The sequence below is a fragment of the Labrus bergylta genome, chromosome 2 (assembly GCF_963930695.1).
Source record: "Labrus bergylta chromosome 2, fLabBer1.1, whole genome shotgun sequence".
Classification (NCBI taxonomy): Eukaryota; Metazoa; Chordata; class Actinopteri; order Labriformes; family Labridae; genus Labrus; species Labrus bergylta.
Genome location: NC_089196.1, coordinates 25,661,919 through 25,783,814, shown reverse-complemented (window position 1 = coordinate 25,783,814; position 121,896 = coordinate 25,661,919). Strand labels below are relative to the sequence as shown.

The 121,896-nt window shown below is 42.9% G+C and overlaps 5 protein-coding genes across 5 annotated transcripts; 2 read left to right on the top strand and 3 right to left on the bottom strand.

Annotated features, from left to right (window-relative positions):
- Positions 1 to 2,945: 2,945 nt before the first annotated feature.
- On the bottom strand, positions 2,946 to 9,328 carry elovl7a (ELOVL fatty acid elongase 7a). The gene is made up of 8 exons (XM_020648330.3): positions 9,192 to 9,328; positions 6,985 to 7,068; positions 6,701 to 6,891; positions 5,463 to 5,543; positions 5,295 to 5,351; positions 5,096 to 5,201; positions 4,866 to 5,002; positions 2,946 to 4,363 (listed from the first exon to the last, which is right to left on the bottom strand). The coding sequence occupies exons 2-8, from the start codon at positions 7,046 to 7,048 to the stop codon at positions 4,115 to 4,117; spliced, it is 885 nt and encodes a 294-aa protein (XP_020503986.1). The 5' UTR covers positions 7,049 to 7,068; positions 9,192 to 9,328; the 3' UTR covers positions 2,946 to 4,114.
- A 1,356-nt stretch (positions 9,329 to 10,684) lies between these two features.
- On the bottom strand, positions 10,685 to 28,011 carry ercc8 (excision repair cross-complementation group 8). Its single transcript, XM_065950106.1, has 12 exons — positions 27,673 to 28,011; positions 21,894 to 21,989; positions 21,651 to 21,752; positions 21,029 to 21,152; positions 20,070 to 20,151; positions 19,002 to 19,070; positions 18,845 to 18,911; positions 17,215 to 17,318; positions 16,579 to 16,703; positions 13,619 to 13,816; positions 11,731 to 11,826; positions 10,685 to 10,983 (listed from the first exon to the last, which is right to left on the bottom strand). The coding sequence occupies exons 1-12, from the start codon at positions 27,747 to 27,749 to the stop codon at positions 10,918 to 10,920; spliced, it is 1,206 nt and encodes a 401-aa protein (XP_065806178.1). The 5' UTR covers positions 27,750 to 28,011; the 3' UTR covers positions 10,685 to 10,917.
- A 94-nt stretch (positions 28,012 to 28,105) lies between these two features.
- ndufaf2 (NADH:ubiquinone oxidoreductase complex assembly factor 2) lies at positions 28,106 to 45,194 on the top strand. The gene is made up of 4 exons (XM_020648340.3): positions 28,106 to 28,359; positions 41,034 to 41,123; positions 42,107 to 42,147; positions 44,317 to 45,194. The coding sequence occupies exons 1-4, from the start codon at positions 28,245 to 28,247 to the stop codon at positions 44,557 to 44,559; spliced, it is 489 nt and encodes a 162-aa protein (XP_020503996.1). The 5' UTR covers positions 28,106 to 28,244; the 3' UTR covers positions 44,560 to 45,194.
- Positions 45,195 to 46,637: 1,443 nt separating this feature from the next.
- Positions 46,638 to 49,598, bottom strand: smim15 (small integral membrane protein 15). Its single transcript, XM_020648341.3, has 2 exons — positions 49,475 to 49,598; positions 46,638 to 47,343 (listed from the first exon to the last, which is right to left on the bottom strand). Exon 2 carries the CDS (start codon positions 47,309 to 47,311, stop codon positions 47,087 to 47,089), a length of 225 nt encoding a protein of 74 aa, XP_020503997.1. The 5' UTR covers positions 47,312 to 47,343; positions 49,475 to 49,598; the 3' UTR covers positions 46,638 to 47,086.
- A 1,152-nt stretch (positions 49,599 to 50,750) lies between these two features.
- On the top strand, positions 50,751 to 103,216 carry LOC109994851 (zinc finger SWIM domain-containing protein 6). The gene is made up of 14 exons (XM_020648343.3): positions 50,751 to 52,575; positions 79,038 to 79,394; positions 81,201 to 81,349; positions 83,503 to 83,653; positions 85,401 to 85,580; positions 86,108 to 86,278; positions 86,429 to 86,575; positions 87,031 to 87,177; positions 88,395 to 88,655; positions 89,673 to 89,808; positions 96,306 to 96,463; positions 96,590 to 96,753; positions 97,618 to 97,699; positions 98,339 to 103,216. Exons 1-14 carry the CDS (start codon positions 52,143 to 52,145, stop codon positions 99,202 to 99,204), a joined length of 3,402 nt encoding a protein of 1,133 aa, XP_020503999.1. The 5' UTR covers positions 50,751 to 52,142; the 3' UTR covers positions 99,205 to 103,216.
- Positions 103,217 to 121,896: the final 18,680 nt, after the last annotated feature.

Genomic DNA, 121,896 nt, shown 5'->3' with positions numbered 1-121,896 from the left:
CTAAACATTCCTCACAGTATAGCTTTAAAATATACCTGTATGTATAATTAACTTAAATTTTGACCTTAGATTAACTTCTTAATCAGGACTGTGTGGGCGTATTCAAAGATTTGATTGACAGTTGCTTGGCTGTCATGGTGTTTTTTTTTATTTTTATAAACAGTGCTCCAATAACTTTGTACAATTGAGAAAATCAAATTCAATAATACATGATTTTTGTTGTCATAAAGCCCTTTTTTAAAATAGTTTAACTTTAACAGTAGCGTAAAGTGTTTAATCTAAATTCTAATAAAATACATATCTACATATCTATCTAATTATTTCCCACATTTAATAATCCAGCATTTATAAGAGACATAAGGGAATTCAGTCTGAAAGTCTGTAAGATATGGAGGTGACAGATGTTGACAATTATTGTAATTATAATGTGTTGCCACATCTGCTGTTCATTAGGCACATTTCAGTAAAGTGTTCTTTGTAGCGACAAACACAATGTGACTAAATGTTCAGGAAATTAAACATTTTGTGATTGTTGTTTATCTTGTGTTGACGAGAAGGCACAAATCACGCTCGCTGACTCACCACATTCGTGTTACACATATTTGCAGTGATGAGGCGTCTCACACATTCAGCCTGACAATGACCCATGCAGCTATCACGGCCTCTGCAACAGTGAAACCAGGGAAGGACCTGCGAGGGAGGCTGGGAGACAGACCGGGGATGTTGGAAGACATCATGGTGGAGAGCCATCATTCATACTCCCAGAGGGCTGGGCTGTCCTGCTGCCTAATATCATCTCTCCAGATTTTTAGTCTCAGCATAAATACACCACAGTAACATTATATGGAAATATAAACTGATTTGTATTATTATTACTCCTCAGTGTAGCCGGGTATCATTCAGAGAGAAGCTCTGCAGGTTGGTGAGGTAATTATTTAGTGCAGAGGGACCCACTGATATCTCTACCAGACAGGTCAGTATGCTCTCAATGTCGAGCGTCTGTGTGAGTGAAGTGGAAACAGGGTTGACGGAGAATTAAAGACAGACTTTCCCTACCATAAAATAATCTATTTCTAAAATATAAAACTTGTTTATCATGGAGGATTTGATATTGAAGTTACACATTGCCAATAAAAAGTTACAAAGTTATGGAGGTATTATTGTGGCAAACTGATTTGCAAATGAATTACAACTTGTATGTGATGTAAATAATAGTATGCCATTTCCAAAACAAATATGTGTACGGATTTGTGTTCGCATTTGTGGATCTATTTATGCATTCAAAAATCGTTTTTTTTTAAAACAATAATATCGTCTCTGAAAGTTTTTTTTTTTTTAACATGTATTTAGACATCTTTCAACTCAAAAACAGAGGCTGAATGAGATTTATTGTTACTAGAAATAGAAACCTACAGATTAGTCTTAGTATTCATATTGATTCTATGTGGACAGGTCTCTGCAGGTTTGAACATTTGGCCACGTCATTCTTCTTCAAGAAAGATTTGTCATCTTGCAGAAAGTGAGTAAGATGAGGTTTTTCAGGTCCACTCACACATTTTCCGTATGATCTGATCTTGATTCTCATGGACATTAACGTGATGTTTTTATGTCATTCCTGTGTCACTTTGGCTATAAATTAGGACTTTTAAAACTTCTCAAAGCTTTCAGGATCCACATTTATTTCCTCTGTTCAAATAAGAATGAAAAAGGTTCCTCTACTGGTTAAAAAATGAATTTCCTAAGAAAACATATACCAGGTAAAATATAATCCTCTGTTTTTTGAACGCTTAACATTTAGAGAAACAAGCTTTTAACCTAAAAAGAGCAAAACATTTTGGTTTGTTTCTGCAGTCCATTGTTATCCAGCAGGTACAGAGATCCACATATAGAAACATTTACTGCTCAATAATATGTTAAAGCAGATGATTTATTGTAAAGATGTCATGGCTACTCATGAGTGTGGTATGAATTATATATATTGTTGTGTAGTCATATACTTTTACTATGATGCACTGGAGACTATTCAGAGTAAACCTACTCTAGAGTCTATGAAACAGCACCACCACCTGGGGAAAACCGGTAAATATCAGGTCAAATTCAAGTTAAGTTTCACTTTGCCTTCATTGACTTTGAAAAGGTGTTTGTGCTCTACTACTATGTTTCCTACAGAGCCTTGCGGAAAATATGTCATGTACTACACACAGTTACATTTCAATAAAATGTCCATGACGATCAAGACTTTAAGCTATAAATTCATCCAGAGATTCTGAAGAAATAGCATTTGGATCAACAACAAAGTGTAAGTTTTAACTTATCAAAAGAATGTTTGACAGCTCAAGAGTAGCTTTTATTTTTTGCAAGAACATAAACTTCAGCTTCAGCCACCAGGAGACATATTTACAGTATTTTCCCATGAGAAGAATGACTGCCAGTTGTTTTGAGATCAACTTTTTGTCATTCTTGGAATAACAGAGCTGGTATTCCCATTATGTGATTTTTCTTTTTTTTTTTTTAGTGGGATAACCCTCTGGTGATCAAACAAAAAAATAAAAGTTTGTTACTTTGTAAGGCCAGACCACAACATGCTTCAAGTCAAGCAGTTTTCAGTGCTTTTGCAACTCCAGGGATAGATAAATATATGCTCTCGGGATAGATCGATGTTGAAAGCAAGAAAACTACCGGTCATGACTTGTAACAGGGGAAATGGAGGAATTAAGAAATGTTTGGATGATGACATCCAGCGGTCTTCATGTTAAAGCAACACAGGTCATCTGAAAGTTGTTTGAAAAGCAGTATACTTATTTAAAGTGAGTAACGTATGCAGATTTGGTAAATATTTAGGTTTTTAGGCCTTTATTGTAAACATAACTGATAATTGAAAATAGTTTACTAGAGGACATTTTACAAACCCCCTCCCCCCCCCCTAAAGAAATGCAGAAAGGCAATTTTCAAATTACAATGATCATTTATTTTTGTATAAATACATATAAAAATTCAAAATAAACATTTCATTTCACATAGTTACAGTATTATTGGTATAAAGGGATTTGAGTCGTGACAAGCTCGATCCTGTGTCCTCAGTCACGTTCACTTTTCACTTTAAGATCATGGTAACTGAATCTAAAACTGCTCCAGACCAATACACTGCCCGACTCACGCCGTCTGAAGACGCTTCAACGCACAAAGTTAAATACTGAAACGTGGGCAAGTAAGGCTGCTTATGTTTGTGTCTGACTAAAAAAAAAAAAAAAAAAAAGCCATACAAATCATGCCGTTCTGTTAAATACAGTGTAATTCACCTCAGTAAGGAAGTAGTTCAACTCCAACCATGTTCTGGGTTCTACAAGACACACAGTGGTGCATTAGCCCTCCTCTCCAGCATCACCGTCACACCAGTGCTTCATAGGAGACTGTGTTGACTTAACGGTATGAAGACCGTCCTTCACACCAAATCTCTGCACCATCAGCAGTGGCTGTGACTCAAGCCATAGAGGAGAGGACATGGATATGTGATCACCCTGTTCTGCATGCACACAACCTTTTAACAATGACCTAAACTACAGGGCATTTGTACCAACAATTTAAGGTCAAATTAAATAAACTTATCAGTGCATATTTCTTAAAAACCTAAACTGGATTTCCCAAAAGTCTTCTGAGGAGGAACATCAAGTCACAAAAGGTAAAAACTGATGCGTGTTAGAAGTGTTTAGAGGAGGCTCAGTATGACTGGGAGGCTGAGGGTCCTACACTACAGTCTTACAGGTGAAGCTATGGAATCAAAGAGTAGTGAGAGTCCATTTGAAACATATTTTTAAACCACTTTTTTTTTTTTGTTTATGATTAGGAGAGTTATTGGAAACTTCCATAGCTGAACCCCAACAGGCTTTATCTTCAGTGTAAACAAAAAAGAACAAGATTAAAAACCCTTCAGCTTGGGTCAGTAAACCTCTTTAAATATAGCTTTGGTCATAAGTTAAAGATTGTCTTTTGCAATAGCGAGTAGAAATGCAATTTAAGTCCAAACAAATTGGGATTGAATCTCAGACTCTGCTGTGGTTTTCTTGCGTAAATGAGGTCAACCCTGAAACCCCTCGATGATCCGGCTCCTGCTGCGTCACTCTTCTTTGTCATGATTGGCGTTCCCATTCATGACTCCGTTGGAGTGGTGTGCCCATGTCTGGTTCTGCAGCACTTTAGGCAGCCTCTTTCCCTTGGTGTAGGCGTGGTACCAGAAGTTGAGGAAGAGGAACAGGAAAATCAGGCCGTATGTACCAATGATGTAGATGAAGACAGGGAACTGGTAGGGGCAGTCCTTCAGGAAGAAATACTGGGAAATGTGGCTGGTCACCATGACAAACTGGATCTGGGGAGCGAGGAAGGAAGGGTAAATATGAATCATTTAAGTAGACTAGAAGAGCCCAGGGGCACGGCACTTTTAGAATAAATAGTAAGACTTTAATTAAATTTCTTTGTTTGGGTTTTAAAGGTTCTAAAGTTTAGCGTTTGTGCCTTTCCCATTTCATGAGGGAGTCAACCACTTTGACTACCATTATCTTGAGTTTAGAAAGCCGTTACGCATATCTTCCATGTCACCTAATAATTATCGTTCGCCCGTGCCTGTATTGAACAATTCCCTGTATTGAAAAAAGGGCAGATTCTTTGAACTTGCAGTTTTCTCTCTCGCTGGCTGTTTGTAAAATGCAAATGTAATACCCTGCTGTAAAAGCTGTTGCCACGTGAACAGGCAAATCTCAGTAGAAGGGCCATCAACAAGATAATAAGACCTCTCAAGTGCAAATACTTTAAATGTATTTAGAACCTTTGGTATACAAAGAAAAGAGCCTTGTGTGTAAAACTAAACCTACCAGCTGGATGGTTGTGAGATATTTCTTCCACCAAAGGAACTTCTGGTAGCTGGGGCCCAAAGCAGTCAAGCCGTAGTACGAGTACATGATGACATGGACGATGCAGTTCAGCAGGGCGTGGAAGGTTCCCAAACCACCTGAAAAATTAAGAGTATTAAATAACATTACAAAGTGCCAAGTAACTGTCATGGAAAATGTTGCATTACAAAATGACAAGGAAGAACACATACCTGCTGCAAACCGAACTCCAAACCACCAGGTGAAGGGCATGATGGAGTGATGGTAGACATGAAGAAATGTCACCTGGCTGTTTTTCTTTCTCAGGACGAAGAAGATCTGCCAAGAGACAGAAGTAAAGCCAGTCAAGATCAGCAGAACGGGGGATAGAGGAAGAAAAAGTTACATTTTTTTAAGACTCATGTGACTTACTGTGTCCAACATCTCAATGAACTTGGAGAAGTAATACAGCCAGCATGTTGCTGCCATCTAGAGGAGGAAAAGGAATTTTAGCACTGGTTCTAAAATGCACACACACACACACACTTTTAAATGCATCAAGATCCTGCAGTACATGCTAATGTGTACCAAGTGACTTACCCTAACAGCCTGCGGCGAATTGGAGTAGTCGACCAGGTCGCAGCGGAAGTTGTATCCTGTTCCCCATCCTGACATGACAAACTGTGGACAAATGTGCAAAATTATGTTAATGACAAGTTATAGATTGGGGAAAAGGCACATTTTCAAAAACCTTTTGAAAATAAATCTGCCAAAATTTATCACTTTAGAAGTGAATTCTGTTTATCTTGAAGGGCTCTCAAAATTCAAGCTAGGTTATGAAATGGAACATTAATATTGATGAGTCTTCACAGCAACAAGGTCAAAGAGAAGATTTACTTTACAATACTTTTTTATAACAGCACACTGTTGAAACACAGCCTCCACATTTTCACAGGAAAGATTCTGGACCAGTGATATATTATTTTACAGACAAAAGAGCAGAATGAGGTTTGTGTGGGGGGGGGGCAAAAAAACAAATAAGTTGAAGCTCCTGTGAGGAACTTTTGGTTTGACTGCCACCGAAGTCACATCTTGTAAAGTGTTAATTCACAGTTATTCATACCCTCTCATTTTACTTGTCACCATCAAACACAACTTTGATTCCCTTTTTTCCTCTGTCTGCCCCAGTTCAGTTCAATTACAATAAACTGCATGCAAAGTCTTGCACACCATTTAAATTGCATAAAAACATTGCCAATGTATTTGTGCAATTTAGACAGAGCTACCTTCTTGGCTCACAGTATTTTATAAAGAGACATATACGCTTAACTTTTCCCATCTTTATGAGACGCCAAAAGGACTGGAGAAACCTCAGTAATCAAATCTGAACAGACCACTATTGTTTCTCTCTTTTGCTCCTGGTGGCTTTTTACAATTTCCCCAAAAAAATAAAATAATAATCCAATCCTCCCTTGCAATATTAGCATTTCATGTAAAGTACATAACGAAGAGTGTTGAAACATGAAACAAAACGACATGTTGACAAGACAGTCGCTTGTGAAGACTCAGTCACGCCGGATGTTATTCATTTCACAGTGAACACTTTTAAGAGAGTACACCTGTCGAGCTGGTTTACCCTTAGACCAACAGTCAAGTTAAAAAAATAAAACAAGTCCATGAGCATGCACGTTTCACAACACTGCCTGTGGAATGTGTCATGGCAGCTTTTCTTTGACAATTAACCCAACAAGGAAACAAATACTCTTCACTCAGTTATGGGCAGGTGGCATGCAAAAGTCTGAAGCAAACCTTTGTCACCAATGCAACATATCACTCACCTCATAGGACATGTAGACCGAGAGAGCCACAATACCAAAATTGTACACGATGAGAATCCCTTTGAGGTCGAAGGCTTTGCGGTTCTCCATAATCCGTGGCCCCAAGCATGTCACGAAGTAAATGTATGCCACGATGACGATCGTTTGGGGGACAGGTGACGACATGAGGGGCCAGTTCTCTGTCCGCGAGTCTTAAGGAGGAAAATGTAACGTTTTAAAATCACAACCATGACAAGGAGTCATTTTGAATGCTTCTTCTTTTCTTTGAGTGTTTCAAGACTCACCTGCGTTTTGGATGAACTCTTCATATATGAGGGCAGCCGATGACTTTATACGATCAAATTCCATTTTGGACTAGAGCCGTTCACCTAGAAGGTAAACGCATTAGGTACAGGTTAAGAAGTCAGCTCGGAACCACTAGAATTTGGATAAGAAGCCATGCAGATTCTATGATTCAGCCAAGTTTGCTCACATATTCAATGGGTGATTAAAAACACTGAATTTGGAAAGTGGAAACAGACTGAAAGCAAACTTTTCTGTTTGACAACTTTAGATCAGACTAAAGGCCACTAGTTCCCGTTTTTCCTTTATAGTCACCCAGCTTCTGAACATTACACAACAGGCACTCTTTAAAAAAAATAGCTGAAGAGCCCCCGACATAAAGTTGTGTTTCAATGCCACGTTTTAAAAAAAACAAACCAAACAATCACTGTGTACTTTGTATATTGTTGACTTGACACTAAAGCTACTACTTTAATGATCAGTAGTATCATAGGTACAGACGCTTAAAAAAATAAGTCAGAATGAGTCATCAAAAGCTGCCGCACCTGATTGAGCCCTGTCTTAATTGCATTATACATCTGTAATGTTTTTGTACTGAAGTGCATGTAGTATTTTTGTTGCAGTGGAAATGAAACTTAGATCTTTGTACTAGAATCTTGACATCCCTAATCCACTGCAGAAATAATTTGAAGTTACACTTATTACTTCAGTGCCATTGCTGAAATTGGACTGTGGAGGAGAAAAGGGTCACTCGGGCACTCTTTGAGCATGGCAAACAAAGCCAAGAGTGTCTGAGGAGTACAATGAGTAGCAGTCAGTGTGTCCCACTGTTGTTAGAGAGAGAACAACAGAAGGGGGGGGGGGGGGGATCTATTCAAGAAACATTCATAGTTGTACTGGGAAAAAGGCCATATTTTAAACACTTGTGCATCACTAATAAACATGGGATACCAAATATGAAATCTGAGAAGCTTTAACCACTGACAAAAAGTGCAGGAGTTTGCAGAGAACTCTTAAGTCTTTAAATAAACTTCATAATGTCACAGAAGGGTGAAAGGACCATTTTAAAAACTGCTCTAATGCAGTGGTTTACAGTTTAATCACATTGTCAAGGTGACAGTAAGTTGCCATTTTTCAAAACAGAAGGCAAAAGGGACACATTTTCCCAGTGGAGAAGACATTGAAAATAGGCTATCCAATGGATTGTAGTCATTTGTACTTTATAAAAAAAGACCTGTAACCGGTTTCAATGTCTGGACATGGTGCCATGAATGGCAGAGTTGCATCATTGATATTGGTTTCAGGAGGTGAAAGCTCACAATCAGCCAGACTGTCTGGTTTATGAAACGTGCCTGTACTATAGGAAATACCACAAAGGGGAACCTCTCAGAGACTTCCCCACACAAACCAGATGTTTACGCATATGACATTCTGGTTAAATTGTCTGGAAAGAAGTATTCCCATTTGATAGGAATTGGGTAAACTCAACGAATTTAACACACACATCAAGATGTAGTGTAGCCTACCCTACTGTACAAAGGACGTAACCCTACATGACAGGTTTTCTAGGCGTGTCTGGCTGCAGGATGAAGAGGTGAAGTTAAGTGAAATGACGGAGCCTGCGCACTAATGACGACATGACAAGCTTGGACTTGCCAATTAACGATTCACGTTATAGCGGGGGATATTGATGTCAAGGCTGATACTCCCGTGGTGAAACCTGCGCCATTTATAGGTGTCTACAATGTAAGCAGCCCATTTACTTTACAATTAATTCAAGAACTTAAACTGGTCAAGTTATTATCATCCATGTTTGCAGATGCTGTTTGAGGTTATAGGTCTTGTTTAACGCTCACTTTGTAAAGATCACGTTATTGTGGACTATAAAATCCCGGTTAGTTTGACTGTAAAGGCCCGAAAATAAGATTTGACTATCTTACTTTGCGCCCCCATATCAGTTTTTCTTTCCCACACTCGTATCACTCCTCAACTAGGGGCTGAGTTGATGAGACACAGGTGACGCAATTGATGAAAAACAAGTTCAACAGGTACCACCAGGCTCACAGTGATGAGAAGTGTTTCAGTAATCACAGGCACGCTTTCACGTCGAGGCGCCCGTGTTCTCACATTAATGTCGACAAACTTCTTATTTGTGAGTTTGCTTATCATTTTACTGAAATACATGCAATTTAAAAGTCTTTTTACCAACCTTTTTTTTGCTGCTACCGCTGATAATCAATGAAACCCCTCTTGTTCCGGAAACGCTTTGTATCAAATCCCCCGGCTCACCTGCCGTTCCACTTTAACAGGTGTGAGTCCAACTGCTTACGAGCTGATAGTGCGCGCTCATCAAGACTTATGGAGGCCGCCGGGGGGCGGGATCTGCGCTGAAACCACAACTCCTTGTTCTCTGATTGGCCAGTTTTTGCCCGACAATGCTTGAAGTTTCAATGCTTGACTGATGCCTCATCGGAAAAATGCAAAGATTTCGCAACTATGAAGGATATCTCTGCTGGCAGACAATAACTGTTTGGTTTCATTAGAAAAAAAAAGGGCAGGGCAACAAGTGCAGTTTTTTTTTTCCCCCAAACAAACTCAATAAATCCACAGGTAGATTACTCAGGTAGGTGAAAATGTGAGTTTGAGCTTTTTTATTGTCAGAGAAAAGATCAGAACAATACAAGACACTTCAGGTTACATGGGAAACAGCGAGCTGACTAGTTCATTATAAGATCAGATGAACAGACACATTATCCTGCATTATTATAGTGTCCATACTCATTCTAGCATCCTTAGTGCAATACGATATTGTTATTGATAAGAACTTTGAGGGGCCTTCTGAAGCCCCAATTCAGGTTCGAGAGTTCCCATGGTAACAAAAACATTATGTAACACTGTGATGGGCTTGGACTGAGGGAAAGGTTTCAGTTTTACTCCTCGCTAGTTTCAGGCAGGACTGACAACAGAGCTTTCTAAAGAGATGTTAATTTAGAATAGAGATGTTTGCTTAGCAAAGAATGACAACAACACAATGTGCGTTTCTGAGAGCCTGGTTACTCCCATGTGTGGAAGTCTCTCCTCCACTCAGCTGCAGAAACACTGTTTAATACGCTAACACATATTTGTCTAAACTCCTTTAAATGTCCCTTTAACCAAAACCTCGAGGACATTTTCAAGTGTTCTGAGCATCAGCATTATAACAGATGTGTCAGTGCTAATAACGTGTCTGTATACCCTTTGTATCTTATGGTCTTCTTGCTTTCCTTATTTGACTAACGTATATAGATCCATGTCATCCCCCAACTTCATAATCTTAAAGAAGATAATGTTTATTTGTCTCCAATATGTTTGATGACTAAGAACACTATCCATTCCTGTGCATGGGAACTAAACAGACATTGTTAGGATGCTTAAAAGGACAGCCCAAAAAACATGCGCCTGTGCCATGTTTATGAGCATTTGACCCGGCTGTCCAACCATAAAAGTTTTTTTTTTTTTTTTTTTAAAAGCAACTATCTACACCCCAAAGAATTGAACGCACAGACATCATTTTCAAAACCTTTGGCAGAAACCCCTTGTGGTTACCATGAATTATTAAAGAATACAAAATTGTTCTGAAACAAGTTATGAAGAGTGTTGAAACATGAAATTTGATGTCATAGTCGTGACAATGCTGGAATTGTATTCAATGAAACAACAAAACAACAACAACAATTTATTTTTATATCAAAAGTACAAAAAGAAACATTATTCATAAAACAATTATTTACACATTTAATTTTAAGGCTGTCATCTCTGTCTGCAAGATGAAACAGGAGAGCTTTCCTACAGGTGTCCTCGACCTGTCGTTTTACACAAAGTGAAGCATGTGTTTTTCATTTACATGCTCAAACACCTGCATGTGCATTTTATCAACACATGCAAAAACACCGTCATTAATCTTCATCGCTGCTCCATGCATCCTGAAAGGCAGGGTTCACAGAGGGCTGTTCTGCCGCACCCTGTAAGGAATCAAAAACATGAAGGTTTATTATGAAGTGTGAATTAATAAACTCTTCTTCAAATACAAATCCAACAGGTAGAACAACCATTTACAGTGTGGGTAAACAAGGTAACCAGACATCCTTGTCAAATGTAGATGACAGGAATTTTCATGACTGATCAAAACTACTGCCGAGTTCACTAGATTAAATAAGCCGACTTGTTAAACTGGAATCCGGCGAGTGAGGGGGAATCTGCCTGTGACACACGGAGCATTACTACAAGCATGACAGAGTTGTCACGACAAAGCTGGAGGGGGTGTTGCTCCTGTATTTGAAGTTATCTCACTGTGAAACCGTGTTACGCTGAGGTGTTTTTTTGTTTTTCTATTCCTGAGATGAGATCGCTCGTCTATGATCACATTTCTGCCACGGAGACGATGAAGACAATCAAAGTTTCATCTCCTTGAATTCTTAGCCTGGAGCTTTGAATACAAAATAATGATTTAAAATATGCCTGCACTATATGACAATAATGTGGTTAATGTTGCTCAATTACCTAATGATATAAGAGTGGGATAAACAAAAAAAATGAAAGAGTGCATATTAGCTACAACTCACAGTCTCTTTGTCTATCTGCTGATCACCTTTTACACATGGCTTGTGTTTGCAACACATCCCTCTTGAATCCAACATAAATCCAAAAAGCAGTTTTTAATTGGCACTAATAAACTAATTAATACTTGTATTATTTTATTGGACTTGTACCTTATTTGCACTGTCCGACTCTTCTTCCACATCTGAGGCACGAAGCACAGGAACCCACGCCAGGATGTTACAGTCTTTCCCTCCGCTGTACAGCTCCTGCAGAAGAAGACAAACAAGGACACCTCAGTTCTGACTCAAAGAAAAATCAAATCAGCATAAGCTTCACCTTGAGGCAAATACAAAAAACAGTAGGGCAAACCAGGTGAATAAAAAGTATTTCGGGGAACAAGTGTAAAACCATTCACCAAACTCAAAGTCACAGGACACGTTCTCTATGTTCTGAGGTTGTTTAATGTTATTACATCAGATCAGAGGCCACACACAAAAATATAAAAAGAAATGAAAAAAGGAAAAGAAAAAGAAAAAGTGAAACACATTCTCAAGACTAGACGTCTTGAACTCTGCCGGGTGACAGGCTGCAGGACCACATTCTTATGTTATACATGTAAAACCCATGTTTGGCAGCGGAAGTAAACAACTCAATAACTAAGACCGTGGGATGAACATGCCATTGATACCATCCCTAGTATGGTTAAAGGTGTGAGTATTGTGATAACTATGTACAGCTAGTGCAAAGATAAGAAATGATTGAGATGTTTCCCAGCACATTAAAACAGATAAGTGTCAAATGTTCTAAACCTGAGCGATGTGTAATAAATCCAGATAATGTTGTGTTTCACCTGAGAATGTTATCATATCCTCTTTAACATCCTCTAGTTCAATTTCAGAGGAAACCCCAGAAAATATGTCAGCGACGAGCAGCCATCATCCAATGTTGAAACGGGGTTACACTCACGACAACACGAGATAATACGATGTATGTGGTATAAAACGGGATAAAAAGCCTACCTACAAACAAATCAACAAACACACATACGGCCATTGTACTGAACTGTTAAAACTGAGTGTTTTATTCTGAAAAAAAAAGACAGATTTTTTAATGCTGTTTCAGTGTCTAACTTCCCGTCCTGCTTGTTATTTTCTGTGCTAAATTGATGCGTTGTGCTCTTGTGTAAGAGTAATTCATACATTTGCACAATAAAAGTCAAGGCTGAGTGACAGATGGATAAAATATTAAATATAAATATTTGCTTTGGTTTGATATAACATCTGATCAGTTGCAAAATAAGTGATTTTATGTGTCCACTGTAAATTCAGGGATGTTAGGCCTCATAAAAATCTGATTGCTCATATAAAATAATAAAATATGGGAAGAATAATAGTTGGATTGGCATAGAAGAAAAATAGATAGAGATGGATAGAGATGTGTCGCGTGTATTTTCTTTGATCAGGTCCTGCAAACTTTTCAGCTACATTTATGGATATTGGCAGTTCTTGTACAGAGCTTGTTGGAAGAAGCCAAAAAATGCTGGTCTTCGACTGCAAGGAAACGGAAGTTTTAGATATTGTTTTAGGAATGCTACTTAGTTTTTTTTGCACCATCACATCCAAGTCCAACTGGTTCTTTCTGAGAGTTTACTAAGAGGGCACTGTTTTTGTACTTTGAGAGTGAAACTACTCCTGGATGACTTCTTAGAGTCACAGTTGATACTGTTGAGAGGATAAGAGCAGTGAGTGAGATCACACAGACAACAGGTCTGTATTTGCATAAACAGTAGCTCAGTATAGCTCGGGAAATATTGACCTAACCACCATATCTATCTGGATGGAAGTGGCTCATTGGAGGCTGCCATGGTGATTGCAAATTTCTAATCGGTGACATCAGTCCAAACACAAAAAGGGCTGAAGAACTCAAACTAAAGCTGAAAGACAGAAACTGAGCTCTCATTATGTAATCTAGGTTATAGATGGAAATACACACGAAGGAAACGTTCGGTGTTCCTGCCAGATGCAGGAAACATTCACCACCTGGGGCTTTGTCTCTCACCTGGTAGTCTGGGTGGAACTCGCAGCAGTCGACGTTGTTGTAGTGACCCCTCAGCATGGTGACCAGCTGTCCTGTGTGGAGAGCGTACACGGCTACCGAGCTGCCGCACGGCACAAACACGAACTCGGGGCTGCAGCCGCGCGACACAGTGAACTGAAGCCTCTTGCGGCTCTCGTTGCAGACCTTCCCATAATTGACCTGTGAGGTGAACAGAGAGGGCAACACAAGGTTCAGCTCGTGTGCGTAAATGTCAGCGTGTAGAGTTCCTAAAAGGCTTAATAATTTAAAGCTCCTGTGAGGAGGTTTCAGCTGCTTATGAAAAAGAAATTCATTTTGATACGTCTTTATGACCCACAAAAACAAACCAGACCATCAGGAATAAAACCGTGTTGTGTTTGACATGTTGAGTTGCTGGGGATAGAACACCAAAACAAAATCCCCTTATACCAAGAACATAACATAGAATTCAACAACTGCAGATCTAGAAGACTTAAATTAAAGTTTTGAAGTGCCCTGTGGAGTTTTCTTGTAAGCAAACAAAAGCTGTGTTAACATTGAGCTTTAATCAATGCACTCCTTTTTTTTTCTTTTTTTTATCTCTGTTCATTTCCTCTATAGTCCTTTGTCACCCTGTTCAGAAAAATGGTTTCATACGTTTAATTAGTTAGAGTTATTTATTTTTCTCACAAAATCTCCAAACTAATATTTTATTATTGTTTTATAACTGTGTTTTACTATCGTCTAAACCGATGTTAGATCACAATAGAAACCATTTTCAGGACTTTGTATTGTAGAACCAGCACCTGCATGTTCGTCCACACATTCATATTTCCATAAAAGACAAAACGGGGAAATAACAGATGAAAATAAGCTTCAACTGAGCTCAAAAGCCTCAGACAGGAAACAAAGGGCCTTTCATTTCGACAAAGACTAATATTTCAGGACCTGTGGTTATCATGAAATCAAGACAAACAGGTACAGACGAGGAAACTACTTCACTTAAAAATGCTGAATCCCTTATGGTGAGCCAGGTTTGATTTGTGCAATGTATTCTTATATCACTTTATTTAAAGGCAGAAACTTACACTACCTCATCCCCAATCCAACTCTGATCTTTGCCCAGGAGGGACTCCCACCCATGAGTCACTAGTTGTTTCACGCTACAGTCTGAAGATAGAAACATGTCCACCATGGCAACAGCAGCGGAGCAGGAAATTAGAACGGCGGACTGAGTGAGAGCAAGTGAGAAAACAGCAAAGCTCTCCTAAGCTTTAGGATAAGGTTATGTTTTTTTTTTTTGTATCGTGGGGTTGGATAAATCATTTTCCCTTATAATGTGGAGACACTTTAAAGGAAAGTTTCTGTTGCCTGGTTGGTTTGGTCTTGGCCCAAACCTTGATTCAGAGGAATCCCAGTGAGCGACTCCAGTCAACTCTTTAACTGCCAAAACAAATATTGTCAAGGAGGCCTTTTCATAAATGCAGGTATTTAAGAGCAGCCTGCCCTTGATATCTTCCCTCTCTCCTGTGTCACAGCATGAGATCAGCTGCAGAAATCACAGTGCAGTGTTGACAAAATATCCATCATTTGGAAAACATGAAGCAGCAGAGGGAGTATGTTAATTTTAAAATGATTTATTCTACCTAAAAGAGATAAAGGGAGGAAAGTCCAGCGTGCCAGATCATCTTTAATTCTGCGGATTAAAACCAAAAAAATCGGCTTTATAAAGACCAGAGAAGGATGGAGTATTATAAACGTATATACCTATATTAACAAAACCAGAAGGGGGCCATCGTAAAGGGGCGGAGCTATCTGATGTTCAAAGGTTATTAAGAGCTAAGGGATAGCCTCTGATTTTGTATAGTTGATTTCATAGCCTGCGAACCGCCCGAAAGTTTTAATGATCTCAATAACTCTAGAGATGGAGACTTCCGAGATGCTTCAGAATAACAAAACGTCATCGGCGTAGAGAGAAGCACATTAGCTGAATTTCATCTGTAGTCCTAACTACTGAGATAAAAAAAATATACAATTTTACAATTTCAAGACATCTCAGACTGAAGCTCTTGTCCATTTTTAACTTGGTTCAAAATGTTTTCATTCAGGTAAGTTTGACAAAATGTCCCAGATATTTAAATCAGGTTCTCATGTTCATGTTCATACAGCAGGCTTGGTTCAACTTCCAAATCCATATGAATGGTGGGTGACAACATGTAGTAAAAGGAAGAGCAGGGATCAGTGCTTGGTATCCTGTCCCACTTAAAACTTGCACAGCAGCATTCTGCATAAGCAGCAGGGCCTTTACAGCCTTTAGGTAGCCCAAAGGACAAGAAATCACACTGACACCTAATCTGAGAGTAATGGCAGTGTACTTGAGCTTTTAGGAATGTGGTAATCAATGTTTACACAAGCAGTGCTTAATTGTTTCTGACTTTCTAGGCAGATACAACAGGCGAGAATGAGTTATTTTACTCTCATTCATTTCAGGAAGTTGATATACTGAACACATACAATTGAGAGACTCAAAGCAGTGGCCTGTTTCACCAGGTAGGTGCACGTTCTGTCTTAAGTCTGCCTGTGAAGTTGAGACTAAAACATGCGCTCAAACTTGTTAGGTTCTGACTGAACTTGTGTCATTGTTTGGTTGCACCACTGAGATGTAAGGTTCATATTTACTAGTAGGTAGAGCGTGACATCAAAACCAACCAATATTGTCCCAGATATGACACTTTCACTTCAGTTTAAAGCATTTTCTAATGCACTGTTTGTTCCAGTAAATCAACAAATAACTTTTTCAACAATCCATATGTAGTTTGATTTTTATCCCCCAGTTAACTGTAGAATTGTAGTTACGACCGCAACCTTCCTGGTGTTATGGTCTAAGTGAGTGAATTGACCAAAGTGCTAATCCAGAGAGGCTCACTCTCCTCTCACAAACACATTCACACAATCCTCCTTACCAGTGTGTTTTCCCCAGTGGCACTATTCCATAGTCGCATCCTGTCATCAGTCCCCGTGGTGAGAAGATAGAGGCCATCTCCACTAAAGCACAGGCCGTTCACTCTGCCATTATGAGCTGTGTTCACTGGTAAAACACACGGAGGACAAGGTTACAATGTGCTTGTTAAGAACTAACAGTGCATACTTTCTCTCATACTTATCTACGGCGGTGCTTTTAGGGCATTTTCTGTCAAACCCCTTGTCGCCTATCATTTCACCAAGCAGCTGAGGAAGACTGGTTTCCTTTAACTAGCATTTGGCACATGCAAGAAAAACAGCTACTGCATGTGCACAATGTTAACCTCTCCTCCACATAGACATGCTCTCCTGTGCTAACCTGAATAACCTGAAAGTCCCAGCTGTTAGGAGGAACCGTGTTACTTTTCTGTTATATCAAGTTTTTGTTTTATGTTTCATTTGTAGTGCAATGATGAGGTACATCTTAAGCTGTTTTCACATATGCATATGAGATTTCAGGACAGTCAGCCCCTTCTTTAAACAAAGTCTTAAACTTCTACCAAGAGCCCTGCCCACTTTGGATCAATGATGCAATGTTGTGGAGAAAAAGAAGATGAAAAGGGAAGAGGTAACAGTACCTGCCTCAGAGGAGGCTTTCGACTTGTCTCCGTTGTGCTGGTCCAGAGTGAGGAGACTACAAGAAGCCCGACGCACATCCCACACTTTCACTTGGCTGTCTGCACTTCGAGGGAAAATGAGTAGAGTTACAATAGTTTTACACTCTCCCATAAATGTTTTACAAATAACACTAAGAATGGTCATTCAATTTTGTATCTCGGGGGTTTATACGTACGACTTTGGCTTAAAATTGTGAGTTTGATAAACACCATTCGTTTTTGAAGGTCAGTTTTCTGTTGGGAATTTTAAATGCTCCTCCGTCATAGCTTAACATTGACTTCTCTCAGTGCCTCTCTGTGCCTGTTGTTTTCAAAATCACTTACAGTCCGCAGGGACAACGGCACATCGATCCCACTTGGTTAATTAGCAGGTCTAATGTAGCATAAAGCAGGTTGGGGACTATATCTGCCATATGCTGTACTGATAGGGCTACTACAGTGCCTTTTCGATAGCAATCTGGTGTTGCTATCCCCCCTCCCCCCCCCCCTTCTATCTTGGCCATATTCCTGATGGACTGAGTAAACATGATGCCTACCTTTTAAAGCTCTTACTGGCATCAAGCAAAGAGGCCTTTTCAAAGTGATGACTTCAGCTGCTGGCCCTTTTCTTATCAATACTGTTAAACAATGACATCTTTTAGAACAGATGACCTACTTCATACGGCACCAAAAAGACCTGGGGGTGGAGTGTTATATTGATTCAGCCAGTGAAACAGACTTTTAATGATTAATGTATGCATCACGTGCAGTATCTAGCTTGAATAAGGTACATGTTTTGTACAGATAGCTCCCTGACCTCATGAACACCATAGACTGTAACTATTAATGGATGAAGCCTGAGTGACGTCAGCCATCTGTTACAGCAGGGAGATCCGGAGGTTCATCTTCAGCAGCCGCCATGCTGGAAGTCCTGTCTCAGCCTAACTTTCATTCAACCTAACGACAAGCTTAGAGCCGGAGCGGGTTTTAAGCCTTACAACAAACCATTACACTGCACCCACCTGTCAATCATGTCAGCTACACGCCTTACAATCGATAACACTTATCGTTCATAAAATCAAAATGGAGCTTTTTTAAATAAAATCCCCCTCCCCACAGTGTTTGCCCATGATTACAATAACTAATTATACATATTTTGTTTTTGTACCAGGTTATAAACATTTTTTTAGCTGTGGTGTGTATGTGACTTCAGGGGCTCTCGGTGGCCGGCCTCAAGTGGACACTCAACGAACTGCAGGATTTTGCACTTCCGCATTGGCTTAATTTTTCAAGACTGGAGGTTGCCGCTTGATGAACATGTCTTTCTTTTGTATATAGCTTCTTTTATTTTCTGTCCGTTTATTACTTGTTCTATTAACACGTTCTAAAAACTCTGTCAATAAAGTTGATCTTCACACTACAAGTGTTGCCTTACTTTTGTGACCTCTCCAAGCCGATCACTCTTCATGCACCTTGTTGGTGAAGTCAGTTCGAATACCCCACTCTGCTTCTTCTTTCAGTGTTTATTATTGGTTCATGATTTTTCTATTGTAAACACTTATACATAAAAAGTGAAATAATGAATGAAACACTGTCAGCTAACAGAGCCTACCTGGCAGAAGCTAAGATGTGCTCGTATCTGGGCGACCACCGCACAGACAGCACCTCTGCCCTGTGACCTAAAAGGACAAAAGTTATTGTTTATGTGAGAAAAGAAAACCACTGAGCCACAAGGAAGGGTGTGAATTCTTGGTCTGCACTTGACTAACCTTGTAGAACATGAATCCGTGAACCAGACTTCAGGTCACACAGCTGGATTTTAGGGTTTTTGGTGCCAACTGAAAATAAGGGGGTGGGGGGTGGGGTGGGGTGGGGGGTTAAGACCAAAAGGCTGCCATTAGGTTGTTCATAAAAACCCTAAAAAAAGGATCACAAGGATAACTTAAAAGCTGAATATCCCATGATTCATCTAATCAATGTGCAATATTACATTCCAGCTAATCAACAGTTACAAATATGGGAGTGTAATCTGCTACGATGAGTGTTTAAGGGAGAGGTGCTTCCAAAATGATACTAGTGTTCCAGGTTTCACAGATAAGGTGTGGTAATCAGACAGATCACTGATACAAACTCCTTATTAACACCAGCATGTATACATGACAGGAGGGCAGGGTGAGCGCTGCTGACATTAAACAGAACAACAACAACAAAAAAGATGGTTGTCATTCAAATCTTAGAAGCCAAAGTCGCCCAGATTGAATGAGCTACTTGTGCTTTTCAAGGACAGACTCCCTTTAAAGCATCTCTCTGGGTGGAATGGTCCAAGGCTGTTTAAAAACCAGTTTGACAAGCATTTGTGACACGACTGAGAGGGAAAGACAAAAAAACACACACACTAGGGTTGTCTGTAGCTTAGCAAAAGGCGTGTCAGAGAGACTGCGTGCGCACCTTTGTGTGCATTTATGAGCACTCAGCAGGCATGAGTAACCTGTCGGTCCTGCCTGGTGACGCACCTAGATTCCTTCTCTTTTTGTTTTTTTCCTCCAAAAGAAATCTGTCTTTGAACCTGAAACCATGTGTTAAAAGCTTCTGTACCACTTCTGTCCCCTGAAGGTACATGTCACTTCATAACCTGTGTTAAAAGCTTTGAGTACAGGGAAGGGGCTTTGTGTGTGGCGTGCTGCAGGGAAACATGTAGTTCAATGCCTGGAGCAACATACTAATGACCGACAGGGTGACTGATGGACTTGTTTTTGGCACATAATGACAGGGGCTGGAACTGTGTCACTAAACTAAGCCAAAAAAAAAACAACCTCTAGCTTTCCAAACAAACACACCTGCAATGAGACTGTGCTTCCTGGCGATGGGGGACAGGTGGTGGTTGTAGACGTTGCCCTCAAACTCAAAGACTTCAGCAGGCTGAGGAATCACAAAGTGAAAGAACAGAAGTGGAGACAGACAAAGAGAGAGGGTCAGGGTCAGTCAGCTAGTTAAGTCACTCAGCTACCTGCATGGTCAGTGCCACATTCAAGCCATTATCACAGGGTGTGCATCAAATATACATGCATGGCCTCAAACAGAACCCTTGAGAACAAGTTTTACTCGAGTACAAATTCACAACAGAGCAGGGAACAAGGTCAGAGAAGGGGTAAGGTAAAAAAAAAAAAATCATTGCAAGTAGAGATGGAGGGCAATGCAGCTCAGAGGTCAGAAGGCAGATCACCCCAAGCAGCAGCAGCAGCAGCAGCAGCAGCAGCGGTCACAATGCAAATTCTTCAGCAAATATAAAAAGCCTCTCTGTGCCCCATCTGTCAGTGTGTGCCAGCACCGGCATAGACTCAGCCAATGGGCACACACACGCACACACACACACACACACACACAGACACAGACACACACCAGACACACACAAGGCTCTGTTTGCACAACAGCACCACACATACAAACACACTATGTGCACTACATTGCAAAGCACACAATAAAGTGCAAATACATGACCACAATAAATAATTTAATGGTTCTGTGTGTGTGTGTGTGTGTGTGTGTGTGTGTTGGTGTGGGAACCAGAGAAAGAAACACACAGACTGAGACAAACAAAAGGTCGGCTGATTCCTTTCTGTCCCTTCCCTGACCTTTCGAGGTAACCGTGGTGCCAGTGTAACTCTAGCACAGCCCAGGGCCTGCCATATGGGACTTTGTGGCACGGAAAGGTAAGGACGCATGAAGCAGAAAATAGAGAAAAAGAGAGCGGAAGAGACAGAGCAGAGGGCAAAAGTCTGTCGGGGACTTTCATTACCTTCAACGTTTCTGTGTCCCACACTTTCATGGTCTTGTCAAAGGAACTGGAGATGAACATGCCCGTGTCATACGGATACCACTGGACCGTCTCCACACTGAATTTGTGCACATGCCGACTCGACCTTTATTGAAAAGACAAAGGGAAACATTTGCTCAGAAAGCCACACCGATTCTTTGAGTCCCTCTTCAAACACACAGCACATAAAAACCGTGTAAGCTATCATACTCAATGTAAAAAAAAAGCTATATTAGCACTACACAGCCTCATGCAACATTCTCCTGCAGTTTGGTTCATTCATGTGGATTTGAAATTTGATGTTTCAAAGTCAGTATACATTTTGATATGTCAGTGTAGACTGAGGTAACATTGCCGCTTATAGCCATCTGCAAGAACATCAGAGCAATGTGTTCAAGTCTTCAAAGACGATATGGCAGGATGTTTCTGTTCACACCAACATTTAAAGACGACCTGAGGGGAGAAACACATACACTCTTGTATGTAGAGTATGTCGCCTAATTGGACATGTCAGTGAACAAGACTTGAAACACTTTGGTGGTGTGAGAGTTTTATGCAATGGCGCCCTCTCATGGACAAAGAGGGTAAAGGGAGTTACACTAACCTGCCTACTGTGCTAACCGCCTTGCAGGTGTACTGCTGCTTCCCGCCAAAGTTCTCCAGGTCATAGATTACGATCACACCGTCCGCTCCGCCAGACAACATGCTAAACAACACAGACAGTTAAACATGTTTGTGTGTGTGCTCCAAAAATCATCTGTTGAAATGAAGTATTATGTCTTTAAAGATTTCTGTAGTGTAGTAATTTGGCATTCAGTAACAGTAACGTAGTCATGAGTGGACCTACTATCTGCCTTCTACTGCTTCAATATCAATGGTGTTGATGCCATTTCCATGGATTCTGTCCACGTCTCTGTCAGGATTCAACTTCAGACTGAGGACCCTTTAAGACACACAGACAGACAGAAGAGCTTTACATCACTGGGGACTTTATTTTTCATATTATCAAAAGATAAAAGGTAAAAAAAAAGAAAAGAAATGGAATACAACAACAAACCCTTGTGTAGTAAATTAGATACATAATGGAAATATGACAAATTAATCAGTTAATGGATCCAAAGATGATTAACTGTAGGCAAATTATGGAATTGGTATATCATGCAAGTAAACTGAACAAAACATAAAAAGAGAAATAAAATAATAAGAGAAATAAGACAAGTGTTGTGTTTATATTTAAAATCAATATTCATTTCTCAATTTTTTCCCCGAGTTGAAATCAAAGATCCAAGATTGTTTTATGTAGGTGAACCTTAGGTTGGTCACAATAAAAGGCCACTTGAAAATGTGCAGTCTTATCACACAGCACATTGCCACAGATGCCCCAAGGTTTGAGGGAGCGTGCAATTGGCATACTGACTGCAGGAATGTCCAGCAGAGCAAAGAGGGAACGTTCAGTTCTCTATCATAAGCCGTCTCCAAAGTCGTTTCAGAGAATTTGGCAGAACATCCGACCAGCCTCACAAGCGCAGACCACGTGTAACCACACCAGATCAGGACCTCCACATCCGGCATTTTCACCTGCAACATCGTCCGAGACGAGCCACCCAGGCGGCTGATGAAACAATTAGTTTGCATAACCAAACAATCTCTGCACATACTGTCAGAAACCGTCTCAGGGAAGCTCATCATGCATGCTCATCGTCCTCACCGGGGTCTTGACCTTACTGCAGTTCATCGTCCTTGTTCATTGAGTTGGCAATTTGCTCACCTTTCATAAAGGTCTGGCACTTTGGAGAAGGGTTCTTTTCACGGATTAATCACCATGCTCACTGTACCAGGCAGATGGCAGATGGCAGATTGTATGGGTGAGCAGTTTTCTGATGTCAGCGTTGTCAATAGAGTGGCCCATGGTGGCCGCGGGGTTATGGTATGGTCAGACATATGCAAACACAGGTGCATTTTAATGACGGCCTTTCAAATGCATAGAGATACCATGGCCAGATCCTGAGGCCCATTGTTGTGCCAATCATCCATCACCTCATGTTGCAGAATGATAACGCACAGCCTCACGTTGCAAGGATCTGTACCCAATTACTGGAAGATGAAAACATCCCATTTCTTGCATGGTCCGGTCACACGATGAGCATGTTTGGGATGCTCAGGATCGGCATAGGCGACAGCTTGTTCAAGTTCCTGCCAATATCCTGCAACTTTGCACAGCCACTGAAGAGTGGAATGACTTTCCACAGTCCACTATCAGCAACCTGAGCAACTACACTGCCTGGCCCAAAAAAAAAGTCGCCACCAAAAAAAAGATCACACACTCGTTGGACCGCCTTTAGCTTTGATTACGGCACGCATTCGCTGTGGTATTGTTTCGATAAGCTTCTGCAATGTCACAAGATTTATTTCCGTCCAGTGTTGCATTCATTTTCCACCAATAAATTGTATTGATGATGGGAGAGTCGGCCCACTGCGCAAAGTCTTCTCCAGGACATCCCAAAGATTCTCAACGGGGTTAAGGTCTGGACTCTGTGGTGGACAATCCATGTGTGAAAATGATGTCTCATGCACCCTGAAGCACTCTTTCACAATTTGAGCCCGATAAATCCTGGCATTGTCATCTTGGAATATGCCCGTGCCATCAGGGAAGAAAACAATCCATTGATGGAATAACCTGGTCATTCAGTATATTCAGGTAGTCAGCAGGCACATAATGTTGCTCCGTTCACTCTCACCGTGTCTGTAGCTAACTTAACGATAGCAACGTCATAAGTGTGTGAACATCTCCACACAGACTCTGTGAAACAGCGCTGTGTTACAAACACTTAAGATATGCTAGCGGACGCTATGGTATTTTTTTCTAGGCTGCGTAAACATAGTGAAATGAAAATGACAGACATGACAAAGGAGACACAGTGTTGGTGGTCAGAGCGTCAGAGGAACGTTTAGCAGGTCAACAGTGTGACTGTTGAAATGACGAGAGTAAAACTAACATCTGTCTCTGTCCTTGCAGAGAGCAACACAAACACTGCACACAGCGTCATCTCATCTCCGGAAAACAAAGATACATCGGCTGTTTAGCGCTCAACTTTTCTCTTCCATCACGTGCAGCAGGAGAAGTCAGAGATATACACACGTCCACTAACGAGCAGGCTGACTATATTAAGTTTCTAATATTGTCAAAGCTAAATCAGGAGAAAACTTGTTTTGAGGATGAATCATTTATTTTTCTCTGATGGATTTTTGTTTTTAGTCTGTAATGTTGTAATGCCGGGGCGGTTCAGAGGGGAGCGGGGGGAGGGGGGGTCTGGGAACTACTGCCTACAAATAATACAAAAAACAAAGGCCAGCAAATATATATTATTTTTTTTCACAATTTCTCAATTTCCTGATCAAATCTGTGACTTAAATTTGTAATTGATTAAACAGAACATAATGCCTTCTCAATTAAATGTACTGTAAAAGACGTGTATAGGACACAAAAACACAATTTCTTATTTTGGCCGGTAAAAAAATATGTCTGGCCGGTGAATTTTTTCATCTACCTGCCACCTTGGCCGGAGAGTCAAAAAGTTAATTTCGGACCCTGGGTGCATCACTTCATCTGCCTCTCTTCTTACCCTGATCACTCTGGAACAGGGTAAATCTTCCTTCCAGTTTTTAATAATACATTGGACAGTTCCTAACCCAATTTTAGTAGTTTCTGAAATCTCCTTGAGATGTTTTCTCTGCTTGATGCATGCCAATGATCTGAACCTTCTCAAACAGACTTAACATCTTTTCCACGACCACAGGATGGGTCTTTCAACATAGTAGTTTAAGAAATGAGAAGCTACTCATTGCATCAGTTGGGGTTAAATAACTTGTTGCCAGCTGAAAGATAATCGCCCATGCAGTTATTATCCAATGGGAGGCTCTTACCTATTTGCTTAGTTAAATCCAGGTGGCGACTTTTATTTTATTTTATTTTTATGGACAAGCAGTGTATGTGCAAAGGAGATGTGTTGCAGTGTTTGAGACAAATGGTGGCAACACCAGATATCGACAGGCTTTGTGAAGAGGCACTTTGTGTATTGATTGATTGATTGATTGATTAAATTTATTTCAGACATATCAAATAAAATCAAACATATCAAAAATACAAAACAAAACGAAAAAAGAACGACAATACAATAAACAAAAAAACAATGTTCAAATTATTTCACAAAAAAAAGAAAAAGAAAATTACATATTCAATTGATATGCCTGGAAAGGAGTATAAAACGTATTTAATCCTACCCCTTTTCCACAGTTCAATAATTAATATTTATTAAATTAATTTCCTGTGTTCCTTTATAATCTCTCTAGTACATAGAAAGGGGCTTTTATCTTTCTCAACTAGTGAAAAATCGGAGCAAAAACAAAAGTGTTGCGTTAATAATTTTGTTTACAGTGAAAGGCTATTAAATAAACGCGTCTCCAATCTTCATACTTCATACTGTCCACCTCTACAGGGACCTAAACACATCCTAAACACATCCTAAACACATCCTAAACACAACCTAAACACATCCTCAACACAACCTAAACACAACCTAAACACATCCTAAACACAACCTAAACACATCCTAAACACAACCTAAACACATCCTAAACACATCCTAAACACAACCTAAACACATCCTAAACACATCCTAAACACAACCTACACACAACCTAAACACATCCTAAACACATCCTAAACACAACCTACACACAACCTAAACACATCCTAAACACAACCTACACACAACCTAAACACATCCTAAACACAACCTACACACAACCTAAACACATCCTAAACACAACCTAAACACAACCTAAACACAACCTAAACACAACCTAAACACATCCTAAACACATCCTAAACACAACCTAAACACATCCTAAACACATCCTAAACACATCCTAAACACAACCTACACACAACCTACACACATCCTAAACACAACCTAAACACAACCTAAACACAACCTAAACACAACCTAAACACATCCTAAACACATCCTAAACACAACCTACACACATCCTAAACACAACCTAAACACAACCTAAACACAACCTAAACACAACCTACACACATCCTAAACACAACCTAAACACAACCTAAACACAACCTAAACACATCCTAAACACAACCTAAACACAACCTAAACACATCCTAAACACAACCTAAACACAACCTACACACATCCTAAACACAACCTAAACACAACCTAAACACAACCTAAACACAACCTACACACATCCTAAACACATCCTACACACATCCTAAACACAACCTAAACACAACCTACACACAACCTACACACATCCTAAACACAACCTAAACACAACCTAAACACAACCTAAACACAACCTACACACATCCTAAACACATCCTACACACATCCTAAACACATCCTAAACACAACCTAAACACAACCTAAACACAACCTAAACACATCCTAAACACATCCTAAACACATCCTAAACACATCCTAAACACAACCTAAACACATCCTAAACACAACCTAAACACATCCTAAACACAACCTAAACACATCCTAAACACAACCTAAACACAACCTAAACACATCCTAAACACAACCTAAACACATCCTAAACACAACCTAAACACAACCTAAACACATCCTAAACACATCCTAAACACATCCTAAACACAACCTAAACACAACCTAAACACATCCTAAACACATCCTAAACACAACCTAAACACAACCTAAACACATCCTAAACACAACCTAAACACAACCTAAACACATCCTAAACACAACCTAAACACATCCTAAACACATCCTAAACACAACCTAAACACAACCTAAACACATCCTAAACACAACCTAAACACAACCTAAACACAACCTACACACATCCTAAACACATCCTACACACATCCTAAACACATCCTAAACACAACCTAAACACAACCTAAACACAACCTAAACACATCCTAAACACATCCTAAACACAACCTAAACACATCCTAAACACAACCTAAACACAACCTAAACACATCCTAAACACATCCTAAACACATCCTAAACACAACCTAAACACATCCTAAACACATCCTAAACACAACCTAAACACAACCTAAACACATCCTAAACACAACCTAAACACAACCTAAACACATCCTAAACACAACCTAAACACATCCTAAACACATCCTAAACACAACCTAAACACAACCTAAACACATCCTAAACACAACCTAAACACAACCTAAACACATCCTAAACACAACCTAAACACAACCTAAACACATCCTAAACACAACCTAAACACATCCTAAACACAACCTAAACACATCCTAAACACAACCTAAACACATCCTAAACACAACCTAAACACATCCTAAACACAACCTAAACACATCCTAAACACAACCTAAACACAACCTAAACACAACCTAAACACAACCTAAACACATCCTAAACACAACCTAAACACAACCTAAACACAACCTAAACACATCCTAAACACATCCTAAACACATCCTAAACACAACCTAAACACAACCTAAACACATCCTAATATAAAGGTACATTGTGTGACATAAACACAACTCTTTGTCTGTCCATTAAAACATCCCTCCTCACCTTCTTGTTGACTCGACACGTCTCAGACGCAGAGGATCATCCACACCAGCTTGTCGAGCCGTCAGAAATCCCAACATTGTTTCGATTTGAAGGATATTTCTCTTAATTCAAGAGGAAGGCGAGAAGGTGCTCTGTGCTCCTGGCAGCAGCCCTGGCATGTTGTTTTCACTGGAATATGTTTTTAATGAAGTCGAATCGAGTCGAAACGGGCATGCTGGTGTTCATAACTTCCGTATTAGCAATATTTGTTAGTTAAAAGTAAACACGGTTGCTTTCCTCTGGTGTCCAGCGTTTATTTTACCATGATTTCAACTAACTTCGGAGCGAGCTTCACACAATGGGCAACCATGTTGGGAAGTGACGTCATTTCAACCACGAATGCGCTGATTGGCCGGTCAAGTTTAATCCTCCAATCACAAAACAGTTTATTGATTCTACTTCCCCACAACACATCAACAGTTTCATAAACAACCCCAGCGAGAGGACAGACAGATAAAGCAAAAGCGGGGTGGACACGCAAAACAGACCCCCCCCCAAAAAAAACACATCCTCCTGGTTGCCCTGGAAACACCATGAGCAGGATTGTCGGAGCCCTGCGGCGCACGTTTGGGATAGTACGTGACCACGTCGGCACAGATACTCTGGGGAATAAATATTACATCATCCCAGAGCAGAAAACATGGACAGGTAAGTGAATCCTCTTGAATTCATCTCAGTCCGCATGCCTTAGACAGTAAACAGTAAAGATAGCTTTTAAAACTGCGTTAAAGCTCATTCTGTCCCGAACAACCAAATGTTTGGAGAAGCTGTGACTCATATCACCATGACAACGTTATCTTACGGTCCCATTCGTGTTTAAATGGCAACATGCATCATCTCTGATTACACAACATATCTGTAGATGTTGTCATAAAGCTGATTTCTTCTGGAAATACCACATTGCTATGAATTTGACTTTCCTTTACCCTTGCAGTGTATTAATCCTACCACTAGATGGCGCACCAAGCTCAATAGGAACATTCCCTTTTAATCTGTAAAACGATTCACATCCTCTTTTAATAATATAGGTGCTGTTATGACAGCTCCAGCAGCCTTTCAAGACTAGAGAGTACTCCACTGTTACGTGTCTGTGATAAGGATTTTAGAAAGAGGTCATACAGCTCTACTGAGACATGGCAGCGCCACAGAGTGTTAGTCCTCAAGCCAAGCAGTAGACCTGTGTCATCAGGCTAATCCGTGGTTGGATGCCAATGATGTCCTTCACACTGTCACAGACTGTTCCCACGCCAAGGATGTGCTCCTCAAGATTAAATGCTAGGGCTTAATAAAAAAAAACTCTGCTGCACTAGTCGGCCCTACAAAGGCAAAAGACCTTAACTCGCCAGAGTGTAGAACTGAGATAACTGACTTTAAAGTCTTTTTGTTGTCCAGCCAAATGAGTTGCAGGCAGAATATTGGAAATGTGGCAATTCTTTGTCTTTTTAATCAGGTTATTAATGTACATACAAATCTTGAGGTCAAACATGACCTTTGACCCTTTATTTGGAAGTTAAGGTACTCCGCCGTTGCGTTGCCTGTACAATAATAAGGCGTCATGCCGAGGCAAAAGGCTGTAACTTCCATTTGATCGCTCCCGTGGTTGCTGATCACTATATTAAATCAGTATATGATAATAATGATAACATATACATGTTACAATGGCACAATTAAGTGCTTGATGACAGATAGTAAAACAAAGGCATAACACCTTAACTCCACGGCAGTGAAACAGTAACTTCACTTTGATCCGCAGCAAAACAAAGGCAGAAGACCTTAACTCAGTTTGAGCATTCCTGAATGCTGCAGTTCAAAGACCCTGATGAGTGAAGTTACTGGACTCTGCCTTGTTTTCTCGAGGGCTTTTGGAAGTTATGGCAAATACAACCTACTATTTTCTCAAACAAAACAACACAATTGACTCAAGATATTTGTCCACATGATAAAGCACATCTGTAATTGAAGTTACTGCCTTTTGCCTTTGTAGGGCAGTAGTGTTGTCTAATTTATAGGGTGCATAGGACAGGATTGTAACGACTACATTTAGAAATGGGAATGAGGATTGGTGGAATTCTGGCATTCATGGTTTTTATTAGTTTGAGAAAAAGATAATTCCAGCTTTAGGGAAGTTGTTTTGTAGCAGAAAAATTACACATCAGACTGCAGCAGTGATTTTGTAATCATTTTACAGCCATTATGTTTTTCTAGATTTAATTTAGGACTCTGTGTGCCTTTATTTTTTTAGGGGACAGGAGAGTGGCCATAGTGGGAAATTGGGAGGAGAGAGTGGACGATGATATGCAGGAAAGAGGCTGAGGGTCAGATTTGAACCAGGACTACAGCCCCTGTACATGAGGAGTGCGATAAAACTGCTAGGCCAACCGGCACCCCACAAGAAAAAACACAAACCATAATGTAAAGGATATTGCACCCAAGTCATACCCCATGACCTTTTGATGAGTTACATTACCTATTACTGACCCATTGGAGACTACCATAACCCAAACAGCGTTGCCACCTTAAACAGACCCGGGCTCTGTTTATGCAAGCTTGCAGGTATTGCCAGCATTGATATTACTTCTACTCTAGTAGTTGTAATGTCACAACAACAATGCCACACTGTGGAAATTTCCAGTGATTATGTGTCCCACCCTGCCGGCACATGAACTTTCTGGCCTGCATTGTCTAAGCGTAGACAGACTCATTGGCATGTCCTCATTTATAAGGCTATACTTAACCTGCTTCCATCACACTTGTGCAATTGTATTCATGTGAAAAGTCCTGGAAGCCACAGTCTTCGCTCTGCAGCCCAGTCACAAAACTTATTGTTGTTCCCAAAGTGTTTTCTTGAAATTTGGGAAAATGAGTTTCAGGTTTGCTGCTCCGGCAGCCTGGAATCTCCTGCAGGATGATCTGTGTCATGGGGGAGCTGGTTTCTTTAAATCTTTTTAAAAGTAGATTGAAGGTGTTGGAGGACGATGCTTCAGGTTGTAGATGCTGAGAGTAATGACATAATGCTCTGTGACTCAAGACATGCTGAATGAAGAATTGAGGTTTCTCCTGGTTAAATACATTTTAAATAATAAAAAAAACAACTTGTTTCAGGCATAAACACAATGCACAGAGTGTTCAGAAGTCATGGCTTTCCTTGTTTAACTCATTAGCAGAACCTTACTTTCCCCGTTTCTATACCACCATTAATCATCACCTGTTCGGGTCCTTCTCAGACTATATAGGCCATGGGTCAGGTCAGAGGTCAGAGGTCAAAGAGCACAATATCTGACTGTTCCAGACACGATGCTTCTGGTCTACCAGCCTTGAACTGTTGGTTTATAAGTAACTAAGGCTAAGTGTTACACTTAAGGGTTGTCACAGTGACAGAATTTTAAACTGAGATATGATACACAAATATAAAACAATATCAATACCTGTTTCAATGCCACAGCAAAACAAATAGAAGTCCCATGTACCTGATTATGGGTATTTTATTGTTTCTTTATGTGTGTTAAGAATTGGAAGCAAAATCCTGCACCCTGTCTAAACTGCTCATTAAAACACATGGCATCAAAAAGAATCCATCGTATTATACCTTGGGAAATCTTTCAGAATTTCGAGTCCTGAGCAGAGTTTACGCCCATCCGTGATGCTGCATTTGTCTAATCCTATTAACACACGTGTGTGTTTGTCTCCCTCTCTTGGTTCACTAAGATACAGCTTAGATAAGTCTTTCTCCTAGAATAGGTCTCATAGTTATCATACAGAGGTACTTTCCCCAGACGCTGTTTTAGTGTTTTGCTGCAGAGGGACCATCTCAGGCTGCTCTCTCTCTCTCTCTCTCTCACTCTCTCTCACTCTCTCTCTCTGATTGAACTTGACTTTGTGCTTCACCTTTTTTTTTTCTCAGCAGTTTGCGAGGAAACTTGCGCCCACCTCATATTTATAATTCATTACAAGGCAGCTCCTCCACCCCTGGCTGTCAGACTATTCAAATGAGACATCACGGAGGCCCATTTTCCAGCACGCTACAGGCTACCACGGTCACTGTCCAATCACAATGACTGACACTGTGGAGAGGCCAGTTGGCCTGCATGTGGAAGAACTGGTTCTGAACAAACGCGCTGATGAACTCCTCACAGGCATTGCACACATTAAGACTCATATAACAAACAGATCGAAATATATGGCACACATATTTGCCTCTTTTCTTTTTGCCACACACCCTGTCCAGCCTTGTGGAAATAAAGCAGATGCATTATTCAGTCCATATGTCTTGCTAAAGCGGGCTCGTTTTGATCTTAAACTGATAGGCCAAGCGTGGGCTCAGGGCCTCAAGGCATGGACCGCAGGGCTTTCCACTGCGGCACATGAGTAGATGTTGAAGTAGGTGAGGAGTCTCTCTCTCTCTCTCTTTCTCTACTTTGCCTACTTCTTGTATTCATTTGTCCATCCCTCGTGTTCACTCAATCCCTCTCTACCTTTATCCATGCTTTGCTGCTCCCATTTTCTACCTCTCTCAATCTGTTAACTTTCAAAAAACTGGGGCGTAAGCAATTCTGCGTGCGGTTGGCTATTTATGAAGACGTTAATGGTCGCTAAAACGGAGAAAGAGAAGGAAGCATTTTTTATTTTTTTTTATGGGAAACTGTCCTGTTGGATCTCAACAACTGCCCAGATTTCTCCTTAGGTTGACCTCTTTATTTGCCTCAAGTTAGTCCTCCCCCCCCCTCCTCCTCCTCCTCCTCCTCTTCATTGCTGCCTCTTGATTTTCCTCCTTTGAAGCCAGGCCAGTGAAGATTTCTATTCACAACACTCGAGTATAGTTCAGCAGTGCGGAGGGCTAGACCCAGCAGAGAGCTCTCTATCCCCCTCTTCTCAGATGTTTCTGCACATCAAAACAGGGGGGGAAAAAAAGGGGCCAGAGTCTGAAGTACACGCCTAGAGAGGGAGAGTTTCTGTCTCTGGTTTTAGAAAAGGTCCAGCTAAAGAGGGCCTAGTGTATGCTGCTTCCCCATAGAGAGAACTCTGCTATAGGCTGTGGAGGCCCAGTGATTGTTGTCTGTGGCTGGACTACAAGAGAAAGCCACTGGCAATCTGGCCACTGGTCTTTAGAAGGTCCATAGAGCTGAATAGAGAATCTATACTCTCCTCTCTTTCTGTGTGCGTCTGTCCCCCAGGCCCCGGCTCTGCCTCACGCTGCATGGGGCGCCGTGTCATGCTGCCCGGATGAAAGCAAAGCATTCTGCGGATGGGCTCATTCGTCTTCGGCAGCGGGCCTGCAGCTTTGACGCCTGCCTTCCCTCCCTTTATTTAGGAAGAGAGGCGCGCTGACATTATCGGCCGCTGCAGGCACATTTGAAAATAATTGCCTGTATGATTGCTATTTTTCTTACCTCTTTGAGGAGGTGTTGCCTTTGTCTTGGAATCAATGGCTGCTCAATACTGGACAGGGGAAAGGCAGTTTCCTTTCATGTCTCGCTTAAAAGGATGTATTTTTAGCGCTATTCATTTTAGCAGTGTGTGCCATGCAGTTTTAATCTATTGGTCCTCTCTGCTGCGTGGAGAATGGAAGGGATTCAGAGGGTCTTCAGAGGTGCGCCACACTGTTGCAGGGAAAAAGATGCATTGACTTGTCGTCCTATCACTATCCCTCTCTCTCTCTTTGTCTATTATTTATTTGATTCCCCGGCACTGTTCTATGAAGTGAAAAACTGAAAAGGCCTCAGTTCTGCTATTTCAGGATGGGCGACTCTGGGGACTCAGGGGAGGAGGTGTGTGTGTGCTTTTTTACTACTTTGTGTATTTGTGGTTGTGTTCGTGTGTTTGCGTAATCACGCACTGTGTGTGTGTGTGTGTGTGTGTGTGTGTGTGTGTGTGTGTGTGTGTGTGTGTGTGTGTGCGTGCACGCATTTTCATCTTCTTTGTTTAAAAAAAAAAAAAGAAGAGAGATTGTGTGTTTTCTCTCCACTTCATGCCCAAACACACTTAACACAACAACAGATGGCTGTGTGTCATCAGAGCGTTGATTCAAGCCGCATATTTCCATGGAAAGAGTCGCAGCGGAGAGAGACGAGGGTCCAAATGGCTGTTTATTCTGCCACAAGTCATCCCCTGGGTGTGATGAAGGAAGGTCTATCCTACAGTAGGACACTAAGTCAGTGCTCACCGTGGAAGCGCTTTGTCCAGAGCTGCTCCACTAAATCATGTTAATTGATCAGCAGCTTTGCAATGCATGGGGTTTAAATGAAGGTTGTTTAATCATTATAGGGAAACCAAGTGGGTTTTAACTCATCTCGCTGTACACTGGTTGCCAAGTGTGTATTTATTTGTGCACGGGGTGGAACATCATGGAGTGGCTTAACTACTTCATTAAAAAGGCATTTGAAAAGATGGATGCTGAAAATGAGGAGCGGGCACATTTATATCTTATAGTACAACATTAGAAATGGGCCTAGCTCCAATGTTGGTGCTTGGCATTCGTAGGTCTATTAGACACTACCCTACTATAAACCAGTGTCTGAATCTATTTCAGACTCCACCTGTCTCACAACCTAAACATTGTTTATATAGACCTAGGTGAGGGAATTAAAGGGTAACTCACAATCCGATTTGATACACATATTACCCTTGTACTCTCCTTCATGTCATTAGCGCCCACATGAGGAGTCATGTAGTTATGACACCATGAGTCAAACTAGCAGGGGAATCCGTTCAGACGTTCATATTTCCTTTAATCAGAACATCCATATATCGGCACCAGCGATTTGTATCACACAAGTCAGGGCGTGAATATTTTTCTGTATCTATATTTATTTGTTCTCACCCATATGTATGATATTATTTCTACAATCTGCGAGGTAATGCCTAAAGTAAAGCTTGTAAAATTTGTCTGAAACCCTTTTCCCCATTTGGTCCGCTTGTGACGCACTGTCCAATCACGCCTCTCTCTGGTCAGATGGCCAGCGAGATGTTTTGACACCTTCGGGCTCCTTGTCAGTCAGAAACTCACCCAGAAAGACTGACAGACAGACGGACACGCGGACGGACGTCTCCTGGAGCCCGCAGCTGCTTATTCAATTCAGAATATTTTAATAAAGCAGACAGGCAGAGAGAGAAATAAGGCTAGGAGGAGTTAAGTGAGGAGAGATAAGGCAGAGGGAGGTGGGAAATAGTAGAAGGTGGGGTATGGAAAGTGAGTGACAAAGAACAAGGGGGGTGCTGACATGGTGGGGTGAAATTATAGAGCAGGGGGGGGGGGGGGGTAAGAATGGAGAGAGTGAAAGTGAAAGGACGGTTTTTGACAGAAAGAGGGTGAAATGAGTGGGTGGAACAGGCAGACAGATAGAGGGGGCGAGAGAGAAGGTGGAGGTAGGTTAATGGAGGAAGGGAGTAAGGAAGTAGGGGAAGAGGAAGGGGGTTGGATGAGAGTGATGGGGGTGAATAGAAAGGGGTGGACAGCTCGGTGTATGGACATCACACACATGAGCCGGAGGAGGAGGAGGAGGAGGGTGTCCACAGCGCTTCACAGCCTCACAAAGGACGCTGACTTCCTGGCTCGACATGGTCCTTTTTTCTGTAACCCATCGGGCAGGGAAGAGACTTCAAGAGGATGGGTGGTCCCTAAGTGGAAGTGGGCTAAAGTATCCCTTCCACCCTCGAGTGCACCGGGGTTTAGTTAAAGGCAACACACAGGGGAAATCAGAGTTTTCTTTCCAGCATGTTATTACTTTTGTATGAATTATTCTCCTCTGTTCTGCAGTGAGTCGCTCGAGCCTCAGCGGGATCGACAGCAACAGGGACAAACAGAATGAGGGCTGAATAAAAAATAAGCGAACTGCAGCAGCAGAAGCAGGCCTACTTTAGCCCTAAGCTCCTCCTCTCACCAGAACCGAATGCAAAACAACGGCTGGCCTTTTCCCTCTGAACCTCATCCCGCGTCACTATAGGCTCAGGGCTAATGGGTAACCATGGTTACAGTCCTCACACATCCCCTCCATTTTTTTATTTTTCATTCAAGGGATTGGAGTAACGGAGAGAAGGAGAGTGTGACTGTGTTGTTACCTGGTTGCCCTTGTATCACTGATGCTTATCGGATCACTCCATCTTCATATAGCTGTCCATTACCGTGCACGTCTCTGTCCCTCCATCCCTCTCCTGCACAGAGCTCAGCTGGAGCGGTACAAACCAGACTCAATCCCCGATCAGAAAGACTGAGAAAGCAGCTCTTTCTGCTGTCTATGGAGAGGGACAGCAACAGTGTTCTCTTACTATGGTTGCTGACAGATTCGGCATTTTTGAGAATAATATCAATACAGATTTCACAGGAGTAAGTTTCCTGATTACCAGGGGCGGGACAAAATATAAATATGATAATATACTGTTATCCTGGCTCTTGTGATACAATTGTCAAGGTGCTGGTGCTAAATAATGATTCCCTACTAATTTGAACCACCGAGTCAATACTTCCAATCACATCGCAGTGATTTAATACATTTATCCTGCACTTCACCTTTTAAGTGACATTTTCTATTCTTCAGCTAAACGGTTATCCAGATGCATTATTATACGATTGTCTCGCTATGTATCAATTATTGCAGAATCCTTGTATCGTGATGTTTAAGTTACCATGGTATCCTATCCTATAGGAGTTTATTTTATACTGTCAATCAGTTCAAGTAAGGTCTGCTCAGCTGAGATGCTTTATGACATGTTCAGAGTCTTTCAATTTAAAAAACATTATCAAATATAAAAACTCGATTGTTGTAAAGGTGCCATGGAGGAGCTGTAGAGTTGCGCAGGTATGTGCAAGATGGCAGTGCCTCAAAATAACACACAGTGTGCAGTGTTAACAGATACAATGTATTAATGGGCGCTACACACTGGTAGAACAGCCATCATTTTAAGGCGAGTATTGTTTCTGTAATACTTATTAAAAAGGAGTCTTTATCAGAAAAATACATCCTGATGGACGTATTTAAATCTGTCGGTCCTCTCACTTGTAATGGAAAATGTAAAGTGAAATTGGTGTTTCGGGCTTGTTGAAGATGATGTATGTCCACCAGTTGAAGACGGATGCATGGAGCTCATTCTGTTTCGTATTGTGGTTGTTTCTTTTTCGGGGTTTCCACACCTGCATGTTGCCATTCTAGGTGTGTTCTCCTTCCCCTGACATCTGTGTCTGTAATCAAAGACGGAGTGCTGGAGAAAAAGCACACCGCTAGAGAGACGGCCTGAAACACCTGGAATGACATTGCAGAGGTGAAAAACCTCTCAGGTCGCCCCCAGCAGTACTCACCTGGGAGCTGATGTGTGAAGTTGGGGGTTTAGTGTGTGTGTGTGTGTGTGTGTGTGTGTGTGTGTGTGTGTGTGTGTGTGTGTGTGTGTGTGTGTGTGTGTGTGTATGGGGGGGGGGTGTTGAAGCAGGTGATGGAGTTTAGCAGGGTGTGTTCAGGGTTCAAAGAGCAGCCCTCAGAGCGCATCACGTCTTATTCTAACGAACGGGAAGGATAGGCGTTCCTGCCGTTTGATTGGCTCCCCATCTGGCTGCCAAGGCAACCCCTCACCCGTCCTTCCTCCCTGTCTCCTCCCTCACTCACTCACTCCCTCCCTTCCTTCCTTCCTTCCTTCCTCCCTCCCCTCCTCCCTTCCTCCCCCTCTCCGGTTCCACAGCTAGGCTCACAGATGAGTCGCGCTCAGACAGGTGAGATGGCTCATGAATATTTATGTGGTGGGATTTCATTCCTCCTGCCTCTGGCCCCTCCCCCCTCTCCAACGCTGTGCTGCGTTTGTCCTTCACGGTAAGAGGCAGCGTCCTCGCTCCTGTCCCTCAGGTTAATCTGCCTACTCTCTAGTCTGTGTGTGTGTGTGTGTGTGTATGTGTGTGTTTGTATGTGTGTGTCTGTGTGTGTGTCTGAGTGTGTTTGACTGGTAAGTAGGTTTCCCCCTAGTGAGTGATGAGAAGGCAGACCTGTCACGAGGGGGCCCACTGAGATCGAGAGCTCCTAACACCTTTCATACCCCCCCTCCTCTCTCGCTCTCTCGCTCTCTCTTGCAGAGTTTATATGTGTGAAGCTGAGAGAAAGCTTGTGCTCAGTTTGATGACTTATCTACATCTCGGATCCTAAAATAAAAACGATATAAATCCAATAGGTGCATCTTCATGTGTTTTGACACATTTGTTATATAAGGCAAACTGGAACTCTAGAAAGTTGTCATGACATAGTTCATTGTTTTCATAATTGTCAGGACCTAAATGGTTCATTGGAAAGTTACTGAATATCATATGTCATATTTATTTCATTTGAATTCAACCCGCCTGTTTTTTGTTTGTCTGTTTGTTTCCATCTCCCGCTCCAAGCTTATAAATCTCATATGAGAAGTTTTTTTAAAGCTGGATATGAAACAAACTAAAATGAATACTGATGCCTCTGTATGACCGGCAATCAGAGACAAGATTGATCATCCCTATATATTGATTTCTAATGTCTAGAGCAGCTGCTGCCAGAGAATCCGCCCTTTGTTGACACTATGAATGATAGGAGGAGATTTGTTCTTGAGAAAGTTCTTTCAAGAAAACTAATTTTGTTTTTCTAGAGGGTAAAAAGACAAACCTCGTTACAGTTGACTCCTGGTGGACTGGTCGTGTTTTTCCATCTTTTTTAAGACTGAATTGGTCATAAAATGATGTTAAAACAAACTTTATTTGTTTGAATGTTTAGTTTGGCTGTTTGCTGTAGGAGAACAGTCTCTGTTAAAAAAATAAAGAATCTATAAATTGATTAATGTCAGGAATTGTAAATTAAAAGTGGCACCTTGAGGTGAGAAGTCACATGATAGGCTGTAATTCCCTTTTTCCAAATGTCTTCAAGTAATGTAAATCTTAAATTAGCCTATAGTCATTTGATAGCAGTTTCTTTAAGGTAACCTGACAGACTTTTTGATTAAGTTTTATACTTGTACTGTATATAGCCTTGGCCTGTATGCGTTTCTTTTCTGCAGTTGTCCCAGATCAGAGATTACCAAGAGAGCGAGATCCACCCCAATCAAATCTCCTCCCAACGTGTATGTGGTGGGAGGATCAGCCGTGTTTCATAAATATATGTACATACTGTATTTGTTATTCAAATCCAAGGATAAAAAAAAAAAACCCTGTGGTGGATGGGTTTTAGTCATGCTGCAAAAAGCAACAAGACAAGGGGAGAGCCATGTTTCTGTGACAGAGAGTGGAGAGCGCAGAGAAAGAGAGAAAGTGGGCGCCCCTCTTTATGCTTATTAGCTCGGCATTAGCTCGTAGCTAAGCACATCGCTTGTGGGGAACTGTATCATAATTGTACCATTTCAGTCTGCTGCTGCTGCCACCCACACCCAATGCAAATATGGATAGGATCTGTTTATAATTAGCATACCTGTTAAATGTATTTGCTAGTATTGCCTGGAGAACACAGCCTTTTGTTTGCTGGCAGTTGTTTTTGTTCTGCTATCATCATGGGGCTGTTCCAGGAAAGGGTTTCTCAGAAGACATTTTAAAGCATACATAAAAACAAAGTGGAGCTCATAGGAATGTGTTTCACTCTTTGCATGGCGGAGAAGGTGAAAGGCAAAGCAGTGTTTTTGTCAGACCTGGATATTAGAGAACTTGCGCTGTGAGGCCCTTTAGTAACAATCTAGTGGGAGCCAAAGCAGAAGCAAAGCAATGCTAGCCTAATTAGCTGACCTGATTACTTATAGAGGCTGGATAAAGTATGGACAAGAATCATCCTCTTATGGCTTCATCACAGAACAGCACATGGCATCAAAGATTTTGTCTTCATTAGTTTGAGTTAAAGAAAAGCGGATGAAAAGAATCTCTGTTAATGATCAATAGTATCAAAAAGTATCGAAGCTCTAAAAAAAATTCAGGTCTTCATTCATATTTAAAGCCCAAATGTGCTGCGAGAGATAACAGGAAACACTGTCCAAATTGCACAAATACGTTAACGTGGCCAAGGTATATAAACTCCTGCAAACTCCTGCACACCAGCAGCACTTTACCTCCATTTTTGGAAATTCAAAACAAGAAATTACCTAATATTGGTTACCTAATTGTGTTGCCATGGTATCAAAGCAGGGAATGATATCATTGCATTTTTACCAGAATCGAATCTAAGTATGAAAATCTGTCACCTTGACAAGCCCAAAACAGAAACTCCCAAGCAAAGCCGCATCACAGCCTCCCTTTACACACACTACTTGAGTGCCATCCTTCATCCGTCACTGTGTGCCACAGCTATCTGTTATGGCTGAAGTAAACATTAAGGCCATCAGTCTGCTCTGTGCATGGAGGTGGTTGCCTCCATTTGTCCGTGTCCAGTCAGCTGCGGAGAAACGGTGATGGAATCCTGACAGATTGTCTGTGTTTTGGAGCGTGTTGTTTTCCTTGCCCGTCCATTTTTCTCCTCCTAGCCATGTTTGCCACGCATCATCACTCTCTCTCTCTCTCTCTCTCTCTCTCCTTCTCTCTGCTTCTCCCCCCCCCCCTTGCTTGCCTCATCATTTCTCAGAGGAATGTGAGCGATGGGTGGACATCCGGTTACCTGCGAGGACAAACTGTAGAAACACAGTACTTGTTATTACACCAAATGAAGCTCCACACAAAGACACATCACAACTGGATAATTTAATTCTCCTGCTCTCTCTTATTCTCTCTTCATCCCCCCCCCCCCCCCCCCCCCCCCCCCCACCACCACCTCCTTCCCCACCTCCCCTACCTCTGTCTCCATGTCATTGTACGCCAGCCAAACTTGTCTAATCAGCAGATTCGACCAAAAATAATTGGCGATGGCCTTGCTGCTAGCGCGCGTCGTGCTGTATACAGATAGGCAAAGGAGCACTTAATATTCCAAGCAGCTCGTGCCTCTCCTGTTCTCTGTGATATCTGACCTCTTTTGTCTCCTGCTCGGCTTGATGTTGATTTTGGAGGGCATTGTTAGCCCGAGCGCTGTGATTGGAAGAGGGGTTGTCGGCGAGGGGGGCTGTGGTTGGTTGGGTTAAAGTAGGAGGCTGATTTGCATAAAGGCTTAGCCCAGATTTGGAGCCACTCAGCGAGATCTGAGGAGAAGGGCCCGAGGGCCACGAGGTAATCATCCATGGCCTGTCACAGTGCTGTCATCCCTCTGTGTATTTGTGTTTCTGTCTGTCTGTCTGTCTGTTTCTGTGTGTCTGTGGAGGAGCGGGAGTGTGTTGTGTCTGCAGCTTTGTGTTTGTTTGCATTTTGTGTGCATCATTGTGGAGAATCTCATTCATACCCCACCCCCCCCCTTCTTCTTCTTCTTCTCTTTATGGTTTTCCAGGAAGACTGGTCCGAGCCAAGCGGATGGTAGAGGCAGCCAATCCTACAGAATTTGAATACACAGAAGGCAACATACCGATGGAGTGGGACGGTAAGTCTGGACTGCAGCATCGCTGGTACAAACCTTCACCATCACTATTAGGGATAAGTGACAATGTTAACATAAGAGCTCCCAAGTGAAGTACACAAAGTGCTGCACACATAAGATGGAATAACAAATTCATGGCAGCATCTATTGGGGCCTAGTCTAATCCATTGATTTTCTCTGCTTTTTTTTTCATACCACAAGATGGGGGTGGGGGAAAAGCGTATTCATGAGTTTATCAAAGACGCCTTCTGCTGGTGTTATACAACCGTACCATAAAATAGTGTTTCGAATTTCTTACAACTGGATACAAACTGTTCCCTCTGTCTCAGACTGGCTTTATCCACCTTAAACCCCTCATCCTGCTTCGCCCCATCCCTCATGCATTTTCATCAGGATGCAAATAAGAAAGGGATAAAAGAGGCCCAGAATCCCTGCGCTAGCTGGAGGAAGAGTTAGAAAATCTCTCTCTCTCTCTCTCTCTCCCTCCCTCGTTCCCTTTAACCTGCTCTGCTGTGCAGCCAGCTCAGCCAAAATAGAGCTCCTTAAAGAGAGAAAGAAAAAAAAAAAAGACAGAGAAAGATGACAGACAGACACAGCTCTCCTCAGGAGGAGGAAAGAGGGACAGAGGTAGTGATGGGAAATGACAGTGTGTGTGCTTTCAAATTCAAAGATCAGAGCCGATCCACTCTCTCTCTGCTGAGACTCGGCGCTCAGCGGCCCTGCTCTGCTTCCACTAAAGCACTATCAGTGTTTTGAGTTTATATTGTGCAGAACTAGTTTTACCGTTCTGCAATAGTTTCTTTTCTAAGTAGAATGAAGCAGAACAAAGTAAATAAACCCTGGATACTACCTCCCAGCTAGCTTGAGTACCCGCTGATGCTATAGCTGCAGCCTGTACATATGACTGCAGGTTTTGTTTGTGCCGTGTGTGTTTGTGTGGGTGTACTCACTCTCCTTTTCTCTCCTCCTCTCTCTAACTCCTCCAGCTTGGATCCGAGGCAGACGGAAAGAGCCCCCCTCGATCGAGGTACGTCCTCCTCCTCCTCCTCCTCCTCCGCTTCTTACCCACAGCCTCCCTGCTGTGCTGATGGTTGGGCTCTGGGGGACTGGTTACAAGGGAGGGAAAGAAGCAAAGATGGAGAGAGAAAGTGCTTTGATTTGTTTTATCTTACAGTTGCAAACTGAATCCAGGAACTTTGGGGGACAGGTGTTAAAATAAACAGCAGCTGAAGTGCATTGATGGCGAGACGGAGAGCAAAGACAAGCCTCTGAACGAGCGGCTCATTGACACCATGTCCTAGTTTACTGTCTTTTTTTTTCCCCCCAGCATCTCAACTTTTTGTGTTTTATTTCTGGCACTCTCCAAGAAGGGGACGGTGAAGGAGTGCAGTTTTTTTTTTCCCCCTCGTGCACCTCTCCCTAGGTTTATTGCTCTTTAAATGTGAGAATGCTGGAAATTATTTGGCGGGCGAAATGTGGGTCTATAGGAAATCCCTTGGAAGGCCAATACCCAGGCCCTCTTTCTATCTCTCTGTGTCCTCTCTCCTGCCAGTGGCCAATGCCATCCCCTGCCTCCGCTGCCAGAACATTCTCTTCCAATTTTCTGCCTCGCGTCTGCCCAATAGCTGCCATCGACAGCTGGACAGTGTTGATGTGGCCAAGGCTTCACTCCCAGCACATTACCCTACCCCTTGTCACGCTCCCTCTCTTCCCAGTCCAAGCCGACATAAATTGATTGGATTAAATCCTGTCATTAACAGGCTGGAAAAGCAGCTCAGTATGTTTGTCTCCCTCCCCAAAGCGGGGCTTTTTGGCCACGGCTCTCCCCGTCTCTTTTCCAGTCCTTCAGTCCTGCCAAAACACGACAGCATAATGCCCAGTCCTGCCTTCTTTTTCTGCTTTCCCAAGCTAGGGAGAGGCTAACATCACTGGACACTCGCTGTGGCTCAAGTGGGTAACTGTTCCACTGGTGGACCGTGTTCAGGTTGTAATTGTTTCCATGAGCTGAAACGATTTGTTTATACTGCGAATGTCCTCCTGTCATGTTAGCTTACCAATCCGTCCCAAGCACTACATTTTTTTAACCTGGGTTTATTAGCCCAGTATAGGTGAGCTGAACACGCTCGCGCAGCGCTAGTAAATGCCCGACTTCATCCTCGGCGGCTTCTCACATTTGTTCCTGGAAGCCACCCAGTGCAACTTCACGTGTCTTGCTTCTTAGGACTTCTGAGCAGTCGTCTCTCTTTGCCTTGCCTTCAGACAAAACACAGACAGTTTATTATTGTCCGCATTAATCACGAGGTACGTTTTTGTAGGACTGTTTGTGGGTTCCACGAAATAATCCTGGAGTCTCACTCCATTTTCTTAAATCTCAAGCAAACAGACACTCTGACATTTCCATCACCACACATACCGTAGTGGATAATGTCCATAAATGGTCCTTCTTTTCTCAAGTAGTTTTTGTTCTAATGTATTTCATATCTACAATTTGGAGGTTAAAATACACACACCAAACTAATGGCACATAAACCACAGAATAAAAATTCATATTGCAGACTGCAGCGTGGATTATCAAGGTTTTTAAAAGAATGTAATTCTTCTGACTAAAGGTCTAAGAAAGATGTTTCAGGCTTTGGTGTCCTCACAGAAGTCTTTGGTATTCTTTCTTGCCAGAAACAGACAGAAACACAAGTGGCTCTTTTCAGTTTGTCTGGTTTTATGTGGTTGGTGGTTTGGAGACTTTTTTTTTTGCATCTATGAACCGGGGGGGGGGGATTGAAGTGACAGTGGATTGCTTGTCCAGTAAGATGTCTCCTTAATAACTGTGGAGTATCTTTTGGCGCCATCAAACATGAAACAAACACAAGCCAGCCTCAGTAGGTATAAGGACAGTCACTGACTCATTATGGACAAGTGTTTTTTTTTTTTATCCATTAACTGGGAAATCTGATTCTAACTTGTATCTGAGGACACTTCATGCAGACACAACAGTTATGATAAGAAAATGGTATAAATAGAGGAGCATGTTTGACAAGTATGTTTGAATATCAGTGGATTCATGTCGTATATTTCCTCCTGGTTTTCAATCATTCTTTAACATGCATGACCATAAAATATAAGAGATATACTACATGTCATAACCTCTACAGAATGCCTTGAACATGCGTCTCTCTTTTCCCCCCTGTGTGTTTCACAGGAGCTGCTGAAGAACGAGACATACAGGGAGCAGATTAAAGTGAAAGCAAAGGAGTTGGAGGAGCGAGATCTGGCTCTGCTTGCTAAAGAGTACGAGGAGGGTCTGGTGGCGACTCCTGCAAAGACTTTAGCCACAGGCCACGCAGCCAGCAGCAACTTCGGCAAGCAGGAGATCAGCGAGGAACCCACCAGCACTGCGAACGAGTTCCAGCCTGGATCCTGGATGCCCAATCCCAAGAAATAGACGGAGACATCCTAATGCACTGAGACTGCTGTAAAAATGTAATACAATAAAAGAACCTCAGCAAGAAATGCTTTCAACGTGAAACTGATATTCACTCTTAAGTTTGGACTTTAAAATGTAATACTTCAAACATCTTTATGTTTAATGCAATTTTAGTCAAAAAAAAACACAAACTGGATTCTGAGAAACCACCAAAGTTTGATCTACTCAAATCTGACTGAGTAGTCAAATGACCTGACACTATACCTTTCACATTTATTTTAACATATTCATTTCATTGTAAGAATGGATACACAAGTTGAGATAGTTCTGTCCCCTCTGTGTATAAAAGCACAAAAATGACCTCTCATCCTGAGGCCAACTTTAAGTGAATGCCATGATATACTGTTATTAGAAAGTTATTTTTGTGTGTTTTTGTAGGGGCTTTTTATGCCTTTATTTTAGAGACAGGACAGTGTATAGAGTCAGAAACCAGAGAGAGAGAGAGAGAGAGAGAGTGGGGAATGACATGCCACATATCAGACCTTAACCTGGACTCACGCTCTCAAGGACTGAAGCCTCTGTACATCAGGAGTGTGCACCAACCATCGCCCCAGGAAAAGGTTTTTTTTTAATAAAGCAGAGAAACACTGAAATGGTTGTTCTTCCAGTATTGTTTGTACATCGACTTTGAATTCAGTTTACTATCTTAAAGGGATATTGCAAAAGATAATTCTGAATGAATCATGACCATTTTCGTGGTGTAATGATGATTTGTCAGTCGGGAAAGAAATGAAGACAGAAATACAAAATGTTTAAATTGAAGCTGATCAGAGGAAGAGAAATCCAGTATGAGATTATAACTACAGGCAAATGAAACATGTACCGGTAGTTATACCAAATAACGTAACAGCAGGTTATTTGACATTGCAAAGATGAAAAGCGTGACTTCTTTGGATAGCCCGTCGCACAAAAAAAAGTTTCTATCTGTATGTTAAGATGACTGTTAACACTAAAATGAAGTCAGAAATCAGCCAAGGCCTGAGGATGCTCCCATGTGACTTTAAATACAGTTTGTAGTTTCCATTCCTCACTGCTGCTTGTAAATCACCTGTCATTCGAATGGATGATGTTACTGCTTGTTGAGTCGCAGAACAAAGTTCTTTCACTTGAGATTAGAGAGCATGTTTGTCACAGAGTTTCTAAAAAAAAAAGTTCATCACTGTTAGATCCTCGCTTAACGAGCAGCATGAAGCCGGATCCTGCAGTCTCACTTCTCTGTGTGATTTTCTAAATGTTCACAAGAGATTACAATACCCTGAAAAGCGGATCATTAATATATTTCAAGAGGAAGAAAAGGGAAGTTATGTTTAGAAACATCAGCAAACCTACCTGCCTGTACGTGTAACAATGTGTTTTACGTTTAACTGATTTGCTTTAAAACGTGATTAGGTTATGCTAACGAATAAAAGAAAAGAATCCATCCATTAATAATACTGCTTTGTCCTGTTCTGGATTGAGGGGAGGGGCTAGAGCCCATCCCAGCTGCCATAGAGCGAGAGGCGGGGTACACCCTGGACTGTTCGCCATTCAACCAGCAACACTCACATTCACACCTACAAGCAATTTTTTTTGTCATCAATTAACCTGATGAGCATGTCTATGGACTGTGGGAGGAGGGAACCCACGCTTACACAGGGAGAACAGTGATGCTCCTGTCCGACAGGGATTCAAACCAGAACCAGGATCCTCCTCGCTGTGAGGCGACAGCGCTAACCGCTGCACCACTGCACAGCACAAGAAAAAAAAATCTCCGGACATAACTAAATTCACTTGTCAGACTCACACCCTTATTTTTGCAGTTACGCTCATGCAAATGTTGCTGCTCCAGAGCCACGCTTCACTTGGAGCAATTTGAAGAGATTAGTTTTCTTCTCCTCTGAGATAAATCCTCTGTCCATCTCATATTGAAAGCCTAAACACATGTGCCCTGGTTAAAATATAATAAAACATGAGGGGAGGAATACCTTGTATGTGAGCTGAATTTAAAGCATTTGCAATACGTTTTCCAGCCCAAGATAAAATCCACAAACAGGAAATTGAATTTTCTTATCAAGCATGAAAACTTTATTTATTAGAAAGTATTTTGGATATCTGCAAGTAACTTAGATAAATTTCCAGTATGCTCATTACACGGTCAATTCAGCAGAACATGGATGCTAACAATGGAATGCAAGGTGTTGCAGCAGCTGTGCAATATTATCCGCAGAGCTCTGTATAAAAACGTTATACAGATGACCACTGTGCTCTTGCTGACCATAGTCCCATCGGGACGAGCCTCCTCCAGGCAGCACTGTCTGCCTCAGCACTGTTAGGCCTGTGGGGCCAGTGTCCCTCCTCCCACCCCAGACATGATGCAGAGTGGCCCTTTGCTGACAGTAGGGCTGGGACAAAGAAGGGCACCGTGTCATTATTTGGAACAAGGAGGGCTGTGAGCATGGTGGTCTCTCCTGTTTTATTTATATGCCCTCATTCTGCCCTCACAGGCTCAGTCTTTCTTGGTCCTCTTGGCCTTGGCTATGTTTTCCTGACGTTTCTGCTTTTTCTTCTGTTCCCGGTCGCGTGCCTCAATCATCTTGGCGAGCTTCCAGGACAGCAGTGCACTGGCAATGAAGAGGGGTGTGAGTGCCAGGATGACAGTGGTTAGGAAACCGTAGGGGTCTTTCGCAGCCCACTCCACCACGTACTCTGCCCATGCCCGCGCGTCAATCATCCTGGTCAGCAGCGATGAGTCTTGATAAAACCCTAAGAGAGGGTACAAGGAGAGAAAGCAGTGAATGGCCGGAGCTGTGGGACATACAACAACAACTAAAGGACCCTATTTAAATAATGAAAGATACCATGAATTGAATCTACTTTTATAGTGTATGCAATTTCTTTATCTCCCTGGTCAAACTGTCTACAGTCATTGAGTGCATACTCTGAAAAAAACTATCAAGAAATTGATTCCATCAGTTTTGAAAGTTGTTTTATTGATACTTTCATTGTTTCCTCAATAACAAATACCAAAAATGTCAGGCTTGGTTACTCTTGGGTTGGGTTCTTGTGTTGCCTGGGTTCTTATCATGGTTCTTGTGATGGTCGGGTTATATATGTCTGTTGGGTGTCGTGCACTTTGGGTTCTTTTCTGTTGAATTGTATTTAATTATTTTTAGTATTTCGCATTTGTTATGTTCTTGCTGATGTTTATGTTCTTCTGTGTTTGGTTTAGTTTGTTTTTGTTTTTGCTGTTTGTCAAAGCACTTTGTAAACCTGTGTTTTTAAAAGGTGCTATATAAATAAAGTTATTATTATTATTCTCTATTTCATCGATTCAAATACCGAAAATGCGTTTATTGATTAATTATGAGAAAAGAGAAGCTGGCAGAGTTACAAATGACACTACACACCAAAAATGACTTCTAGACGTATAGACTTGAATCAGATGTAACCTCAATGTCTTATCAGCAATACCTAAAGTAAAAGTTACAGTATCACCTCACAGTGATGCAACTATTGAACTTCCCTCTGGATCGATAAAGTATCTATCAATCTAACTAAATGTAACGATTTGCCAATCCCAACTTGAAGGGCCATTTGATGGCATAATAATAACTTTATTTATATAGCACCTTTTAAAAACACAGGTTCACAAAGTGCTTTGACAAACAAGAACAAAGCAAACTAACAAGAACATTAACAACAGCAAGAACATAACAAATGCAAAATACTAAAAATAATTAAATACAATTCAACAGAAAAGTACTCATAGTGCACGATACACAACCAGACATATATAACCCGACCATCACAAGAACCATGATAAGAACCCAACAACACGAGCTGAGACCAAGAGGAACCAAAGATTTTTTTTAAAAAGATGTAAGAAACTAAAAGAGCTAAAAGCAAAATAAATAAAAAGATAACAGCAATAAGAAGGTAAGAGCAGTAAAAGAAATAGAAACAAGTGGTTAAAGGATCACAAAAAAACAATAATATTAATAAAAATAAAAAAGTAAATATAAATATGAAACATAAACAGACTAAGTAAGATAAGAAATCACCAAGTTAAAACATAAGGAGTTATGTTAAGATAAGAGCATAAAATAAAGGAACAGTAAGAAGTAAAAGAAGATAAAAATAGTCAAAGCAGGATCATAAACAGGTGTGTCGATGGGTCTACTATCTTTACTGTATTTATTTTTATATATCCTACAGTCCTCTCCTATTTAGAGGAGTCATTATCAGCTGTTCTCTGTCACCACTGTGTCAAAAAACCACCACATCGTTATAATAATCAATCATCGATCACTACTGAACAGCACGTCGAGTGATTGTAGTCACATTAACACCTCGTAAAACAAACAAAGCTGTAACATTAACTATGATTATTAACTTTAATCATAAAGGGCGTTACAAATGTCTACAGGTTATCACAGTTATACGCAGTGGATTAATACTCATGGCAAATCTAATGATCGGTTGTGTTTTATGAAGCCTCTACATCTTAAAGATTCCTGTTCGAGGCTCTGGACCCTCCCGCTGCTAGCATCCGTTAGCTACACACGAGAGATAAAACCATTACAAACACTCGACTGCGATCACAGCCCAGTTTAAATCAGCAGAAACTGATTGAATATGTTCATACACACAATCTGTCCCTCTGATAAGACGTGTATTTCAAAGTCGTCGCTGAAACACTCGTGTTTGTTTATCCCACCGTTAGCAGAGCGAGCTAACGTCAAACCGGCCTAACTTTGCGGAACCACGGCATCAAGCGAAACATCCGACACAACGAGGCAAATTCATCCAACAAAAAAAGAACGATTTCATATTTAAACGATAGATTTTAATTTAAATTGTGTTAAAAATGAGTTAAGCACGAAGAAAAACTTACACAAGCGCAGGGATTTAATCAATATCCACGATAAACTCCAGATCCTCCCTTGTTCCAGGAAGTGTAATTGGTGTGGTCGCTACTTACCGCTTGCTCGTGATTGGCTATGACGCAATCCGTACAGACATGGGAAATGTAGTCCATTGGCCTTTAAAACGGATTTAGTTACCAACAACCAGTCCGTATTAAAGATAAAGATAAAGATAAACTTTATTGGGGAAGGGGAAATTTGTGCATTACAGCAGCTCCAGAAAACAGGGGACGGGAATATACTTATAAAAAATAAAAATAGAAGTTAAAAACAGATCAAACATATTTACATCATTTAAATTAAAAAAGGCTCTGCCAACATATTGACTCAGATAACTTCGTGATAAAAACCAGTAATATACTCATAAACAGCCTTTCTTTCTTTCTCTCTGCTGAACAATGGATGAAAGCAAAAGCATCCTGCAAAATACGTTTGTAGTCTTTCATTTTTTATTGTAAAAGATTTTGTATGGCTGTGAACATGTGGCATAATGTAAAAAAAAAAAAAGGTTGCTGGGTGGGGGGGGGGGGGGGGGTAGTGAAAGAATGAAAGCCTTTAGATTGTATTTTATTCAAACTGCAGAATTTAAAATGATAACTTTTGTAAGTAAATTCATATATTGTTTTAATTAAAAATAGATTGTAAAAATAAGGTTCCTCAAGGAGCGAATTGATTGGTTTAAATGAATATGCTTTTAAAAAAAAAATGTTTATTGGGTAATTTAAAAGTAGCTTGAAATACTAGCTGTGGATTGACCATACAAAAAACTCCTTGTAATACACAACACAGTCCACTCTGTCACTGAGTAGACTCAGATGACATTGCAGAAACTTTTGATTATGCGCAGAACTTCTGTGTCTAAAGCATTATGCAAACAGGGCAATAACTGTGTTTAAAATGGCCCTCTGAGAAAGATGACTAACATAACAAAAGAGGACCTGCTGGCTTTGTGAACTTCCTGTGGGGAAGTATTGAAACCAAATCAGGTTAGGCCACATCTGCTCCGTCCATACGGCATGGATCACTTTCAGAGCAGTTCAAAGGCCAGCCTTTTAGACTTACTCACAGAGGACGGAGAGGCACAGCTGGGAACACATGCAGACGCGTTGCAAACACACAATGGTTTATCAGCATAGTTTTGGCTAAGTTTTATAGACGATTTAGAAAAATATTCACAATCTGGTGGCAATTCTGCTATACGCTATAATTATTAGCTCCTGCTTCATGTCAGGCGGGAAGTACCCTGGGGGTCTGCTACACAGCCGCACCCTAAACCCCTGATGACTATTTTACTCCCACAGAAGTAGGCCCCCTTTTCCTGGCACGGCTATGGAACTAACATTATCAACAGACAGGGAGGAGTACCATAAAATGGCTGCACCACAGTTTATAGTTAACAAGCTCCACTAGTGCGTGTGTGTGTGTGTGTGTGTGTGTGTGTGTGTGTGTGTGTGTGTGTGTGTGTGTGTGTGTGTGTGTCATAATGGTTACAAGAAAACCACTGGTCTGGCCAGACCATGAGGAATTCTGAACATCCTTGATTTCCATTTTCTTGTTGCAAGTTGATAGACACAATTAAAGTGAATCGCCTAAAGAGCGGAGAACGTGCCCCATGAGCTCTGAAAGGTTATTCCACAATATAGAGTTGACCTTTTCATTTGAGAAACTGAAAAAGGATGTTGGAGACACTTGTTTCCAACTCTCCTTGCAGCTAGTATTTCCATTCTAATATCTCAACATCTAAATCTATCCCAAGCTAACCTTGATGAATTATTTTTCTCATACCAACAGGGGGCTGCCTGACAAGCCTCAAAAAAAGAAAAAAAAAAAGCATCCTCCAGTGTATGTGCTTGGTGGGCTATACTATGCAAAATAGCCCACTGATCTTCATGTGCAAAAACTGTGGAGTGACTCTTCAAAATAAAGATAGCCGATCTGTGTGTAGGCCTACCTGGCTATATGTGTGTGTGAGAGAGAGAGAGAGAGAGAGAGAGAGAGAGGGGGTAGGCCTATACACAAGGTAAGCAAGTGCTATAAAAGCTGAGCTAAATGACTGATTGGTGAATACAGAGGACAAGCATGTCCAGCTCTACGTCGTTATGTTCCTCCTCCCACGCCCTGTCTGTCTTTGACAGCTGAGAGTCCTTTTAAGAATCGAAAACAACCATCACGTTGTTATTGAAGAAGCTGGAGCCCGGGGCTCAGGCTCTACAAAGAAAAAAAGTCAGTCTTCTTGCCCCCTTTTACCCCTGTGGGAAACTACGAGACCGCCCCTGGATTAAGTCCCCGCCTTTTAAACTCAAATAAGAAGGAAACTTCAAAGGCCGTCGGCCGCCGGGGCTCCGCCCTCGCGCTCCCGAACGGCCTCACAAAGGATTTGCCGACGTTCGGGAATTCCGCCTCCAGTTCCTTTTATAGCGCCACTCGTGCGCTGGCTTGGTTCCAGGATCCCGCCCATCCCGGTTACTTTGACAACACAAAGGACTTCACGGAACTCGCAGGCGCCGCCTCCTTTTCCAAATAAGGGCAGTCTCTCCATGTACGGCAAACAATCGGTGCGAGATTGCCCTTTTCTCTTCCTTATCCCGTTTATATGATCGGAGAGGAACTGCGCTTCAGGTTGGAAGCGGTGCGAACATGGCCGAGCGAGTCCAGCAGCCCCCAGCCAAGCGGCTCTGCTGCAGGCCCGGCTACAACCCGGCATGCAGACAGGGGCAGCGGGCTGGAGGAGTCCTGTGTGGCGGCGCGGGGTCCGCTCCGGGAGGGTCGGGGAACGGAAAAACGCACAACCCGGAGTCGTTGCTCGACATCGCGGCACGCAGAGTCGCGGAGAAGTGGCCGTTCCAGAGGGTGGAGGAGCGGTTCGAGAGGATCCCGGAGCCCGTCCAGCGGAGGATCGTATATTGGTCATTCCCGAGAAGCGAGAAGGAGATCTGTATGTATTCCTCTTTCAACGCCGGAGGAGAGGAAAGTGGAACTAGCGGGGACAATAATGACGAGACCCAGCTGCCTTTCCTACGGGGTGTCACTCTGCTGGAGGGTGGCTGGGTGGACAACGTATTGCAAGTCGGTGAGTGGACTAAAACGATACAATAACAGAGAAAAAAAACTGATGATACGTGTGACACACAACACGTCTAACTCGCACGGTATGTCTTTTATACTGTGGAACCATGCCAGACTGTTAAAGGGCTTGTGCTAGCCGTCCATTGCCTTGTGAATTATAAACAATGCAGGGTATTTCCACACCAGTCTACCCTATAGCTGTGTGAGAACAGCCTATTTTCAGATAAGCCCGTAATAGTAGCCCACTTCTCCTTGTTTTTGCCCAGTGAGCTGCGCGCATTGAATTGCCCAGAGCCAACCCAATTGGAAGCTTAGCACTTTGTTCCTATTTTTATGTCTTTCCAGCTCTCAATGCCCCCACCAATTGGTACGCAGACAAAAGCCCCCTATATCTTTTCACCGCTGGCTAAATAGACGATATTTAGAAAGGGTGGGAGGGACCGCGATTTAAAGCCACAGTGCTTCTATTTTGTTTGCCAAACACCTTTTGTGAGACAGACTGGAGCTTTTTTTTTGTGTGTGTGTGTTGCCTTTCCAATATTCAGCGAAAGCCCATGCTTTATGCAAGCTGGTAAAGGCAAAGATGATTTTTCTCTCAAGCCTTCTGCATTATTTGTGGTAAAGCTCGGAGTAAACAGAGGTGCTGTATAGGCTCAGCAACCCCCTTCCAGCCTGCCTGCCTGCTCCCCTGCCTGCCTCCCTGCCTTGGCTGGCTGGCTGCCTTTTGCCAGAGCCACAATATTTCACTGCAATCGTCAGTGCAATAGACTCAGCTGTCAATCCGACTCCCCACCCTTGGAAACGGTTCAGGATTCTAATCCCATTAACCCCCCCCCCAGTTCATCTGAATCTTAATGCATTCTGCAAACAAGATTTTATGCATGATCTTCTTCCTTCTCCCTCCCTCCTTCCCTAACCCCCCCCCCCCCCCCCCCCCCTATCTCTCTCTCTCTCTTTCACTTCTTGGCTTACTATCCCTCCAAAGAATCCGTGTGGAGATGGCTTCAGCTCTTGTGGGCTCAGAGAATGTGCAGTGCACAATAGTAGCCATGGAGCAGGCAGACAGGCAGGCAGCTCTCCCTCCCTCTCTGGCCTGTTTACCAGATTCCCCAGCATTAGACTCATTTATGTGCTCACTCTTTTTGAGGCTTTGGGAAGCTAAATACTCAGCACGGGGTAAAATAGAGCACTTCATCAGTGTGTTTGTGTGTGTGTGTGTGTGTGTGTGTGTGTGTGCTTTGGAGAATAGTGAGAAACAGGGACAAAGAGGGTAACGGGGTTATTTTTCTTTGGCATCACATGTGTTTTTGTGTGTGAAAGAAAGTGAGAGAAAGGAGTGTGTGTGTGTGGGGGTTTGATAAACACAGAGGGGGGATTGTGCATGCATCTGTGCGTGCATGTGTGTGTGTGTGTGTGTCTTGGTCTGCACGGGCTGTCAGTCTCATCCTGCATGCTCATAGAGAGTGGAGGATGACAGGCGAGTACACAGCAGGAGAAGCGCATGTTATGCTGATTGCAATTTTCGCCCCAGAATTTTTTTTTTTTTTAAAGCTTGAGTAGATAAAGCCAAGGAAGAGAAAAAAATGATAAATAAAAGATGCAATCTACTCCAGGGGACAGGCAGCCACTGGAGGATGAGGGCTTAAAAGCAGGGCAGCATGGGGGGGGGGGGGGGGAGGCTGTCAGCCACATCACACACCACATGTATTGGCCCATCAAACACATACAGTGGGTCTGGCCTGGAAAAAAAAAAAGTGCAGGGTGTGTTTGTGTGTGCACACAAGCGTGCATGGCTTTGTTTGGCTTCTCATGTGTGTGCTGTCAGTGGAATGGGATTCAGTGTTGATGATGAAAGACAGTAGAGCAATAGAAGCAGAGGTTATTTTGTATTGTGCGGGGGGGGGGGGGAGCTAATATACTTGAATGGATCTGCTGTCGCCGTATTCCTCTCCTCCCCCTCTCATCTCTTCCTCTGCCTCCCCTCTCTCTCTCTCCCAAGTGAGCAGCTATAAAACTCTCCATATTTACTCCCCTAAGGCCAACTACCAGCCCCCAGTCTCCTGTGATTATTTATCTTTTTCTCGAAGACATTAATCACATGCCTTTTCCTTTTTTCCCCTCCTCGATCTCTTTCCGTACATCAGTGCTGCGGAGAGGAGAACGGATAAGGGGGGGGGGGACGGCGTTTAAGGGGAAGAGCAATAGATCGGGTGATATCAAGGAAAAGAGGGGAAGCCTAGAGGGAGAAAGTGGGTGGAAAATGCAAAAGAGGAAAGAGGCATTGAAATGGTGATTGCAAGAGAAGGGGATGTATGAAAGTAAAGAATGAAGTGCAGAGAAGGGGAGAGAGTGAGATGGATGGCTTGTTCTTCCTCCCATGCGAGCTCATCTGTTCCAGTGCCAGCCTTCCAGATAAATATTCATATATGAATGCAAGTGTTATCTCGCAGGCCATTGCCTCTCTTGGTATAGCAGTGTTATAACAATCCTGTCGAATCAGTGATGAATTTGTCAGCCACTGACCAGGTAGGGGAACACATACCTGACCTCAACCTGCAGGGAAAAAGTCTGTGCGCAATAATTCATTAAAACCTGCAAATGAATGAATGAAATATGCATGATGCCCCGGAGAACAGTCCCACAACAACTGCTGTCTGTCAGAGAAATTAAATCGTCATGAGCTGATCAAAGGAATATCAGTTTTATCTCACCATGCGCGGTATGCAAAGTTTCAATGTACGTTATCTTGTCAATCAGGCCGCACTGTGTCGTAACTGAGCCTTACTTACACGTATAGAAAAACTTCCAGAGCTGCCTGTCCTCATCCCAGCATCTGTTCTCCGTCCCCCCCCCCCCCCCTTGTGTAATTTAGACTCGGCAGCTCATCACGCTGAAAGGAAGGCTAGCATTATGGTGCCACGTCCTCTAATTATAGAATTCTAATCCTATGGCTCTAACATGGCATGACAAAGCATGTTTGCACTTCATTACCCTCCTTCCTGTTTCAGTCCTTCAGTCTGGGTCAAGTTCACCCCCTCGTCTCTCTCTCTCTCTCTCTCTCTCTCTCTCTCTCTCTCTCTCATTCATTTGTGACATGTTCTGTCCTGCTCCTCCTCCTCCTCCCCCCTTTGACCCCCCATCACCCCCTTCCCCTGTCTGCCTCCAGGGCTTTGTGCCAGGAGATAAAAAAACAACAACCCCCCCCACCAACACCACACACACACACACACACACAAACACACCCCCACACCTCCTCACACTTACTATCCTGTTACCGTAAGCCCCATGTCCCTATGGAGTGACATACTGATGCCTGGCATATGTCGCTCTGTGCAATGTCATTAGCGTCGGCTACATGCTACAGCCAATTTATCCCGCTCTCCTTGTTAGGCTAATTTCTCACATGAAGCTACATGTCATTATATCAAGCTGCTGCCCCAAATCTGAGTGATGAGGATGCTTTGTTTTGTGCGGGTTTAAACTCAACTAGAGCTAATGTAGTAATGCATCATGTAGCCTATTTCGGTGCACTTTGTCCACGGTGATGCTAGAACACATAGCCTGTAATATTTTTGCCTTTCCCTTGCCTGAAATATCTCTGAATGTCCGTGGCAGTCATGCCCGTTTGAGTGTGAATGTCACCCTCCCCTGCCTCACCTATTCCAGAGACGGATATGTCTGAGTGTGTGTGTGTGTGTATGTGTGCGCGCGCATATGTGTGTGTCTGTCTTGTGCTTCTGCATGCTCATAACTCAGGTTAATTTGTTCACGCTCTGGAGAATCTTAATTAGGTTTCTGCGTCATCTACTCTCTCTCTCACCCTCTTTTTATCATGATGTCAATGAAACAGTGAAATAACAACCAAGCCGGTGGTTCCCTGTTTCTTTTTTGTTCTGCAGATGGTGAAAATCATAACAAAGACAATCCTAAACCTTATGCTCTGCTCCACGCTTCAGGTGTGTGTGTGCGTGCGTGCGTGCGTGCGTGCGTGCGTGTGTGTGTGTGTCATTTTCCATGGGCTTTAAATCACATTTGTGCTTGGTATTCAGGCAGAACTCTGGCAATATCGGGACACAGTTTACAATATTACAACCACACAAATTCAAGAACACCCATAAAACAAAGGAGCTGATCAAACAACAAAGAATATGCTCACTGCTATAGTTTTGTGTGTGTGTGACAAAGCAGTAAGCAGAAATATTTAAGACTTAACACTTGGCATGTTTGTGCAAGAAAACGCACGCATGCACACACACACATTTTTTTTGTTTGTTTGGAGGAACTAAGAATTCACAAGGCTTTTCGAACTTCTTCTCTAGTATCCACGTTGACATCTCAAGCATTTTGTCCACAAAGGTGCAGAATTTAAGATGGCAAACGTAAAACTTGCATGAGTGTGTTGTCTGCGAGACGCTTATCAGGCTGAGCTGGGTTTCTTTTTTTTTTTTTTTTTTAACAGTGGATGAGGGCTTCTTCTTTTTTGTTTGTGTGTGGGCTGTTTCTTTTCATGTGGGTGGATCTGGTTTTATTTTTCCTGTTAGGTTAGAGAGTTCCTTTATCTTTTTTACAATGCCCGTCGAGATTGAGCCCACATGCCTACCACCAAAGAAGGAGAGAGACAGAACCCTTTTCCGAAACATGCTGTCTTTGTGTGTGAAACCAGTATGTTGTAAAGAGGCCTCAAGTTGTGAGTCAGGACGCTAAAGGGTTGCAGACACAAAATGACTCAGGACTTTGAAAAGTACCCCTGAAAAGTCCTTCAGTTTTTTTTCCCTCAAGAATACATTAAACAGAATAATTTTTAAAGGGATTATGGAAAGTAAATCTTAAATCAGACAGGGCGCTTTCACACAAACGTTTCCCATAATTTTCTGGTTTGGGATGACATATCTATCAGGCAAATGGTGCAATCTTCCATATGTGGCGTTTATATACTGAGTTGATACTGTGGGTAGCCCAATGTTACCCGAAGCATTGATATGAAGGCAACAAAAACATATCATTATAGGTGTCAGACTGTCGCTTTGTCTGCCATCTTGGATTTCCGTAATGTGTTTTTTTTTTTTTTTTTTTACTTCATGTCTTGCCCTGACCGGCAGGGAAAACTCAGACATCCTGACATTTTCTAGAAACATCTTCAGGAGTGCGTGTGTGTGCAAACAGCTTTAGTCAGAATCTGTGAGCTCTAAGGTGAGGCTCTGAAGAATCAGTGATCCTGAATTTGGTGCCTCAGGTCTACCCTGAGCCATGTGACTATCCCTGGGCTTGTATCGTCATGGAAACATGGCTGAGCCTGGAGCTAGTGTAAACAAATGGCTGTCCAAGGGGGACAGAGAAAGAGAGAGAGAGAGAGAGAGAGAGAGAGAGAGAGAGAGAGAGAGGGGCTGCAACCACATCCATGTGAAGAGACATTGGGTCTTTGGGGAAAGTGCTTTCTCTCCCTGACTGTGTGAGACTGGGAGAAGCAGATTCCAGGCCTTTGTCCCATTCTAGTGGCTGAATGGAAAGAAGATAGGATACATTTCAAGCTGTTGAGTAACAGAGACACATTAGGTTAGTCTCTCTTTGCATGAGACTGTGTGTTCCCATGCATATGTGACTGATTTGTTATATGATTTAAGTCTAATATGGACTTACAAAGCACCCAGGTGTACGTTTTTTTTTGTATTTATGGAGAGTGTCTTGCATGTAAGCTGAAGTTGGAGTAAGCCTCATCGTAAATCTGCAATGCGTTTACGTGATAATTACTTTCATTCTACCCTTAATGACTTTCAGCAGTCACTTAATTTCCGCCTTCGATTACAAACAGACAATCAACCCAAGCCAGTTTACAGTCTGGGTGGCCCCCTCAAGGACTGATCCCATAAAGAAAAACCCTGACAGGGCTTTTCTGCACCCATAGAGTGATCGATGACCGCTGGTTCTTTCGCAAGCTCTTCCGTGTTCCCGAAATGTCAGAAGATTCCAGAAGGTCCCGATGTTTTGTCACATCCTAAACTCGTACTAAACCCATTCCCAGACGCAGATGTGCCTCTAGATAGATTATTCCCACCACAGACCTTAACATCCCTGTTCCATCCACTACACCCAGTCATAACCGTCTCCTGCTCTTCACATTACCAAGACTGTCCCCGAAAACGTACCATTAGGCAGTCTTTCTGCCATCTCAAGCTCACTCTGCCTGCCCTTTTTTCCAGTCCCTCGTCCTGACTGGAGCCAGCTTCCCTCCCAGTCCCATTCCAGGTCCCAGACGTAGCTGTGTCCTCCCTCTCCCTCCTTTAATCACTGTGACAGTTTCGGTTCTGGTCAATCGTGTGTCTGCCACACTCCAAAACCTACGACCAACGTGTTCAAGACCGCCCTCCAAACTCACCCAGCTCTGGCTCATTATAAGAGACGCTCAATGTACAAGATCAGCATGCCTTGCCTGTTAAAATAAACCAGCTAAAGTAATAAAGTTCCAGCATGCGCTCCCCTTCGTCTGGCCGTCCCCGTTCCAGCTTGACTTGTCTCCTTTCCCAGACTGTGGCTGCTGGGTGTGCGTCAGCAGCTACTCGGCTGGCTGACTCTGTCTAGGAATCCAGCGCTCCTTCCTCACAGCTCATGCCCCTCTCCTTTCCCTGAGAGTGGAGAGAGCCGACGATGGAAAGGCCACTAAATCCACAACGACAAGTCGCTATTAAAAGCTGTTTTTTCTATTTCATTTAATGACTTTTATTACCAGCCGCCCTTCTCTCTTCGATTTGGCAATAATAACAACAGGGGAATGCAGCGCTCAGCGTTCTCCTATCTGATGCTCCCTTCCACGTTTTTTTTTTTTTTTTTTTTTTCATTTTTAATGAATTCCTCTTTGCACCAATGGGCTGCTGAAATAAGCACAAAGCAGGCCAAGGCTCAGCTTGCTGCAGTGTAGGGTTCAATGTATGTACTCTGTGTGTGCACTTGTGGATGCACTAACTATGAGACTATGTGTTAAAGACTACACATGCTCTCACTGTTGCCACTGAACAGAGCCTCTCTGTGCAGTTTGGTCCAACAGCTGGTTCTCCCCACAAGCCAAACAGCTTTGGATAGGCCTAAAGGCGAAAACGTTTTTTTCTGTGTTTGTGTGTGAACTAAATCACTATATTACTTTGTCAGGGAGTAGAAAGTTACTTGCTTGTTATCAGGGATGTTGCTAAGCAACTCAATTTCAAGTGAATTAGACATGAATTTAACATCAGACTAGTCTGCTAGTCTGGAGTTTAGAAAACACTCAGAAATGAAACGTATTAAACATTCCTAAACATGGGGTTACATTGTCCGCAGGTAAACAAATTGGTTTGCAGAATGTGGTAAACATTAGCAGTGCTAGCATCGCCGGCGTTGATTATGCATTGCTCCAGTTGAGTGATTATATACCAGTTAATCTAAATACACCTTTATCTGCATTTTCCAGATTTAAATACTGCCAAACTGCTCCGTGCTACAAGATCCCATCGGCCACTGTGCAGGTTTACATCCAGTCAGTAGAGCATTATGGCAGTAGCCATTCATTGGAGCTACAGCCCCAGCTAGTTGTGGGTAGCTGCTTAGACACAACATGTATATAGAAATACGTTTATTTCATTCAAAAAAATCAATTCTCAAACCTGAATGACAAGCAGCAGAAGGAGAATAATGTTGTAAAATCTGCCCCTCTTTCATAATACATGGATGAACAAAGCACATATTTCATAATGTGGGCCTGAATGATAAAATACTGTAAGTTTCACTGACTAGTAATGAGTCATATATCCAAGAATACCCCCCTTTGACTTTTTGTGCTTGGTCAATGGAAACAGAGAAACATTAATGAAGCATCAAACATGTCTGTGTGCTCTGACAAACTAACTTTCACGCTCGATACTTACACATAACAGTTGCTGGTTTGACAGTATAGTCTCTATAAACCCGTTTTCGCTGCTTCCCCTTTTATTTCCCACAATCTGCTCGCACAGGATAGAAGTCTAGGTACAGTCACTCAGCTCTGTTTTATCTGTGTGCGAATCCGAGCATGTGCATGTATGACTTAGTGTGGCAGCGACTCTGTGAGTGTGTTTATGGCGGTGTGTGTCAGGCTGAATAAAGGTGAGGCATGTTAATGATAAGAGGCTGGATGACATTCCCGTCTGTCAGCGTTCCCACCCTATCCCAATTTCCACTCTTGCCAAACACACACACACACACACACACACACACTAGCTTGCACACATGCTTTACGACACACACTTGCTTAGCACTGCCACTGACTAGGCGCCTTATAGAATAAACAACAGCAAGGGATGAGGGTTTACCTGCAGCTGACCCCGATCGCACACACAAACACACAGCGACAGAGGTGTTCACTCATCGACTGGTGCCTCCCCCAGCATCGAGCTGGCCTGGTGTTGACCGCTTCACTTGACCCCAGGGGATTTATTTAAGTCAAAGGTCAATTTGGCAGGATTGTCCCTCCAGTTGCCGATAGCTCTACTTGAAAGACAGGCCTCCGCTTACATTATTGTTTTCCAATAAACAGCAAACAACCAAAAGGGAAAGATCGCTTGCTTGATTTAACATCCTTTGCATGTTCCGGTAAGCAATTTCTCACCGCAGAGGTCAGTCTGAGAGGGGCCCAACGATTAGGGTATCAGAATGAGAGGGGGAGTTTACAGTACCTCCTTCTCTCCTCTTTCCTGACGGGCACGGCTGCTGCTTGAGCTATGCAGAGGAGGAGGTCCAAAGGTGCCTCTGGCTGTGCCTGGTTTCAGCCATGTCGTGGCTGTGTGGCATGTGAGACATGCATTCACTGCTCTGTGGCGGGGCTGAATAGAGCTAGAAAGGCTCTCCAGGCATGAGAGACTGAGAGACAAAGAAAGGGAATGATAAGAAAGAGAAGAAGAGGAAGGCTTTCAACTGACTTTGGAATTTAGTTTGCTCTTCTGGTTTTTTCTTCAGGGAGTTCTTTCTGACTTGCTCATGTCTTTCTTACCTCATTCCTGCCCTTCACCTTCCTCATGTATTATTTTTCAACCCTTCTTCTTCTTACCTGTGCATCTCCTTGCTTTTTGTGCATTCCTGCTTTGTGGTTCTAAGCTCATAAGATCTCTTTACCCTTCTCAATTTTAAAGTTTCATTTCCCAAGCCCAGGCAGTAGAAACTCATATCTTATTTACACTGCTCCTATCGAGAAACATCATGTTTCCATAGTGTTTCCTGTGTCTAAAGTCCCAAAGGAAGGCTAGCCGGCTAGCTCGCTCCCTGCTTTCTAGCCGTCATGCATCCAGACCTCAGGGGCTATCACTGTTTCTACATTTAGAAGCTCTGTGTTTACCGCTGTCTCGGTAGAAGGAGAGGAACAGGACTTGGCCTATTTGCTGTGGTGTCTTTCTCTGAAGTTTAAAAAAAAAAATGAGCCTCACCCCGATGTATTCCAGTCATTGAGGGCCATCCTGGAACTTTTTCAGGGGTTTGGCGAGCCTCAGAAATTCATCTGGCGTCATTGCATTTTTTTATATGGGATTCATTTAGCTATTGCACTGAGTGAGCATTTCCCTTTGCCCGATAGCAATTTGACTTTTTATTGCACAGATCAAGTTATAGGATCAAATTTATTTAACTCAGCCTGGGGTGAAAAACGTGTGAGAAAGCACGATTGGAAAAAATTCAGTTTGAAAAGTCACACTAGCACTCGCAATGCCTGTTCCACTTTATAACCTTGTTTTCATATTTTTTGATCACTGTTAGTTATAGACTTCTTTATATCTATTATGGAACCTATAGGCTATCATCTGATGACACTAAAGCCTCTGTGGTCGATGCAGATATTTATTTCTGTGTGGCCAGTGTTTACTCAAATGATCAATAAGAAATCTCCAAGCCAAGCCTTTGTTTCTGTGCTTTGGTAATTGTTAACAGTTCAAACAGCAATTGCAGACGCAAGGAGGAAGTTGAAGTTGAGTGACGATGTGGAAAATTTAATAATTAGCTTGACTTGTTTCTAATAAAGATAAAAGGTTTCGCCGAGCGGTTAAATTGTACACCTCATGGCAGAGGCTACGATCCTTGCAGCGGTTCCTGGTTCAAGTCCGATCTCATGACATTTCCTGCATGTCTTCCCTGACTCTCTCCTCAAATATAATACTGTCGCACTCACCTGTCCTATCAGTGAAGTCATAAAATGGCTCGAACATATATAAGCTAAATGGTGGCACTGATAGAAGGTGAGAGCTGGGGTTGCATTTCATTCATATGTGTTCTGCCTATTTCGCTCTTCACTGGGGCCGTGTTGCTGCAAGGCCTGTGATTTATCGAAACCATTCAGTGTGAAATCAGAATCGGAACCCAAATGTTGCCCAACACCTGTGGCTCCTTGATCATGTGCACATATCTATTCACAGAGATTTAAGAGATAATGTACATCGAGTGGTGTGAAGATCCATTTGAGGATTTTAGTTACTTGGTAAAAACAGTTATTTTGGTCAAATTAAAGGAAAAATCACTCCTTTATTTGTAAACAAACAAACAAAAAAAAAAACTTACTTTCAATGTCTATACTTGGGGAATCAGCATTAGACCATTTGGGGTTGAATCTGGGTCTTTTTAGGAAATCATTTGCTGGAAAATGCTGTGGAAAAAATGGTATCACAACAAGTGCCTAGTTGGTAATTAGACCTGTAAGTCAGATTTGTTCTTCTCATAACAGGACTTGAGTGTGAGGTGAAGCACAGATCTACCATTGCAGTAACCTGGCATTGTTGAGGACGACTGTCTGCCTGCATTCTTACTCAAACACTACTATCTGGCTGCTTGTCTGTCTGTCTGTCTGTCTGTCTGTCTGCTTTGCTGTCTGGCTAGCTATTAGCTGGCTAGCTGTCCCTCTTGGGTGGCTACATTGCCTCACCTCCAACCCCCCCTCGCAGCCAATGACAGCCCAGCCATGGGAGACATGGGTAATGGTCCTCTCTGATGTACAGCCTGACTCAATTGGACTGGATGGCAGACACACGCCTAAAATAACAAAAGGAGGGGAGAGAAAGGGGTGGGATGGAGAGGGAGGAGGAGGAGGAGGGAAGGAGCAAAGCGATCGATAAAGCAGGGACACATCGCCTAATAAAGATTTATTCCTTTTTTTTCTCCTCGCCATCCGCCTTGGCAGGGCAGAGGGGGGGGGGAGAGAATGTGATTAGTGGACTTCTTATCCCAGGGTGCCTCTGCTGAGCATGTGCGTACGCATGCACAGCAGTATGTATGCCCCGATGCCTTGTGTGTATTTTTTGCATCACTTGTGTGTTTATCGCATGTGTCCCTCCCGAGAGCGAGCGGGGCTGAAAACAACCTCTGTCGTTTGTTCTGCCGGCAGTGGCACTAGCAGCTGCAGCTGTGTCCCTGCCTCTCTCTCTCTCTCTCTCTCTCTTCCTGTCAGCTAATATTTAGTTAATCTTTGGTCTGGGACCTACGGGACTGGCCGGAGCTCCTGGTGCCCCATCCATCTCGCACTGATCTATATTCCATGCTGGGTCCCTGTGCCATTAAGCACCGCCGAGGGGAGGAGAGAAGAGGAGGAGAGAGGCGTAGAGGTAGAACGGAAAAGGAAAGGGCAGATGGGTGGAGGAAGAGCTGTAGAGAGACAAGAGAATGATGGAGAGAGAACAACACAGGGAGGGGGGGGGGGCTGTCTATGGTCACAACACTTAATGAGTTTGAAAGGAAGAGGTGAGCTGTCGTGCACAAGATGACTATCCCCTAAATGTGAGGATAAGCCGGATAAAAATGTGAAACAAGAAATGTCGCAGGAGGAAGCATTTATCGGGCTTTTTGTTTTATGTTTGGAGTTATTTTTTAATTTCCCTGCATGGTTTGTCGGATGCTGCATTGAAGTCTCCGTAGAAAGAGCTGGTGGAGTTATTTTAACCCTGCTGAAAAAAGGAGAATAAATCACATTGAGTTTTTTTTTTTTTTTTTTTTCAAAAAAACAGGTGCAAAAGGTTCAGGCGGAAAAGGGTGACTGTGGTGGACCGGCAGCAAACGAAAGATGCAGAGGTGTGGGAGTTAGTGATGTGCATGCGGAGAGTTGTCCACTTCATTGATATGCATTGTGTGGTTATGAGGGGGTCCACCTGTGAAGGCTCTGAGTGCTGAGTCACTCACTAACGCACAGACTAAATGCTTTTATCCCAGACGCCTGGTCCATCTGAATGGAATATAATAGGCCATAAAGTGCTTTGCTAGCAGTGGCTGCTTGCCCCATGGCAAACCTTGCCCCTCGCTCCCCTGCTCCAAATCTCATTTCAACACTTTTATGGAAACAAAGCATGCTTGCGCTCTGCTTTGATTACACTGATTTTGTAAATCTTGTTTTCAGTGTTTTCTCTTATTTCATCCCTTTTTCTCTTGTTGTTCCTCTTGCAGTGCTTCTTTAGCAGCCACAGAGCATTCTCTTCTCACTTCAGCCCTTCTCCTCGCTCTGTGTTCTCCCCCCTTCAGTCATGTGTGATCTCTTTTTGCTGCTGTGTGTGTGTGTGTGTGTGTGTATGGGGGGGAGGGGGGCACCTGTTTGGGATCTCCGTGTGTGTTTAGGGTTACGCCTGCAGGTCGTACGTAATGAATAGCAGGACTGTTGCCGAAGCACAACTGGTTGAGGAGGAACTTAGCCAGAGAATAGCGCACCAGTGACGGAAGGAGAAGAAGAAGGAGAGGAGGAGGAGGAGGATGGAGGGATGGATTGATGGACGGAGGGAGGGGAAGGGAAGGGATGAACGAGGGAGGAGGAGGACCAGCGAAGAGGGAGGAAGGGAAGAGTGGTTGTGAAGCCAGTGAGCCTTAACCACCTTCTGTCAGTCTGTCTGCTCTCAGCGCTGTTTTCTCTCTCATAGGAATCTAATGGCTTTTCCACTGTCCTCTTTCCAAACCTCCACCACCTCTCTCTCTCTCTCTCTCTCTCTCTCTCTCTCCCCTTCTCTCCTCTTTCCTCTCGCTCTCCATACCCTTGCTTTTTTTTCCTCTCCATTTTTCACTCCTCTCCATCTCCTTTCACTTTCCCTTCTAGAACTCTCCCCCTGAAGCCTCTGTGCAGTCTTCCCCTGCTACCTCCCCTCCCTTTCTCTCCCTTCCAGCTGCTGGCCAGGGGAACAGCTGACTAAATCTAAAGCCTGGGCCCCTGGCTCTGGCCCTGGCCCCAGCTCCACATCCATCCATCCCTCCCTCCCTCTCGCTCTCTCTCTCTCTCTCTCTCCTTCCTCTGGCCTCTAGCCCTGGCTCCTCTCTCCGCGGCTCCAGCTCGGCCCTGGCCCGGCCTCTGAGCCTGGGCTCCAGCTCTGCCTGACTCCCTCCAACCATCCCCCTCTATCCCACTTCGGAGCTGAAAAGCCTCCGAACCCTTCTCTCTCTGCCATGCCTCCAAACCTGCCCTCTCCTTTCCTTTCCTTTCTTTTCTGTTTTTTTTTTTTTTTCACTCTGTATTTCTTGCTAATTCACTCGCTCCCCCACTCCTCCTCTCTGCTCTGACGGGCTGTAGCTGGGCCCCTGGTGCTGTCCCAACTTAGCTGGACTGCAGCCTTATCCAGGTTGGCTGCAGTTCAGTTCTCTGGCTCCTATACCCAGCCTCTCTAGCCAGCCATCTTTCTCTCTCTGGCTACTTACGTTAGAGACTGTAACTCATTGTGGCTCGCTCCACTCCAAGCCACGTTTCACTTGTACATTTGGTTGTTTCTGGCTCAACACTCCCAGTTGAGCTCTTTGTATCCTCGTATATCTCTTTGTCTCTGCGCATTTCCCTTTAACGTGTGTAGACAGGCTCAACATACGCTCTGCACACAAACCCGCGAGTGTGAGAGTGTGAAGCATACGACAAATGATTGGCAGCAAGGGTGGGAGGATGGAGGAGGGTGGGGGTGGGGGTGGGGGGAAGAAGCGAAAAAGGGGAAGTGGGCCTTGTCACATCTCCAGGCAAGCCGGGGGCTTGAGTTTGATCGCTGCCCAGGGAAAAGGGGAGCCTCTGTCCCCCTCCCTGCCCCTCCCTGCCCCCTCCCTCTCAACCTCTGTGGCTGTCAGAGCTGGCAGAGGCTGCAGGCTTGTGTGAGTAGGTGCAGGCTGATAGGTTCTACCATCAGACGTTGCCCACAGAAGACACCTGTCAATGCTCTTCCTCCTCTCTGACACGCAGCTGTACCGAGCGGAGCGACAGAGGGGCTGACAGGAGAAAGTTCAGAGAGCACCCCACAGCTACAGCAGGATGCATACACACACATTTCCCTTTTGTGTGGAAGTGGGACAAGGAAGCCCAGGCTGCAAGGAGCAGACTCAGTGTGTGCAGCAACTTCAGAATCTTCTGGTACACCTTGCAGCTCCTCGCAGATTATTATTCAGCCCCACTCTCTGTCTATCTAATGCCCAATACAGCCTTTGTTGCTCGAACTATGATTGTTGTTTTGGATTGGGTTTTTGCTGCTTGTGTGTATGTGTGTGTGTGTGTGTGTGTGTGTGTGTGTGTGTGTGTGTGTGTGTGTGTGTGTCGTTGGAAGAAATTGGGGAGAAAAAGCAGCAAAAGTTTCTTTTAGAGTCACGTTTTTTCTCCCGGTGAGTGACAGCCGCGGGACGATGAAAGCGAATCACAACGTGCCACAGACATCAAAGGTTCCCTGTGTTCAGCCGTTTATTGGCAACAAGGCACAACAACCTCTCTCGCCCCCCGATGTGGATTCTTCAAACTAGGGAGGGAAAACAGCTAGACGAAACAGGCACACATGACAAAGGAGCTACCAACCCAAACAGCTAGAGGGGTTAGTAGAGGGAGGAGGAGGAGGATGAGGAGGAGGAGGAGCAGGAGGAGGAGGAGGAGGAGGAGGAGGAGGGGTGCTAAATAATCAGACCTGAGCACTGTAACTGAATCGGACTGCTTTTCACAAGCGTTTTCGATCAAATCGGAGCTTTTTGATGTGCACTGATTCTGGTACGAGGGATGTTTGAGCAGAGAAAAAGTGACGGCTTGAAGTTGTAAAAACTCTTCTTGCTTTAGGGGGAGCTTTGGTTTCTAACACAGATGCTTTTGTGTGTGTTTTTGGTGTGTGTGTGTGTGTGTGTGTGTGTGTGTGTTTTGTATGGTCCACCGCAACAGTAATTAACTAAGTGTAAGAGCTAAGATGAAGTAAGCCGCTTGGTTCTGCTCGCCTAACCTTAAACACTCTCTCTCACTCTCTGTCTTCTTCTCTCTTCCTCTTTTATTCTTCCTCTTGTCCAGGATGGCACCCATTGACTGCCACTGACCTAATTTGGGCAAATTTCACTGACCTACTTTATGGGTGAATGCTGACTTGCCCACAGGAGGGGATTCTCTTGCACATACACACACACACACACACACACACATGCACACATATTATTTTCCATTATTATAAATATGCAAACTCACAACCTCTTTTACCCCCTTCAGTTATGACCCAAACCCCCCCACATTCCCCAATTGAACCCCCTGTCATTACCTTCTTTGGTAGTGGGGCATCCTAAAAGAACATAATGAGGGAGAAGGGACGTGTGGTAGAATATAAACAAAGCAGTTGTCCTTTGTTTCATGTGGTCTCAGAGGTGACATAGTCCTTCACTTCACAAGTCTCTGGGCAGACATAATCAGCATAATTGCATACAGATACGATTATTTTTCTGCCGTCTATGAAAATGCTAATTTGAGCAAATTTGATCAAACGATGTGGAGATGCCCTGACAATTGCAGTACTCCTTAACAAACTCGGATGGATAGTGTCAAATGTAATTGGAGAAATTAGGATCCCGCAGGAGGATTGGCATCTTTAACCCACTTGTGTTGCAGTAAATTCAGGCGTTCTTGCGTTCCTCTTGCAGAATAATTCCCAGATGGAAAGACGCATGCGATCCTCTGGAGGGTTTCTGGAAAAAAGGTGTTGTCATTGTCAGATTAGTTTTGCCCTTTTTTTAACATGAGGATGATTACTAATAACTTCTCTGCCTGTAGCCTCCCACGAGAACATTGTAGCTGGAAGCAAGTCTAACCTGATTCAGAGTTCTTGGTCACGCTCATGTATTATTCGTTGCAGGCTTTTGTGCAGTCATGCTTGTGTGTGTTTAAAGAAGAATGAGAGAGAGGTATTTGTATTTTTTTTTTGTTTCTATGTGTGCGGACCTGCCCGCCTCGCCGGGCGCACGTCTGTGTTCGCCTGTATGTTTGCAAGGGTTTGTGCCCCCCACAAATGCAACCCATGAATGCAAACACACACACACACACACACACACACATGTACAAACATGCTCGCACCGGGCAGACATGTATTGTCATGGCAACCAATGCAGATGTCAACAATGGAGGCTCCAGGGTGCACATTGTCTCCCTCTTGTCCAGCAGGGTACAATTTATCTCAATGAAGCCATGAAAGGCAGCTATTTACATGAAACCAGAGCTGTTTCTGGGAAATAGGGGGGTCTCTCTAAAGGTTTTCATGTCAGCTCCCTGCTTTTAGCTCGAGAGTGGAAACCTAAACCATCTAGAGAGAGGGAGAGAGAGAGAGAGAGAGAGAGAGAGAGGGTGAGGAGAGAGTTCACTTCCCTCATGTGGCTGCAGCTCTTCAGCCTCAAAGTCGCTCCCTGTTTCCCCCTCCTCAGCACACTCGTAGAAGTACTCGTAGCGTGCGATTGCAGATGCTTACAGTTTGCACAGAGTAAATCTAACCCACTTGCTTTATAGCTTATCCTTAAGAGAGTGGTCCTAACATCAACGTCAATATTTACAGGAATAGCCCGCAGGCAGGCGAATCGACCACCACGATTCAGCAGAGACTTATTCAACCTTTCTCTTGCAACTCCCCCCCCCCCCCCCCCCTTTTCTCCTCTTCCCCTCACTTGTCTTCATCCCGGTTATTCCCATTCTCTGCAGCAGCCCGTCGATCACAGCGCCAGGTGGCTGAGATATTAGTCTTTGGGTTGCCTTTGTTTTCTGCTTGTGTGTGTTTGTGTGTGTAGAAGGTGCGCCCTGTGTACGCGTGCGCAGCATCTTCCAGCTTTGACACAGGCTCAGCGGCTGTTTGAGAGATGCTGGATGACGCGTGTCAAGTGATATTAAATGTGAGAGAAACCTCCTCCTCCACCCTCATTCACTCTCCCCCCCCCCTCTGCTGTGCTGTACCCACCCGCCCCCCCGCCGCCGTGGACTGTGTCTGCTGTGGTTAGTGTGAGCTATGACACTTTTCACTGGGGTTCTTCGGGGGTGGTGGGGGGGGGGGGGGGTCCTCACATTTGTGTTTGTATTCCGGACACTATGGCCTACATAAGCTGCTGGAAGGTCAGTGGATATACAGCTGAAAAGATACAGTGTGCACGTAGTATACTTACTACATTACACATGCATTTGTCATCCTTAGTCGCTATTTCAACACGTCTTTGTTAAGGTGGTTGTTGTGTTAGCTTCATGGTTGTCTTGGTAATTTCTAATTAACAGGTGTGTACTTTAGTGGTGCTTTGTGTTATCTTTGTCTTCTACAGATAAATCAAGGCCACTCTCACGTACGCCACCTGCCTTTTTTTTTATTATTTTTAGATTTTCACTCAGTTGTATTTTAGATGGAAGACAAATAAATGAGCTACTACAGCTACTACAATGAAAGAGGAAATTGGCATGCAAAAGGTTAACCTTTTTCCCAGGTGAATGTATCATTCCTCTCTGGTGCTTTTGCGCGCGTGTGTGTTCCTGTGTCAGGTAATAATGTGGATGTATGAGTAGGGGGCCTGTGTGTGCTCAGTGCTATAATGGAGCAGCCTGAGTCAGGGGGGATGTTGGGGGATGTCTGGCAGAGGTGGGTTTACGCCAGGATGTGGTGAACAGTGAACAGCGGGTGTGACCTCAGTGACTCCAGGAAGGAAGGGGTTAAGCACGAGCCGGCAGGGCTGCATGGGCTGCGTTACGCAAACTGGCGGCTGGCTGGAGCTGAAAGGGGAAGTGCTGAGCTCAGAGGAACACTGGCTCTGAGCCATCACTCCCTCCTCCCTCCTCTGAAACCTCCCCCTCCTTCCCTCCCCTGGCCCTCTTCCCCACCTCCCCGCTACAGCTGAGCACTCCCCATGCTTCCCACCGCCAGGCGTGGTGATGTGTGTTTGTGTGTGCCTGTGCTGGAATGCAGCTTCCCCCTCGGCTGGGGCCTGTGTGTGTGTGTGTGTGTGTGTGTGTGAGTGTGTGTGCGCGAGTGCGTGAGTGTGTGAGTGTGTGTGTGTGAGTTAGTGTGTGGGTGTGCACGTGTGTGTGTGTGTCTGTCTGGAATGATGCCTCCCCTTGTCTAGTGTGTGACGTCAGTACACACAACGGGTCAGCTTAGGGCTAGGCAGCATTTCTGGGAGTGAGTGTGTTAGTGTGTGTGTGTGTGTGTGTGTGTGTGTGTGTGTGTGTGTGTGTGTGTGTCATGGGAGGGGGGAACAGGGGAGGAGTCAGTTATTGGAGAGAGAAAAAGGAAAGAGGAGGGGCTGTTTGTGAGCAGAAGGAGGTTGACTGCAGGGAGTCACTGAAGCCAGTATGCGTGCATGCATGAAGGCATCATGAGTGTGTGTCAAAGGGTGGGGTTGTGTGTGTGTGTGTGTGTGTGTGTGTGTGTGTGTGTGTGTGTGTGTGTGTGTGTGTGTGTGTGTGTGTGTGTGTGTGTGTGTGTGTGTGTGTGTGTGTGTGTGTGTGTGTGTGTGTGTGTGTGTGTGTGTGTGTGTGTGTGTGTGTGTGTGTGTGTGTGTGTGTGTTAGAGTGGGTCGGGTGACTTTCCAAACGAAATGGGAAGGGTAAAGAGTTTGAGGTTATTTCCTGGCGTGGGCATGTGCACCTTTAAAACACACACTCTTTCACATGTGCACACATGCAGTCATGCAGGGGTTTCAGTCCAGTGCTATTCGTGCCCTGTTTATTTTCATTTGCAAATTAATTCTCTCACATTCAGCCATGTTTAGTTTCCATAGTACGGGTCTGTGTGCTACTGTGTGATTCGCTAGATACACAGTTTCTTTTTGTTGCTGCATTTTTGCAACGTTTTTTTTTTTTTTTTTTTTACTTTTTTCTTTTCTATCTGCCTTTTTGTTCTTGTGCCTTGATGTCAAAACAATTTTTTGAACGCTGCTTTATCAAAGAGATTTAACAAAAAAAAAAAATGGTCGGGCAAAGTTCAAATTAAGCGAGAGAGGCGCATCTATTATCGGTTCTGACAGGCACGGCAAATGTCATTTCAGCACACTCTCTGCATGCAAATTATGCGAAACGACTAACAAAAAAAAAAAAAGCCTCTACCTCACAAACTTATGAAAAAACACAATGAAGTCATGTATCGTCATCTTCTTTGTTCACATTTTTGTCACAGTGTCCTCTCTGACAGACACAGACCAGCTCATCTTATAGCTCAGACTTGCGCTCTTCATAGGGAGAAGGTTGGCGAGCGCTATAATGTCCGGACAGTATAGGTTTGTCATTAGAAAGATACTCAGGCCCTGAAGTAGCAGACAATGGCTTTTCAATGGATCCCATTACCTCCTTCTATAGCTTGCGTGGCTCTACTGGGACAGACCTCTGCTAATTACACACTTTCATTTCCAGCCAGCTGTAATTTCATTCACGCTAATGAACCTTGCACATGGATTGGGATAATGTATAGTTAATGTACAGCCAGGAGACAAAATTAGCAGGCTACCAGCTTCTCCAGTGACAGAGATTTGTTGAATAGCGGCTAAAGGGATAGCTCATCTAACACTACACAGGTGTCACTCTGAAATTACACCTATAGCAATTTTAAACCACAGTGTTTCATAGTTAAATAGACATGTATAGCCTGCCTTGTTTGAAACATTATTAGATATATAAAAATGTCTAAATGCTTAGTCCCATTTTAAGCTAGCAGTAGCTGTATCAGGAAATGACTTTACATTTTTAATTCATTATTTTTAGGATGTGTCGTTTTGGAAAATATGTAAAAGAATATTTAAAATTTGGAAAATAATGTTGTTAGCTCACATTCAAAGACTTCTTCTGTAAGTATTGTAAATATGAAGCTACTGGCTACAGTCACTTAGCCTAGCATCAATACTGGTAACGTGAAGATATTAAGCCCGGCTCTGTTCAAAGATAACAAGATCTTCTCTAGTGGACAAAAGTCTGTTTAATATCCCTCGTAAATTGCCAGCTCGTCCTTTACACACTTGAGTTTTAGTTACCAAACAAAATAGAAAGTATTAAAGATGCTACCGTAGGCACCTTTTGTCACATTTGGAAACAGCTAGCTTTACCAAGTCTTTGCGTTTGTCCGAAACCGCTTACTTTCTTATTATTCCTAAGTATGCCGTCAAATTTAGTACGTGCTACGTCGTATACTTATTGGTAAGAATGATACAGGAGCCCACTTGTCGTACTCAACTGTCCACCAATGCTTGGCGGCTCTTGGGACTATCCAACGGAGCTCACCAGCTATCCAACAAGCAGTGTACCACAAAAGTAACAGAACTGTAATACTTTAAATATGTAGTTAACATCAAATCACTAATACTGGTAAAGCTAGCTTGGTTCTAGCTTATTCAACATAGCTCAGACCGTAAATGCATGACTGATGGAGTCATTTAACACATAGGATGTACATGGGTATGTTAGTGTTCATTACTGTTTGAGTAGGTAGGAGGACATTACTTATGTGTTTTTGAACGCTGCCTTTTTGCTAAGCTTAGCTAACCAGCTGTAGCTTCATATTTACTTAGAAGACACATCAATATTTTCCTTTACCTCTTGGCAAGAATGTACGAGTTCTTTTATTAAAATGGTAAACTATTCCTTTCACAGAATCTCAGGGTTTTCGATATACAGAACTTGTTTTCTCATCACTTTATCCTTTTTGTCTTTTGTCCGTCTTTCTGCATCGGTCAGCCTTCTGAACGCCAACCTTTGGGATCAGTCAGCAGTGCAGTAACTTCAGCGCTGCCTGTCAGCCTCGATTCAGGGTAAATTAAAAGCCATTCAGAAAGTGATAGTTAGAAAATTGCAAGTCATTCCTGATGTACCGCATGGCAACTAAGTGGCAGCAGCCCAGTAGTCGACTGTCATTTCAACCGCCAGCTGATGACAACTCCAATCACCCACACAGCCGTCAATGCTCACACACACACACACACACATAAATACACGTATACATAAACTGTACTGTATATTCTTTCCCTCATACATCCCTGTGATTAGCATGCAGATTTTGCAGTCAGAATTTGAAGAGGAAGTAAAGGCATTAAAAATTCATAGAATTTCTCAAAACATTAATTTATGCTCGTTTGTGTCTGTTAGGATAAACACTCAGACAACGAGACGGTGCGTTGGTGTGTGTGTTGGTGCACGTGTGTGTGTGTGTGTGTATCTGTGGGTGATGGAAAAAAAACATACGGGGAGGGGAAAAAAGGCATTTCGGTCTACCAGAGGGTTTAAGGCATAAACATGGCCGCCTCTGGAGCTCAGCTGTGTTATTCCAGCCCGTCCCACACCTAGGATACACACACACACACACGCACACACACATGCACACACACACGCCTGAAGCAAGGACTCCTGCAGAACAGCATTGATCTCTGTTTATAGTCTCGGTATGGGCGCTTCCTTATAGGACCACACACGCATGTACTCATTGTTACTCACACAGACCTACCCGCTAAGATGCTGAAAGGCCTTGTATTTGTCTTTGTAGCCTTATTAATTGGGCCAGTTCAAGGAAATGCTCTTTTAGCTGTGGGTGGGATGGAGGTAGTGTGAGGGGTGGAGATTGCCCAACAATTCTCGACCCTTCCTCGACCCGCTGCGAAGCCCGGCTTTTTCCTCAGTTGTGGTTCAGATCGCCTTTCAGCAGGGCCTCTTGGTTCAATCCGACCAAACGGATTGGATTCCAGTCCGGCGGCCTTTTCTCAGGGAGGTTTTTAAGCGAGCTATCTTTGGTTTACATAAGAGTAGGATCTTGTGTTAAAGCACCAGCTACTGCAGGTGGTCCCATCAGGATCAGAGCAGCTCCAGCGGGGGCAAAGTCGGATTTAGGTTTTTTTTTTTGTCTGTCTGCAGCTCATGAGGTAATTTGATTAATGCACACGGCTAAACTGATTCGGCGCAGGAGAATGTGCCTTAGATATCCGTTAGCTTTCTTTGTTCCTCCCTTTTTCTTTTTTTTTTGTTGCTTTTGTTGACTTGCTTTCCCACAGGCCCATTTGGTTCATCTTTTTTTTTTTTTTCCGTCACTGAAATGAAACATGTATCAAGAATCCTTCTTTTTCACACAAAACATACAAAGGGACAACTGCTTTCTGAGCTGCCTGGCGCGGGATTAGATTTAGTTGACGGTCACTCATAAACCAATTCCGCCGATAAACTTAATGACCTTCCCACTGCCGGGCCTACATCTCCTCAATTCACTTGGAATCTTAATTTGATTGCGGAAATATATGTATGTTGCTCAATCTAATTTACTTCAGGGATTTTGGAACAGTGAGCACTTTTGTGCTTATAGGCAAGCGAGACTTTGAGGCCCGGCCCCCGATACCCGCCGCCTGCCTTCATGTGGGAAGCTAAATCCTGTTTTATGGGAAGCATATAAAGGCGGCATTCTTCCATCACAGCAGATGAATGTTGAAGGAGTTTCACCTCTTGGTTCGGGCCTTTTCCTCCTTGAAATAAGAGCAGGAGTCCGGTATTTCTAGGGGCCCTCGTTGTTGAATAGACAGAAGTGGTCCTAGCCGGTCAAGAGAGCGCATGCTGGCTTATCTGCTCTTATACACATCAAAACGAAAAAAGAAAATGCTAGAGCACAGGGCTATTTGGGAGAATGCTTTGATGTGATTCCCCCCTAAAGAGTGTGGGTGGTCTGCAGGCCTTTGAGGGATTTGAACATATATATATATACACATACACTAATTCTCGCTTACTCTTTCACACACTGTTCCCGCTGCTGTACACGGCTCTCCAGGCCAAGTGTGATTTCACCAGGGCGGTCAGAAGGGGTTTCTAGGGCAACCTCACAGAGGCCTTGTTCTAAAAATGGCCGCCATGGTTACTTTGAAAGCCAACCCTGGCCTCTTGAACATGCACAGAAAGGAGCCCTGAGCAGCACTCGGGGAGGGGGGGAGGGGGGGGGAAACCAGGCGCTTTAATAGCTAGCACATGAGACATTGAAGGTTTCATACCCACCCAACCAGGAGTCATGGGAAGTGTGTGTCTGTGTGTATATGTGTGTGTATCTAAACAGTAATATCCCTGTACTCAGTGCTTGGCTAAATTAAAAGGGCATTTTTGGCGTTGGGGGCAGTTTTTGGTGCCCAGACGATTGGACGGGGAAAGGCGAAACTCATTACCTACCCATCTGTCAGAGAGTGAGAGCGAAAGAGCTGTGGGAATGTGGATGGAGAGAGGGGAGGGGAGGGAGCGACGTATGAAAAGGGCTTGGAAGGAGAGAGAGTGTCCGGCAAAGCAAAAAAAAAGGAAAACATAACAGACTGGAGGATACGTCTTTTATCACTATTTAGTTTTTCATACTCCATGTGTTTTGAATTTTTAAAAAAAGTATCCCGGTTAATTTTCCCTTTGGGAAAACGAAAAGTGCAGCTGCTTTTACGACGGTCTGAAACGTGTGTGTGTGTGTGTGTGTGTGTGTGTGTGTGTGTGTGTGTGTGTGTGTGTGTGTGTGTGTGTGTGTGTGTGTGTGTGTGTGTGTGTGTGTGTGTGTGTGTGTGTGTGTGTGTGTGTGTGTGTGTGTGTGTGTGTGTGTGTGTGTGTGTGTGTGTGTGTGTGTGTGTGTGTGTGTGTGAGAGGTGGATTTTTCTTTGAGCTCTCTCAGTCCCACATGTTTTTGATGTTCTCTTTTTCTCTCCCCTCTCTGGACCAGGGGCCACTTTTGAAACATAAGCTTGTGTCACACGCACACACACACACGCGCACACACACACGCATTCACAAATACACACACTAAATGTATCCGCATGTATAAAAAGACACTGCTCATTTGTATGTTGTTACACAGCTAAATAGGTTAGCTCGCCTTTCTACAACCAGCTGCACCATGTAAACCTTTTTGTCTCATTTAAAAAAATGTTTTAAAAAAAAAGGGGGACTCGGTGTGTTTGTGTGTGTTTGTGTGTGTTTCTGTGAGTTTGTGTGTGCTTGTCTCTTTCCCACAGCTGTACACATATAGGCTTTGATCACTGCAGATGCAAGTGGCTGCCATATTGGATCCACACCCCTCTTCTGTGGAGATTGTTAACGAACATGTACTTCCTGTGCCAGCTGGCGTTTCGAATGGAAAAAGCATATCTCCATGGCGATGTTCTGCAGCTCTGCTCTGTTCGAAATTTGCAGCCGACACTTTTTTTTTTTTTTTTTAGTCCTGCAACAAAACAACAAAACATTTTCTGTTTTCTGTTTTTGATGCTCTTGCAATTCGGGGCATGTTTGTGACATCCATGCTAATGTAGCTTTTCTGATTTTTTTTTATTTTTAGTGCACTGGGCCTCTCACACGCTCATGTAGAGGCTCTTTTCCTGACTGTGTGTCTTCATGATACCATACCATACACTTTATTGTCCCCTCTACAGAAAAATCAATCGATCAAAACAATAAAAAAAAAGAAAAACAACAATCGACATGTAAACAGAGAGGCACATACCATTGTAAACCACACACATATATATGGCACATTACGCCTATTGCACAAGAAGAAAAAGATAAGACCACCGTGATGCTTTCGCACAACGCACACAGTCTTAAGACACAACATGTGGATCATGGCGGTCGCAGACAACTTTCTACTTCCTGCTGTTTGGAGACGGCATAGAAAAGAAACCAGGTCTCTATAGCCGCCTTGTTTTATTTTCATTCCCGTCCTGAGGGCATTGCTTTCACTCCAGGCCAGGGTTGTGACCACGTTTACCCCTTTCCATCCTTTTTCCTTTTTTCTTGCAGTTTTATAGAGCACCTTTATGAAAGCTTCTCTGACCTGACCTCTGCATACGCATCCCTCACACAATTTTCCATCTAAATCCTATGAAATATTCACCTCCTGCCCCTCCCCCCCCCCCCCCCCCCCCCACCTAATGTGGAAGCCCCCCTGTGAAAGACTTTGATATGTGCGTTAATACATGCTTGATATCACAAGCGTGCGACTGCTCGGCCCTTTGATAAACATATTTAAGAGATGTATGTCTTTGCCTGGTCCACATGAATTTCCAACATCTCTCCTGAGCGCATTAATGTATTCATAAGCTCCTCTCTGTGCTCTCCTAACCACTCCCATTTATTAATAAATGCATGATGTCACGCTGCGGCGCAGTGTGTGTGTACAAGTGCGTGTCTTTCATATGCTCATCAGTGTGTGTTTTAGGCCTCTGCCGGGGACCCCGCCCTGCTCATTTATATTCATCCTTGCGTAATGACTAGCCGCACCTCCAGATAGCTCAGTCAGGGCGAGATCAAAAAGTGATATTCAAACAAGGAGCTGTATTATTCATACTGTAACAGCCGCGCTCACTTCCCCTTGCTGTGGATTTATAATCCCGGTTTCTGCATCTCCATCTCTGTCGTGACTCTGGATGAATGAGCGTAGCAGTGGGCTGCAGCTGGTCCTGATCCCGCTCTCATGATAGCAGAACACACGGCCGCCGGCAGGTGACTGCAGCCAACCGAGTCTGTTTCACATAATGGACGGTTCATTCCTTTACTTAATAATGTCAGTTACTCACGGGCACCAACGGTGAATTGATGAACTCATTTCATTCTCATTTTATGGATGTTTGTAACTCTATAAGGAGACGAAAAGATGGCTGATGTGATCTTGAATCTTAGAGAATAAAACCTCCGTTTTTAAAATGGCTGTGAAATCTGCTTCCTGGGCTGAAACTTACCCGGTCAGTTATTTCTAAATGAGTAAAACACATAGTTTAAGTTTCAGAGGGAGTGCTAAAACTTATTGTTTCACAAAGAATTGGTCTGAGGATTGTTTGTAAGATATATAATTCATTGTTTTACTACAAAAAATGTTTTAAAGATCGTGAAGGCACCCTGTAGAATTTCACATTTCCAGACGGTACTTTCACAAAAACTGTCCAAATTCAAAAGACATTCACTTAACCATCATGTGAGGAATAAAAAGCAGTATTTCAGGCTGGAACAAGTGCAGGTTGGGTCGTAAAAATGGTTGCTGCTTACCTTTTGTGAGCATCGATGAATCTATTCAGCTCTAAAGATATTCTATTAGCTATCATCAAAGGCAAAGAAACGCAGGTAATGTTCAACTTTGAGGAGCTGTAACCATAGGTTAGGTTTTATCATTCTAACTGATGTGATTCATTTTCTTACTTTTGTGATTTCTTTTCAGTTAACCCTTTCCTCTCGTGTAAGTCCTGAAGGCAGAGATGGCTCCAGAAAGGAAACCTCTGCCTACATTTAAAATGAACCTCTGCTCTTCCTTCTCTCTGTTTCAGGTTTCCACCTCAGCGGCACAGTGACGGACCCCGCCACCCCCTCGTCCCCCGAACTTGTCTGCAGCGTCAGCGTCAGCTTCGACCGCTGCAAAATCACGGCGGTGACGTGCACCTGCGGCAACAAAGACATCTTCTACTGCGCCCATGTAGTGGCGCTGTCGCTTTACAGAGTACGGAAGCCCGAGCAGGTCAAACTGCACCTGCCCATCTCGGAAACGCTGTTCCAGATGAGCAGAGACCAGCTGCAGAAGTTCGTCCAGTACCTGATCTCAGTCCACCACACCGAAGTGTTGCCTACCGCGCAGAAACTGGCTGACGAGATTCTATCCCAGAACTCTGAGATCAACCAGGTCCACGGTGAGGAAAAGAGTGTGTGATTGTGTGTGTGTGTGTGTGTGTGTGTGGTCGTAGGCATGTTTATTACCACATGACCATGCAGGTGTGTGTGTGTGTGTGTGTTTCTGCCTCCACATGTGCATGTGTATTGACTGGCTGGTGAAGGTGAAGTGTGACAGGATCAATGTTACTCATTAGTGAGATCCAGGCAGTAAAGGAGAGACTGTGTGCCTATAATCAACACTATAGACCTGTTATTTACCTCAGAGAGAGAGAGAGAGAGAGAGAGAGAGAGAGAGAGAGAGAAACAGAGACGAAGAGGGGAGCAGAGAGATAAAGAGAGGTGTGTATTTCTTGTTATCAATACTGTGCGCGCTGCTGCTTACCTTTTTATAGAGAGACTGACACTGGAGGGCAAACAACACGGACAAAAGAGAAAACAGGGAACAGCATGAAAAAGCAAACATGTGGGACAACGATATAATAGAACTGAGGTTTTATTTGCTTACTTTCATTGTTTCTTCATCAAGCTTTGTTCTAAAAATTATTTGCTGCTGTTTTGTGTAAAGTTTTTACACAGCTGAAGAGAGACGGGAAATGTTGGGGAGGACAGAGTGGGGGGGATGACACGCAGCAAAAAGGGCTGAGATCGGATTCGAACCCACAGCCGCCGTGCCGAGTGCTACGACTTCTGCACATGGGGCGGGCGACACAACAGCTGGGCCATCGGCGCTCCTATTTCAGTTAGTTTTAATGAGCGATGATAGCATTGATGTAGTAAAGTCTGAGTGGTTTTAACTCTGAAGAAGTGAGGAAGAAGAGAAAGACTTAATACAGACAACATGCTTTGAGGAAGAAGAGACAAGACATGGGAGGGATGACGCTTGAAGATATTCAGCGCAGGAGTCAATTAGTAACAATGAAATCATCATAATGATTGTGCTGTTATGAAGAGTTTCTTTTCGCACCGTGGATTCATTCTGGGACTTTCCAGGTTTACTAGTTGAATTTTGACTTTTACACAATCAGAATTACAACATCTGTTTACCGGTAAACATTTTTTCTAATTTCTTACAACCTTCAAATTCTTAACTGTAGTTTTGAGGAACTGAGAAACTGAGGCTCAGCGTACTTTCCTTGGTCAAAGTGTTGCTGCATTGTGGGAACAATGAAACCACCAAGATGGCGCAAAATCCTCGATAAATCCAACTCTGATTGTGATGAGTCAGCTGAAAAAGAGGTGAAAGGTTACAATTTTACTTTTAAGGATAGATAAATGATGGAAGTTTACTGGAGTGTAGCCCTTTTAATTAAGACCCTCTAATGTAGAAAGAACGGAGAATATTCACAAGTTCATGGAAAAAGGTAGAAAACATGAGTGTTTCATACCAATGTTGATGATGTGAAATTCAAATTGCAGCTTCTTTTTTTCATAAAGTCCCAGATACATTGAGGTAGTATGCTTTAAATTGCCTGTCAATAGTGAAAAAACACTGATTTGATTTGTCAATTTAGCATGCTATACAAAGTATCTGTGCTCACATAGCTTCAGAAAGTAAGGATTAAAGCACAAGTCATTGTCACTCTCTCTTTAACAGGACTTTTTCCTCAAATATACATATGAGGGGTCAAAAATAGGAACTCATGTTTATAAGTAACTAAACTGAGACTGAAACCCAAAGACATTCAGTTCACTATCAGGTACAAGAAAAAAATGAAGAAAATCTTCATAATCAGGAAGCTGTCATCAGAGAACGTTTGGCATTTTGTCTTTTGAAAAGTGACTTGAAACATCTAAAATAATGGTGTCTGCACATGTTTTTGCAGGGGCCCCTGACCCCACGGCAGGAGCCAGCGTGGACGACGAGAATTGCTGGCATCTGGACGAGGAGCAGGTTCAGGAGCAAGTCAAGCTCTTCCTGTCGCAGGGAGGATACCATGGCTCGGGAAAGCAACTCAACCTGCTCTTCAGCAAGGTTAGCAACCCGCAACATTCATTCTTCCACATTGAGAACATAACAACACACATACCAACACTCACTTGACACACGCACATGCTCAAAGTTCGCTCCAGGTGCACTTGTCTCTGCATCATAAATATTTTCTCCCGTCTCTCTCTTTAGTGCACTTGTGATCTCTTATATTCCCGTATGGAAGAGGGGCTCAGAGCCATCCCAGACAAAACAACTTATTGGCACATACATTAAAAGGCATGCTGCCTTTTAGCTGCAGCTAATTGCAGAGAAAGGCCGAGAAGGAGGTGTAGAAAGAGGAGAGGCCTGCACTGTATACCACTCTGAGCCTGCGATTAAACGATTACATAAGGGATGTGTGGTTGTCTCTGTTGCAGAGCTAGGCCTGCATTAATGTGTTGTTGTGTGATATGTAAAGACTGCAAGCCGAGGCCATTATCGTCCACCCTGCCCGGCTTTTAAAATGTCTCTCTCCTTGATGCCTGTTCTACACTTTTCAGCACACACACACACACGCTCAAACGCTCAAATTCACACACACATTTAGCTGCCTTCAGATCGAATGACAAAACAGACCTGTACTGTATACATGTGTGTGTGTGTGTGTCTGTATTTGTACTTTTCCTCATTCTGTTGTTGTTGTTGGCACACATCCATGCACCGCTTACTTGTTTTCAGTGACACTCTTTTTTTATCTCTGCTTGGCACCTAAAACTACACAAAATATGTCATAAAGGTCGGTCAGTTTCAGCCTTGAGTTTTCACCCACATGCACCTAACAGTGGTCGTGTTTGCTGCTGCAGAAAGACGCTGACCACCGTCGTTAGCAATAAACGAGCCGCTGTTGCACAGCTCCCGAATTTTCCAGTTGGAGAAAGTGAAGAGAAAATACGGATAAATCTCAGCAGCTAGTTAAATCTGAAGACTAAAAGAGAAATGGTTACATTCCTGAGTAGTTCAGTTATAAAAGAAAAAAAAACAAGTTTCCACATCCACTTTGTGACTTTTATTTACATTTCAATTTCATTCTTTTTTTCAGAACTACAATAAAAGCTGCAGAACTTCAGGATCTCACTTATCAAAAATGAGAAAAAGAAATGCTGAAAATGTTTCAGTCTTAGAGGACGATGTAGCTGTAACTATTCAGAGGTCATCAAACTAGTTTGCATTGAACACAATCAAGCAATTCAAAGTAAGGATTAGAAGAGAAAGACATTGTTAAGTGTAGGAGGAACCTAAACACTCATTTCAGAACAAGAGAGGACAGTTTGAGAGGAATTTTAAGTGAGCATTAGTTATTTGAGTTGCCTGCTCTCGTTGGACAGCTTGTACTTCTAACAGGTGAACTTATCTCTGGTATTACAGAATAATGAAGATGCAGATTTTTTCTCAGACATATAATACATGTGAAAGACATTTAAACCTGTTGAGTAGATCATGTGGATGTGAATGCGTGTTGCTCAAATAAAGATTAAAGTATTGTATGAGGTATTTGTGGACTTTGTGTCTGCACACAACAACAAAACTTTATTTATATCTGCAGGACAAAAGGACAAAGGTTGGTAATTCAACACAGATTAACCAATCTTCTGAAAGGAGAGGAGACACAGTGAGGTGCTGGTTTAGCCCTGATAGACCGTCCCATGCGCAGAGGATGCTCTCGGTTGTCTCGTTTTCACATCTGACTCTGGACATTTACTACTCACCTGTCCTGTCAATGAAGGCTTAAAATGGCCCAACATATGTTTAAAAAGTAAACACAATACACTAGAGGAATTATTAAGAAATTAGATTTTTGTAGTATTGCCAATGAGTATATAAAAAGCTCTGAACTGAATAATCTCAAACATTGAACCTGTTAAAGACGCGTATGAAAGTATAAGAGAAGTGACACCTACATCACGTGACCTGTCGCTGACCGGTAAGGGACCAACGAGCATCCGACAAGGAAAAACATCCCGCTGTGAGCTGCGTGTGAGAACAGGCAACCCAGAAAGATGTCAGGGGGGGCGGACTGTCCTGAAATGTTCTAGAACTGTTCAGCAGGGCATTCAATCCTCTCCGTTCTTCTGGATGTATGGATTTACACGAGCCATGTGGGTTTGCGTCTAAAAGTTGTCCCCTCTCTCCTTCTCCTCCTCTCTCTCCCCCTGCAGGTGAGGGAGATGCTGAAGATGCGTGACTCCAACGGAGCGAGAATGTTAACACTTATCACAGAACAGTTCATGGCCGACCCTCGGCTGGCGCTGTGGAGACAGCAGGGCACCACCATGACCGACAAGTACAGACAGCTCTGGGACGAGCTAGGTGAGAGAGAACAATCCTCCCCCTACACACACACACACACACACACACACACACACACACACACACACACACACACACACACACACACACACACACACACACACACACACACACACACACACACACACACACACACACACACACACACACACACACACACACACCCCTTTTTGTCTCTATGCACAGGCACGGACAGATTTAGCAAAGTGGGCGATCGAACCCAGACACTGACACAAAGGCAACCACACACGCATATTTCTTTCTCTGTTTGTTTATTTGTCCTCTGTGCCCAAGACAGTTCCCCCCCCTTCCTCCCCTCCCCCCCCCCCCACACACACACACAGACTCACACTCACGCTCGTCACTGACAGCCCAGTCGCTTCCTCTCCCTGTAAGTGTAAGATTGTCAGCTCAGCGAGAGTGTCTTTGTGAATAAGAAGCCATTAAACGCAGCACATCGCGCTTCATCAAAACCCCAAATATTATGACCTCCGCGATGCGTTCAAACACTCCACGTTATATATTTAGTCGATGTGACAGAGTGCTGCTAGCCGTGCAGTCATGTGGTTTGAAACAGTGTGTAGTTCTTTTGACAGATGTACTGTACCTACAGCGAAACACATCCTCACAAACCGCAAAAAAAAAAAAACAACAAAAAAAAAACCAACCCAACACGCCCGTCACCAGGACAGCAGTCGTGTTGTCTCCCGTCTTTGTTGTTCCCCCTCTAATGTCTCTGTTGATGTTTGCTGCCTTCCCCGCTGTTGCTGTTGATGATGATGTTTCGTTTTCTCTCTTTGGTCTTGTTCTGCACTTTGTGAGGACAGCGCAGTGATCTCATCTGTTTCAACGCTCACGTATTTTTGGAAGTGTGTGTACGGCCTCTTTGAAGTCCACACTTCAAAACCCTCCTTCCCAAGTCCTTATCTCTGCCCCTGATGTGTGGTGAATGCTGCCTCTCGGCGCCTCGCTCTCTCGCTCACTCTCTCTCTCTCTCTCTCTCTCTCTATCTCCCTCTCTCTCCCCCCCTCGTCTTTTGTCTTTCTCCTCTTTGAGCCTCAGCTACTCCTCTCCTCCAGACACAAAGCTGTGCCTCATTCACTTGTCCTCACCCATGTCTCCTCGTCCAAATCATCTGCGCTCCCATTTCATTTCCCATTTCCCTTTCTTCTGCTCCCCCTCTGTTCTGCACCTTTTGTGTTCGTTTTCCTCTCTTCCTGTTCAGTCTCTGTCCTTGTCTTCGTCCTTCCTACCCAACTCTCTCTGCCTTTACCACACATGCACAAGAACAACACAATCTGGCGCACGCACACACTCTGTCGACTCCACATATCTCCTGCAGTCCTGAGCGTAAAATCCCTGAATGTTCTTGCGTCCCAGGAGACGTAGACACTTTTCATATTCTGTTTGTTCCAATTTACTCCAAAATGATGTGTGTGCAGCCGGCGTTGCCTCGGGACTAGTTAAGTTCTCCGTTTTCTCAGAGTTTTGTATTTCAGTGCAAGATGGCGGCGGCATACAAAATGTGCACTAAAAAGAAAGAATGTTGTGAATGCTGTGCATCTTTGAAATCCGCCTCCAGCTTTCAGTCTTGCATGATCACTGTATTTGAACCTCAGAAGACACGCCCACCTGTCGTATGAGTCATGGTTACGTCATTGTCACACACTGGGAAACTGTCTTTAGTGTGTGTGTGTGTGTGTGAGTGTGTGTATTTACATTTATATATGTTTGTGTGTGTTTCCAGGGGCCCTCTGGATGTGCATCGTGCTGAACCCTCACTGCAAACCCGAGCAGAAGTCCTCGTGGCTGCGCCAGCTGCGCAGATGGAACAGCGTGGACGTCTGCCCCTGGGAGGACGGTAACCACGGCAACGAGCTGCCCAACCTCACCCACTCACTGCCTCAGGGTGCCCATGGCAACCAAGGTCAGGGTTTGACAAGTTATTTGCATGTGTGTCAATAATATATTTACTTAATAATAACATATCCCACAGCTTTAAACCTCAGAGGGGCGGCTCGTAAACAATCTCTGACTGGTGATGGGATTCTAGTTGAACCCGTCTACCTCATATAACCCATCATTTATTCTATTTCCTTTAATTGTAGCTGTACTTTTTGTTTTCTTAGCACATTTTCTAAGTGTAGAAATTGATAAAGGCATACAGATAGATTATTTCTATATCATTTTTAATTTAAATATCTGCTGCAGTGATAAACTGCACATCATTGAAAAAGCCTTATGTTACATTTTCCACAGCAAAGATGTCGTCGTGATCCAAACAGCCGTTAAAAGAAAGCAGGATGAGACCACACAAAACTTTAACAGAGCTGTAATACAAAAATGCAACCCATGTCCATGCATGCAATCCTCCTTTGGTGCTTTTTTCACTTGAACAGGAAGTTGATTGAGTCTCACACCCCCCTCGTTCTTCTTCTTCTTCTTCTTCTGCAGAAATGCGTCCCCATCGGACCGTGTTCACTCGGGCCATCGAGGCCTGTGACCTGCACTGGCAGGACCGACACCTCCAGCACATTATCGCCAGTGACCTCTACGCCAACTACTGTTACCATGACAACCAGGAGGGCTCCCTCTTTGACTCACGCGGCTGGCCCTTATGGCACGGTGAGTGTGTGAGTGTGTGTGTGTGTGTGTATGTGGGTGTGAGCGCATGTGTCAGATAAGTTATTTATACATATATGGTTCGACGGAGAAATCTACAGCAGCCAATGGAGGAACATAGAGGTCAAAACTTTTGTTTTATTCCGCCCTCAGAACACGTCCCAACAGCTTGTGCGAGAGTGGATGCCCTGCGTTCCCACGGTTACCCAAGAGAAGCCCTCCGATTGGCCATCGCTGTAGTGAACACGTTACGGCGGCAACAGCAAAGGCAACTCGAGCACTTCCGCCGACACAAGAAAGGTGAAGCCACTTTTAAAAAAAAAAAAATCAGAATACAAAAAAAGTGGACAAACCAATCTTGATAAAATCACTGACTGTAAACACCAGCAGTAACACACATATTTACAAGTGTTTAAAAACAGAGGAAAATAAAAGTGTTGACTGAAGAAAGGAGGAGAAAATCCTACAAGAATCGTCCAGCTGATAGCATTCATTTCTGGGAGCTGGAGTCTTAAATACCACCAGCAAAGATAAAAAAATAAGACCATCACTTCGGGTCTCTTCTCTTCTAAAGTCCAATGCTTTTATTTTTCATACATTGTCCCTGTCACTGCATGCAATCTTTATTTATGTATTTGTTCAGGAAAGTGACAAAGAGGGTCATTTCACTTAGAAAATGTGAAATGTCTGGTTCAGACTGTGTGTTCACTAAATCTCTGCTGTTTTTGTTTTAAATCTCTATTGTCTTGTCTCAGAGTTGCTCCATAAAGGCCATACCTCCATAACCAACATGGAGGGCTGGGTGGGACACCCCCTGGATCCCATCGGCACCCTGTTCAGCACCCTGACAGAGTCGGGACGGGGGGGAGATGACGGCGGCAACACCTGCTTAGACCTCTCAGGTACCGCTGACATCCTGACTCAAACTAGTACACACACGTATACACAAACACTGATCCTGTAGCAGCATTTGAAACAATAGATTGTGAGCCAACACAAACCCAGAAAGATTCCTCTGTGTGTTTGTGTCTATGCATTCTTTTCACCACATGCCTGGACTATATGATTTGTATGATATATGGTTGTATAATAACATACTGTATACATACATGTGACTACCACATGAAGTGTACTGTGCCTGAACAGACGTCACTGGCAAAGTCCAGTTCGTTTGACTAGATTGAGTGCTCCAATCCGTGCTTAAGCACTGTACACATTCTTGGCCCTGGCATGCATTGGAAGAGGTACTGTATGCTTCTGCACGGTACAGTTCATGCACGAGCACAGGCACACATCATGGACAGCCTTCATTATCGAGACATCCCGGAGTGTGCTGGCTGTATCTCACTAAAATGACTCAAAATAAGTCAGAAGTCAGTAAAGTAGCTGTCATGTTCTCGGTGTTGTTCTCCGATATGTGGACGCAGACTCTACCGCGCGCCCCTTTCATTTTGTTTACCTTTTATTTTCAAGTCCGCCTGACTTGTAAAACTAAGCGTGTTTCATAATTACGCAAAGCCATTCATGTGTTGCATTACGACGATATGCACAAGAGGTAACCGTGCTCACAAATACAAATGTTTTATGAACAGTCTGTACATAACACACGACTGAATCTCACATCCCTGCCTTGTTTACTACAGAAGAGAACTATTAAGTCTTTTTGGACGCTTGATGAGGCCGGTTTTTAAGTCTTTGAATATTTGCTTCTCACATTAAAATGCAAATGATCAAAACCCTAGTGCAAAATCACCCTCAGTCTCTCCATCTCATCGTCCTCTCTTGCTTTTTTCCGACTCTCCTCTCCTACGCTCAGCAATCGCTCCGTCCCTCATTGCCTCCTCTGCTCACAGAAATAGCCCTCTCCTCTGAGGTAGAGGAGAGCGGAGAGGAATGCTCCTGAGGCGTTGATCTTTATTTTGGATGGTCGTTTGGTTCAGATCTCTCCTGTGTGACTGACACATCGGTTTTCTATAGGAGACAGGCTCATCTAGTGTCCAAAACCTCAGAGAATAACACAGACACTTACTACTACTTTATGCCATTGTTCCAGCTCCTTTCTCTCCATCTAACTCTGTTTTTTTTCTCCCCCCCTCTGCTATCTGTCTCTTCTTCACAGATTGCTCCAGTGTTGTCAGCAGAGCAGAACTCCAACGGATGCCCGTGCAACGATTGTTAGGAGACGGCGAATCGTACGTGGCGCTGGCGGTGGAGACGGCTCTGGTCGGCTTGGGCCAGCAGCGGGTGATGCCCGACGGGCTTTACGCTCAAGAGAAGGTGTGTCGCAATGAAGAGCAGCTATTGGCGAAGCTGCAGGAAGTGGAACTGGACGACTCCCTGGTCAAAATCTTCCGCAAACAGGCCGTCTATCTGCTAGAGGGTAAGAGAGCCAACAGATATTTTATCACCTTTTTTTTTTGTCCCTTTTTTTTCAGCGTTTCTCACAGCAGTTTCCACACATGTAGACACACCTCGTCCTTTTTTTGTGTCCCTCCCTCCCTCCCTCCCTCCCTCCCACGCACCAAACCCCTACACATTCTTGCTAAAACAGGAAAAAACACATTGGACTCTGCCTCACTATTTATTATCCTTTCATTTTGTGGTGCAAATAGAGGCTGCGCTGCCCTGGGCCAGACCAAAATGAGCTCTTTACACAGTTACACCAGGGGTATTGTGTCAGCACACAAATCCACACACACACACACACACACACACACACACACACACACAGCAGTGTGTACATTTACAGGACCTGGGCTGGAGCAGAATGAGGTTTGGTTATGGGAAAGAAAGAGGGAGGAGGAGGAGGAGGAGGAGGAGGAGGAGGAGGAGGAGGAGGTGGAGGAGTCCCCACCCAAACCCTCAGCCCTGCCTCGGCCCCCAACACGTTACACGACCACCCACCTCTGGCTCCGTTGCTAATAGAGCGCCGGGCTCCGAGGCCTCTGCGGGCCCCTGGAGGCTGCAGCCGCGCCACTGTGTGATGTGGTCTGTGGCTTAGGAGCCTGTTGGGGTTTAAAATAACCCACAAGAGACTAAAGGAAGCACAGGAAGAGATGGGGGTAGGGAGGGGAGTGAGAGTGAGGCCAAGTCTGCACACATGGCCATATGGTTTTCTGACGTCACGGTTTGTTTTATGCAGCGTGGCTTCTCCTCGTCCTGGGTGGGAGGGATGGACAAGAGAAATCACTCACAAACACACAACCACATATTCAACAAAAACAAACAGCTCCTTTTTCTTCTGTTGTCTATTTATATCCCGTACACTATAAGTATGAAAACCACCCTTTAACATTTATTCACCTGATGAGTTTTATTCATTTCTCCTTTTTCTTCCATCACTAAAACCAGCTGCTCTTTTTTTCACGTGTTGTTATTTTCTGTGTATTTCCTGCAGCTGGTCCGTACTCTGGCCTCGGTGAGATCGTCCACAGAGAGAGTGTCCCCATGCACACCTTCGCCCGCTATCTCTTTACCTCTCTCCTACCTCACGACGCTGAACTGGCGTACAAAATTGCACTGAGAGCCATGAGGTAGGCGTCATGAAAACCTGATGTGATGTGTGGTGCTGTTATTTTGTCAGAACCTCGTAAATCAGATTTTATTGATTTGCATTCGTGGAAAGAAATCCTGGTTTTTGGATTACGATAATCCGTCTGAGTTTGGCCTAATGGAGACTTGTTAAAACATTACAACGGAAAACTCCTAAAAACAGGAAAATATGCCGGTTCTCCTTTTGTTTTTTAGACAGAAGTTTATATAACAGAGCATTGAACCAAGTACAATTTGGGGGGGGGGGAGATAAAGTGTTTTCATTAAAAAAAACAAATCAGGGAGAGACTCAAGAAGAGGAAAAAGCATCACAGGAGCTTTTGTTGTTCACCTGCGCAAAATCAGCTCGTAGGGACTTTACATATTGAACCAACTTTGTCCAAAGTTGGAACAAAAACATCTCTCTGGAGACACAACATCAATACCACTTAGAATATATCGATCCATTTCTGTATTTAGTTCATAAATAAATGACTGTCCTGATTACGAAACAATGTTCATTGTGAATAAATGGCAGTCAAAACTGAAAGTCTGAGGCACCATGATGCAGTATAAAAATCTTTCATTAACATGTATGTGTCACCGAGTTTTGTCAGGACATTATTAATCAATGATGTCCTGACAAAGGATTTTTATACTGCTTCAGAGTGTGTCAGACTTGAAGTTTAGACTGCCTGTCTTCACAATGAACTTTGTTTGTAATCAGGACAGTCATTTATTTCTTAGCTCTGTGACTCCTGTTCTTGTAGAGCACCTGATTCCTCAACATATTTTCACCAGTGCAGCACTCGCTTCTGCCTTTTTCCCATTTCTGTATTTGGCATGGTTAGGTCAGGAAGGGACCAGCTCTTATAGGAGTAATGTTTTTTCTTTTTTACAAACAGATATCAAACATATATATAGACTAACTTGGTAAACTTGGAGGGCAGGTCAATATAAAGTATAATGCTTTAAAATGCTTTATGTAACTCTACATGGAGGAGTCTTATTACTGGGCACTCCCTGAAAATATGCCAGGGGCTGGCTCCCTGAAATCCACACTGTCTCCAACATTTAGCATCTCTTCCTGCAAAATGTGCCCTCTGCTTTGATGTGACAACGAAACGCTTCCACCCACACTCGAGACTTGTGGGTGCATTTCCACTGAACTTTCCAGCTTTCACTTGCTATGAAAAGAATCACCCTCTTTCTCCCATTTTTTTCTTTAACATGTTCTGTTGTGTGTAATTTCTCCTTTCATCAGGCCTTTATAGAGTTTAGAGATTGCTCCCTTATTTGTTGAATGTATTTCGAAAGTTCGGGGGAAAAAAATCTAAAAGTTATTCAAATTGTCTGACTATAAAAACAACTCTACCTTTATGTTACACTTTTACTTCTTTAAATGATCATGGCTAAAAGTTTGCTGCTGTTCTGTGCGGACTTGTGAATGCTCTCTTCATGCTTTACAGTAAATCACTGTAGCTGATTCACGATTATTATTAACATATGTCAGAGATACATAACATTTGAAAAGATATTGAGCACTCTGTGTTTGTATGTCTGTTTATGTGTCTGTCTCTAGTTGGAGGCCTGACTGCGTTTTCCATGTGATCTCTCTGCATTAAGCTCCTGTGTGTATTCATCTGTGGACAATGCGTACATGTGTATGTGTGTTAATCAGTCTTCGCTGCTGTGTTTTGATGTTGTGACTAGTGGGAGCTGGATCAGTGAATATTAATTACATTAATGAGAGTGTAATTAGTGTGCACACACACACTCACTCAGGGCCAACAGGGAGAGGGCAGTGTGTGGAAGATGTTTGTTGTGTTTCTACAAAGCGATTCTTCTCTCAGTCGATGGCTGTGAATCTGGAAGATGATAAGTGAATGAATGAAAAGTGTGGGGTTTTTTTTTTTTACCATCGCGTGTCACAGTGGGACCAAGAGGGGAACAAACACATCATTGACACTTTCCTTTAGCAGTCGGGAGGTGTCAGAAATTAAAATAACTTCCTCACAAAACCAAAAAAAACATGTCTGTCCTCCTCTTTGTGGAGGTTGTGCGGTTAAAGGTCCTACATTTAACCGCTAACCGTCGCCTCCTTTCCTCTTAACTCCGTCCCAAACCTCTTCTTTCTTTCTTTTTTTTACCCCCTGAGTCAGCCACTCCCCTTCCTCACTTCACTACTTCCTTTTCCCTTCTGTTTCCTCCCCTCACCTCCTCTATCCTCGCTCCTGCGGCGTGAAACAGGCGATTTAGAATAATATGGCCACTTACGGGTGCTCCTGGGAGCCAGGGGTGTCTACTCAGCACATAATGAATGTGTGTAATGTAGCGTAGTGTAATATGATAGCATATACCTCCCTGGTCCCACGGGACGGCGGACAGTTAAATATAGAGGAGGAGGTAAAAGAACCAGGTCTATTTTAATGGACCTATTATAACACTATCATTGATACAAGGCGAGAGGGAGGGAGAGTCTTTTTTTTTTTGCTCATTTACACACACACATACTTTTTCCACTTCTCGCTCGCTTTGTCGATTTGTCTTCTCCTTCACAGCCTCTCTAAAAACATCCTTTTTTTTAAAGCACCGCCTGCTTAATCCACTCCATATGAGTTTGTGTATGTAGAGGCAGAGTACTTATAAGTGTGAATATGTGTGTCGTTTATGTTCTGTGTGTGCATGAGGTTAATTAAAGCGTGCGAGAGCAGCATATGCCACTCGATGGCTTGGCGTGAGCGGCCAAAAACAAAAAGAAGAAGAGCTGCCGACTAGTTCACGCGATGCCCAGAATTTGACTGCAGACAGAAAAGAAGAAGAAGAAGAAGAAGGAGCTCTCTGCCTCTCCAGAGACGGCCTTTATCGCAACTCGGTGGAAGCCAAAGAGACAAATCCCAGCCGCCTGTTATCATATGAGATTTCCATATGAGATGCAAGTCCTCCAATGCTAATGAAGCTAGATCCTCTCTGTAATCCACAACCTTTGATCCTCCGCATAATCCATAATCTTTAAACATACGGCTCTGTATATCACAACCGAGTCTGAGGATAAACCAAGACAATGATATTCCAATGACACTCACAGGGAGCTCACAAACTTAAACATCTTTAAATAAGGTCAAACTGTGTCGCCCTGCACAGTCTGGTAACCTCTAAACCTCCCATGTTTTTGAAGAATTAAGATGAATTTATTCCAGAGCTTCACACACGTTGCATTTAAAACGTGAATGTAAAAATCCTGTTTTCCAGATTTGAAAGAAAAACACACATTTTAAAATCTTAAGTATCTAAATGCTATATTAAATGATTAGACTATTGTTACTGATATGTAAGCAGCACGTCAGCCTGAGTGGATCTGAACATGGAGTGATGCATCAGCTGTTATAAACCGATCACGAGTTGTAAAAAATCTAATCCAAAAAGCAACTGTATATAGCTTGAAAATAAAAAGCATTTTCTCCAAATGTTTCTTGAAATGTAAAGTTGTGTATGAATCATGAGCTCGAGCGTGAGCTGTAGAAACACCGAGCATGAAACTGAAACTACAAAGTACCTTAAAATCACAATCAGACTGTGCAGATGGTAATTTTGACCAGTGTTTACTTTTGCTTGTTAACCTCATATACACATGCATTTAGGTTAAAATAGACGTCAGATACTTCAATTTTTTTTAGCAGAAAACATAGATGTTGGAAATCTGAAGTATATAAATGGCCCCTTTTATGATCTATTCATTATTAGATCATTATTCCTAATGCTTTATATGTGTAGCGACCAATTAGTAGAAAGGTTTCTGCTGAGAGCATATGTGAGCTTGTAACTGTGACTCGTCTGTACAAATATCAAACCAAAGTCCATAAAGCCTAGGTTTTAACAGTTTATTAAACAACAGACTGAAAAAGAATTCATTACAAAAACAAAACCTCAAATTCTCAAAGGATGAAGACAAGAAATGGAAAATGTCCAAACAAACCCACTCGCCCAGTTTCGACCTCTGGACTCGAAGTCCTGCACCACAGATACCAAATAGTTGAAAGTTGAATTGTGCGAGTGTTGTGCATATAGCTGAATGCATGTGTGCGTGTTCATGGTTTCATCCAATTGGAGGATTACGTGCACGTCTGGGTCTAAGACAATCCCCCTACCCTCTGTGATCAAAACACACAGTCAACACCTTCTTTAAAAGAAAGACTCAAAAGAATACACTGTTAAACTATTTTCCCCTCGAAGACTGAGAAGTGGATATTTTCTCAAATGACTGTGATGACTTATTGTTAAAGGATGTTTTGTCATTTTTTCCTACTTGCGATTTCAAGCACCTGGGTCACTAACCATGCGTGAGCTGAAACTTGGGGTTAGGTTTCACATCCTTCTCAGGCATCATTCAGTTTTTCCTTCTTAAATTTGTGTATAGAAGTGGAGGTCTTCCAGCGGATGTGATGCTGAGTGAATAGATGTGTGCTTGATAGATTATGAAAGTGAAAGGTGTTTACAGTCAGACGGGGGGAAAAGCAGAAAGAGGGAGAGAGGTCAGTCATCCTAGTGAGGCTGACCAGAAGCCACTAAGGGCCTCAGGATTTAGGTAAATACTGGCTGTGCTGCTTTACATCAACTTCTCCTCACATTTGTTCCCTTCAGTTTTTCTCTTGTTCTCTCAATATGTGGATAGAAGTGTCCTAATGTTTCCTCCTCCATTACGAATCCCCTACATCTACTGAAACTACAACTATGGCTCCTAGCGGACGCCCTCCTCCTCATCCTCATCTGGCTCAAGGTGACAGGGTGATACAGCACCACAGGTTCCGTTTCGACACCAGAGCAGCCCCCTCCTCTTCTCACAGCCTCACACACAGGGATTGATTGCCCCTTGAAGCCCACTCTGTTATCTTTAACACACGTTTATATGCAGTCATGAGCGCCGCTGTGAAGAAATATGAGTTTAATTTGGTGTTTTAAGCACACTTGACATCGAGTCGAGTGCTTTCACAGAGAGAAGACGATCATGTTTATAGCCAGTTTTTTACCATTCTGCAACAGTTTTTTCTCGTTTGCTCAATGAGATTGCACCCTTAGTGGGGAATGTACTGTACTTGAATGCTTCAGAGCTCTCCATTTTGCTTTCTTTTTCATCATTTTTTTTTTTTTTTTTTTTTTGGTTTCCCATGGAACAATAGCCCAGTATGGATTTTCCTCTAAACATTTTGAGGAGGTTATTTTTCAGCTGGGCCAGGCCTCTCGAGCTCCCATCCAATGGAGGGCCTCTGGGTCTCTGGTGAAAACCAAACAAAGACAGGAATGTTGATGAGGCCTCCATCTTTACCCAGGGCTCTATTTTTTTGCTTTGCTACACCCCAGGAATCTTCCAGAAGGCCCCAGTGTGGTGGAGGCTTTTAGCAGCTCTTTAGAGGCGTGTGGAGTGAACCCGGCGGTTGCTAGGGCTTCCAAACTTCTTCATTTTACACCAAGCGTCCGTGTTCACACCCACACGCATCACAACTGGGTTTTTCTTTTTTTTTTGACACCTTCTCTCTCCGGAAGACCCATCTGGCTTGTGCCCTCTCGGGTAAAAAGCAAAGAGGTTGTTTTTGTGCATGCCTGCACTCAGGTGGCAACAGTATCACATGCACTTTGCTCTGAAATTGAAACTGGCATTTAGCATCACATTGCTTTTACTGGGATGCTTTGATGTGTTTTCAAAAGGGCAGGTGTGTGCGTGTGTGCGGGTGTGTGGGTGAGGGTGTGTGTGGGCGTGTATGCGCGTGTCTGACTCTTTTCATTCATGTGTGTCGGTATTTGTTTGATGTGTGTCCAGCCTTACAGGGCTGGAAGGTGAATTCCTTAATTTCCCCGTGGACTCAATTAGCTTTGTGATTGGCTGAGAGAAGGCCAGGTTGTGCTGTCTTCTGAAGGAAAGAAGACCTTTGAAAGTGAGGTGGGAGAGAAGTGAAGCAGAATAGGAGATGAGCCGGCCACAGTGGTGAAGGGAGGTGGTGCTGGAGAAGACTCGGCCCTGTCGGTGTTGTTATAATGAGAGAGGGGGAAAAAAAAAACGGGTGAAGCCCCTTCATCCACTAGCAGGTGTTGCGGGGCTTCGACTTCATTATGACCAATTAGAGTGAAGAAAATACTAATTATACCTCGGTTTCTAGGTGATTAAATGCTAGGTTGGAAGTAAATTGCAGGGATAGGCGAACTGTAATCCCCCTGTGATCACCGAAGTCATTTTCATTTTGAAGTCCTTTTCAGACCATCATAATGACAACTTCTTCTGTCTGTCTGTATGAAGTCATTTCACTGTGATGTCGCTGATTCCTGGATCTTTGGTGTCTCTCTGCCTTTCTCTTTTTACCAGTCCCTTTATTTCTGTCTCTGCTGTGTCCTAACATTACTCTGTTCCATGTGGCATCAGATCATTAGTCTACATATTTTTTACAGAAAGAAGCATTCACTGAGTCAAAATTCTTGCTACATTTTTTCTGTCCTGTGTCTTCATCAGGTTGCCGGTGTTGGAATCGACGGCCTCGTCCGGTGACCTGTCTCGACCCCACCACATCGTTTCTGTGGTGCCCAACCGCTACCCGCGCTGGTTCACCCTGAGCCACATAGAGTCTCAGCAGTGTGAGCTTGCCTCCACCATGCTCACTGCAGCCAAAGGTGTGGATACGTTCCCAAATACTCCGATACGATCACATGTTGTACATATACAGATATATACTATCAAGCAAAGGCAGGGATCTCTGTTCAAGTCTGAAACATTCTCTGTGTTTAAATCCCCTGCAGGTGACAGTCGGAGGCTGGAGACGGTCCTGGAGTCCATCCAGAAAAACATCCACTCCTCGTCTCACATCTTCAAACTGGCACAAGATGCGTTCAAGATCGCCACTCTGATGGACAGTCTGCCTGACATCACACTTCTCAAAGTCTCTCTGGAGCTGGGGCTGCAGGTAAGAACATGTACCACATTGTTATTAAAAAAAAACAACCGACTGAAGAGGCATCTTCCGGTATTAAAAAATAAAGCCTTTGTGTACGTCCATAAAACTGCAGTTCCTTGATTGTCCACTTGAGGCTGGCTGCAGAAGCCCCATTAACAGCAATTAATATCAAAATGCCCGTTTTGACTGCAGACATAAACAGGTTTACAGCCTGGTCTGAATAGCTCTCAGGCAGGTGTGTTGTAGCGTTTTACCTGGAGGTATAAGAACCACCGCAGCTCCGCCTATATGTCTGTTACTAGATTGACAGAATGTATGTAATGCACTTCCATTATTGTGAGCACTTCCAGTGGCTTTCATATCTCTGTCTCAGAAACTCATGAGGGATGCACCTGAGGCTTCATCCATGTTTCTTACAGTCCACACACTTAACTGTATCTGAACATTCTTTCATAAAGTTTAAGGGTCAGTTTGTATATTTTAACGGGTTTCTTTACCAGGCCCGGCTGATATAAGTTACATAAGATTCACTTTTTTGCCTATGTCTTAAGCTGAGCGTACTTGCTGTTTGAATTCAGCCCTGTTTTTAATGGTAGATCGAAGGTTAAGACATTAACTGAGCCACGGAAAAGTGAAATGAGACATTCAGAGATGCAGCAGTGTTGTCCTTTTCCATCACTGTGACTACAGGGAGACACTGCGGAGGCTTATCCACGTTGCACCTAAAGAGACGAAATAGCATACGATCAATCACGCATTAATTCCGACCTGAATTAATCACAATGAACTAGTTAATGCTGACAGCCCTAGTATTACTTTGGTAACTCACCTCTCATTCTCTCTGCTTCATCCTTGACTTTTTGTCTTCCTCAGGTGATGAGAATAACTCTGTCCACATTAAACTGGAGGAGGAGAGAGATGGTGCGCTGGTTAGTCACATGTGCCACTGAAGTTGGTAAGTGAGCCGGGCTATGTGACAATTTTTCTTGATTTATAGATTTCTTGGTATATATTCATTGATCCTTTTCTTATACTTATACTTTCAAATTGTAGATAAAAAGCTATGTAGAATACATCCACAAACTAACAAATACATTTCTCTGAATTAACCACCCACATTCAAACTTTACAAACTAAAAGAGGATTTAAAAGAAAGTGAGTAGAGACACAATATAAACAATCCTGACTTATTCAGATGACAACATCTTTGTATCAAATCTGAATCTGAGTCCAGACAAGTCGAGTTGGATTGCCAGAAATTCAAAAAGGTGTTGTAGTCATTTCTGAAGAGACAAGGGATGTTTGTGGGTGGAATGCAGCCATACATATAAACAAATGTTGTAGCTATGAGAACATGGGAATGCAATGCAAAGTGTGCAGTTTCCTGGTAGTGCACTAAGCTATTTCCAAATAACTTTTTGAAATGTACTTAAATTTGCATTAATGGTTTCCAGGTTCCCCGAATAAGCATGGGTGCAGGTACAGACCAGGTGCAGCAACATGTTCCACCTGAAACCTACTGTATATATAATTATCTCTGCAAATTAACTCATCTCAAACTTTCTCTTAACTCTGTTCAATCTGTGTCTCCCAGGTGTGTATGCACTGGACAGCATTATGCAGAGCTGGTTCACACTCTTCACTCCAACAGAGGCCACCAGTATCGTGGCCACCACCGTCATGTCCAACAGCACTATCGTCCGCCTCCACCTGGATTGCCACCAGCAGGAGAACCTGGCCTCCTCCGCCCGCACCCTCGCCCTGCAGTGTGCCATGAAGGACCCCCAGAACTGCGCCCTCTCTGCCCTCACACTCTGTGAAAAGGACCACATTGCCTTCGAGACAGCCTACCAGATTGTACTGGACGCAGCAGCGACGGGGATGAGCTACACGCAGCTCTTCACCATAGCCCGCTACATGGAACACCGCGGTTACCCGATGAGGGCGTACAAGCTAGCAACATTAGCAATGGCTCACCTGAACCTTAGTTACAACCAGGACACACACCCGGCCATCAACGATGTGCTGTGGGCCTGTGCACTTAGCCACTCGCTAGGGAAAAACGAGCTGGCCGCAGTGATCCCTCTTGTGGTAAAAAGCGTGAAGTGTGCCACCGTGCTTTCAGACATTTTGCGGCGGTGCACGCTGACCACACCGGGCATGGTGTCAGCACTACACAGCCGCAGGAACTCTGGGAAGCTGATGTCCCTGGACAAGGCGCCGCTCAGGCAGCTGCTGGACGCAACCATCGGGGCCTACATCAACACAACACACTCGCGGCTCACACACATCAGCCCGCGCCACTACAGCGAGTTCATCGAGTTCCTGGGTAAAGCCCGGGAGACTTTCATGATGGCTCACGACGGACACATTCAGTTCACACAGTTCATAGACAACCTGAAACAGATCTACAAGGGCAAAAAGAAACTAATGATGCTGGTGAGGGAGAGGTTCGGCTGAGGGCGAGGCTCCCCTCCCACTCTAGTACTTTTCTATTAACTTGAGTCTGCCTTTTGAACTTCTTTTGGACAAATACAATAGACAAGTAAAAAGAGGGATGTGACTTGTAGAATGAAGCAAAAAGAGAAAGGAAAAGATGACAAAAAAATCAACAGAGCCACACGCGGTATTATTGTTCTTGCTGTTGTTATTGTTATAAACATTATTACTATTATTATTATTAATAATATTATTACTACTATGTGTACAGAAGTGTTTTTATTTTTCAGAAGAGAGGAAATTTGTCATGTTGTGAATGTTTGTGTGTATTTCTCTACATGTGTGCGCGAGAGGAAAATGAAAAGTGAAATGGCTTTTAAAATTTTGGTTCCTTTAATTATTTTTTAAGCATCTTTTTTTTCCCCCCTTTTTCAGTGTACAATGATTTTTAAAGTTGTCAAGTGGCCGAAACCCTTCTACGATAGCGCTCGTGAAAAAAACAAACAAAAGCAAGAAGTAGAAAAAAAGAATCACTGCATCCTCAAAGAGAAACTAAGGCTTTAAACCACACGGAGCACCTCAGTCTGTCCAGGCCCTTGCTGTTTGGGCGCTGGGCAGCACTGCACAGCTTAGCTTGGCTCAGCTCGGCTCAGCTTGGTTAAGCACTGACAGAAAGCAGCCATCAGCATTTCTTTAGACACAGCAGTAACAGCAGCAACAGCACTTGAGCAGCCATTGGTTTTCTCTTGGTCGCAGGAATTCAACCATGTTTGCACAGCAGCCATTTTCCTCTGATGTCAAACTGCCCTCACACACTGTCAACATGTTGCACTCCTTTTTTTTTCAGGTTGTAAGTCATAGTTTATCTCGAAGCATCGGCTTCTAGCTCAATGACCAAATAAACAACCAGAAAGAAATTGAACAATATTTCAAGGTAAAACAACATATTGGATTACTCCTTCCTACACATGGTCCACAGTTAATGCTAGCATTCAACCACTTCCAATTTATAATGGATTCCCGGCCAAGGTTAAGTTTGCTAGAAAGTCGAGGCGTTCCTATTTTGTCGTGTAACACTACCAAACGTAATAGCTTTAAGCGAAATCTTAGCTAGCAGTTTCATCATCTAATAAGTAGATAAAAGCTTGTCTAGCCTTAGATAATTATCGATTCTACCATTTCTACGTTTGGACAACAGGCAATGCCGGCTTTTAAAAAAACTTGCTAGCTCAATAAATAACATAGCTAACAGTATGTTACCAAGAAATTCAAGCCATTAAGTTACAAACGTAGAGCTTTCAGCAATTTCCTAGCTAACAAAAACATTATCTTATAAGTAACTTAATGCAACATTAGTTTTTGTATAACCTGTCTAACCTGATCGTTTTTCAATTGTACAATTTTTGTCCAAATGTTAGCGTTTAACCTCTTGCTAGCTAAATAAGTAGCTAACCTATGTTATAGCTATAAAGTTAAGCTTCTAATTGTGGCGTGTCACACTATCAAACATAATAGGAGCTCTAATCAACATAATTGTTAATAATCTTGCATGTGGCTGAATGCTAACATTAGCTTTTGTCTCGCCTTCGTTGAGTATAAATGATTCCATTGGACAACAGCTAATGCTCGCATTCAACCACCTGCTACTTAACTAACTAGCCAATGTTATCGGTCGAACTTATGTAGCATTACCAAAACTTTTTGAAGCTTTCATTTACTTCCTAGCTACGTGTTTTACCATGTAAGACGCTGAATGCTAATATTAACCGTTGTCAAACTTAAGCTAGTAGTCAGAGTTGTTTTAACTTGAAACATGGTCACATTTTTCTGGCTAACAATCCAGACGTGGCAGATACATAAATGTATATGATACGCAAACTGCAACACAGCCTTACGATATTATAACCTTCTTTTAGCATCCCAACCTGAGCGTGACATCAGAGGGAAATGGCTGCATGAATATGGTCAATTAGCTTCATTAAACACAACTAAAGCCTACTTGTGTTATTTTAATTGTTGTAATCTTCCCCACCTCCATAATGAATACCTGTTAAAGACAGAGTCAAGTGTGCAGGCTACAGATAATGAGTATTATTGTTACATTAATGTAATGTAGTACAGCTGTGATTTTTTTTTAACAGCCTTAGTTCGATCCGTTATTGTTGGATTTCGAGACTTTGTTGATACCCAGAGGGAGACGACTACCTCATGATACGGTATTGAACCTGCTCCCATTTTATTTTTGTGATCATGATATTTATCATCCATGATAGCTGACAGTGTTAATTAAACAGGAGATCCACTAGCGGGACCAAGGTTATGAGGAAAAGCTGAGTCAGATTCCTGCTGAGGTGTTTCTGCGCTCGGCTTTGCTGTACATCACTGCCCCGGCATTGGTACTTACACCCCGAAAAACAACAGGCTCTAACACACTGAGATATGTCAGTCCTCTCTCATATTTACAGCCACCATTGTATTTTCAGACTAGGCCAGTGTCATTTCCCTCTGTGCATGTGAATCATAGAAATTAGACTTTCTACTGTTATAGGTCATTGTGTTGAACCTTCAGTAATTGTCAACCAGAACGTTCTCAGGGATTTCTCTACACAGGAAAAAAAGGCGGAACAAATGAACGACTGACTACAGGAGAAGAAAAAAAAGACAAAAACACAACACAAACATGAGCGAGCATTTATTGTACTCTGTATATATGCCATAGTATATGTCTGAATATGGAGGATCTGAAAGTATATGTTAACTAATTTATACAGAGTATTCTATGTAATGTGAAATACTTGAAGCCGCTGTAGTTTGCTCTTTCTCTCTCTCGCTCCTTCTCTTTTTTGTCTTCTCTTCTTTTCTCTTTTGTTGAAAAACAGAACATATCAGAAGGACTGGACTGACTTTGTTGACGGCTTTTTGGACTTGTGTTCATACTTGAGCAGCTGGATCCTGCAGGTTGAGTCTGATTGTGACGGTGGAGATTAACCTTGCTCATTCCTGCTGACTAAGAAAAGGGATGGAGGTAGACGACTCAATGTTTGAAAACAATACAGGATTTCTTGAAGTACTTAATCATGCATGTAAGCTGTTGCACTAGCCTAGATTCTCACAGGATCCTGTGGGGAAAACAATGATAATGTGCTTTATACAGGAGCTAACTGGAGATAAATAAATTCAATATTCATGTATTATGTGTCCAGCCTTACATGCATTTAAGGACATCTTCTGGCTGAAGTCTGTTTTTTTGTTGTTGCAGTAATTAAACCCTTATTAAATTAACTTTTTAGTCTTGCAACTCAACAAAACTTTGATAATTATGCACAGGTTCAAACTAGCTGAGATTAAAAAAAACAAGTCTCCTCAGTTCTCCCTTTCATTCACAGCAGAATTTTACAGCATCTCATCTGCGATGTTCAGCTGTCCTATCATTACTTGTCCTTTTTTTTTTTTTTTTTTACCTTCTTTATATGTCTGATTTTTCTTTTTCTGTGCATTTTTCTTTTTTCCGATCTCGTGTTCATTAAAGATGAAAGCAGCCTTTTCTCTTGCCTTGTCTTAACGCTTTAAAGTAACCAAACAGGAGATCTGTCTAACAACCAAACGCGTTCAAAGAGGTGAGAGACGACCCACCTTTGGTCCCAGCTTTAGTGTCCTTAATTAGTAAGTGAATGGCTGTGTAACTTATGCTTTAACAAAGCAATTCCTCACGTGTGTTTGGTGAAAAAAATACGTTGTCCAGTGTCTCTTGTTCTCTTCAGAAACAATTTCCTCTGAGTCTTTCTAGCTGTTTTTTTCTTCTTTTTTTTTTTAGTTTTTATTTTGTTTTGTTTGTGTAGGAATCTTCTGCTCTCCCATTTTATTTATTACAATGACCCATGTATACATGCTTATGAAATTAAGATTTGATACACCGATATCAATTTATTTATGTAACTAAATCACTGTTTTATAATCTTGTTAATGAGTCAATAATTGATTTTTTTTGTTTTTTGTTTTTTTGTTTTAATAAAAGTTAGTTTTTTGAAATGTATTTTTTATGTCTTCTTCCTTTTTTTTGCAGCCTAAAACAGGAAACATTTTCCTATACAGCTGCATTTAAGTAGCTGAAAGTCTGTCATGGATGGTTATGGGACGCGGTCTGAGAGCGTTGGACTGCTTGTCGCTGAGCGCTGATCAGTCGGGACGGTTCAGATCTCCATCAAACGGCAGTGTCAGAAAAAGGCAGAGAGGGATCACTCCCACTGGCAGCAGCTTTCACGCTGTCATCTCAGGCGAGCTGACGAGGAATATGAAATGTATCAATTGATATTCCCATGGTCTTTGTAGCTTCTGTCAGGCAGCAGGCTCAGCCAACCACAATAACCTGTTTACATGCATCCAACACTGACAGAGGTGCCACAGGACGACTAAATCAGTGTATGTAGTTTGTCAGGTGTGTGTGTTTGCGGAGACATGTTTTTGTGCATGCTCCCGCTTGTTTGCATGCCTCCGTGTGTCTGTCTTCTCGCGATGTGTGTGTGTGTGTTAAGGCCTTTCGGGAGTGAACTGGAACAGGTGGTAGCTCCAGACTACAGGAGCTCCTGACAGCAGTAAGGTCCCCAGACTCCCAGCCCCTCATTAAACATTGACACAAAAACACTGCAACTGTCTGTGTGTGAACAGTAATGAAGTGCAGACGGCTACACCGGTATACACACCGCAACTTAGCACAGCACGAGCTCTCAGCCCGTGCCTTTGTGTGCGCGCATGTGTGTGTGTGTTGTCCATCTGTGCGTGCTCATTAATGAGGCACATTTGTCCACAGAGGTGTCCGCTTAGATATTGAGGAATTCGTCAAGTTTTGCAACAAATACACTCTTGCTGCTGTCAGAGGCCGGACAGATCTGTCCATTTGCTTTGTGACTGATGCATGTTTGTGTGTATGTGTGTGTAAGTAACTGTACACTTGTTCCAATGTGTGTGAGTCTACTTCCTATGTGTCTGACCTGTGCTCAGGTCCCTGCTCAGTTCCAGTTGGTAATGACGTCCCTTGGGTGCAACTCGGTACAGCAGCTTCCTCCGGTCTGTCTCACTGTATACTCCTAATGACATCATGATCACACACACTGGCCCCTTTCATGCCAAAAGCCCTCTTCCTCACCGTCACCATCAAAACTTCTATCTAGAGCATTCTCTCCCTCTTTTTCACCAACACACACACACACACACACACACACACACACACACACACACACATACTGCGCCTTGGCTTCACAACACATCAAGGCCTTGACATTTTCCTGCAGAGCTGTAGATCTATTATTCTTTATAGTTTCACCCAGAGAAGGCGTTTTTGTCAGTTTCGAATGTTTTGCCTGAGACATAGATAACAGTAGCAGGTGAACGCTCCAAAATGTGTTGTATCATACATTGTTATCTTTATGTTCAAAGTCATAATCTGCAGACAAAGAGCATTTCGCTGCCAGAGTGCTGAAAAACACGGCTCTCGCATTTGCTATGTTATCGCCGACCTTATTGCTTCACATATCACAGTAATTCTTCACACAGTATTCCCCATGCAAAACTTTATTTAAAACCTGTTATCCTGGCTCAGGATGCATATTTAGTTCTTTTTAAGAACCTTGCAAATGTCTTTACATATGGGCCTCTTGTAGGCCTCTTTACATGTGTGGTGCTGACTGTGTCTGCAGAGATATCATCCTCTGCCTGTATTTTAACGTTTTCTTTTGTTTTGGACTCAGGATGTCACTGGTGTGTTTCCTCAAGCCAATGACAGCGCGCAGGTGAGTTTGGGAGTGGATACAATTCAGCGATTGGATGCGATTCAAGCCATCGAAAACTATAGACGTGGACGTAGCAGCAAAGAGGACAAAATCTAATCATAATGAGGCATAATGCCACGCGGATAAAGCTTGTTCCAAATTGAGGATGAATTTTGGGTTGGCTTTCAGTTGGCCTGCTTTCTGTTGGACAAGGAGCCGCCAAACACCGGCAGTTAGCTTGCTCTATAATCGGCTTTTTCCATTACAACAAATATTATGTTCTCTGGTCGGTTGTGGTGTAGTTACAAGCAGTAGATGTACACGTAAGTCCCGCAGTGGGCGTGTGCTTCTGGTGGCGATGAGCCCAGGAGGAGGGGCCCCAATGTGAATGTTGTGTTCACAAGCTGCAACAAACCATTGCCACTGCCCCTACCTACAAAATTTCCACTGAAGTGTGACCATTTTCTTTCCCTTTTCTCTTTTGCAAAAACAAAATCATCAATCGTCCACCGCCTAGGCTACAGCTGAAGCCAGGAATATGATTTATATCATATACTATCATTGCTTCAAGAAAACCCTGTGTATGTGGATAATGTAGGTGACTCTAAATACTGAAGGTTCCATGAGTGTGAGCGACCACTTCTTAAGAGAGGGAAGCATGATACAGCCTTCAAATGGGCCGGGGTTTATCATGTTCAAAGACCTTATACAAACGCTCCCTTCTTGTGGTATTTGTTCTTTATGAAAATATGCTGTAGGCTCTGAATTTGCCTTTTGTTTTGTTTTTCCAGATTAGATTAGACCGTTAAAGTTGATCTCTTGGTGGATGGTGAGTTCATATCCTGTAACTTGTAACTGTGTACAATTTTCATTAGAATTATATCGAAGTTTCTGAGATCTCTTTTTTTTTTTCTTTAATTCCCAACAGCCACTGTCATTATGTCTTTATATTTTCTCCATCACTACACAGGGTGGTTGATATCCTCTGTGACTTCCTTATGCTGACTGGACATGAAATTTGAAGTCCATGTTACTGGTACACACTGTAGAATTGGTGTCTCCACACGTCGAGTATTCTGCTTTCAAGACTAATATTGAAAGCACCAATCCATATAGTGACAGAATTCTCTTTAAAGCAAATGCCAATCAGAACTTTAGCGAAATTTAACTTTAATTCATGCCGCAATGTGTATTAAAGCACCATGTGATTGCAGGATTCAAAGTGATTCTGAACATATCCTAAATTTAACTGCTTTGCCTTCTAGCATTCACTATTAATCAGTGCCATTTTGAATGCTGCATTGGCAGATATTTGCAATTAGAGCCTTATTATTTTGCTTTTCATATCTTGAAATTGGAAATTAAACTGCAGTTGGCAGGTGAATGTGGCTTATATTAAGTGGAATGATATTATTTTTGAAATTAGACAAACACGCTGGCTCAGGTTTGAGTGTTTGCAGCTCTCCTCAGAAGCTGGTATAATGTCTTCTAATATAATGTTTGTCTTGCCGAACTTATAAACGTTGTAGTGATATTAACACAGAGGAAATCACCATTATGGAAAACTCTTTGTCCTCCTTCTTCAAAGGGCTGCTGAGTTTCTCCTAAACCTAACAGTGTACGAGTTGAGAGAGCATGTCGGTCACAGATTCTCTCCTGTTGTAGGGTGCATGTGTGAAATGTAAGTTCCTGAACATTTCGGGCCCTGAAATGTTCTAGAAAATGTCAGAAGATCTTAAGTGACAAGGGTCCATTGTCATATTTTGTATGTTTTAACTAGGATATTTTCAGGCCCAAAGAACTCTTGGATGTTCACCTACTAAGCGTCACGTTACGTCTCTAAGTGACTTTCACTTCCAGTACTTAGATATTAGAAATAATTACTCTAACTTTACAACTCTATCATTGATGATTGCCTATATCTAGGGTCAATGAACATCATTTAGACCCAATAATTTATCAGCAAATAATTAACCTCTTAATGATCTTTTTGTACTTGCAGAGTTGATCTTCCTTGAAAATGCCCACAGCCTGAACATTTACAGCATCTGAGCGTCGGTCTATGTTCTTCTGCTTATTGCTAAAGGTCCTGCATCGAGCTTGCTGTCATTACAGGAGAACAGAAAAAAAGGATCATAGGCATGTGCTCTTCATCACAGCCTGCAGCATCCACCCCGGCTACCACAGGGACTGTCTTGCTTTCCTCCTCTTCTCACAGAAGGCCGTTGGAGTTTGATCTCCTCTCTCCCCCTCCATCGGCCCCGAGGCGTCTGATTAAATGCTAATTAAAGCCGTTAGCGCAGCTATCACCGCTGCTAACTCCTCTCTCTCTGTCACGGAGATTAATGCCCCTCGTTCATCATCCCACCTCGCCCAGCCTGAGTACCTGCCCAGCTCGCAAAACCTGATCAAGTCATCAGCCCCAGAACCCCTCTCCTCCGCCCCCTCCGCCCGCGCGAAGATGGACGAGGGGTTTAAATTTTAATTTGAAAATTGCCCTCAATTACTTCTGCGGCGACCACTTGCCGGAGCTTCTCGTGTGGTTGAGTGGAAAGGGGTTACAGCAGCGGGTCAGTGGCCGTGATGAGCGATAAGGGGACATTAATAAGAGAGGCAGAGGTTCATTTAAAAGCAGAAAGGACAGTGGGAGCAGCTTTCTCATTATTTAACTCCCCCAGCTTTATTTAAAGGACTTTATTTAAGGATACCAAGTTAATGTGTCCTCCAGGACAGACGGTTAAAGCGCCTGACAGAGTGAGAAAGTTACGGCCATAACTTACTCGCTGAGCACACACTGCGGTGCCATCTTTTTTACCTCTTTTGACATTCTCGTCGTTTTCAGGCAGAGCAGAACGAGCCTTGGAGGGACGTAAAACGTTAGAACAAAGTTACACACATCATTTAATTTTATTCTTTCACAATTTCTGGCCCACAAATGTTTTATTGGTTCCAATATCTGTAATCATTATAAGCTATTGGAAGATATGGAGATGTGTATAACAAGTCAGCCAAATGTCATTTGAATTACCACCAGATCCGACGAGCTGTGCCCTGAAATATGCAGCCACTCTGCAGGGCCTCATCTGCTGTTTTTTTTATGCTCATCATTTGAACTGAATTGCAGTCATTCCTCTTGCATGATAATGTTTCCCCTCAGTTTCAAATACACCTTGAAGGAAACAGATTGTTCTCAGTGCAGAAGAGATTTTCAGTAGGTTTGTATGAAGAGATTGTATGTTCTCTTAGCCTGAATGGTAGCATCATGAGAGGTAAAACAGGAGTTTGTACATAATTCTCTCAAATAAACGCTGAGATTAAACAGATTTTTATCTACCGCGTATACTTCCCACCCAGAGCAACCCGGCCAACACTGCTGTCATCCAAAGGTTTCCAATGACAATTAACAAATACACAGAGATTTACGCACCTGCGACCCCGCTGTTCCCACCCAGCCATACTTTAACTTCATCTCTCACTGTTATTGCCAAGTCTCTGCCGGATGCCGGTCCAAAGACGCTAAATCTGCCTGCCAGTGTTTATAATTTCACAATAGATGCTGAGAAATGGAGGAAAAACCCACTTGACTTCTCTTTCCCTCTTCTAGCTTCATAGACATAAAGCACACACGTAAAAAGACACCGGGGCCAATACTGAACGTGAATTTGATATTCTATAGTATGCCTATGTGGAAAGAAATGATTCAGACTTTTTTAAAGACACTATAGAGATGGAATTTGAGCTGAAATGACTTCATGCCAGCCGCCACATTCTTTAAAGCTTTCAAAGAAGCCCTTAAGAGCTCCACATTTGCAGGTAATGTGACATTTGATAGTGTGTGCAGCATGCACTGAGGTTGTGGTGCAGCACTTCAGGGATAAACAACACGATAGTCAAGGTTTTGCAGGTTTCACGGGAAGAGAAAAGCTTTAACGTTTCCATTTCTGGTTGATTAAAAACCTAAATGAGTAACAGCATGATGTCCCCTACTCACTCCATCATCCGGACGCTCTTTTTTTTTTTTCTTCTTCTTTCCGGCAGCAGCAGGCACCGAGCGTCCGGTGAACAGGAACAAAGAAGGGGGAAAAGAGAGACAGGGAGAAAAAGAGGGATGGAGCGACAGGAAGAGGAGAGAATGAGAGCATATATCAAGGCCGTTTTCACTGACATTTGTGCTCTCGGTGTGGAGAGCCTCTATGAATATCAATATGAACCCATGGAGAGGAAACATGGCCTTTTTTCTTCTCGCTGGGCTATTCATGCACACAAGAAATCTATTCAAGTCAATGTAATGGCCAATCTCAGAGCCTGTGCATGGCTGTGTGAACAGTGCTGCCTCGGCTCTTCGTCTTCTCTCTCCCTCACGCGAGTGTGTGCGCTCGTATCAGTGAAAAACACTTTATGTCAAGTGCAACTGTGGCTCACTCTACGGTATGTAAATCAGACTGGATTAAATGGTTGCACGAGGAAGAGCTGGACTGTACCAACACAACCCAACTCATGAAGCAGCTTTCAAGAAGCCCACAGTGCTTTTTGAAAACAAGCACATATATAGACAACAAAAGAAACATTTAGCAAGACTGAAAAACAAGTAAAAACAATAAAGTATAAGCAGTAAATGAATGTTATTATTGAAGTATGATCAGTAAATTAGCTTTACAAGACAAAAGAACAAAACAAGTGTGAAGCTTTAAAGCTAAGGAATGTTGAAAACAATGTCTCTGAACTTGCTTACGTCGCACGGCCCAAAAATATTTATGTTTTTTTGGAAATAACTGCAAATGACTTTTCATGGAGCAACACATTGTCAACCACTTCAAAATGATTTGGGAGAAACACGGCTACAATCATCATCACACTTAATAGGTTTAAAAGCAGGTCTGGACATCAAGACCTAATATCAACATTGAAACCCCGCCCATTTAGCACGAACTGTGACCTGAACGTTGACCTTTGTTTGGAAACAGGATGAAAATCTGTTCGTTCCGTCCAAGACGTCTTTTCAGCCGTTTTTCATCAGCTAGATTACGGTTACAACACCGTATGTGTCAAAAGATGATTATTGTTCAGCTTTTCTCGGGATAAATTATCTTCGCGATGAAGTCCAATACTAAAACAAAAGCTTAAAAAAAATAAAGCTTTTTTTAATTCCCGCGAAACCTCGCACCAATCAGCAACAGCTTCCTACAGTTTCCTCAGTCTCATTTTTGGCGTTTCCACACACAGCCTCTCCTCTTCCTCTGGTGCTCAGAGATATGGAGTCAAAGGGATGCAAATCTACCCACTTCCTTCCTCCCGTCCCCTCCCCCATCTGCAAACACAGATAGCCCCGGGCCAGTCCCAGGCCTTTCTATATGCAGAACCAGTGACAGGAGTTACGCATCATTCTCCCCCTGTTCCCTCCCTAACAAGCAGCGAGACTCACGCTCACCAGGCTGCATGTATGAAGCTGTGTGATTGGTTTGCTTCGGTAATAACGATACAGGGATAGTGTGCTGGCTGCCTCCTCCCTTTTTTTTTTTTTTCTTTTTTTTTTTTTTTTTTGCATGTGGATCTTTACCGCCTCCTCCCTGCTCACCTTTTGTGGGTGTATGAGTGTGTGCCTGTAAGTGTGCTGCATCTGTGCGTGTGTGATTGTGGACTGTCGGCTCCAAGCTTATTACTTTAAGTTGTCTCCAGCACCAGCGCTAATCCCTGTCTTCTTCAGGGAGGGATAACAATAATACAACAAGATCCAGAGGTACTAATGAAATCCTATCAGGTTCCTGAGTCTGAATGTCAGCGAGAGAGAGGTAGAGAGAGTGTATGAGGTATTGATTGAATAGAGACCAAAGCGACAGAGAGAGGAAGAGAGAGAGGGGAGTGAGGAGGAAGGAAGAAAGAAAGAAAGAAAGGCAAGTAAGTGTAGTCAGGAGGAGAGAAAATACTTCCTTAAAAAGGAGTAAATAAACAGAGTGTGAGAGCACGGTTTGAGGGTGAAAATAATCAAAGAGAGAGAGTGAGAGAAAAGAGCGTACAGAGAGCTTAAGCCAAAAGAAGAGATTAAGAGTGGATGCGAAAGTTGGGTACAAGTAAAAGACGGAATGTTTTCTCTGCGGTGACTGAGCATGCGGCAGCTAAAACGCATCAGCTCTGACTTGAATAGGTTTCAGACTCAGACCAATTCTCCCTCTGCGGCTCCGCCAGACCCACCATTCGCCCCTGGGATTGAATTAGGCCTTCCCTATTATACTGTTGCCATGGGGACCCTGACACCTCCACTGACGAAGTGAGAGCCACGCAAGGCTGAGTTGCTGATCAGAATGTGCGTGTGTGTGTGTGTGTGTGTGTGTGTGTGTGTGTGTGTGTGTGTGTGTGTGTGTGTTTAAGTCTGTTACTGTTATGGGTGCACGCTCACTCCTACGTGTGTGTGTGTGTTTGTGTGTGTGTGTGGGTGTGTGTTTGTGTGGGTGTGTGTTTGTGTGGGGGTGTGTGTGTGTGTGTGTGTGTGTGTGTGTGAGAGAGCGGATCACAAGTTCTTTACAGGTTGAGATAATTGGCGCCTTTTACAAATCTTTGGCTAATATAAACTTTAGATTTTTATTCATCAGCTCTTCTCCGCACATTAAAGTGTCGCTCTGTGAAAACAGTGTATCCCCCAAAACATTTCAACAGAAAAGTACTTTTGTGTGCAGCTTGTGCAGTATGTTACTTTTCAACCTTAAAATAATGGTTTCAAAGGTCAATTCATTAGTACAATAACTTTCAACAGGGGGAATGGCGTCATCTCTACCTCCACAGCCCGGCCTGATCGGCTGTTTACTTCAGTAATACTTTGGCAGTGTGCTCAGTGCAGCTTGTGATGCATGTGTATGGCTGTAAAAAGAAGCCAGTCAGCCCGTCTTGGTACTGTTTGATACAAAGGCTGAGTGCAGTTCCGGCAGAGACCTTTGGTGGGTGCAAAAGCGCACCAAACCACATTGTCTACATATTGTTGCTTCAAGCCTAAAAAATGTCTTTCCAATTTTAAAAATTGTAATACTTTGATATATATAAAAATGCATCCATAGGCACCCCTCAAACTGGACATTTTAGAATGGCAGGTGTGTGACTCCAGGTGTTTTGCAGCCAGCCTCAAGTGGACACTAAAGGAACTGCAGTTTTTCGCACTTCAACGCTGGCTTCATTTTTCAACACCGGAGGTCGCCGCATGACTGGAAAAGGTCACTGGCTGTTGAGGACAGTGAGAGCGAAAAAAGCTAATGTATACCTGTGCCCCATTTGTCTTGGTTGGGTGAAAATATAAAACTTTGAGAATACATTCCGTATATTAATGTTGACAGTTATAGTATTCTCCAAACAATCCAAAATAAACAGGTCTCTTTGAGGATATCCAGGCCTGCTGTGCTCTAAAACATTATAACACAAGACATAATTATTTACTTTAGTTAAGTTAGTTAAGATACGGTTAATAAATAAGAAATTGATCTTGGTCCCTACATGAATCTGATGTAGCATTAATCTGTACTTTCTAACCTTTAATGGATTGGCCAGGATACTGCCTGTTTATTGACACCAAATTTATTGCAACTAAATTGTATTCATGTATTTATTAAACTTGTTTGTGTCCCTGGAGAAAACCATTACCAAAAGTATCCCATTCACCCCCTTAAAACACCCTCACTGATCTCACATACACATCCGAACGAACACCAATGCATGAAAAACAATTGAATGGGCACCGAAAGCCGATACCTTGTCTGTCTCCTCACATTGGAATTTTGTCACCAGCGCATTTCTAATGGATGGCCAGAGAAAGGATGCCACCCACAGCACCATCTGGCTAATGCCCCGTCCTCTGCTTATGAATTACGCTAAATTGTGCCCAAGAGAGAGAAGCCACATGTTCATTATGAAAGCTGCAGGGGTATTAGAGATCCCCTGAGTCGCACCAAACGAGCTGCATGTCACAGGACGGTGTGACACACAACACGGTGCCACGAAGGGGGGGGGGGGGGGGGGGACACAACCTTCTCCAGATTTAATAGGATGCATTCATCAGGCAACCTTGACTGAGCCCAGAATGGGGTTGGTTGTATGTTCTCTTAGAGTGAGAAGTCCTAATGTTCTTAGGTTTGTGGAGATCAAAAGAAGCTGCAGTGATTGACGCCACGGTGAAAATGAAGCGACACCCAGACCCCAATCGAAACATGGTAGCCATTTTGTGCTAAAATACTTACAACTGCAGTCAGTGTACCGGAACAACCATTAGGCATCTTTATCTGTGTCTACACCATCATGAGACCAGCCTAACAGCATCTGTCAGTCCCTGCAGAAACCCCTCCGGTACCATAAAAGAACGGGCCCCTTCCGTGCCCAGCAGGGACCCATAGAGAGGTATGGAGAGAAACAAAATGCGTTTGCTGTATTTCTTTTTTTTTTCTTGTGTGCCATGCATCGCCATGCAGGCAGATGGGGGAGGTGGAGGTGGAAATGAAACATGCATGAGTCGCCTGCAGCCCAGGAAAATAATTACTGTCATTTAGCAGACATGTAGAGAAGAGCAGCGCAGCCCGTTCGGCCCACAATATGCCGCCATGCCACTTGCATACCGATAAACTGGAGCGAATAAACAGGAGAGGAAGGGAGACTCTGAGTTGACGGGGAGATTGTAAATGTTTGCTCATTTTGTGGTAATAGATGTCATGGTTTATTTTGGGGATGTTTTCATATGCCAGTCACAGCTGACAAAAGCTTTACACTGTTAAAATCTAAGCCTGGACCAGACTAGAAGCGAAAATACACTCAGAAAAATGATTTTCAGGATGATTTTGGGCCCCATATCCCCTTCCGAAAGTGAGCAGAGTTCCTATAAAATACTATACTTCTAAAGATTATCTTGCCAGTCTTTCCTGCGGTGTCAGGTATGTTAAGATTGATCCAATTTCCTCAGAAGAATTTTGTGGCAGAACCTTTTGGAAATCATAAACATTAAAACATGTTGAATAATTACAGTCAACGGGCCGAAAGAAGCGACGAGGACAGATGCTGATCATTGGGCTTTTCATGTTAAAGTGCAAGCTGTTTAATATACGTTTCGAAAGCAATGTGGCCACGATATTCTTCCCAGCAGATCAAGGCAGTAAAATTTCAATTAACCTACCTCACTCCTAAGGAAAATCTAGCACCATAATCTTTAGAACCATCAAAATGTCGTGACTTCGCTTACTTCTGTCGGGGCTGAAATTGGCTTGATTATCATGTAGTGTGTACCCAGCATAAAATGAGTCAAATAAAGATTCTCTTCTTCTTCATCTGTCTCCAATGTGCTCGCTCAATACAGTATGGAGCCGCTGCTCTGGGTCCAGTTGTCTCAAAAGGATGCAAGATGTACACATAATTCACCAAAGTTCAGAGCACAAGACTTCACCCTTATGTCATGGCAGACGCTAAATCATCCGCGCCTTCTCTTCTTTTTACTCTGTCGCTCATCCTCTCCTCTACATCTGTCCATCTCCTTCCCTTTCGTTTCTCTCCTTTCCTTGCCTTCCCTTTGCTTGGAGTCAGACCAAAGCACAGATTTATAGGAGGTGGAGGGCTGCCAGTGGAGGTCAAACGCGTGAGCGGCTCCCCTGTCTGCCTCCCCTATCATTCTTTATGGCTGATCTAGTGGCAGAGCCTTCATTACCCTGAATTATACGCCGCGATTATTACTTCTCCCCCCGCGGCCCATGCAGGACGGCTTTGGCCTTATCATCTTATCATCTCACCCAGGAGGAACGTAACGGAGGAATTCTTGATATATGGTGCAACATCTGCCTTCAACATGACTCCACTTTAAGTCTTTGAACTTTACATCTTCTCATCTATAGTATGTGATGTATGCAGTGGGATCACAGGCTTATTTGTGGAGGGCTAAAAGGGGCTGCAGAGGCATATTGTCTGCTGACGGTGTGGGCATGCCATGTAGATCTGTGCTGTATATATTCTGTTCATTTAATTAGACTTACTGATCCCTGCATGATTGGAAATGATAGCTTCTTCTCTGGCATGAGGCGGACTCCCACCAAGGGTTTTTCACTGCCCTGTAACTCTGTAATGTTTCTGTTCTCCATAAGCTCAACCACCAGGGGCGGAACCAAATTGTTTTCCCTAGTGTTGCCAAACTGGCTCACAAACTGTTGGAGGGTTGGCATGAAGTAGGGTCGTGTATTTTCCACCAATTTGATCAAATGTAACTACTTATTTTAAGGTATCATACAGTTGTTACCCTAAGTATAGGTTTTTCATCTTAAAAGAAGCACAACAGAGCGCTAACATACACATGTCCATGCTTGATTCTTTAGAGACTGAAAGGAATGAGGTTCTCCTCAAGTCACAGTAAAAAAGACTCCTGACAATTATGAATAATTTGAAGACTAAATATCTGGCCTTGAACGGGCAATATGTAAGGGACTAAAGATTTTGTGGTGGGAAGCCTTTCAAATTTCAGGGCACCCATGCCATTCCCTGGACACGCCCCTGTTCACCACAGCTCAACCATAAACATAGAGGTTATAAAGCCCCCATTCTGCTCAATACTTTACTATCTCAGTGGTGGCAGTATTTTTTTGTCTTTCGGTCCATCTGTTGTGTGAAACCCATCTGGTATTTTAGCTGGTGTTCACCCTCATTGATCCTGATTTCTGAACAGATAAGTGAAACTTAGTCCTGAAATTTGGACAAAAATCCCTGTAGTTGGCCTCAGTTAGTTGTTGCTCCTTTTCTCACAAACACAGCTCCATTACACATGTTTATAACGACAACTGAGGTGTGAGCGTGAAGCCTGATAATCTGGGAAATCAGCAGGGTGTTCAGATAGCAGCAAGATTTGGCAGTCTAGATAAATTGTACTTTTTCACAACTCATTTTCGAGTGGGCACATTGAGAGAACCTGCGCTGTATCGTGGTGTAAATATCAAAAGGAAGGCGCAGAGGGGGGGAGCAAACGAGGTCTGGATGACACACACAGAGATGAATACTTCATCGTTTCAGCTACATCACAAGATGAATCACAAATTTTCCAGGGAGTTTGCAAAAGTTTTGCCTTTCAGATTTCTTCCTGGAATATCAGACACAGAATCCAATCTAGTTTGTGTTTCTCAAACCACAGTAGTAGCAAATGCACACCAGGTGGAGCTGAGGGTTCACTCATGTTGCTTTAACCTCGTGAAAATATGCCACCAGCCAGGGGAGTTATAAAATCCATTTTCATTTTTAGTAAAAGTAGCAGCATGATGTAGAAATGCTCCATTACAAGTGAAGGGTTTGTCTTTCTAGTATTTTGTACATCTGAAATATCAACGGCTAAATAATAAACACGCATCTGGTTATAATTCTGAACAACAGCACATCAGTCTGCAGCCTCCAATATTAAAATAAAATAAATTAATATCTCTGAAGAACCTTTATATCTTAATGAAGATGATTTATGGTCGGACTTTACCTTTTAAACTGGCATCCAAATGTGTGAATTTCAACATAAACTTTTAAACTGCTATAAAGTTTGCTATAAATCTTTATATTGTATAAAACATGGACGCTGTCTCAGTGGTGTCACCTTTTGGTTTCTAAATAGGGGTTTTGAAACTTTGACCATGGAGGTTGCCAAATTGGAAAAGCTCTCTCCACCTAACTTTTGATCTATCTAGATAGAAGCAAAGACATGCAACTGAGGTGAGCCTAGAGCAGGGATGGGCAACTGTGGTCACAGCAAGGGCCACATTCATTTAATTCTCACATGGCAGAGGGCCAAATTGTAGAATACAAAAACGATTACAGGCAATTAACTTTTCAAATTGAACTCAACATATACGAGTGATCAAATCTTATGATGGACATATTTCTGGTTTTCATGATTTCATGGCAGATTTTGTCATGTTTTTCTTCATGTTCCCAATAAATTGATATGTAAAAATTGACCTGAGGGCCACGTTGAGGGTTGATGAGGGCCGCAAATGGCTCCCGGGCCGCCAGTTGCCCACCCCTGGCCTAGAGCTCCCTCGCCAACAGCTACGACCCCTGTCAGTCATCACGACCACAACCATAACCACCATGCAGCAAACGCACAACTCTTAGCCTTAATAAAATCCAAATAAAGGAGGTGTAAAAAAAGATCTCCAGCCAGTTGGTAGGAGGAGCATCAAATATTTTGGTTTTACTTTCGGCTAGCTGTCAACTAGACTGCTTTCATACTTGCACACACAAAAAAAAGCTCCAGATATTTGCAGGAGGAGCTGCATACAGTATGTGAACGCAAAGAGCCACATTTTTTCACCAGACTCTAGTCTCTCCTTCCAGCCCCCAAGTGTTTTTTCTGCAGAAACTCTGGACGAGCTGAAGTTTGAACACAGCTGGATATAAGCAGGCGAATTCACCTTTTATTCCCTGTGATCGATGCACATATGTTCTTCTTCTCCATTCTTTGGTCCACATTGTGATTCAGTGGAACTATATATAGCATTAATTTAAATGGCAGATATTCTTATAAAAGCGTGGCATAGAGGCCTCCGTCGCTTCGTCCACCACTGCTGTATGTTTTTTTTTTTACGCCATGTCTTGCCTCAGCAGACCCCTCGCCGTCGGACCTGACGAGGATAGTCTCCTGCTGTGGGGTGCATATGTGAACGACCAGGAGTGCATAATGTGAAAACGGCCATGTCGTCCTTATACAGACACAGAATTATACAGTCTATGGAAATGACATGCAAACTTTAGCGCCCACAAACTTGCCCTTTACCTCCTCTCATTCAATGCATGCATTTTGGATTGGTCCGTAATTTAAATCTCAGAATGTGAATCTGGAGTTTGTGATACCTGTCCAAATAATGAGTTTATTTCCTTGAACACTGGCTTGGTTAAAACATTGTGAGGTTAAATATAAGCATAATTTTTCAGATATTAAGTTGGAAACATTGTGCAGTTCTCCTTTTAGCAAAGTAGAATGACCTCATAATTGAAAAAAGGTACACAATATATGTACTGTTAGTCTGTCATTGGCTCGCCAGCTGTTGTTTTATTGTTGGTTTTCTATTATCATTTTTTTTTTTTTTTTTTTTGTCCTCTTGTTCTTGTTTGATTCCAGGAAACTCGACGTGTACCCTGAGAGTGAACACAGTGGAAAACAACCATCAGCCATCGGCCCCATCAATGGCCACAATTACAGAACTTGTTGTGCTGTATCATGACCAAAGTGTAAGTACAAACTCAACGGGGGGTTGTAGACAGGATCTGGACGACACTCACACACAGACACACACATTGCTCCCCCCCAAGTGTGCAGCTATATCAGGCAGCAAGGCAGGGAGTCAGGGAGCAGTAACAGGGCTATTAGGACTCCCAGGGACCCTATCGATCTCCTCATTGATCCCCTCCTGCCTCTGCAAAGTCCAGACAAAGACAAAGTCCAGGTTTTTACAGCAGGGAGGAGCCGTGAAACACTACAGGGAAGAGAGCATGGTACACCAGAGGATGGACGTGGAAAGAGCAGTAAGAGAGCCACTTAGGAGAAGAGAGAATCCAAGAGAAAGTTTGAAAAGTTGTAAAGCTTCGCCCCTCCCTCTCTTCTTCTTTTTTTTTTATGACTAATACATTTCTCTTTCAACGTAAATGCCTCACATCTGATAAAAAAAAACTCTTTTATCTATTACATCATCTCCAAAAGTGATAAAATGACAACATGGCTTGTGCATAAGTGAGAGGTTTTACAGCGTAAAGATGTTTTCCAACACTTGGAGCAGTGGAGATTTATAATCCCTGACAAAATAGGGGAACATTTCAACAGCAATCCCCTTTGAAAAAGAGCATCATGGATATAAAAACCAGGTCTCCAAATGGATCTGGTTAGCGATACATATGGGACTCCAGGACCAAAACAAAAGAGATGTTTTCACTTAAGCATGGCACAAGAACTGACTTTATTTTCATAGTTTCGGTCTTGTCTTATTATGGTTTCACCATGCAGTGCTGCAGGGTTCTTACACACTTCAGCCAGTGACCTCAGTGCAATAAAATAATGTAGCACTGCCCCCACTGGACCTCTCCTGGTACTACAACTGCAAATATCTACTGTACACTCAATCATATGCAAAAACAGACCAGGTATATAAAACACAGCCTTCTAAACAATCCTATAAATTGTTTCTCAATCCTGTGTGTGTGTGTGTGTGTGTGTGTGTGTGTGTGTGTGTGTGTGTGTGTGTGTGTGTGTGTGTGTGTGTGTGTGTGTGTGTGAGACACTATAAATTTGGAGATCATTTAATGAGGGGTTTTGTGTAGTGCTGAGTGTGCAGTCTGACCCTGATGTGTATTAATGACAGAGAGTCTGGCAGCTCCTCATCAGAGTCCAGCTGATTAATAACCGACCCTTCACTCCGTCCCTCACAACTAATGGCTCTCTGTCTATAATTATCACTCAATAATGAGGTCTAAAAGAAGGCGTGTGTGTGTGTGTGTGTGTGTGTGTGTGTGTGTGTGTGTGTGTGTGTGTGTGTGTGTGTGTATGTGTGTGTGTGTATGAGAGAGAGCTTAATTTGTAGTTTCACAGATGGCACGATAAATGTATGAGTTGTTTACATCAGCAGAAACTCCCAAAGTGGTGGAATAAAACAAAGTCCATTCAATTAAAATTTTTATCTGGTCCTATAGATGTGTAGGTTTGTTTTTTTATGCCCAAAAATCTTTTTCATTTTAACTGACAAATGTATCACTCATGGAGAATCTTAAGGGATGTTTGTGTAAGTGCAACTATTAACTAAATATCATGTGACTCCTACCAGCTTTCAAGCATTAATAAGGAGGAATGTAGGAACATTCAGTCTCTAGGTTTATGGTCTCATTAGCTTTTATAGGTCATAAAGAGGCATCTTTATTCATTACTGTCTGTTTCATAACCGGGTTAAAAACTCCGCACAGCAGTTTTAAGTAAAGATCGAGAACACCTGACGTTTTAAAGGGCTAGCAGCAAAAATATATATCACGCCGTGAAGAAGAAACTACAACTTACTACAACATTCAACAAAGACCCTTATCCAGACCCAGACTCAGACTGAGGAAGCAACTTGTGGTTCACTGTCAACACCTTTTTCTGGGCCACCAAAGACTGTACCAATGATTAACCTGGATCGTAGTTTCCAGTAAATAATTGAACAGATAGGGACCAAATGAAAAACCTGAATGAATGTGTGGTGGAAGGTAACTTATGCAAAGTCCTCCATTCAGTGCATGAGGGCTCAGTGACTCTTTGAAGGTTTATTTTTGGTCACTGTATGCATTTATTTCGAGAGACAGTTGATAGAGTCCGAAAGTGGGTCGAGGGAGGGTGGGGAATGGCATGCACGAGTGTGGAAAGGAGCCACAGGTCGGATTCAAACCTGGACCGCCCACTTACAGGAGCTTGGTCACTGTACATGGTCACCCACTAACCGCTTGGCCAGCTGAATCTGACTTTTTATAGATAAACAGAAGAGCATTTTGAGAAAATACTTGATGATCATTTTCTTGTCTTTAGAGTATAAACAACAATTCCTCTCAAACTTGTGTCTTCCAGCTACTGTGCGGAGCAGATGTCAAGCTTTAATAATAACAGAGTTAATGAAAACTAATCTGTTAATGATAGAAGCCCTTATAATGAGTCTGCTTTTATTGTTTTCCCCGCAACTTCAGCAGTGCGGCAAACAGGTGGATATATGACCAGCAGCTCCAGTGTGGCCACAATAGGCCCAAAAACAAACACCCACATACTGTAATTTTATGCAAATAACACAAGGCTCAAGAGGAAAAGTGGGGGAAAAAACTATTAAAAAAAGGATTTATTTTTGTCATAACAACACAGACAGTAAAAATTCCCCTGAGCAAAAGTGCAATCCCAGATGGAAAATTACACCACAGCAAAGGTGAACACTTGTCTGTGATTACCTGCTGACTAAACATGCAGCACACTGCAGAGTCATTCTGCTGTTTTTTAGGAGTTTATTTTCCCACACAGGTCAGCCCATATCAGTCCAGATGAACTGAGATAACGACGAGGAAGATAGTGTTATCTTTGTGTTATCTTTAGGATCATGTTGCTAGTCTTACATGATCATGTTGCTAGTCTTACATATCATGTTCTAAACAGAGTGAAGTGTCTGCACCAGTGTGGCATCTGACAGGCCAATAAATATCAAATCAAACTGCTGAATGTGTAGATCAGCCGCAAAGATTTACAGCCTGAGTTGAACTAATAAGTGCTATAATAAGCAGACAATGATCACGGGTGTGTTCACCTGTCAGAGAAACATGTGTGTGTTGAAAGATGTAGATACTAATCGAGCTGAGCTCAGGGGATTAATTCCAGGCTGAGAAGACTGATAAAGTCCATTAAAGAATCACTCTCTCAGAGTGCCAGTAAGAGCTCTGATTCTTTTAAAACAAATGCAGAGGGAGTGTGGAGAAATGTCATTCATGATAACCTCAGAGAATGAGGATATTAAAGTCACTCTTGCCTATCAGTGAGGCAAGTAGGAAAGGGAGCTTATTTATTAATTTATTGGATTTACCTTTTTTTCCCTCTCCCATTTAATCACTCATTATTTCATGGTTTTACCTCTAGGGTGACTTTTTAAAAAACCTCATCGGCAATTGTGTCCCATTCTCCCCCAGCCAGACATTAAAGGTTGTATTTTAATAGGAACAAGAAATAAAGTTATGCATATTTTGCTAAATAATTTAAAACTATTATATTTTATTTAGATCTACATTTACTTAACCTTTGTTATTGTTTTAGGGTTTTTTATTTATTTAAAGAGTGTTTGTATCCGTCTCTGCAGAGCTTCGAACATTTAAACATTTAAAGAGCAACAAACATTAGAGCTTTACAAAAGTTATGATTTGTCCGATTTGTTCCAAGACAAGATCAACCAAACACGTTTATTTTTCAACATAATTTGTATTA

Excerpts from the sequence above, each read along its gene's own strand:
- elovl7a (XM_020648330.3), bottom strand. The coding sequence starts at position 7,048 with ATGGAATTTGATCGTATAAAGTCATCGGCTGCCCTCATATATGAAGAG. Across the intron at positions 6,892-6,984 it reads AGAGTTCATCCAAAACGCAG|ACTCGCGGACAGAGAACTGG; the intron begins GTGAGTCTTGAA and ends TTCCTCCTTAAG. Across the intron at positions 5,544-6,700 it reads CGGTCTACATGTCCTATGAG|TTTGTCATGTCAGGATGGGG; the intron begins GTGAGTGATATG and ends ATTTGTCCACAG.
- ercc8 (XM_065950106.1), bottom strand. The coding sequence starts at position 27,749 with ATGTTGGGATTTCTGACGGCTCGACAAGCTGGTGTGGATGATCCTCTG. Across the intron at positions 16,704-17,214 it reads GAAAGCCTCCTCTGAGGCAG|TGAACACAGCTCATAATGGC; the intron begins GTACTGTTACCT and ends GTGTTTTACCAG. Across the intron at positions 11,827-13,618 it reads AGTTCCACCCAGACTACCAG|GAGCTGTACAGCGGAGGGAA; the intron begins GTGAGAGACAAA and ends CTTCTTCTGCAG.
- LOC109994851 (XM_020648343.3), top strand. The coding sequence starts at position 52,143 with ATGGCCGAGCGAGTCCAGCAGCCCCCAGCCAAGCGGCTCTGCTGCAGG. Across the intron at positions 81,350-83,502 it reads TCAACCTGCTCTTCAGCAAG|GTGAGGGAGATGCTGAAGAT; the intron begins GTTAGCAACCCG and ends CTCCCCCTGCAG. Across the intron at positions 85,581-86,107 it reads GGGTGCCCATGGCAACCAAG|AAATGCGTCCCCATCGGACC; the intron begins GTCAGGGTTTGA and ends CTTCTTCTGCAG.
- ndufaf2 (XM_020648340.3), top strand. The coding sequence starts at position 28,245 with ATGAGCAGGATTGTCGGAGCCCTGCGGCGCACGTTTGGGATAGTACGT. Across the intron at positions 28,360-41,033 it reads AGAGCAGAAAACATGGACAG|GAAGACTGGTCCGAGCCAAG; the intron begins GTAAGTGAATCC and ends ATGGTTTTCCAG. Across the intron at positions 41,124-42,106 it reads CATACCGATGGAGTGGGACG|CTTGGATCCGAGGCAGACGG; the intron begins GTAAGTCTGGAC and ends TAACTCCTCCAG.
- smim15 (XM_020648341.3), bottom strand. The coding sequence starts at position 47,311 with ATGATTGACGCGCGGGCATGGGCAGAGTACGTGGTGGAGTGGGCTGCG.